Raw genomic sequence first — 144,179 nt, forward strand, 5'->3', positions numbered from 1 at the left:
CCTCATCTTTCCCAACACCAGGGTCTTTTCCAGGGAGTCTTCTCTTCTCATGAGGTGGCCAAAGTTAATGTACATAATGAGCTATATAAAGGTCAAATTAACAACAACAAAAATAGTATAAATGCCAGGAAAAAATAAGGATACATTGCACAAGGGGATGTGAACAAATAACAGTTTACACTGGTTAAAAACTAGTGCGGAGCTTGCTTTCTCAAAAGTCTGTTTTACCCATGTATCATTGACACCATAGATTCGGGGGGAAATAAGGGTTAGGTACAGAGTAGGAACAGATGACAATGTGACTATAGTGAAGTGTTTAGGAGAAGTGGGGCTGAGAACTATATGCAGAACAAAGCAAGCTTTCTTGTCCCCTAAAAGTAGGGAAGAGAGAAAATAAATACTTTAGGGTGTGTTTATTAACTCATCCTTGAAGGACCCTCTTGCTAGTCTTGTTTCTGACCTTTAGATTTTACTTCCTGTTCGACAACCAATGGAAAGCTTTTTAACTGGTTGCTATAGAAGCACCTGGAAACTAATTGTGGAAAGCATTTGGAAACAATTTTTTACTGGTTGCTGGTTTGATTTTTCTGCCCAGAAAACCTGAAAAGGCTTCATGCTGAGCCGTGCACACTGATAAAATCAGAAATTAGACCAGAGTTACAGCTTAGATGGCGAACCAAACATTGATCTGTAGGGTACACAAAGCAGTGTTTCTGTTCCTCTAGGGCTGTTTTCATCCTTTGCCATTAAATACTCATGAAAAAGAAGAGGGGGGAAAGCCCCTAGGTGGGTAATGTAAAGGAATAAAGGGTAACTTATGGTAAATATTTTTTCAGATCACTTTAAGTTATCGCTTTATTTCACCTTTTAGGAATAAGCACCCAATCCTGCTCTGCTAATCACAACTGCAGAATGAATTAATTCTTACTTCTCACTTCAGATAAACAAACAGGCTTCTTTATTGCTGGCTGCGTAGAGTACAACTGATACTGAAAAGCAGAACAAAGGAAAGTTCAAGGCATGGAGTCTTAACTCCAGATGATAATACAAAATTCTACCTCTTCAAAGGTTAAATAATAATAATAATAATATTATTTATACCCCGCCCATCTGGCTGGGTTTCCCCAGCCACTCTGGGCGGCTTCCAACAAAACACTAAAATACAATAACCTATTAAACATTAAAAGCTTCCCTTTTAATGAAGGGCTGCCTTCAGATGTCTTCTAAAAGTTTGGTAGTTATTTTTCTCTTTGACATCTGGTGGGGGGGGGTTCCACAGGGCGGGTGCCACTACCGAGAAGGCCCTCTGCCTGGTTCCCTGTAACTTGGCTTCTCGCAGTGAGGGAACCGCCAGAAGGCCCTCGGCGCTGGACCTCAGTGTCCAGGCAGAACGATGGAGGTGTTACAGGTGGTTGTTTTTTCAGCATCAGTTATTGGGTGATCGTGATCATGAAAAACCCACCCTCACGAAGGTAACGTCTTGAGTGAGCAGCCTTTTGGGGCTCTTGCAGAGGATGCTTTCATTGTGCATTGTTCACCTTGCATTGTTCACTGAATTTTTTCAGAGGGTTTCTGCTCTTTGCATTGTTTCTGTTCTTAATACAAATTGCCATTCTTTAAATGGAGGCAGCCACTCCCTGTCATGTCACAGATTAAAAAAAAAAAATTCCCTGTCCCCCCAAGTGGCTAGATTTTAATGTACCACAATCTAACATACGGCGGTGGGCTGTTTTCTTGACACACTATGATTTTAGTCCACACAAGAACACCAGGAGGAACTATATTTCATTCTGTTATGACAACAGAAGTGTTTCTATATATGAAGCTTAAAATAGTTCTTCTTTCAGTCTGTTCATAACACCTACATCTTCTCTCTGGGTTTCTTCATCCAAAGTTAGGGCTGATTTTGGGTTCTGAAAATCCTGCTATAATGTGTGAGTCCGTATAGGAAAGCGTGCCCTGTGCAGGAATTCGCATTCTCACATCTTCAATGGTTAAAAAGCAACCACCATGGGGAATTAAAATAATCTAGCACTGTACACACCGTTTTGAGATTTAATGTGACTACCAGAAAGCTCCCACAGTTGGTGCACTAACGGAAACTCTCTATGTGGAACTAGTAAATGCCTGCAGCGTATAAACAAATGGGCAAAACTGCAATTAGAAATCAAAATGTCTGTTGAATGCAACATTTTCATTTTGAATTGAATATATTTCCCCCTTCTCCTCTAAATTTACCTTGCTCAGTAAAAACAAGCACACACCCCAAAACAAATATGCAAATTTTATTTTATTGCAAGCAGATTTAAACATCTACTGCTTTATACAATCTACAGAAAGTTCAAAAATATTAATATAAAGAATTCATGTTTAGGTATTTACGGAAAAGAAAGTTTAAAAACAGCACTGAAAATAAACTTTACAGTAATGCACATGTATATCATATATATTTATATTTATTTATATTCTTAGTATTTGAGACTGCTTTGATCCAGTTAATGAAGTGTTATAGCTTAGTCTAAACAGTAGTTTTGAAGGCTGAATTATCATCAGATAAGTGCACCTATCATTATACCATTTAAAATACATGTCAGTATTTGGTGCTGATGAGTAAAGATATTTTAATGATTAATGCACTGATAACTATGATCCACCATTCCCAAAAAGCTGTTTGTTTGTTTTTGCCAATTACACATTACAGACTGAAAGAATATTGATAGTGCATACAAGACAGAATTTTGTTCAGACACAATGTACAATTAAAATTCTGTACTTCTTTCGACAAAGGTAAAGCTGTATAAACTGAAGTGTGCAATTGTGCAATGTACAATCATGTACATATTTCTCTCTTATAATACTCTGACAGAATTCCATTAAAGCTTCTCAACATGATCTCACTGATATCACCAACAAGTGCAGTTTCCTTCGTTTGATACTTGCATTACAGTGGAATAAATAGGCTGATGCAAGCAAGTGAATAAATGGTATACTGTATATTAAAGAGCTGAATAAATTAATAATTACTGAGGGCCATCAAAATTATCTGAATATTACTGCTAGCTACTCTAAAGAATAAGTAGTTTCAATGGATGTATATGTTTTAGTCTTAATGGATATTTCGTTGATGCCCTCCAGTTCCAACACATTTATGAAAGCATTTGAAATGTTTTCACATTAGAGGTTCAACAATTCAGACAAGGCCATTTGTGTGACACGGAATGGAGTTTTCCACTTCATATAAATTTCTATCAATTTTACATTTTTGACTCAGGTCGCAACCCTACTAATGATCGTTGGTTGTTGCGCCTGACTAATTCTCCTAATCCAGCTGGGTGCATGGAAATATGTTTCTGTACATTGATCATCCTTCTAGAATTATTTCCTCCTCTCTCACTTGGTCCCCAAATGCACATGGAAAATCCTCTGCATCCATCACCAACTGTGACACAAGCACATTGCTGAACAGATGATCAAATTCTGACAGTTCAGACACTCTGATCTTCCAAGGGTAATGGAGTAAATCTAGGTTATGCCTCACCACTGACAGCATCAGTCACTTATTCAGCTGGGCAGATCCTCATGTGCAGAACAGGAGTGACCAGCCTGTGGCCCTTCGGATGTGGTTGAGACTCCAGCTCCCATCAGCCCCAATGAGCATAGCCAATGTTCAGGAATAACGGAAGTTGCGTTCCAGCAACATCTGGAAGGTCCTAGGTTTTCTCATCCTTTGCAGCATGTCTGCACCAAATTGCTATGCACAAGAATATCTAAGGCCTACTAGTTTAGCTTCTGTATTACACCTGGACATCTATTGCAGAAAGAAAATGAAGGCCTATAGAGCCTTTCCTTTCCCCCCATTTAAACAGTGTATTTTTAAAGCTCTGATTGCTTAATGGAAGCAGAATTCCTCCTTTAAATTCAAAAATATCCTCCTAGTGGTGCAGCAATGAAACTGCTAGCACATTTGCAGAGCTAAGCAGGGTCTGGTGTGGTTTCAGACTGGATGGGTGTTGAGATTCCTGCATTATAAGGTGTTGGACTAGACAAGCCTTAGGGTCTCTTCCAACCGTACAGTTCTATGTTTCTACGATTTCTCCTTCTAATGCAATACAATCAATCATAAGTGTTTGTTTTTTTAAAAAAACAAAAACTACCATTAAATATTTTAGCCTGTTGAAAGATCATTCACTTTTTAGGAAACAGTTGAGATGCAAGAATATTGCAGTAAACCATTTTTGTTAGTAGGCAGAGCAGGAATGCAGCATTTTCAAATCATCAAGCAAAGGGTCTTCTTACTTAAGGCTAAAAGATGGAAATGAACAAAACAAAAACAAGGAACTGGTAGAAAGCTTCATGGAATAAAAATGTAAGAATAGTAGATAGCAGCAGCTGGTTGTAAGCAGAATGTACCACATTAAAAGCTATTATTCACAAGCAAAAGCAAAAAAGCAATTTAAAAAAAATCAGTAGCTTTGGATGATTCTGAAACAACAAACCTATTTCTAATTTTAACATTCATCAGAATTTCAACATTCAACCACAATTCCACTATAAGCTAAACTCTGATCCAAAACTCAGAGGTATAAAAAAACTCTCTAAAACATACAATTAAAAAACAATAGAAATGTTGTGTTAACAAATGTATGCATATAACAGATATATAAATAGCTACAGTATTGAAAAATATTTCAGTGCAAAGGCAATTTTAAGATTTCTAAAAAACCCATTAAAAATAATTTTGTTAACTACACCCGAACAGGAGATTTGTCACTACTACAGGTATAAAATCAATACTCACATCAAGTTAATTTTTTAAAAATATATATTTGTAACCAGTGTTTTATGTAGGGGACATTTCTACTAGACATTCAAGTATGTAATGTCAAATAAACATTAACTTCCGGTATATTACTATCAGTATGTGAACAACACTGGAAATGGAAAGTGCTTCATTTTAAATGACAAACGCTGAGATGTTGTGCGTTATGAGGCGGGTGAGACTTGAGAAGAATGGGAACTACCATCAGATTCTCTTGTCTCTGTAATCTTTGGTATAATAAAATGTTCACAATTTGCCTTTCAAAGCATTATGTTCCCATCTCCCCCAAATCTCTGTTCAGGGAAGGCGAGAGAGAGAACCTGTGCCTTTTCTTCCACACACAAACTTTCATTTCCCTACAAAGTAATCCTTCGGCAAAGTTGACACCCTAAATAAAACACTGGGAGAAAAGAAACAGAACTGATCTGTGTATGCTATTATCAAAACCAGTACACAGCAAAACTAGAGCCACGAATAGAGCCGAAGTACAAGCTGGCTGTAATGATTTAAAATGACAGATAAAGCGTTTGCATAATCATGCACATCTTTTTTTCTTTTCTGAAGAATAGTTGAATTCACATTCAAAGAGGAGGAAGGGGGAAACTTAACCTAGTGGTCATTACCGAATATAAGTAGTCACTAAGTAGACATTCTGTTAAACATTCTGTCTCCCTCGCCCTTTCAAAGTTCAAATCAAAAATTAAAAACCAGCATTTAAAATACAGTATTATCTAGTTGAGCTGTTATGGAAGCAATTACTTCCTTTCCACAACAGGGGGAAAAACAAAAAACAAAAACTTCGGGTAGCAAAGCACTTCCTAATACATCCGTACTCTACTTTAGAGGTAGCAAAATGGTAGAATACTTGTTCGTTCTTTAAATTTCTAAGACTAAATTCTTAAATTCAGTAATTATTTTCAACTCAATACCTACAGTGGCCACTTCACTCGTTTGCTAGCCAGCTTGACTTCCCAAAGGTCTGTAGGCAGTCTAAGTAAAAATGTATTGGTCTAAAGTGTGGGGAAGGGTGTTGGGTCTTAAAATCACACATAGACGTCCTACTTGGTGACTTACAATAAAATGGATATTAGAGAGTGTTTCTTGAAAGCAGATTTGCACAGAGGAAACACCAGTTTGTTCTACAGAGAAAGCAAAGAAAAGACAAACACCAGTCAGAAACAGCACCTATGAAATATGTTCTCAGCGACTTTCACTGGGGGTCTGAGACCGTTGCTTAGTTAGAGGGTTGACAAAATTTTAACCACTGATCTCAGAAGACGACGTTTGACTAAAGCAGGACTCTTTCAAGTAATAAAGGAAAAGAGATGATGGGAGTCAATAAACATACAAAGGTTTTTGACAGGATGGAGTGAAATTACAGTGCTGTTCATCCTCACAGTCCCAGACTGTGTAGAAAAATCCATTGCTTCAACAGTTTAGAACATAATAAGGAAGGGCAAGACTCCTGGGAAAGATTTGTACTCCATGCTCTTTGATCCAGTTTGTCAGACTATTACATCGGACAGTTAAAGCCAGCAAAATTTCAATCAGTGCTGTTAAATGGTCATTTGCAGATGTAGTAGGAGCGGGGCTTGGAATGAGAGGAAGGAATAGTTGCTAGTTCTTAAAGGCTTGAGTTGGTGATCTCTCATAGGGATGTTTCCAGACCTGAACCCCTGTGGTAGTACCTGGCACTGGAATCACAACGCTTATTATTGGAATAGCCAAAGATGGAAGGGAGTACTGAATAATCATAGTTTCTCCAATGCGTAAACATTGTTTTTTTAGAATGAGAACTAGACCTTCTTGCTGGGGTATTTCTGCAGTCATTGCTCCTGTATCTTGGACTCTTCAGAGAGGCAAGAGGTGTGAATTCTGAAAAATGGTCCCGACCATGGCTTGATTTATTCTGCCAAGAAAACAAGTAATAGGTTATGAAGCTGTCATCATAGTAATTAACTGAAAGGCTTTAAGGTGGTACCTAGCATAGCATAGGGGCAATATGGCCAGATGGAGACATATAAATTGCCAATAGAGCACCACTGTTTGGCTCATTTAAAAATGCAGACACAGCCTCAACAGAGGAGTAATTTCAATTTATTTTAATTCACAATTTCATCTTCTTTTACATGCAGAACAACTTTTTGTTAACATTTTGCTTAGGAGAAATAAGATACTCGGATATGAACCACTTTTATCCTGCCATTTGGATGTCTGATAATCTTTTGATATTTGGAATGACTGATATGGTTGATATTTTTCTCAGTAGCTAGCAGATAAATTTAAATTGATAAGTTAATTTATACTGCCATTACTGTTCCTAGCCTGTATTTAGGAAATGTCCGGAAGGCTACTCTGCACCAGAACAGATGGGAATTTGAATACACTCTCCTGATCTCCATGGAGCGTGTTACTTTATAGAAGCTATTTTAGGAATCCCAATCATCTGGGCATTTGTGTCACTTTGGAAATTAAAGCACTTCCTTTTCTGAGGGCTGTTTTTATCTTTGAATAAATGTGTGGCTGAGATGAAATACTTTTGCTTCTTGCTATTACTTGTGACTTGTAAAAAACCAAGTTGCAAATGTTCCCTGTGGGGAGATATGAAGACTCTAGCAGATATATGTGCCCTTGTGCATCTGCTTTCCCCCAATTTTTGGGAGTCTGTAGCCTTTGCCTTACATTTGTTTAGCCAGGCTAAAAGCTGATGCCGTTTGAAATTTTGCTTTATCATATTTCCACATCCAAAGGTAAAAGACAGGGCACTGAGAAGGCAGGACCCAATATCATGGATTCATGATATTTGGAAATTATGCAGATATATTTGAGGGGGGCAAATGGGATTCTGAATTCTGCTCAAACCAATGTTACTAATTTAATCTGAATCCAAATACTTGTGGCTCATGCTGAATCTCATTTGAAGAATAGCGATTGACACAAAACAGCTTACAATTCATATTTAATTAAAGCTGCAACCATGCACATAAATCCCATTAGAATCAGAGTAAAAAAAATCAGAACAAAACATGCAGCTTCTAAATCTCAACCTTCCCGGAAGACACACCCAAAATACTACACAAAACCCCCCAAAACTTACCTGTACTCTGAAATGCATTGAGAACAGACTGCGATATCAAAAACTGCAGAGATTATATTTAATTTGATAAGGCACAGCAAAAACTCTGGAGGAAGAAGTTTTCTCTTTGAAAACACCACAGCACACCAACAGAAATTACCAAACGGTAACACGTGCAATACTGTTACCTATCAGTGATCTAATTATGCCTCGGAAGCAGAAAGGGGTCCTTCAAGGAGTGGCCCATCGTTGTTCGCCAGTGCATTAAGGGCAGTTTTATGTTTCGTACTCTTCTGCAAGGATGAGGAAAAACACTGAGACTATTGCTCAATATGGACATCTCACGGTATTGGAGAGGGAAATAACAAGTGCAGTGTTAGGATGGCTAACATATGCCAAATCATCAACACTGTTAATAAGAAATGAACAAACGAACAAGAAGCAGTTATTGTATTAGAGTTTACTAGCAGATGTATATTATTTCAGACCCTCCTTGCCCTATTTCACAGTGGAAATGGGGGGAAAGTGCATTTGAGATTATTGTTTGCAACAGCCTTAAAGTCCTACAACATTTGTCCCAGTTGCAAATGGACTGTCCCTTTCTACTTCTGGAGAGGGCGTTAGCTTCTTAAGTAGGAGGTAATCTTCTAATATGTCCATATAAAGGCCAATATGAAGGTCACCCTATATGTATCATTTAACTACCACCATCACAGGATTTAAACTCTTATCACATTGTTTCATATTTACTGCTTGACATTTTAATTAAAGGAAGACATTTTGAGGTTTTTAGCAGATTCATGTAAATGAGGAAAGGGTATAGCAATTCAGTGTTCTTCAAGTATGAAAGTTTGAAACTGGCATCAAGTTTACACTAAGATTCTTAATATTAAAGAGGAGGAAAGAAGAATTAAGCAGAAAAGTTAACACATAAAAACAAATTTGTAATTCAAAATAAGGATAATTATGTATAGTAGGCATACGCTGGAATGAAAGAATGCCCGCCTTATCACCAGCTAAATATTCAAATTAGATGAATATTGTGACTGGGGTCATGACTCTTGAAACAGAAAACAGAAACAAGATTTGGTTTACCAAAAGAGACCGATTCCTCCAAAGCTTTTGCAGATCCATTGATTATAATATCCCAAAGCAGTTTGCACAAATATCAATATTAAACATTCTGAAAACACCAACAGCAAAAGAAGACTTTAAAAAGTCAGGTTTTGTTTTTTAAAAAAACAACAACCCTGTAGAGTCATGAAACAGTGATCTTGCTCACCACATACAGAGGTGATAGCTGAATATAAAGCGAGAAACACAATGAATTGGGAATTTGTTAAAATGGAAAGAGAAAAGCTGAAGAATACAGTTAAATTTCTAAGTTCAAACCAGGTCATGTACAAACTACCCTGGTTTCTGATCTGGGTTTGCAGGAAAAGCACAAACCATAGTTTGCAGGTGTGAATGAAGTCCCAAACTTTGGTTTACCTCAGACCAGGAAATAAAACAGCAAAATGACATGTGTAAGGATGGTGTGCACAAGCCTCAAGATCTAACCAGACTTGTGTACATCTGAACTACCCAATTGCTCAGGAGCTCCCATCACACTTGTGTCTGACAAACAGTCCACTGAGGTGATTGCAACTCACAATGCAAGCACAATGTGCATTGATCTATCAAGAACCATCACTACTTAAAATGGACAGTTCTTGCAATGCATATTATGCTATTCACATACAAGGAATGACCAGTTAAGTGCACATAACTATTTATGGTATACAGATACTTTTAGAAAAGCGAAGAGAGGGAATGTCGACAGAACATGTTGTAAGTACCAGGAGGTTTAACGTACAGTTTGGATATGAAGCATGACTAATATCATATGAACTGTGGACACACTTTCTAAAGTCCTCTGAACGAAATGGCCAAGCATGCAGAAAGGCAGGGGAAAAAATCACCTTTTGCTCCATTAGAAACTTAGACTGCTTGAAGTCTGAGAAAGCATAAAGATGGTGGACTGCTCAACAGAAAGGCACTGATGTTTAGTCTGATTTCCCCCAGAAGGTTGAAGAAAGTACCCGTGTACATCATTTACAGTTTAAAGCAAGGTAGCAGTTATTTAGGAAAAGGAGGTTGGAAGACAGGAGCATATTGGGAGAGGGAAAAGAAGAAACACAAGGAATAAATCTGATTAAATGCTAAAGGCTTTCTAGTGCATATTACAAATACAAGCAACAAGTTGCCTAGGAAGGAAATACTAGACAGTTCTTATTCCACCCATTAGATCTAGTCACTTAAAACTTGCAATACAAGACTTCTTAAAATCACAGCACATAGTTCCCTTACTATGCCCTTTTCTAGATGTCTTGCTCAAGTAGACAGACATCCAGTGTGTTAATAGTTTTTACCAGCTTCTGTTAGGTGACCACCATAACTCTAAGGGCAATTGTCAAAATGCTAAGGGATTGTTCAGCTTCCTAATCGTACTGAATTATTTCCATACTATTCCTGTAATTTTTTTACAGGCTACAGTACGCTAATTTGGTTCTTCGCTTTGAACTTCAAGCTATTCCCATGGTCCAGTTATGATTACCAAAAATTGGGTCATTCAGATTATTACATAAGAGTCAGTACGATGTGGATTATACAGGCGAGCAAGATTTTCTTTTACATAATATCTAAATATTGGTGATCTCTCTAAAATCATCAGCTGGGGATTAACAAGAAGGCAAGTCACTCAGTATTCAATACCAGGTGGGGATGATTTTGGCAGGGCAAATTTGGTGAACATGTTAAAATAAAGTAACACATAGACCAATCCAGTGGCTTCTGCTGAACAACCATGGTTCAACTTGCAACCATGTCTGGAATTACATTTTTGCTTAAATTCCAGCGTCAGGTTTTCGCCTTGCAAGTCAGGCTGCTTTGGAGAAATGCAATGATATTCAGGAGGGAAGAGGAAAGGCCAGAGTGGTGCAAATACACCAGTGGGAGTGGCAGATTTACACCACCAGTGTGTTCATATTGTGCTGGCTTTGCCCCTGCCTTGCCCCTCCCCTTCTATCTCCTGGTAAGTAGCAGTGACACAGATGATTAAAGTTCAAGCGAGTGGCTGTGGTCCACCATGTTGTCTGCTGCTGCTGAATAGCATGGAAACATTTATGCCAAATTTTGATATCAGAATACCTGCCCTTGCCCTCCTAACCCTCTCCAAATACTGGTATTTTAATCTGGCTAGGAACTCTGATCTTAGAGTCGCCATATTTCAAAAAGTAAAATTTCTGACACCCACAAAGTTGTTGAGCTAGTGATTTTTAGCTTTCGGAGCTGTATCTTTTTCCATAAAGGACATGTCAGGAATTTTCCTGACATATGGCAAGCCTACTAATCTTAAACATCCTGGCTTGCAATTTATTTACTATGTATAACCACCGGCAAACTGATGGCAGTGTTTGTTTCAGTGCTGCAAAAGCTTTGTATCTTCAATTCTTTGCGAACAATTAATTGGCCTCGTCCAGATGAAATTCTCTCCTACCTCTCTTTACACACAGCAGAGGAATGAAATTGCATCTTTCAACCCCAACCCAGCAGTCAGGTATGTCTGCCTTGCCTCCAACACCACTAGAGATCCATGCAAATTGAATAGGCTATGCACAGGCAAATCCAATGTATATAAATGCAAATTGTGCAATTGATTCCTCTTCAAAAGCCCAGGAATTATCTGCTTGATTTAGGACCACGCAAGTTGGATTTTACATGTGTACATCCTACTCAAGGGCTACAGTTTACTCAGGACAGGGGTATCTAAATTCTGCTAGAACAGGAGAACTTGGTGAGTGATCTTATTTTCTCCCACAGCACATAAGGAAGTGGTAAGTGAGAATAGTGCCCAAACCAGGTAGACTTTCATTTTCAAATTATTAACACAAGAGAAGCCACAGGTGTATGAAACTAATTTGATGCTTCATCATGTAGCTACACAGATATTTGAAATTCAAGAATATTTTTAGCTATTCATCAAATAGAGGGAATTAAAGAAACAACAGATTAATGAAGGAGATGAAATATTGCTAACAGAAATATGATGCAGTTTTCATTAAACAATGTCTTTAATATGAAAAGCATCTGTTGAAATTTCAGGATAATCTTTCTAGAAACTAGGCTTCAGAAACAAGCAGCTTCAGTATTCTAGTTAAACATGCAACACACGTTATCATTCAAAGTTCACTATAATTTCTAAATTGACAATGTACTAAATTGTACTGATGGTTCCAGTTATTATCTTTAATGAATGATTTTTAAATTTATTTTGCCTAAAAATACTTTGCATACCTGAATTTGCTTCCTCTCATTTTTTAATCATGTTTATTATATTCTAAGCCAGTATTCTAGACTGAAAGCTTCTTCAAATACAATGGGCAATAAAGTGATACATAAATGTAGAAAATAAAACTCAGCGGACTTGTTTGGAAGGAGGGAGCTGAAGGTATCAATGCTAATTTGAATAGGTTACCATTATAAGTTAACCAAGTTTAAAACAGGCTGCTGAACAGTTTCATGTTGTTTTGTGCCACTGAAAATAACAGAAAGGGGACATTTGGGGGGGGGGAGGTTATTACAAAATTAACAAATATCAGCCCTGCATCTGTTTGAACTTGCACTTTTCCCAGATACTTAAATGATTATACTTTCTTATCCACCTACCCAAGGTGGGTTACAACGATATGAAAATACAATAAAATCAGTTAAGCAATTTACAATCGGAAAATTAGGGTGCCTGCATAGTGTTAGGTGCACCTCTATGTGTTTGTGGGGGGTGGGAATAGCACAGCTTAGAGGCTGCTACAGGGGAAAGACCTCTCTCACTGTCATGTGGCCCGCACCTCTACTAATCTGAATAGGGCATCTGTAGAGAAGGAGACTGTCTTTCAGACATTTGACAGCTAAGACATTTAGGGCTTTTAAACACTAATGTGAGCACCCTAAATTCGGACTAGAAACAAACCAGTGCAGCTGTTTTAGAACGGAGGTTATGTGAGTTTAAAATGTCTGTGTATGTCTATATTAACTCGTATCTTGGGGCTTTTTCATATCTGGAAGCATGCTGCAGGGTACTAGCGAAATGGGTTTTTTTTGGGGGGGGGGCAGGATATAAACTGAGTAAAATAAATAAATACAAATTTATTGGAAAGCAAACCTCACACACCACCCTTGGCCACCTCACAACCATCAGGTGTGCTCACACCAGAACTCACTGAAATTAGAAACAATTCTGAAAACGCGAGAGAAAAATGGAAGCCACTTTGGTGGTGAGGAAAAGAGACTTAGAGGGCAGGTTTTCAGCGGGGCACTAGTACTAACCTTAAGCGTGCAAATCCAGCCACATTTGTTTGTAAAAATAAGTCCCCTTTGACCTCGGTGGAACTGAGCAGACTTCTCTGAGATTGGGCTATAAATCTAAGATTAGGCATCCATCATCAATTATCAAGACTATGGGATGTTTACCTGGATTCTTTCTGTTGCTGTAGGCCATAATTGCCTGCATAAAATTTTCTTCAGAACATCTGGAAGAAGGCTCACCGTTATGAGCATAATAATAGCCAGCCATGCAGGACCGCTAGACAGCATTTGCATGAACACATAGTACATCCTCTGGTAATTGAGAAAAGGCCTAATTGGGCAGAAGAAAAACAGAACACAACCACGGTGGATAAATGAAGTCAAACTCAAAATATAGATGGTTTCAGCATGCAGTAATAATAATAATAATAATAATAATAATAATAATAATAATAATGTTTGCTTATTTATTTATACCCCACTCATCTGGTTGGGTTTCCCCAGCCACTCGGGATGGCACCCAACAGAATATTAAAAACACGATAAAACATCAACCATTAAAAACTTCCCTGAAGTTTGTCTTCTGAAGCCTTCAGATGTCTTCTAAAAATCAGAAAGTTGTTTATTTCCTTGACATGTGATGGGAGGGCGTTCCACAGGGCAGACGCCACCACCGAGAAGGCCCTCTGCCTGGTTCCCTGTAAGCTCACTTGTCGCAGTGAGAGGACCACCAGAAGATCCTTGGAGGAGGACCTCAGTGTCCGGGCACAACAATAGGGGTGGAGACGCTCCTTCAGGTATACTGAGCCGAGGCCATTTAGGGCTTTAAAGGTCAGCACCAACACTTTGAATTGTGCTCGGAAATGTACTGGGAGCCAATGTAGGTCTTTCAGGACCAGTGTTTATATGGTCTCGGCGGCCATTCTTATCCTTACTCTTACCTCACTGTCAAATTGTGGCTAGGTTCAAGGTATTAGTGTTTCATAAAATTTCTCTTTGCATTAAAAGAAGAGCCTTCTGGGTCAAGCCTAGCTAGTCCAGCCTGCTGTTCTCAGTGGCCGGCCCAAAAGCAGAACCTAAGTGAAACAGCACTCTGCCCCCTTGTGACTCTCAGAAACTGGAATTAAGAAGCATATTGTCTCAGACAGAAGAGGCAGATTAGAGGCATCGTGGCTAGGGCTATGCTGCCTGAAGTGTGGGTTATTAATATTTTTAAATAAATAAATAGTCTGCCATCCCTTGTATGCGATTCCAGAAGTGGCATTTTCAATTGTGCTTCACAGATGTTTCTTACCAGATGATCCCTCCCCAGAGAAGGGAAAAGACAATGTAGAAAAGCAGTGATCCCCAGATCACAAAGTGATTGATCCAAGTCCAGTAGTGTGTATCCAGTGCAAGCTGTAAAAATGTATATATATATATATATTTAGATCATCGCCTGAGGATAGATGGCAATATGAATATGTGAGTATTCAGTTTCACACATACATTTAACATGTTGGACTCGACATGACATGTACCTCCTATAACTTTTAAACATACAAAACAAATGTGATGGGCAACCACTGAAAATTAACTCTTAAACAAGTCAACAAAGCTGACAATCTCCTTTATATGCTAGGAACAGACTTCCTTTCATGGCGTTCTACATAAGGCTCTCCAGGGTTTCAGGCAGAGACATTCTTAGCCCTACCTGGATATTCCAGAGACCGAATCGGGGATTTTATGCAAGCAAAGCAGATGTTCTACTACTGAACTATGGCCTTTCTTTAATTCAATTCTCAAGAATCACTTACTTAAAAGAATTTTGGGACCATAATCCATCCATTGAGATAACTATCAATCAGTTTTTTCCTAAGCAAAATGTGCCAGAATTAAGTTTGCCTGAAAACTACACAATAATGCTTTGGCCAGATAGTTCTACTCTTTACAGTGGTACCTTGGGTTAAGTACTTAATTCGTTCCGGAGGTCTGTTCTTAACCTGAAACTGGGTTATTATTATTTCTGGGTTAGCGGAGTGTGTAACCTGAAGCGTATGTAACCTGAAGCGTATGTAACCTGAAGCGTATGTAACCCGAGGTACCACTGTAATTATATATGCGTAGAAGCTGGTAAGCACAGATGCTAAGAGGTGTTTTTGTTTTCACATGTAGTTCGTATGAATGAAAAGCAGGCCATAGGCTGCCTCAAATCAAGCCCTGGTAGAAATACACATTGACTGTTTCTTGTGCAATAAGCAACAAGTCCCAAGGGGCAGTAATGCTGGTTCTTTATTCAACAGTAACTAAAAGTGCACCACAAGCTATTCAAGCAGATGGGTTAAGGCAGGTGGCTGCTTTTATCGAGATTCTCTGTGGAGAGAAGGTATTTCTGAGAAACAGGGACAGGGGAACATAAGAAGAGCACTGCTAGATCAGTCCAAATGTCTAATCCAGAATTCTGCTTTCTGCAGTGACCCAGCCAAATGCAAACAGAAAGCTCTCTCCTTCTGTTTAGGGCTTTGAAGTACAGGGGAGATACACAAAATCTGGTCCATACCTGTCAATAAGTGGGACACCACATTCTGCACTAGCTACTGTAAAGGTTCCAAAACATCCTTTTACAAGGGAATAGGACAGAACAAACACATCTCCAGCCCATAAGTCCACCAAGTTCCTTAGTATTATTAATTGCATGGTGTCACACTCTGCCTGATGGAGAAGGCACAATGTCTGGGAGGGCTCCCAGACCCAACTCGGTCACTGGAGATGCAGTGGACCTCAATGGCTAGGAAAGCTTTCTACCAGCTTCAGCTGGAAGACAATGGCAGCTGTTCCTGGATCAGGGTGGCTTCACAAGTTTCCCATGTATTGGTAACTTCAAGGTTGGATTTCTGCAATGCGCACTTTGTGTGGCTACCTTTGAGATTGGTCTGGAGGCTGCAGCTAGTACAGAACATGGTGGCTAGAAGGCTTGCGAGGGAAAACTACTGCCAATCTGCTACCAGGCCAAGATTAAAGTTTTGGTGCTAACATACCAGGCCCCATACAGCCCTGGAGCAGATTACTTGAGAGACCATCTTATCCCTTATTTACTCACTAGTGTATTCAGCAGGAGAGGGGTTTTCCCCCCCAAGTCTCTAAAATATCAGAAGCCTGCTCCACAGTAGGGCAGAGCAGGGCTTTCTCTGTGGCTGCCCCTATGGAACAGCATTTGTCTCATAGAATGACAAGCAACCACTACTTGTACTCTCTGAAAACAACTGAAAACATTTTTGTTTTGATGGGCTTTTCCCATTCATTCACCCATATTTGTTTTTGTCCTGAACTGACTGCCAATATATTTCACTGGATATTTTCAAATTCCGCTATTATAAGAGAAGAAAGGGGAAAGAACCTCTCTCTATTCAGTTTTCCATATAATCCATAAGCTTATAAACCTCCGTCTTTTTTCTGAATAAATTATTATTATTATTATTATTATTATTATTATTATTAATTATCTGGTTGGGTTTCCCCAGCCACTCTGGGCGGCTTCCAGCAAAATATTAAAATACAATAGTCTGTTAAACATTAAAAGCTTCCCTAAACAGGGCTGTCTTCAGATGTCTTCTAAAAGTCTGGTAGTTGTTGTTCTCTTGGACATCTGGTGGGAGGGCGTTCCACAGGGCGGGTGCCAGTACTGAGAAGGCCCTCTGCCTGGTTCCCTGTAACTTGGCTTCTCGCAGCGAGGGAACTGCCAGAAGGCCCTCGGCGCTGGACCTCAGTGTCCGGGCAGAACAATGGGGATGGACACGCTCCTTCAGGTATACTGGGCTGAGGCAGTTTAGGAATGAGGAAGTCTAAAACTTTTTAGCCTTCCTTCATATTGGAACATGCTTCAGGAAGCGATGCCAGTTTGGTTTCAACACACATGTAGGAGATCATACCTTCAAGGTAACAGTGAATACCAGCACAGTGAATACCAGTGTCCCAAAGGTCCAGTTTCCAAACATCTATGAGGAAAACATTCACAAGAAAAAGAAGTTTCAGGTTATACAGTCTAGTATAGCAAGTTTCATTTAGTATTGTGTAATGCACGAAAATGTGGAAGTGTACACATTTAAAACTTTCCTGGGAATTAACCCAATTATTCAAGGGGAGATTTTCAGGTAGCCAAAATGGCCTCATCTATGCACAAGACAGAGGGAGTCATAGGCTCGCAGAAACTCTGAGGTTTGTAGACATAAAAAATGGGGAGGGGGCAGGAATCCTAACATTGGGTGGAGGGGATGATGGGTACTGAGTATACTTAGTGGATACAGAATGCTGATTGACTGGGGAGAGGGGGCAGAAAACCACATGGAAGGGGAATGGAAGGGGAAACCTGAAGAGGAACACTCCACACTGCAACCTGTTTGCTAGAGGTCCCTTTTTTTCCCCAAATAGCAAGAAACATAAGCATAGTGAATGTGCCACTAATATATTCTCCCTTGCACCTTCATCACCTTCAGAATACTCTTACCATTTGCTCTCCCCTGATCTCTTACTGAAAGCATCTTAAAAACTACAGACTTTTTTAAAAAATGAGATGAAGAGAACAATCATTCTGCTATAACAACAAAGGGGAGCAATGGACATTTTTATTGTATAGTCATGATGTGTTTGTCTCGTGAGGTTCTCTTTTGTTATCTGGGTTGTATGGATAAAATTTAATAAAAATACTTTAAACAAATAAATAAAAAGTGGGGGAAAGTTTAGACTGCAGTCTTATATAACTGCAATTATACAAATTTCATACAATTTCGTGGGCCGCCAATTCCAACACAACCTCTTTTGTTCAACCACAGAGTTGGATCCAGAAACCACAAATGGAATTACACTCATGCAAGAGCTCCCTCCGCGGGTGGCACTGTGGGTAAAACCTCGGCGCCTAGGACTTGCCGATCAGAAGGTCGGCGGTTCGAATCCCCGCAGCGGGGTGCACTCCCGTTGCTCGGTCCCAGCGCCTGCCAACCTAGCAGTTCGAAAGCACCCCTGGGCGCAAGTAGATAAATAGGGACCGCTTCCTAGCGGGAAGGTAAACGGCTTTTCCGTGTGCTGCGCTGGTGCTGGCTCGCCAGAGCAGCTTCGTCACGCTAGCCACATGACCCGGAAGTGTCTTCGGACAGCGCTGGCCCCTGGCCTCTTAAGCGAGATGGGCGCGCAACCCCAGAGTCGGACACGACTGGCCCGTATGGGCAGGGGTACCTTTACCTTTACCTTTAAGAGCTCCCTCTACTCTACCTGAGGGCCACAGGTCCCTCTAGGATGTAGTATGGGGGCCAAAGTGAGAAGGTAAAAATTGGGAGTAATTGGGCATCTTTTTCACTTTTGATCTTCCACAACCTTGCCTTTTCCAGAAAATTTCCATAGTACTATTAGCATCAAAAAGTGGAAAGAATTAGAAACTGAAATTAGAAACGGACAAGGGTGCGGGATGAAATCTCAGGAAATTTATGTTTACTGAATAAGCCAAAGCATTCTGCTAAGCAAAAGGCAATCATTTAAGTTCAGTTACTGCTAGTTTTCATAGTGTTATCAAGAGGTTGGTGTCTGATAACAACAAGAGTCAACATTTTAAAAGTGAATATAAGCCACAAAATTATGCCTTATTATTCAAAATCCTATCTTCATAACAAGCTAAGGCTCACAAAGCTGGTGTTTTGTGTAATGAATAAAAATAAAATTAGTCTAATTTCTATATTAGAGAAAACTAAATTTACATATAACACAGATCTCACAAGGCAAAAGTGTTATAATAAAAACAAACAAAAATGCAGTATTTATCATTGCGTAGGTATTTTAATGCTAGGGACAAGAAAAATGCTATTTTGTGGCTTGACTATAAAACTATGAGACATTCCAGTTTTGTTAAAAAGTCGTGAAAACAGGACTAACAAAATCAGACTCCATCACACAAGCTGATCTTCCCTTCCCCCTTCCCACTTTTACAGAGAACTACTATGGAAGTAAGAGCTGGACCATAAAGAAGGCTGATCGCCAAAGAATTGATGCTTTTGAATTATAGTGCTGGAGGAGACTCTTGAGAGTCCCATGGACTGCAAGAAGATCAAACCCATCCATTCTGAAGGAAATCAGCCCTGAGTGCTCACTGGAAGGACAGATCCTGAAGCCGAGGCTCCAATACTTTGGCCACCTCATGAAAAGAGAAGACTCCCTGGAAAAGACCCTGATGTTGGGAAAGATTGAGGGCACAAGGAGAAGGGGACAACAGAGGACGAGATGGTTGGACAGTGTTCTTGAAGCTACGAACATGAGTTTGACCAAACTGTGGGAGGCAGTAGAAGACAGGAGTGCCTGGCGTGCTCTGGTCCATGGGGTCACGAAGAGTCAGACATGACTAAACGACTAAACAACAACAACAACAACAACTATCTTATCAAGATAACTTGATGCCTGCTATGGAACAACTACCCCCTGATGCTAACTTCAAAAAATAACACAAAAAGTGGCAACTAGATTTGTAACACAGGGACAATCATACTGTCCAGCCTTAAAGGGTTGCTGTAGCATATAGAAAGAGCTTTGAAAACTTGAGATGTGCTAATGTACTGTGCCGTGTTTTCTTTTATTTACTTAAGTTAAATAAACAACAACAGCCAGTAACAATAACAGTGCATTATTATCCCTAGGACCTACTTGTAATATCCTGAAGCACATAGCCATAGCCATACGCAATTATATCCAAGGTATCTCCTGACTACCCCTGTTCTCCTTTTGATTGAGAAAAGACCTGAGCACTTTAGATGGCTACATGGAAGACACACAGGTAAACCCAGGATATCCAAGATAGTTGGAAGAACAGGAAATCAGTAAGAATACATATTTGCTAGGGTAGAACCAAGGTAGGGAGAGTCCAGTCTTTTTATAGTCTGTAACAATATTCTTGATGGCTGAAAGTTCTACACATTTGGGATAAATTATTCCACAAACAGACATTCGCCAGCTAGTTGCCATTCACTCCATTTAGGAAAATGAATTATATGTAATTCATATTGATTGACATGAAAATTAACTGACTGCCTAGAAGCTGAAGCTTATTACTTCTTTCCATGACCTTCACTGTTGGAAAAAAAAGTCATATTATTAAGTGCTGATGGAAGAAGTATAAAGATGATCCTTAATCTTGCAGACAAACCGTTCAGTTATTTAATTAACCATTGTAAATTGTTCCATCACATTATATGTATTATTATTTATAAGTTACGGCTCCAAACTGTTGTCAGTTAATATAATACTATCCATTATAATAGTAAACAAAGATTAAAATTTGACTTTCTAGTTAACATATTTAGTTACTTGGAAAAACTTGGAGAAACTTGAAAAAAACAACTTAAAGATAACAATTCCTTTGTTATTTGCCTTTTATTGCTTTTATTATAATATTAGGACTCACAGCCACCTGAAACTATCAGCGGTCAGCTGAAAACTTATTTAGGCTTTGAAATGTAAGAATACTGATGGGTCTTGAACTTATTACTGACCCCACTCCTTTCGTAGCCTAGGTGTGCTACTATGAGAAAATATTCTGTATTCCTATGTTTTCTAAAGAGAAGCATATTAGCTGATAACCCTTTTGTAATTATTTAAATAGGTAAGCATCCGTAAAGAGTATGCAAACATCTTAAGTCTTCAACTGCTTTTCCCTGCATCACCACAAACAAACTAAGCTCCCCTGTGGTTGCCAATTATTTATAATCTAGCATGACCTTGCCTCACGAGAGCTTGTAGCATGAGGATGACTCTGCAGCTGTAACAATCTGTGCCCATGACAATTATAGCAAGAAAAAATATATGCAATGAAGAATATATTCTGCAATGACTATGTAGCAAACCAAGGTTATGTCTTTGGCCTCCCTGCCTTTACATTCAGGTAAACAAGAACAGAGAGTTATTTCAGGTGCATATGGAAGTCAGCCCATCTCGCAAGGAAGCTAAGAGGAGATGGGGCAGCCTGGAAAAAAGAAGGATAAGAGGAGACATTGCCATCCCAACCTGGAAATTCCAGGGGTTGGACTTTCTTTTTCAGCGTGTAGATACTCTATCACTGTGCTGTGGTCCTTTCCCAACCAATAGGAGCTTGTTTTCAAGTCTAATTGCAGTACAAGGAGCTGTGCTTTGAGGGTGTGGGGCTGCAGCACATGGAGAGGGGATTCCCATCACCTAAAAGCTGCATGGGACATCCCACGGGCCAGAATTGGTCCAAAGACTGCTAGTTCACCACCCATGCACTAAATCATGTCTACCCTAATTTGTACAAGTTCGAATGAGCTGGAATAAGACTCAGATACCTGCCTTCCCATCGCCTCTCCTCTTCTTTGATATTCTTCTTGCTACCTACCTCATTCCCGTGATTTATTTTCCGAAGCTGACTTCAGATAAACAGTACATTTGTTTGTTTATTTCTGAACACCAAACTTTTAAAAAAGCCCACCCAGAAATCTATTAATATAATTTGCGTAAAATTAAATAAACATAAAGAATTAGCTGCACAGGAAGAGAAAGTAACTAGAAAAGCAGGGACACACTTATAAGAAGCAAGATATGTATATATTAAAAACCTGTAGCCTAAAGTTCTTTACTTTTAAAATGCAAATTAAAAGCTGCTTTATTATGATTTCAGCACAGGAGGAAGGGAATAAACAGAAATTTTAAACTTTGGGTTTTAAACAGAAATATCTGATCTGTACTGAAGTTGGATAGGGAAAAAAGGAAAACTCACATCATGACAAAACTACAGTAGTCTTACCATGTGGGTGTTGGCTGTCATTAGCTGAGGATAGGAAGAGAAGCAAGTAGCAAAAAAGGAAAAAAAGCAAGACACAAATAGACCACATAAATGTCAACATGCAAATAAAAAGCAGAGGGACCTTAAAATTATATCTAACGTCACTTAACGAGTACAAATAGAAATGCTTTGAATGGATGGATGTTGTTCTTTTCAAATTAACCATGGTGTTTATTACTATGATATCTGAATGCACATTTCTTAAAATGGAAGTTATGAATAAATCAAGCAATTCCAAAATATAAAATATGCATCAATGGCAAAATGAACCACATTAATAATATAATGGTTCATAAAAGAAACTTTTTTCTCCTTAATGGTACCATAACAACTTACTACAATTCTTGACATTCAGAATCAGATTTTACCATTCCCTGTCAAACACCCCATAAGAACCACAAAACTTTCCTGTTTCTAAATAACCATTTTAATGGGAGCTAGGTTATGAAATAATGGATCCTACTTAGTGAAAGGGGGGAAAGGCATAAGCAACACTTAAGATTACTGACACATCATTTCTTGATGTTAGCAGAGCAGCTTTAATCAGACTAGATACTCACCTGTCCATTGCTGGTCACAGTTGAGCTGTCAAACAGGAAATAGGCACCAAAGAAAAAAACCGCAGCATCAAATACTCCCAAGAATGTCCAGTAAATGAATACACGCCAGCGCAGGTGAGCATTCTTGGCAACGTCCCTGAATAACAACAAAGTTATTAATTCTGACATGTTGAAATAGAGAAATGTGAAACTGCACAATGCTGTCTTAAGTGACAGGAATGTTCTAGTGTTTAAAGGTGACCTGTCAATAATCTCTCTGCATTCCTAAACAGATGTCCAATACTTAGGGATACCATAAAGCTCTCCAATTATAATCCCAAGTCCTTTTAGACGGGAAGAATCAATATTGTCACGAACGTTGACCTCATTTTAAATAATAAAACGTAACACTAGAGGTCTCCAGAAGATTTGCTTTCGTTTCAAGAGGATGGTCTTTGTAAACTGAAATAAGCTTCACGTTGTTGGCATTTTTAAAAAACACACTACTTTTACATTTAGCATTGAACCTGAGGAGACATGCATCAGTTACGTTACTGAGGTCATTTACTCATTAGTGATCTTGTTGGGTTCAACCCTGTGAGGAAAGTTAGGCTGAAATAATAATAATAATAATAATAATAATAATAATAATAATAATAATAATAATAATAATAATAATAATAATAATAATAATAATAATTTATTTATACCCCGCCCATCTGGCTGGGTTTCCCCAGCCACTCTGGGCGGCTTCCAAAAGAATATTAAAATACTGTGATACATCAAACATTAAAAGCTTCCCTAAACAGGGCTGCCTTCAGATGTCTTCTAAAAGTCTGGTAGTTGTTGTTCTCTTTGACATCTGGTGGGAGGGCGTTCCACAGGGAGGGCGCCACTACCGAGAAGGCCCTCTGCCCGGTTCCCTGTAACTTGGTTTCTCACAGCGAGGGAACCGCCAGAAGGCCCTCAGTGCTGGACCTCAGTGTCCGGGTAGAACGGACAGTGATATACGCCCTAGATAGCCTAGTAAGCCTTGTGGCTGAACAGTTTTTTGAACCCAGGTGTTCCTGGTCCTAATCTGACACATTAACTACTAACTTATATTTTCTCTTATATATATATGCTGTATAATGGTATTGCTACAATTTTTACATACACTCAAGTTGGCAACTTCCATAAAAAGTCCCTTTGTAGAAATGCTTTCCCACAAGACATTTAAAGCAGATTCACACAGTAACCCCTCAATGAGGAAATGCAGGAAGGTGTTGCTATTGTGACCGTTGAACAGATGCAGCTACCGAATCCTTGCTGCCTTTCTCGGTTACCTTCGGAACACAACTTACTACATTCAGTGGTAGTGGTGGCAGCAAATTTTAAAAAAATTGCTTCATGCACTTTGTCACAAAGAAACCAATGTGTGAATCTGCTCACATGTACAGTGGTACCTCGGGTTAAGAACTTAATTCATTCTGGAGGTCCGTTCTTAACCTGAAACTGTTCTTAACGTGAGGTACCACTTTAGCTAATGGGGCCTCCCGCTGCTGCTGCGCGATTTCTGTTCTCATCCTGAAGCAAAGTTCTTAACCTGAGGTACTATTTCTGGGTTAGCGGAGTCTGTAACCTGAAGCGTCTGTAACCTGAAGTGTCTGTGACTTGAGGTACCACTGTATTAACGTTATTTTGGTGTTGGTACATTTATTTTACTATTCAAGATAATTTTTCACTGAAAATACATGGTACGTTCCCCTTGTTTCTTAAAAGACCAAAGAAAATGTTCCTGGTTACAAAACACCCCACTGCAAAAGCCCTGTTCAAGGTACAGTAGTACCTCGGGTTACATACGCTTCAGGTTACATACGCTTCAGGTTACAGACTCCGCTAACCCAGAAATAGTACCTCGGGTTAAGAACTTTGTTTCAGGATGAGAACAGAAATCGTGCAGTGGCGGCGCGGCGGCAGCAGGAGGCCCCATTAGCTAAAGTGGTACCTCAGGTTAAGAATAATTTTAAGAATGGACCTCCAGAATGAATTAAGTTCTTAACCTCAGGTACTACTGTATCTCTCACTGGTCCTCAGGAGTCCCCCCAGCCTCTCCCCACCCCAACCCCCGCTGCCCCACAGCTTCTTTTGCCTGACTGATAATGCAGTCTTTGGAATGCAAAAGGTTCTCCCCCATCCCTGACCTACTTCAGCATCTCATTGTTTCCCCATGCCCTGAAGAGGGAAGTTGAGCAGAGTGGCACTAACTGGTCACCACTGTCTATTCAAAGAATGTTATGAACTCTAACCTGTACAGTGTAGGGTCTCTCTTGAGTGTATCTGAACTGACATGTTGCTCCATGAGACTATACAGCAGGATAGGAAGTGAAGTGAAGCTGATATTGTACAGGGTAAGATACGCAGTATCATATAAAGGCTGCAGATGGAAAAAAACAGATAATATTAACCGGCTATAATTTATTTTTACGATACTGTAACAGCAAAGATTTAAAGTAGGGAAATAAGCAAGTAACCCTATTTAATGCCATGTCCACTGTCCTGTATGTATTTCCCAGCTATCCAAATTCACTGTGACTGCACACTCCTCTATTCACGTAACACTGGGTTTCCTAAATGTTGGTGTCCATCTGTTTCTGGAATATTTACCACTTACTTTGCCAAACCTTTATTATGCATTACAAATATAGGCCATCAAAAAACATCCATATGTAAAATTTTAAAATATATACAAATAAACAGCCATGTAAAAATATGTAATAAAAGGATACAACTCCTATCATCCCTAGCTAGCAGGACCAGTGGCCAGGGATGATGGGAATTGCAGTCCAGAAATAGCTGGAGACCAGTGCTGGATTAAACCCCATGGAGGCCCCTATCCGGGCCGGGGGGGGCTCACAAATTATCTCCTAATACATTTTTGCTTTGACCTTTCAAGATCAAATCAATATTATTTTGATCCATTGTTGCAGGCCCCTAAAAGGCATTGGTCGCATTGGTCAGTGCATACTCTGCCTATTTGGTAATCTGGCACTGCTGAAGACCCAAGTTTGGGAAAAACTGATGAAGCACCTCAAAGAGAGCAGTGTGTCGAGTGATAAAACATCTAATTAGCAAATTTTGTGCAAAGGACACTGGTCACATTGTCAGGGGCGGAGGAAGGGGGCGCGGTAGATGCGGCCCGGCCCAGGTGTCACCACTAAGGGGGATGACAAAATGCCAGGTGGCACTCACCGTGGGGCCTGCCGCGCGCCCAAGCCACACGTCTCTCCTGGGAGAGACACAATGGCTTGGACGTGCGCAGGCTCCGTGCTGCCCAAACGCTCCGCCCGCTGCCTCCCACCCCCAGCTGTAGGGCGGCTGAGTGCAAGGAGGCAGGCAGACTCTGGAGGCCCCGCAGTGCACCCCGCCCCTGGGCACGCCACCCCAGGCACCCAGGCGTCTTCCTCCGCCGCTGCACATTGTCATAGTCCAGAAGGACACAATCCAACCAATAGTAAGTGTTCTTAGTTCCACACTGATTTCCCAGTGGGAAATTTTAAGAACCTGCTTCCCTCTTCCACTGAATCCCACAGGATGTGAAAGTGCTTAGGTTAGCTTTGGCTGGATGAAGTCAGCTCTTGAGGGCAAGTTCACAGGTTCAACAAATACATCTTGTTACTTGATAACCTCAAAACATGAAATTGTTATAAGTCAAACATCACACGATGAGTCATTATGGGTCACTGTCTGTCTAAGGTAAATAAAAGAGCACAAGAGATAGAGGTCAGCTGGTTGAAATAAGACCTGTGCTCTCAGGTGCTCTTTAAGCTAACACTGCTTACTGTATAACCTTACTCACAAGGGCAATGAATTTTAAAGATTTTAGGGTCATGCCACTTACTCACAGCTATGTGTGTGTTTTTATGCTGAATTGTAAGCTAACTGCAACTGTGGGTTCTACTTAAAATCTGCATGCTTCAGGGAGCATATCTCATCATCTGTGCTTCCGATAAACCAGGAAATGCTATACTTTTTCATTCAACATCACGCAAAGCAAGATAAATTGATCAAGATACATTTAAAATTCTACTGGACCAATAAAGAACATGTTTCATAATATTAACTTGGTTTAATGATAAAGGGGGAAAAGTTTTTTGAGATACCTGCTGTGAAAACCCACAGAAGAACTGGTATAAAAACTGAGGAAAAATGAAACAGACATTCTGGAAGACAAAAGCAAGATATGTTGCATGACATTATCATAGTATATAAATGAACTGGCTGCTACACAAATTCAAACACATATTTAAGTTCAACTGAACAGAGAATTTAGCTTTTGAAAAAACAAAACTCGATAAAAGGGCAACTCTTTCAGGACTACATTGATTATGGCAGTGTAGAAAAGCTGTTTTTTAAAAGTGGCAAGCAATTAAAACATATTGCTGCTTTGATTTTTGTTTGTACATTCTTGCCCACACCCTGGAAATGGAGATAAGAGCAAAAAGAGTTCTAGGGAAATATATGTCTAAAGGTAACGTCTGGGGAACATAAAGTACAGTCTGCAAAAGGAAGGCGAGGAGGACTTGGACAACAGTCACAGAAATGGCTGTTGGTGATACGGAAGCAAGCACAAAAAAAGGCAAACAATGTAGTCCTCAGGAAGAGGAGGCAGAAACAGTACTGGATGGTTGAAGAAATGAACTGCAGTCACCGAGAGCTCATCCAGACCTCCCCTTGCCCTGCCATATCTTTACCGCTGAATCACAGCAAATTTATCAATCAGGTTTCTCCAGAAATATGTTTGCTCCGATTTATTCCTATAAAGAGCAGGTTTTCCGGAGGAAAGTGGCAGGGCAAAGGGGAAACTGCTCAGAACCATGATTTCTAGGCTGAGCCCTGAGATTACTTCAGGTCCAAGTAGTGACGCTGCAAAGGCATGAATTCCTGAAATGCTGTATAGCTGTCTCTCTACGCTTGTACATATTAATGACACGATGGAGGAAACGTGGAGACACCGATACACAAATAAACAGGCTCGGAACCAGGAACACATACACATACTGCTACTCCCCACTCTTTCTTTTCCTGTGTAGTAGACTATAAGCTTCAGACTAAGAGATTTCAATAGTTTATAAGTTTTATTGCTACATTTGAGTTTACTCATCAGATTATTTACAGACGAATGTTGCGCTATGCCTTGATGTTATGAGAGCAGTGCATTGCTGCAGAGTTTAGGCTAGTTCAAATGGTTATTCAACACTGTGCTAGAAGTGGAATGTAAACCTGTTCCCACGGCAGAAATAAATCCTTCACATTGGTCCACATTTATATGTCTTTGCAATACTTATTATGCCCTATGGGGTGATGATTCTGGATGTCATTGGTGAATTTGGCTATCTTATTTTACCAGTGAATCAGTGCATCGATTAGTATGTCAAAGCGGCAAAAAGGTGAAATAAACAGGATTTGGCTTACTGTAGGCTGAGATGAGCTACTCCCCGAAGGAAACAAAATACATATGCCTAATGTGCTGATCTGTTGTTATAAAACACCTGAGGTTGGCATTTTAGATTTACAACACAAGAGACTCTGTTGTTGTAAGCATACACTGGCGAAAGTTATCACTAACATGATCCGGTTATCAGTGTAAACATAAAAACAAACCCATCATTCTTCCATTCAGCTTGATCAACTGAAATTAGAAGCTGATTCACGTTTGCAGCCATCAAACCACTTGCTCTTTTACTTACTACATTACTGGACATTCTGGAAGTAAGTGGTTTTAGAAAAACAGGTTTCCCCCATATCTAGGAAGCAGAGTAGGAGGAATCTAAAGTTGAACTGGAAGAACGGAGGTCTGGAAGGACGATGGTCACACAGTGGAATCCAAGACAACAAACTTCAAAATAATCTGCCTCTGTCTAAACTGTTAACAACCATAATACAAAAGCCCCAATATACCTTATAAAAGAAGTATTGCACAAGTTCAGATATCCTGACATAATAAAAATGCCCATGAACAAGCAACATTTTTTTCAAATGTTTAAATTTGGGTATTGCATAGTCGCTGTTTCTTGCAGCTTGGCGGCCTTCTTTCCCAATGAGGCCTGGAAGGAAAAACAAAATGGCAAAAAGTGAAACGATGAAGTGAAACTGAACTGGTGATACTTATCATTAGATTTCGTTTGAACTGGGAAACTATGGTTAGCAGGTTCAGAGCAAGCCAGTATCTTCCCTCTCCATCATCATAAACTGAGAAGAATCATTTGCTCCTAATGTTTAGAAAGCTGATGGTGCTCACAAAGTATCGTCCACCCAAGAGTGAAATGGAGACTTAGCTACTGATGGGAAAAATATGTACTCCTCCACAATAGATTGAGGAAACAATGGCAATGATACAGACAAAGTACTAGGACCATAATAACCAGTGACTCAATATTACATTATGATGATGACTTTAAACCTGACCATAACAATCCACTTACCAATGCCAACATGTGCTTCTAAGATCATACTGACATCATTTGCTCCATCACCAATTGCTAACGTGATTGGATGCTCCTTTGACCATTTAATTAATTTTACAATCTGGAAGGGAAAAAAGGTGCAAATGTTACATACATGTTTCTAAACTGCGCCATTATGCTCAATGTTCCACTTGCTAGATATTTCGGTGGTGGTGGAAACTGAACCAGGTAAGAAGAAAGGACATTCACTTCACAGAATCTTCTATTTTCCAGGCAGTAGTGAAACAGACAGGCTGGCATTTGGGTCTGTTCACACATTACTTTCTAAGGAAACTCAGAATTCCCCTTCCTTTACTATGGAGAGAAAATAACAACCAAAGATATAACTGTATGATGTTTATTTGAACAGATAATCTCCACACCTAGATGGCAGAAAATCTCTATTCTTTCTGATAAAAGATTAGGCAGTCAGGGAAATATTTCATCCGGCAACATAACCCAGTTCACTTAATACTTCTTTTCCACAGCAAGAGGAAGAGGCAGATTTCGCTTTTCTACAGGAAAGTAACGGCTGAACAGGCCCCAAGATGGGCCTAGTTGTTTTCTTTCTGCCACCCTTATATCTTTGTCCAGTGTTATTCCAATTATCTACTGATAAAGGCCTAATCAAAAGAATTTCCAACACACACCTATTCTTATTTCCTAAACACAAAAACACAAGGAAATAGAAATAACAGCTTTCCATGTGAGGTTAATGTGTAGCCTCACAATGTAGCATCAGCTGAAAATACAGCACTTTTCCTTAGTTAAATGAGCTCTTTTCCAAGTAGCATGTCAATCCCTGAAATCTGCTTGAAACATACATAAATCAGTGGCACAGCAGGGTGCCATTTTAATGTACCATTAACTAATTGCTTTCTTTCAGAAATTCTTTCACTCATTTCTCCTTGTTTTTTCTTCTTCATTTTTTGCTTCCATTATCAATCACTGGAAGGTGGGTATTTAAACACAACACATTACACGGAGACTTTCAATATTTATATAAATATACATTTGTCATGTAATTGAAGACGCGAAACACAAACCTGTGCTTTTTGCAAAGGAGCCATGCGACAGCATAGAACCGCGCTGCAGTTCCTACAGATTTCAAGGAAGATCTCTCTGTAGTTACCAGAGCTCCCATCTTCCCGTGGTTTCATTATTAATGATAATGCTGCTCCATCAATAATTAAACCATAATCTTGCATTTCAGCTGAAAGCCTATTGAGTGACAAAAATACACAAATTAATGCTGGTTTTGCAGTTTAACCAACCGTGTTTTATACAGCAGCTGCTTCAAAAGACATGCTGAAACGCAGCACACTCAGGGTATTTTGGGTTGCATGTAACATAGGGCTAAGGCTACGGTTCCTTCAGCTCAAGGATTTATCAGTGTGCAATGGAACATTATTCATCTTTTCTCCCCCCTTGTGCATCCTAATTCTCTTCTCTCTGTTAGCCCAACCCTCCAAAGAAGATTTGGGGACAGAGGAGGGAGGCATGGAGGGAGGAGAGGGGAGAAAGTCCCATTCCTTGCGCTGACAGGATAATTTGGTTGAATACCGTCTTATAGATTTCTTGCCATTTGAAGTAACTAACTTGATACAGCAGATTTCTTGCCATTTGAAGTAACTAACTTGATACAGCAATCTTGTTTTTGCCTCCAATTACCACCGTGGAGAGTAGAAACCCCACCACTAGGTTTTTGTTCCCTCTACGCACTAGGATACTCTCACAAGAAATCTATTCCCTCAATTTCCAATTTTGTTGCACAGGATAAAGGGTAAAGGTAAAGGGACCCCTGACCATTAGGTCCAGTCGTGGCTGACTCAGGGGTTGTGGTGCTCGTCTCGCTTTATTGGCCGAGGGAGCCGGCCCCCAAAATAGGGGGCCTCTTATACATGGAAAAATATGGTATATCTATATATGGTTTTTTAAAAGCTGTTTCCAATTCTGCCACTGAACCAATGCCAAAAAAAAAGGATGCAAATTTTGACTTTGGTTGAATTTGTACTTTATACATACCCTGAGAAGGTGTCCCTTGTTAAACTGCCGCTGTGCCTTAGGACAGTCTTGCTTAAATCAAACAACACATCGTGCAAGCTCTGCTCCTCTATTTTCTTGGTAGTTAACTCAAGTATTTGAGTATTTCTTCTGAATAGTTTGCAGGCGTAGCAGGCCGCTGCGGCAGTCTCCATTTTGTCTCCCGTCAGAACCCAAACCTTAATGCCAGCTTTTTGCAGGGATTCGATTGTATCAGCAGCCTTTTCCTGTAATCTTTGAGATGCCAATCACAAATAATTATTGACAAACTTTAAATTAAAAATTTAGGGCACTTACTAAAAGGTTTCTATCATATCGGAAAACATGGCGGTAAAAAGGAGTTTGGACTTAAGAAGGCTTTACTGGTCATGCAATATTTTATTTATTTATTTACTCAATAGTTTTCTCTCCGTTGATTTAAAGAGTTCAGATGCTGCAGTCCAGAGGAGCTACAGTGTATTTTAGTGCCCTTCACCTGTCTGTTTTAAAGCACATATAATCATGCTTCACAGCAATTTACTTTTTAGTTAAACTGGCAAGATGCAGCAAACCTTTGAATTGCTCACAACTCAGTCTCATTTTGTGAAGTTTGAAAAAGAATTAAATTTTTTGTTAGAATCTTAGTATATTCTAGGCTTCAAACCAACAGATACTAACACTGTCTATGTCGTACTGGCTTTAAGTTGGTCTCTGTAGTAACTTAACAAAAACAGGAAAACTTGTTTTTCATCTGCTTTGCCAGTAAAATAATTAAAAATATACAAAGCTTAGGTAGGCAAATAATAAAAATTGGATGTCTTGTCTACTGAAAAGTATTTGTGGGCGTTTCCTGAACCCCACACATAACTTTTTTTTTTTATTCTACACTTCTATCTGCACTGATAGCAAGGTAATTGGTAAGAAAGAAGCCATTTCTTATTGCAGTTTTCAGCTAATCAGTATATTCCCGGGTTCAGACCTGGTGGCTCCAGAAATATAAAAATTAGGACCAGTCTAAGAAAGGGGGAGTGAGGAAGAGAGATAGAAAGCAAGCTAAATCTATACATTCCAGGTTGAACAATATGTTTCTATTCCCATTAGGCTGAGTTTAGCTTGACTACAGCAAAAGAGGCCTGAAACAATGAAAAGGAACTTCGTACTAAATAAGGGCTGATCCACAAAACAAAACCTGAACAAACACAACAACTGCACTTGTTTGTAATCATCCTTTTGTAGCCTTGTCTCTCCTTTCCCATTCAAATTTAGACTGCAAGCTTTTCAGGTCAGGGACCTGTTAAGTTGTGGGTGAACATATCAGACGACACAGCGATTCTTCAAACAGCTCTTGTTTATTCACAGGCCAGAGCAGAACTAAACTGAAGGGTTCAGCCAGCCTGTTTATATAGAGCTCCACTAGAACGCAACAGTAACCATTTTCTGTAACTATCCAATCACTGAACGTCACTTTCAATCCCTTATTTGCATATGTGGGCCTGAGTGAAAACTATCTACAGTATCCCCCTGCTGGCCCAGGGTGAGAACTTCAGTACATAACAGGACCTTTACTGCTTACAAAGCTCTGTAAATCACAATCTGTATGGAGACCGCTCAGTAACGATAACGGCAGTGGCTGCAACTATGAAGAAGTAGAAGGAGGAGTGATATCAATAACGACTCTCCCTTGCTCCTACAATTACTAACCATGGAGTTGACTTCCTGTCTTTACCCCACACAGCAGGCAGCAGTAGTGATACGTGGACACAGTTTGACTCAGAAACTGAGTGCACATTACAAGTATTCTTAGGAAGCTCAACCAAAGTTTGTGTGGCCGCAGGAGAACAATGGAAACAGACTTTAATGACCCCCCTATTTCCAGGGAAGGTTAAATGCCAGAGAGACAGTGGGGCTACCTATTATCCATGCATCCTTGTTTCTTTTACAGTATGCAATAACATCTGAGCCCTGGTGTTTTGTTGAGGCAAATACACATGGTGAAAGTGGGAACATTTTGATGCAATGTACGAGTGGGAAGTCTTGCCCAGTTTGCATGGGATAGTCTTTGATTTTCCTGCTCTCATTTTTATTGAGTTGGGAGTAGGCTGTTATTTTTAATGACTGGGACCAGAAAACTTGCTGTCAGGGAAAAGGCGGGGTATTAAATAAATATGCATATATTATAATTAATTATAATTATAATTATAATTATAATTATAATTATAATTATAACAATGTTTAGAGATTCTTTTATCCCAGTGCAATGCATTCTGAGGTTTTTGTCATTTCACAGTACAATTAGTTTCTGTTGTGGAAACAGCTCGTAGTGCTGCTAATTACTGTGTGGCCACATTGTAAACTACTAATTGTTATAATACTGCTTTTAAATGCTTTCCACAAGACTGTTATTGAGTCAGATGTGCTAAGAAGAGATTAATGGGTCTGGCAGGGCAGTGGGGTGGGGGGTGGGGCAGAAAGGATGCTCCCCCATTCGGAGAAGGGGAGAAAGGACACTTGCTAAAATCCGTTAAGAAGGATTAGACAAGTACAGGGTTTATTTTCTTTCAGCTCTGTACCACCCCTTTCATTCCAAATTCTGGTTTGTTAACTAGTTTTAAATCTATTTTAGGAAAGGTTTACATTATTGTGTATTGTCTGCATGTCAGTTTGACCGCTGTTGTGGTAGAAACACAGCACATACATCTAAACAAACAATAAATAAATAAATTGGGCTCTCTACAGACAACTGTGTCTCACTGAGACACGTATGAGCCTTTTGCCCTTGCATGCAGCTCTCATTCCCTTGATAAGGAAGTCTGGATTGTTCAAATCTGAAAACTGTGGTTAACAGGTTCTGAGGAAACCAGGACCTTAATCCAGTTTTCAAACTATGTTCATGATCTTGGTGTGGTCTGAACATAGTAACCACCGTTTTCTTGGTCAGAGAAAAAAATGGGAAACTATAGTTTATTAGACAGGGAGGTATTCAAATACATTTTTGAGTTAACACCAGGGGATTTCCCTGTCTCTCCTACCCTCGTGCTATCCCCAAATCTGCTCTGGAGGGTAGGGGGAAACCGCAGAACAGATTTAGGAGGCACATACAAGGAAAAGAGGCCTACCACGAAGAGAGGAGGGAAGGGGGTTGCATGTGCAGGGAAGAAGGATTATAAACATACTGGCTTATTAGTCAACGCATGTGCAACCAAACCAAAGATAGATAATTTGGCATCGAATATTTTGCTTTTTTGATTGCATTATAATTTGGAATGTTTTTTTTTTTTTATAAAATTTTTATTAGTTTTACAAAAGTTTTTATAACAAACAAACATAAAAGAAAAACAGACAAACAAACAAATATAGTTTCCTTTCATAGACTTCTTTCCTCGGACTTCCCCATACCTCCCCTTTCTGCATCCTCATGTCCAAATTTTATAGCAACTTATAAATGTTCTTTCCCATCCTAATTCATCATAGTCCTTTCTTAATCTGATCTTATATTACTGCAACCCTTTCTCTCTGTAAAATCTCGAATGTTTTAATGTGGTTTTTATTGGATTGTTCAAATGGAAAATTTAATATATATATATATATTGCTTTAAATTAAAAAAAGTGCACTAACCGGTCTTCAACTGCTGTAGCACCAAGCAGGATAAGTCCCTTTTCTATCTGTTCATATGCCTCAGCCAGTTTCTTCTCCCGATCTCGAAGGGCCAGTTTGGCCTCCTGCAAATGCTTCTGCACATTCTCGTATTCTTCACAGGTGAATTTCTTATACGCTACACATAACGTTCGCAGGCCCTCCTAAAGGAAATTATTTTAAAAGCACAGAGACGTGTTCATTGAAAGTCTTCTGGAAATTTTCAGTTCTGCAGGTTATAATTTAGGTTTCTGCCTCGTGTAGTGGTTTAATTGACTTGAGGTTAGAATGCAAGTTTATCAAATGCCTTGAGCAAGGCAACAATTTGGTTAACTTGAATGTTGCCTCTGGAGAAGGCTATGAGAAATCTGGAAACCCAACTTCTCCACAGTTTTGGGAAAAGAAAGAAAGAAAATACTGCTGACAGAGGTGGACAAACCAACTATGGCTTCCATCAAAACCCATATGTGACAAGCAGAACTACAAGATTCTTGGGTATCTCTAAAAATTTATGCTGAGTATGTGGCCTCTCACAAAAAGTGCACTGAAGGATAATGGAAGTCAACACAATGATGACTTCCTCATCTACACTTTGCTATCATTCCCTTATTTAGACAAGTTTGCCCTTACAAACTGACTTTTGCAGCTTTTTGCCTTGAATGCACACAATTTGCACATAATAAATGCCAAATGCTGGATCTTACCACTGCATTGCGCTCAACTCTTGATCTAATCTGGTCTATTTTGCCTTCTGCAACTCTGGGGAAAATAGACGAATCTGCTCCTTTACAAAACAGAAATATTTCTCCTGGAAATGTAAGCAAAACAAAATTTTTAAAGTGGGTTAAATGCAGATAAAGCCCTTGCTGTTCTGAACCACAGGTTCAAAGGATAGCATGGGGGAGTGGCTGGGTAGAGGAATATCAAAGAAGGATGTCAAAAACACCAGAGTGATTAGCTCTAGTATTATTAAAAGACTTACAGAAAAGTAGCCTGGCAGGTCTCCTAGCCTCTGCAGACGCAGAACAGACAATGCAGCAAGGAGGTGGCTTGTCTGCCCCGGGTCTGCAAAGGCTAGAAGACCTGGCAGGCTGCTTTGCTGCAAGTCTATGCCTTTCTTTAATAAAGATCTAGAACTGATCACTCTTTGGTATCTTTGCACTCAACGACTCCCATGACCCCTTCCCTTTGGGCCTATAGTTCAGAACCCTTGACACCAAAATATTAAAAAAGTCTTCTTATGAAACAGCTTTTTGAAATTATCACACTCTATATTAAATGGACTCAAATTAAACAGAGTCAAAATTACAAGCATACTACAGTCATACCTTGGTTTTCCAACAGCTTAGTTTTGGCTCCCGAATGCCACAAACCCAGAAGTGACTATTCCAGTTTGTGAACTATTTTTGGAAGCCAAACGTCCGACAGGGCTTCTGTGGCTTCCGATTGGCTGCAGGAGCTTCCTGCAGCCAATCAGAAGCCATGCTTTGATTTCTCAATCTTTTGGAAGTCGAACGGACTTCCGGAAAGGATTCCGTTCGACTTCCAAGGTACGACTGTTTTCGAAAATATGATGGAATAGTAGAAAATGGCAAAAATCAAGAAAGGCTAAAGAGCAAAAGATCTGTGATAATCTGAGGCCCTTCTTCATGTACTCCCTTCCACAATAGGTCTGGAGGGTGAGAACGGGGCCTTTTTGGCAGGGGCTCCCCGTTTGTGGAATGCGCTCCCCAGGGAGGTTTGCCTAGCGCCTTTGCTACATATCTTTATGTGAGGAGCTAAAACGTTCCTCTGTAACCAGGCCTTTGGCTGATTAAACAGTCTATGGCCTTTTAAATGTGTTTGTGGGAGGGGGATGGTATTTGTTGTTGTCCTTATGATAGGTATTTTGTGTTTTCATTTTGTATTTTTATGTGATAAAGCACCCTGTGATTTTCGGATGAAGGACAGTATATAAATTTAATAAATAAGTAATAGATTTCAGACTTAAACCAAGTTCCCAAGAGCTTAGGGACTATACTTTTTTCTTTTCTTTAAGTACCTTTTGCCGATTTAACTATCACACTCATTCGTCTCCTTACAGAATCAAAACTAAGGATTTCCAATAGTTCAAACCTAAAGGGGGGGAAACAAGGACATGTTGTAATAACGTAATTTTTAATATATATACACACACGGAGTAAAACAGATGTAAATCCATGGTCCCTGTGAGATAAACATAGCGTTTCATTAAACTCCATACCCTTGGCTCAAAATCCAAACTGACAGACTTGCAAACCAGCCCCGTAATAAACCATACAATCAACGAAGCAAAGTGTTTTTCTCAAAGTTAACTTTCTAAAAGGCCATTAAAGACAAAACATACTTATGTACAGGGCAACAGTGCACAACTTACCTTTCAATATCATTTTCTCGATTCAAGATTTCCATAAAATTGTCCTTCAGTCTTAAATAGGTGTAACCAAGCCTGAAATTCAACCGTAGATACACATCAGAAGTTACAACAACTAACTGTATGCCACCCGAGTTTACAGTAGACTGAACTGTGTGGCGGGTTGTGTATTACTAGAAACAAACTTCTCTAAATTTCATTTACAGATCACAAAAGTTATTATTTGCTCAAGCTGGCTCAAGATTTCTCTGTGGTTCTGTTTCTCATTTCAATGTTTTGAGAACAATCCTACCACATAAGCTGCTCCCACAGTTCAGGACCATTACTTTCCACCACTTTTCAAAAACACTTTACTTTTGGCTCCCCCTGTACTTTTGTATGGACACACCTAAGTACCTCATCTGTGGCATGTTCACCACACCCAAATGACAAGAATCAAGTAAGTATACGATGAGGATGGTATTAATCTTTTCCTCCCCAAAAGATATGGGCACAGAAGTACCTAGACCTACAGACACCTGGACCTGATTAGAGCCTGCTTCATAACAAGTAGATTATCCCCATATGATAAGTTATCATCCCTGCCCCCATCCAAGATGTTCCCATTGCAAAACATACCTGCTTCAAAGCTCTTAAAGGCAAAACACTCCCTCACTTTGACCACCTGCTCTAATATTCTGCTGGCAGGAATAGCAGAGTAGTCCTTAGTGTCCCATTACACATATAGCCTGTAAAGTTGTACAGCTGTTGTGCTGTACCTTATAATGAAATTCTACCTTTCTGTTTCTTGTCCATTCTCTCTCCACTGCCCCGGCCACCCTGCATGCCTGCCCCTTCTACTAATGTTAACACTTCTACCAGCTCTGAGCCACACAAGTTCTCTCCAGGAACAGTAAACGGGTTTGAGAAAGCAGAAGAAAAGTTTATTTTTCAACAGAGACATTCAAACAACACCTCCCACGCAGCAAGGCCTGACCTCTCCCCCTCTCTCCATTTCCTGTGTCCTCTTCACTTTCATTTTACCATCAGCATGTCTCTCACTTCAGGGACACCTTCACAAAGATATTTATCCCCAATGGCTGCCTTTGGAGTTACTATCAAAGGAAACGAGTCTCAGCTCTCACACAAGCTGAAAAAAAGGCATTATGGTCCATACCTCTGAATCCCTTCAACTAAAGCAACTTCATCAGGGGATGATGAAATATACACGGCAGACCTCCCCGACAGCTGTGCTTTCTTCAACCCATCCACGTTGTCATCTTCCTTCACTTGAATGGTGTGACAAAGGCACAGAGCACGGAAAAAGAGTTCTTCTCTGTCCTAATAAAGAAGAAGAAGAGTTTGGACTTGATATCCCGCCTTTCACTCTTCTTAAGGAGTCTCAAAGCAGCTAACATTCTCCTTTCCCTTCCTCCCCCACAACAAACACTCTGTGAGATGAGTGAGGCTGAGAGATTTCAGAGAAGTGTGAGTAGCCCAAGGTCACCCAGCAGCTGCATGCGGAGGAGCGGGGAAGCGAACCAGGTTCACCAGATTACGAGTCCACCGCTCTTAACCACCACACCACGCTGGCTCCCAAGAAGAATGCTGCTAACACAGATTTCCAACTCCGAGGGAATTAGCAACCACATTTAATACTTTGCACATGTAACAGAAGCAGCTGAACAGGCTAGGTTGTCATGCATTATTTAAGTTCACACACTAAATTCTTTTGGTAAGTTAGAGGTTGTTTGTGGGAGGAAAGTTGCCCATCCTACACTCTGGCGTCACCTGAGATGCTTTAAAGGCCTCTACCTCTACGGACTAAGTTAGGGATGCGGGTGGCGCTGTGGGTTAAACCACAGAGCCTAGGACTTGCCGATCAGAAGGTCGGTGGTTCGAATCCCCGTGACGGGGTGAGCTCCCATTGCTCAGTCTCTGCTCCTGCCAACCTAGCAGTTCGAAAGCACATCAAAGTGCAAGTAGATAAATAGGTACCGCCCCTGTGGGAAGGCAAACGGCGTTTCTGTGAGCTGCTCTGGTTCACCAGAAGTGGCTTAGTCATGCTGGCCACATGACCCGGAAGCTGTACGCTGGCTCCCTTGGCCAATGAAGCGAGATGAGCGCCACAACCCCAGAGTCGTCCACGACTGGACCTAATGGTCAGGGGTCCCTTTACCTTTACCTTTACAGACTAAGTGGGACCCTCCTAAGCAATGCAGGATGCTGTTGTTTCCCCTTAGTACCCTAGAGTCCTCCCTATCTCTGGACTCTCATTTATGTTTCAAACCAGTTCATCTTGGAACAACAGTGACTTTATTAAGAAGCTACCATTGGAATAGAAAAAGATTGCAAATGATTTAGCATACTGAATAGATAAATTGCTGTAAGCTACTTTAATTTAAAGTGTTTTTGTCTTCGCTAGCTTGTTTGGAGCAAGGGTATCCTTCAGCTTTGCAAACTATTATTTGTAAATATTATGAGCAACAGTTCTTGAGTTACAGCAAAGCAGGAATGTCGTATTAACAAGGGGGGGGGAATGGAAGATTCTGAAAGCAAAATTCCTACCTGACAAAAAGCTACTTTATTTAACTGAGCCCCCCCCCAACTGTCATGTTTTCAGTATATAATAATAATAATAATAATAATAATAATAATAATAATAATCTTCGTACTTTGCCACTTCCTCCTGGGGAAGAATCAATCATATCAATACCAGCAGAATCTGGGAGAATTTGGCCATTACAGATGACATGAGGAACATACACATGGCCCTCAATGCAGCATTCTATGAACTCCATATTGTTCTCTGTTAAGGTCCCTGTTTTATCTGTGAAGACATATTCAACCTGAAGAGAAACAGATAGAACAATTAAGAATTAAAACAAGAAGAACAGAGCTGGGGGGCAAGGCAGGGGAAGTCAGATATTTCAATAGATGAAGGTTTTATGTGATACTTTTTTGTCCTCTGTCCTTGAAAAAGCATGCAGTACTGGTCTTTTCCAGGTGAGGCATAGGAACTTCCAGCCCATGGGCTTAACCTAGTTCACCAGAACTCTTTATTCAGTTCTCGGCATATGACACTGAAATGCGTCCAGTTCTGGGCACCACCACTTAAGAAGGAGATTGACAAGCTGGAAAATGTGCAGAGGAGGGCGACCAAGATAGCCAAGGGTCTGGAAACCATGCCTTATGAGGAACGGTCGAGGGAGTTGGGTATGCTTAGCCTGGGAAAGAAGAATTTGAGAGATATAATAGCCATCTTCAGATGGCTGTCACATGGAAGATGGCGAAAGCTTGTCTTTTCCTGCTCCGGAGAGAAGGGCTCGATCCAATGGATTCAAGTTACAAGAAAGGGGATTCTGACTAAACATCAGGGATAACTTTCTGACAGTAAGAGCTGCTCGACATTGGAACAGACTCCCTCAGGAAATTGTGGACTCTCCTTCCTTGGAGGTTTTTAAGCAGAGGTTGGGTGGTCATCTGTCACCGATGCTTTTGTTGAGATGACCTCCGGGGTCCCTTCCAATTCTACAGTTCTATGCTTCTATGACACACTGCCTTTTCTTGTCCCATTGTACAGAGCTGGCCATGCAGGAAGAGGTATTTCCAAGTAGAAAGGTCTTCTCAATATCTGCAGGAATCTAAATATCAGAAACAGCTGCAAGATTTGTAGGATAAATTGTACGTGACTTGTTACCTGCCCCAACTCTTCATTGAGGTCAGACGTATTCACCAGCGGCCCTTCACCTGTTTCTTCATCAAACATTTCTTCATCCCAGGTAAGAAAATAAGAACCAAGAAACTTCTGCATTTCTACTGTGACGTACATGGATACAGGAATGATGTAGTTGAAAAGAACCATGAAGGCAAGGAAATCTGTAAATGCTGTAATAAACTGCCAAGGCGGAGGGGTTGGGGTTGGGGGGACAAAAGCAAAGAATTTATTTGGATATACAGTAACAGCAAGAATCTTAGGTGCAATCAAGCAGTTGGATCGACTTCTATCAAACATGCATAGGATTGCATTCTTAGGTTGCAATCCTAAGTACATTTACTGCAGAATAAGTCTTATTAATGACTGCACTGTTAGACATTTGAGATATATAACTTAATTCCCCCTCTTTCATCCCAGCATAAAATTCTGCCTCATCCAAAATAGTCACTGATCTGCTCTGCAAAAACAATCTTTAGATTTATTATATTGTTTATACTCTAAAATACATATTTTTAAACTGTAGTTGTATCATGAAGAAAAATCAAGTAGTTAGCTTAGGCTCAGTGCAGCCATAATGGGCTTACTCTAATAAACTTGTTGTTGGTGCAAGAAGCTTGTTGGTGCATGAAGAATTGACAAGTTCAAGCACATTCTCCTCCTCGCCTGGCCTTCTGTTCCTTTGCACAGAGCTGCAGACATGACTTCTGTGTTTCTTAAACTAGTTTTCCACAACATCTCAAGCAAGAAACTAGTTTGAGCATTTCCTTCTTTCCAGTTCATTTTTCCTTGTTCATGTGCTTAAAAAACTGTGGTTTTTTTGAGCAGCCCAATTCACATGCACTTTGCCAGTACTTGCTTTTAACTAACAGAAGCCCCAAAGAAGATACACAGAAAGAAAAAGCTTCTTTATTCAGATTAACCTGTAGGATTGGAAGGGTGGTGGAGCAAAGAATGTTCCATATTATTTGCAAAGGAAGAACACTCTTGAAGGCATTACCAAGCAATGTAGTTATTGGAGATAAGTAAGGGCAGAAATATAGCAAAACTGCATTATCGTCATCATCATCATATGCCATGAGTTGTATCCAGCACTGCCACATAGGTGACAGTAAGGCTTCCATCAATGGAACAGGGAGAAAAGCCATTTTCAGCAGTTCCTTCCTCCTCAGAGGGTATGGGAAATCTTCAGAGCAAATTTAGTGAGGCACTGAGGGAGGGGGAAATAACTGAAAATCACTTCTTTTCCCATTCTACTGACGGAAGCCTGTAGTGACACTATTGCGCAAAACCCTTAAATCTTTTATTAAACCTCAAATTATTCACATACCACATTCCTTTTCCGTTCCAGTTCTGTTTTCTCATTATACCAAGGCTCATCGCGAAACTGCTCACTTTGCCACACGTATTTCAGGACAGTATTTATTAGTGATTTGCTGATCAGAATACAGAGGTATACAATAAGAAATACATTCATGGATCTGAAACAAATGAGAGGAAAGGGTTTTTAGCATAAGTAAAAAAAGAGATTTTTTTTAATGTATGTTAGCATGCTTTTGATTTAGTCTAAGCCTTCCCCTCCCTCCATATAAATTTGACATATCTAACAAATGCAGCAAAAGACCTTTTGCAGAAAAGGCATTTGCAATTCATAACAGGGAATAAAGGATTGCACAGTGCATATTACAAAGGTTATCAGTGCTTTTGATGAATCATGACCCACATGTATTATTTTGGTTTTGATAGGTGGACAAATGGGCAAATATCCCTCAAACTATGCACTATAAACGAAACTTTCTACATCCTCGGTTCAACACCAGTTATGATCAGCTCATTCTTCTGGGATGACAGGGCTAGTTGTGAAATTGCCATGACCAAAACCATTATCTTTGCCTGCACAGTACTAACATGTGCATGCAAAGGCATTTCCAATTCCAATTCACACTCCCACTTTTCTTCTCAGGAACATGGGAGTGGTGTCTTACATAGGACTGCCACTATTTCATTCTCACAACAAACCTACAGGCGAGGTTAAGGGGGAAAGTACATAAATGAATATGCAACATGCTGCAAGACTGAACGATAATCTGATTTCCCCGGTCCAGATCTAACAATCCAGAAAGGTGTTTTAAATCTGTGCATTTGGCTGTTTCCAGAAGCAAACCAGTGAAGGAGGAACTGGTGGGCTTTTCAGAGTTGTGTTATATTACATGCATTTTGCATAAACCACTATGTGGTTAATGGCAAGCACTGATCACCCAGTATAGTTAGAGGTGCCCCCAAACTTGTACTCCAATGATGGGAAATCATGACTGCTACGAAGACAAAGCAAGAATTTTGTTCCCCCAATTCTTCTCCAGCTCAGATGCAGTGGTAGTTTCCTTGCAGATGGTAAGTCACTGGGAAAGGACTCTCCCGCCCCACTCCCTTCTCTAACAGACTGGTCTGCTGCAATGCAGCACCCAGGAGCCCTATGGGGAAACTGTGCATTCTTTGGGATATTAGGGGCTTTGAAGGATGGCATGTGCTACATTGCAGCATGGCAAACCACCAAGAGCGGAATGCCCCTCCTTTTCTTCTCCCTATAGCTTGTTACTGCCATTGGCTGTGGCAGTACCCTATTAAGTAAGGTTTAAGGCAGGCATGTTCAAAGTCCTTTTGGGGGGCCTAATTCAGCCCCCCAGCCGGTTTTATCTGGCCCCTGTGGCAGTTTATTTATTGGGGTCAAATCCTAAAACAAAACAAAAAACTCAACAACTTTGGGGTAAAATCGTAAAAAAAGGTCGGCCCTGGCGCATGTTCACTTCATCAAATCTGGCCCTTTTTGAAAAAAGTTGGGGCACCCCTGGTTTAAGGGAAGGGGTTTGTGGGGATTGGTGGATATGAAGTGGATCCAATTTTGACTGGTTCAGAAATAAGCCCAAATATTTCCCAGTATAATGTATGAAACAAACTCATGTTTGTCTGAAAGAACAAGACAAGTACAAACAGTAATGGCATCAGAAGCAGGGCTTTTTCCCCCAGCTAGAACTCGCTGGAACTGCGTTCTGGCACCTCTCAGTTTGGTGCCATTATAAGAGAACAAGGAAGGTGAGTTCCGGCATCTCTTTTTCTAGAAAAATAGCACGGATCAGAACCTTTTCAAAGGTAGCAGCTTTAAACTGGCAATCAAGTGGTGACTGTATCCCAATGTGTACGAACAAACAACAGAAGAACAAAACCTTCATAGCAGGCTTACAACACGATTAGTTATTTCCAAAACAAACAAACACTGATAGGGGTTTTTCGCTGCTTCACATCATGCAGACATTTCCTTTCCTTTCCTGCTTCCCACTGATCTTGCCCACACATATTTGCATATTAGAAACATTCATAGCTTTACTTTTCCACAGCAGATCGTTTCTGAGATTTTGATTGGTAGTTCAATGCCATTTTTGTTTCCATGCCAGTGTAGATAGCAACACCTGGAACAAACAGAAATACTATTTCATCAAAAAAATATGGATGTGGGTGAATGTGCATATTATGTAATATTACACACAACCGCTAGCTAATGCAGCTAATTACACATTCTATTAAAAAGGATAGGATTGTGTAGGAGACACAGCTGTGGGCCTGATTTAGTGAGTCTGTTAATGGATGCATTAACAACTGCATACATTCAGCTGCGGGGCTCAGCTGAAACTGGAAGTGGTGGGATAATATTTGTTCAAGTTTTTAGGGGGGGTTAGGGCAATAAAACACATCTAGCATTTTAGCAGATTTATTCCAGAAGGGCACAAAAATGTTCATCCATTCAGACTGAGGGCAATGCTGATGCAGGAATCATTTTCCTTACTAGCTCTGTTTTCCCTCCATAATCATATTACCAAATTGGATTGGCTACATAATGTAATGCCATAATTACTGTATGACAACCCCCAATTTGATGAGATGGCCAGTGTGACGAAACCTGGGGAAAGGGCAACCCAGAAAAATGGCAACAGACTAAGAAGCATGGAAAGAACAACAACAAGCAGTGAATATTTGCAGAATTAAGTAGTTATTCAGGAATGATTTGATTTGACTTCAAGAACACTTATTTTCAGACTCCAAATATAATATATATTAATATATTAAGAGTTATAGAAATTAAACTGTTAAGTTGTGGGTGAACATATCAGACAACACAGCGATTCTTCAAACAGCTCTTGTTTATTCACAGGCCACAACAGAACTGAACTGAAGGGTTCAGCCCGCCTGCTTATGTAGAGCTCCAGAACAACGTAATTGTAACAACTTTCTGTAACTATCCAATCACTGAACGTCACTTTCGATCCCTTATTTGCATATGTGGACCTGAACTATCTACAGTATCCCCCTGCTGGCCCAGGGTGAGAACTTCAGTACATAACATAAACCATCGTAATCACCATCAAAATCAAACCGATAACAATCCTTTTCAATGGGTTGTTTCCCCCCACTTTTTATTTTTTTAGCAGAATATCCTCTGTATGACATCAGAAGATGCCTGCTGAAACTTAAATCTTCTCATTTATATCTCTGAATTAGGACTTTTATTGCTTTTATAGTCATTTACCAAATATTTTCTCTGTGTTCTTCAACGTAGCTCCTCTAAGAAGCACATTTTCAGATCCCAATGGCCTACAAAGGTAATAAGTGGCAAATATTAATTAACTAACTGAAGTGGCAGCAGGAAGGCAGTGTTTTAAACACAAAATAAATAAGGTTAAGTTTAGAAAAGAAATTAAGTTCACATTTCTGAAATGTCAGGCACCTGCAGATGGCATTTATATTGAGTATTCATCCTGATTCACCTGTACGGAAGTTATATGTTTTCTTCAGTGCTAAAAGCAGGTCATGCAATTGGTACAAACCTGAAACTTCTTATTAAAAAGTCCTATCCAGTAAAGTAGGATAAGAGTTTTACTCATAAATGTGAGGATTCAAGTCAGGGCTTTAAAAAAAATACTTACTTTTACGTACAAGCCTTATTAGCTGTATTTTAATAAAAATTGTTCAGGGTGGAATTTTAAAAAAAAAAAAAGCATACAAATGCAGAATAAAACAGTATGACATCAGTGGAAAGACTACAACCAGCGTATAAACCCATAAAATATTAAAAGGAAATGCCACTTGAACTCAATATGGATGGCATTAATCTTTCTTTAGCATTTCAGCACTTAAGCACTGGCAACCTTAGCAGAAGATTTTAATCTAAGACCATCAGTGCTTTAAAAACCAAAATGTTCTATAAACTCAAGTAGTGCGGTTAACCAGCTAAAAAAGAACTTCTGTGCATTCTAAGAACGGCACATTAAAGGCTTTTTAAAAAGGACTCACTTAGAGTATACTCATTTTTATGGTTGGTTGCACTTGAGGTTGGAGTAGGATGGGGGCAGATTATTAGCCACAATTTCATTCTGGTAAAAGCAAGACAAGGATGTCCACCAACCCTATCATCTAACTTTGTATTTAGCTGCCAAAATTTTAGCATTTGTTCCTCCACTGGCAGCTTCAATGGAAGCCGCATAGAGTTTTGTCCCCATAAACAGTGCCCAGCCATACATATTCAAGTCCTTTTTGTGTCATGTTCAACTATGTGCCTTCCATTCTCTGATGATCTGCTCCCTGATACTGGTGTGGGAGCAGAAAAAAACAGGTGGGCAGAAAGGGATTCGCATCAGGCTCTTGGGCCCAGCTTTTTCAGGATAATAAAGCCGCCATCTCAAAGAAAACTCAATGCTCCTGATAGTCTTCATGCCTATTCTTTGCATCTGCTTTTCTCTGCTACAACGTGCCACGGTTTCACTTGTTTGTTGCATATAATCCAAATTTAACTAGCCCTGACAGGTGCACATGTATGCACTGATTTTTTAAAAACAATATTTCTACGCAACCCCAATACCAAAGTTCTCTGGGTGACGCTGATTAAAATTCTTAAAATGCAATATATTGCAGCACAAAGTAAGCGATAAAATCAAACACCATCAGGTCTTAAAAACTTTTTAAGGGTGGAGGGAAAAAACTGCCTGGCAGGTTGTCCTATAGTATTTGCTTATGGTAAGGATTGAATAACCCAGGCATTGCACGTTTCAAGTCCTACCTTGCAACAGGCTCATCTCTGTCATGGTAAACATTTATCCGACCAACAAATCTGCAAGAGGAAAAACAGATTAGGAAATACCTCAATATCATTATGCCTGTAGGAATGCAGAGAAGAGTATTCCAGTAATTGTACAGCCTTGCATGCAAATAAGTTCAGCTATTGCCTCTAGGGAGATGAATCACAAATGCACCTTTGAAACGCATTGCATTCCAGCCCCTGCTTCAATGCAAAACTTCTACAGCTTGTATCTTTAGCTGTCCCTGGATGCCTCAATGCAAACGCAAAACGGAACACCACAATAAATGAACTTGCCCTTTCACCCAAAACCTATTTCCCTCGTTTCATCATATATTTGTTTACTTCATAGCATTTATATACCGCTTGATTGTAGAAAACCTCAAAGCAGTTTATAAGATTACAGTCAAAGTAGGGGTTTTCTTTCATCTGGAGTACTGTATTCATATCCTGACTTCTAATTCCACATACTGTGACAAGATGTTGAAAATCAAAATGTCAGGATGGTGAATGGAGATTATCTCTAAGGGTACACTGACATTACGCGGGGACAATGGAGTAAGATTCTGAAGAGAAAAAGAACAGAGATACTAGGAGAAAGGTAAGCCTGAGTTCCTATGACTGCTTCCAGGTAGGGTTTTCCCCTCAGAGATTGCTGAGGCCTTGTGATCTGATTCATATGCAATTTATATGGGGATATTTCTTCATTATGAATTTTATATACAGTGGGTTAAGAACTTAATTCATTCTTGAGGTCCGTTCTTAACCTGAAACTGTTCCTAACCTGAGGTACCACTTTAGCTAATGGGGGCCTCCCGCTGCCGCCGCGCTGCTATTTCTGTTCTCATCCTGAGGTAAAGTTCTTAACCCGAGGTATTACTTCCGGGTTAGCAGAGTCTGTAACCCGAAATGTTTGTAACCCGCGGTACCACTGTATCCCCCTTTTTGCTCGAAAATATTAAAGTGGTACCTCTGGATGTGAACGGGATCCATTCCGGAGCCCCGTTTGCATCCAGAAGCGAACGCAACCCGCGTCTGCGCGGGCCGCGATTCACCGCTTCTGTGCATGCGCGTGATGTCATTCTGACCATCTGCGCATGCGCGAGCAGCGCAACCCGGAAGTAACGCGCTCCATTACTTTCGGGTCGCCGCAGCCCGCAACCCAAAAATACTTATCCCAAAGCTACTTCAACACGAGGTATGACTGTACAGTGGTGCCCCGCAAGACGAATGCCTCGCAAGACGGAAAACCCGCTAGACGAAAGGGTTTTCCGTTTTGGAGGTGCTTCGCAAGACGACAATGTCTTGCGAGTTCCTGCTGTTTTTTTTCCCTCCCCCCCTTTTTCTAAGCCGCTAAACTGCTTATCAGCTGATCTGATCAGCAGATAAGCCGCTAAAAGCCGCTAATAGCGCTAATCCGCTAATGGGCTTGCTTTGCAAGACGAAAAAACCGCTAGACGAAGAGAATCACAGAACGGATTCTTTTCGTCTTGCGAGGCACCACTGTATTACTATTTAAACAACAACAACCATTCTGCTGATTCCAAACCCCACCCCCCTGCTGACCAAATGGAGTATCAGAGAGACAGCAGCAACCATACAGTAGCAGCAGCTCCAGCCTGCAAGCAGTCACTTTTTCTTTGAGGCACTTCCTGTTTCTTTCTCTAGCTGGCATCTGGTAAAACTGGTAAAAGTAGTTGTTGATGTTCTTGCCTCTACACACCTCTGCTCAATCTATCTCAATTACAATGTCACTCAAAGCATTCTCACCTAATTATCAGTTATAGACACACATTCACCTGTGAGAATTAAGGTGTTTTCTTTATGCCTGCCAGCACTAAGCTGGGAGTCAGGAGACACACACACAGAGTTCTCCAAAGAAAGAGAGAGAAGGAAAGACACAGGAACCAACTCAACTGTACTAAATATGCTGCTTAGATAATAACAACAATAACAACAAATTTTATTTGTACCCCATCCTCCCCGGCCGGAGCCGGGCTCAGAGCGGCTAACAGCATATAAATAACACAGTATACATAATTATGGGACAATTGACAATTCAGGAAAATAATTACCACATGTTCTTACTTATAAAGATCAGGCTGAGGTTGTTCACATTCAATGGTAGCATGCAATGTGTCGATATCCTGTTCGCTTTGAAAGGCTTTTGTATCTTGGACAGCATAATACGTCTAGAAAGGACAAGAAAGTCTAGTTCAGTATCAAGTCAAGGTGTTTATGAAACTGAAGTGAGAATTTTGAAAATGGAGGGGGGGGGTCCAAACCAACTTCTGTCATGAGCACAATGGTCCACTATTGTAAAATTCTGCAATTCTAAATCATTACAAGGTTTCCATAGCACATTGCAAAGTCAGTCAAATATTAATGCCTGCCAAGTTTTAATCTGTTGCACCAGCCCATATTTACAAACAGGAGCAAACCAATTTTTCAAGTGTGTTCCCAAATGTGATTGTTTCGTTTATTAACAGAATATATTCTATCTGCCCTTGACAAAACTGTAAAGCCACAAGGGAATGTTTTATATTCTTTTACAATGACAAAATCTACAACCCTACAAAATAAAATTCACTAGTCGTACCTTGGAAGTCAAATAGAATCTGTTCCAGAAGTCTGTTAGACTTCCAAAACGTTAGAAAACCAAAGCGTGGCTTCTGATTGGCTGCAGGAAGCTCCTGCAGCCAATTGGAAGCCGCGTTGGACATTCTGCTTCCGAAAATCGTTCGAAAACTGGATCACTCACTTCCGGATTTCGATCGTTCGGGAGCCGATTTGTTCAGGCATTTGAGATCCAAGGTACAACTGTAGAAGGATAACAAGTTTAAGCTATTCTCTCTAATAGTCATATGTACATTATTTAGTGAAGAAGCCTTCAATGCCTATCTTTAAGCCTTATATTGACATTTCATCAAATGCTGTTCACCTTATGACTGGATTCACCATCCAAACTTGCTGTCGTAACAAAACATGTTCCATCTGCCCGACTACTGGACAAAAATATTAAGTCACAAGGGAATGTTTCGTCTTCTTTTACCATTACAATATCTCCAACCTGGGAAGAGAAGAGTGTAATCAGTCAATGTTTAAGAAAGCATTTTAAGTTGTCAATCCCAAGTGTCTTAAAAAACGAAAATCCACTGTTGTCCCTGTCTTTCTTGCAGTTGCCTGTGCCTCAGGGACTGAGGCAGCAATCCCATACATTTTGTATGAGAATAAGTGCTCTTTGATGCGGTAAGACTTGCTTCCAAGTAAACATTCACTGCCAGTTCCTACTACGGCAATGGCTATCAAGTCTACCTGCAGAGGTTAAAAGGGAGTTAACAACAGCTATTAATTACAAATGCATAAGAAGTTATCCATGCTGTAACATAATTAGTATACCCTTCTGTGGATTATATGAACACAGGTAACCTTTCAGCAAACTATCGTTTTTAGGACTGCAAAAAGAAAAGAAAAGGTTGCTTTAAAAAAAAAAAACCAACAACAACCAAATGTCCAAAATTATCCTGTTGCATTATTTCAGAACAAGGCACTTCTACACGATGTGTGTGTGTGTGTGTGTGTGTGTGTGTGTGTGTTTAAGCTCTGCTTAAACTAGAGCAGGATGAAAAATGTGAGCACATTTCTACCAAAAATACAGTCATTTTTCATGTTCTTGTTGGAGTAAAATAATATGCAAAACTATCTCTCTCTCTCTCTCTCTCTCCAGAGGAATGAGACAGAATCATCTGGCACAGCCTTCTCATTGACCTACTTGGCAAACAAAATAACCTTTCAAAGAATTTTAAATGACATAATTTACAAAGATGTGATCAATTCTTTTCCTAGCCATGGCAACTAACGAACACCCATGTTTGGAAGCACTATACCTCAAAATACTAGATACTAAGGAGAAACAACAGGGGAATGCTGTGCTTTCAAGAACTAAAATAAAACAAGTGTTTCAGGCAGCCATCAAGCTATGCACTCATCTAGAAAACTGCATTTTATTCGCTGCTCAGCCCTTGTTTTTCATTTTTCCCACTCCAACAGTTAGTTAGCATTCCATGCTCACTAAGCATGCTCAGTTCTCAATGAGCTATTTTAGGGTTGCTGTCGTTTTCCGCTTTGGGTTTCCTGACAATTTCTGAATTACAGAAATGAAAGGCAGAAATTCCTATGTGGAAGTGGCTTCCATGATGTAATTTTTTAAACATATGGAATACCCTATACTTCTTAATACAATTAAGCTTGATAGCTTAAGATTTGTTCAGTGTCCCTCCCCCATTTAAAGAAGGACTAACCTCTGACTAAAACTTTGCCAACTGCAGTTGTGGCACTCTACATGAGATGCCATTTCCAAGGTGGTTATCACTCATGCCACTGCCACTGCTAGATTTTAGTAACCAATTTTAAAGGTATACACCTGTGTACTCAGTACTTAACATCAACCACTAAAAGGTCACAAGTGATGCTGCTCTCTTATGGGTCACCTAGCTCCCGCCACCACTGTTGCATATTTTAGTGACAGATGAGGATCCCAAAATAACTATTTCTCTATTTGCATCCTGATCCTCTTTTTGAAGCAAAGTCTTCACCCTGGTTCATAAAAGACTCTGCTGTGTCCTACCGTAGCCCACCTGATACATGGGACTAATTTTTCTTTTAAAGGCAGGCAGAAACAATATTTATGAAATGAAGAAAGTTATACTCATGGAGTATATATCATGGAGAATTGTATCCAACTCTCTCTCTTTCTGACACACCAACTCAAGTAATCTCCATCCAAGAAATATATTGAATAATACATGGCACTCACTCTGAGTTTGCGGCTCTGCTTTCTAACCAGTTTGCCATGTCGAATGAAATGAACAGGACACTGGTTCATTGCATTGTCGGCTTTGTGACGAAGCCAATCTTCATAGCCCTAAATGAAATAACCAATTAAATATTTATAATTCTCCCAAAAGGTAACCGTTTATCATTTATATTAGACTTGTAAAACATTGTTGGAGAAACTGTAATTTCAAAAGTGTAAGGTGGGGGACAGAGCAGGAGTTCGAAAATTATGATGATTGCTTGCTGACTTCTTTTCTAAAAAATGACATGACTCCAACTCAATTCGCATCCGCTCCTGATCATAATGGTGTATCACAGGGGTCAGCAAACCTTTTCAGCAGGGGGCCAGTCCACTGTCTCTCAGACCTTGTGGACGGCCGGACTATATTTTGAAGGGGGAAAATGAACAAATTCCTATGCCCCACAAATAACCTAGAGATGCATTTTAAATAAAAGCACACGTTCTACTCATGTAAAAACACGCTGATTCCTGGACCATCCATGGGCCAGATTTAGGAGGCGACTGGGCCGGATCCGGCCCCCAGGTCTTAGTTTGCCTACCCATGGTGTATCAGATTCAAAGTTACCATACTGCTGATGGTTGAATAGTTGATGTTGCACGCACACTTCTGGTTTCCAGAAAAACAGGAAATGAATAAAAAATATATTTAAAAAAACAAAAACCATGCAGAATTTATACTATCTTCACTTTTAACAGACAATGCTCTTACCTGTTTAATAGCTGTTACAGTGATGACAAAGAAAAGTGGAAGCCCACTTGTCACTGGGCTAGTTGGTGTGTCAATAATTAACTAGGAGGAAAAAAGAATTAGCATACATTTTCTAAAGAACAGCGTTGTTGTTGTTTTTAAAAATGGGTCTTAAAACGTTTTTATTAGCAGCCTTTGATAAAGTACTCTGCAATCATTAAAACTGAACCATCTGAACATTAAGATGATAATGTTAGGGTGACGGTGTGGGTTAAACACCGTCTCGTCTCTAGCACTGGTTCACATACTGAGAACTCTTTTACAAAAGCAGCTTCACTGCTTTGGAGTATATTCTAGGAATCAAGAAAGGTTTAGGGGGCAAAGACAGCCTGAATGAAGTAAATTTAATATACGTACACAGTTATAGAGGGTGGCGCTGTGGGTTAAACCACAGAGCCTAGGACTTGCCGATCAGAAGGTCGGCGGTTCGAATCCCCGCGACGGAGTGAGCTCCCGTTGCTCAGTCCCTGCTCCTGCCAATCTAGCAGTTCGAAAGCACATCAAAGTGCAAGTAGATAAATAGGTACCGCTCCGGCAGGAAGGTAAACAGCGTTTCCGTGCGCTGCTCTGGTTCGCCACATGACCCAGAAGCTCCCTCAGCCAATAAAGTGAGATGAACGCCGCAACCCCAGAGTCGGTCACGACTGGACCTAATGGTCAGGGGTCCCTTTACCTTTACCTCCATAACATCTTAGAAGAGTCTGGCCACGTTGACTAATTCAACTTAATTATCTTATCAGAAGGCATGGTACTAGCGGCTACTGCACATATTATGCAGAGGCAAATCTGGCTTACCACTAAGCATACACTCGACAGGGATCTGAAATTAATCACAGACCTCCAATAAGCCTGCACGATTCAACTGTTTGCAAGCATACGTTTGCTGTACACATAGCAAGTGACCTTGAGCCACAGCAACACAAAGAATACCAACACAGCTTAAGCAGAACCATATACAGTACCTGGAAACGGGAATGTTAAGTATTCAATTTTCCACTTGCAGTGAAATACCATTTAGCCTCTTGGAAAAGTATCTTACTTGTTGCATAGTCCATTGTACTGATTAGGTAACATGTTCCCTCCCCACTATCATTTTCTTATTTAACCTAAGCCCACATCCACACCATATATTTTAAGTGCTATTATACCTCTTTTAACAGTCATGGCTTACCCCAAAGAATTCTGGGAACTATAGTTAAGAGCTGTTAGTAGACCCTCCCTATCCTCTTCACAGAGCTCCATTCCCAGAGTTCCCTGGTTGTTAAACCACCCAGGAAACTGTAGTGAGGGGAATAGTTTGTGAGAGTCTAACAACTCTCAGCACTCTTAACTACAGTTCCCAGTGTTTTTGGCAGGAAACCATGACTGTCAAAGTGGTATAATAGCGCCTTAAATGCACATTGAGGATATGGCCTAAGTTTAATGGGATGTACATTCCTGAAAGGCAGGGTGATATTATTACTACTACTAGTAGTAGTAGTAGCATACTGCCCTATACCTGCAAGTCTCACAACATAAAACATGTAAGTAATTGTAACGACAAAAACACTTCATGACAAATTCCCTTTCTATCTCTATAAAAATAAAACATAGCTGAAGACTCAAAATATTTAATTTTAGACATCCATATCAAATATGTATATCCTGTTTTAAATGAAAGAACTAAAGAAAGAAATGTGTATATCTTACCTGTACAAGAAAAATGATGAGAAAATAAAAGTTAGCTATTCTTCGGAACTGCTCAAATAAATTCTTTGGGACAAAGTTCCAAAAAGTGTACTAAAAGAAAAAGAGAGGCAGAAATGGACTGTTGATGACATGCTGTGCTTTCAAATCTATCAAATGGTATACATTAGGAACTAATGGCTTTAAAAGGGTGGGGGAATCAATTATATATAGATCCCAGTTCTGAGAAAGTTAATCAAGCTTAAATCTTGATTTACAAAGAACTGTGGCAGAGTTAACTTTGCCTGGATCAATGGCATATATAAAGTTACCGTATTTTTCACCCCATAGGACGCACTTTCCCCCCTCCAAAAATGAAGGGGAAATGTGTGTGCGTCCTATGGGGCGAATGCAGGCTTTCGCTGAAGCCTGGAGAGCGAGAGGGGTCGGTGCGCACCGACCCCTCTCACTCTCCAGGCTTCAGGAAGCTATCCACAAGCCTTGGAAGCCCACGGGAGTTCCCGCCGGGCTCCCAAGGCTTGCGGACAGCAGCCTGCAGCCTGAAACCCGGGGAGTGCAGCGGAGCGCGCCCCGGGCTTCGGGCAGATATCCACAAGCCTGGGGAGACCGACGGGAGTTCCCACCGGGCTCCCAAGGCTTGCGGATAGTAGCCTGTTCTGGGGGCTGGGGTCGGGGGAAGCTTGGGCTTCCCCCGCCCCAGCCCCGCACCAGGGGGAAAAAAATAATCCCCCCCTTTATTCCCCCCCCAAAAAAGCTAGGTGCGCCCTATGGGCCGGTGCGCCCTATGGGCCGAAAAATACGGTAACTGCTTTAAGTAAACACAAAACATATCTGCAAAGTAATATTATTATGAATTTAAGTAAATTGCATAACTTGAGGCAAGCGGTTGGCATTATTAAGCAGACTGACATATCAAATCCCAGCTTTTCAGAAGGGATGAACTTCACCTTTTTAACTTGACAGTTATTTGAGGAACAGGGGAAGAGCGTTAGAAGAAATTCATGGAGCAACTTTGGAAGGTGTAGAAGAACGAACGCCATACTTGGATGGTCTACTCCAGCAGCAAATGATGTACCAAGAATTAACACCACAAATGAGCATGGGACCCAGAAGGAAATAACAGATGTCCTGGCTGGGGGAGGAACATCTGTATGGAGTAGGGAATTTAATAATTTCAAAATTTTTACATGGTTGAATGGCCCACAGGTGTAGCTGCCATCCTGTTGGAGAAGACTGAGAAAATCTGCTGGAAATTCAAGGGAAATTCACCTGAGATTCTTTCTAGAAATGGTTACCTATGAGATTGGGAGCTTTCCAACAGACCTAGGCCTGGATCAAGGGAAACCATCTGCTGAACTTCATGCTAAGTCAGTAACACAATGACAGCTCTTCTGACACATGCAGAGAACGGCCCGTAAAGCAAAGTGTCCTTTTAAATATAGCTAATAGGAAATGCAGATAGAATGATAAATTAACAATAAAATGTAACATGGAAGACTATTATTCTTATGGGTTCAACTGGCAGTGTTCGCACAGGGTAGTCCAATGCGTGTCCTCAAGGCCTTTTTTGTTGGCCCTCAACAACATCTGGTGATCAGCCTTCGCGGTGCCGCTGCCTTCCCAAAGCAAGGTAAGTGAGGCACTGGGCTTTGGGAAGGAGGCATGAGGTCTCTGATGTCCTAGATTCCTCTCGTCTCCTTCCCAAAGCCTAGTTAGCACGTTCCAACCTTTAGACAGGAGGTGGGAGGGATCTAGGACCCTGCCAGAGGTGACTCATCACAGATCAGACATGCACATTCCTGTGCTTTCCCTTGCTTCCTTTCCCTTTCCCTGGATTCCCAACTTTGGCTTGACCCTTTGACAGCACCCACCCACCACTCATCCTTTTGATTTCTATTTGCTGCTCTGGACTTCTGCCTGACCTGACAATGTACCCAATCCTGACTTGTTTGATTTAATTAACTGATTTGAAGTCACCCAGCACTTCCCACTGACTGCTTGCAGGCCTGACCCCACAGGGTCCTGACACTGGGTTAAGAATGCTGTGATTATGATAGGAAGGGAAGAGACTGGAAGGTGTTGTTTCTCATTCAGCTGTTCACGCAGCGATAATTACAACTTGCCGCAGGTAAAGCAGCCCAGCGGCAAATTGTTCTTCTGGTCCTCTGGAAACTGCCCTGCTAGATATTTCTGAAAAATGTCTGTTATGACTGTGTATCATAAGAACAGATCAGCACCGTCTTTTAAGAGCACAGACTAGTGACAATTTGACTACAAGCAAATTTTAATGGTGGGAAGCAACATCTACTTTTTATTATATTCCTTTCCAATCAGCTGCTGCTGGTAAACAAAGGTAGCTCAGGAAGCAAAAAAATAAAATAGTTGGTGGAAAAAAGAAAAAGGAAGCTGACAGAGCAGAGTCAAAAGCATTAGACAAATTATGCAAACACACACTCTACCTTTGAGGAGACTATTCTGTTATCCGGATACCTCTGTGGAATGTACGCTTCAGTGCCTGCAGGGGGTTCACGATGCCCAACATAAATAGTCCGATTGTCCACCCAATTCTCTTCTCCAGCACACTGTGGAAAAAAGAATGTGTCATTTTAGTTCAGTCTGTAGTTCTGCATAGACATGAGTCATACACTGAACTGGCTAGCCCCGTCTCTTGGCATTAGTTGATACTTCATTCTCTAATAGCTGTCAAAATCTTAACGCCCCCCCCCCAATCTTTGCCTATCTTCTCCTGAGCGATACTTAGATGACACATAGGATTGAGCTGTCAAAATCCTGCCTTTAATTGCCTTCAGTAAGTCCCTTACCCCTGGAGGAATAAAGGCAAACCCACACAATTCAAATCTGTTACTCTAAACGGCGAGTTTTATATTTTGTCCTCATATTACTCTAAAAAGAAAAGAAAAGGCATGCACACTGACACATCCCAGCTCTCTGAATATATATTGAGCATATTTCCCTAATCATGTGCACTGTAATCCAAGGAGCTATTTCAGGAGACTGCCAGGGCTTGCACATATTTGGGTTTTCTCTGCAAACTGCAAAGCTGAGGGGCCACTTGTGAAGTTCTTTGAAGCTATGCGACAAATAGTTGCAGCACCGCTTCTAGAAGGAGGGATTGACTATGAAGGGATTGACTATGAAGCCCTGCTTACTTGGGGAGTGTAACACATTTATTTATTCAAAAGACTTATATGCTGCCTTTCTTGGGTGTGGGGATGCAAACTCCTGCCATGGCAGATTACAAAAGATTATGAAAACCATAAAGTATGGATGGCGAACCCTAATATGAGGACCAAAGGTAGAAGGCCTTTATCTGAAATCTTCTAAAATACATATGTACAGAAGTATACATGATTCTACGCATTATTATTTTGGATGTATGGAATTAGTAGGACTTGTTAAGAAAAGAGTTGTTAAGACTTTATATTCAAATTTTTTTATGGTGTTTTTAAAAAAGGAACCTGTAATGGCTCCAGCCTCAAACTCAAGATTCAGAGGATGGGTTTAGTGACCAGGAAGAGGCTGGGGCAGAGAGCAGTCCAGAATCAGAGGCAGAAGTGGAGGCTGGAGTGAAAGGGGGCGAAGAGGCAGCAATAAATCAGGCTGGTAAGGAAGCCAGGCTCTCCCATTTCTGCTGCAACCAGCTCCTCTCCCCTCTGGTTTTCCAGAATGAGATACAAGGTGAAGGAGCCTTAGGCTGCTGGGGAAGGAACCAGGAGAGGCAGAGACCTTCAGTCCTCGCAACTGTCTCATTGGGGCAAGACCTACTGGGAAGAGTTGTTGTGATCCCTCGGCCTGTGCTGTTTTGGTTTCTTTGAATAGTTAGCTTCACTGAAACTGGTGCTTTTTATTGCTGACCTACTTCTGACTCTGGCTCCCAACAGTCTTGCAGAGATTGCACCAGATGGGAAGCCATAGAAAGAAAAAGCACAGCCCTTTAAGCCAGGGACTTGGTCCTTTAAGATTTCACATTTCTAAGAAAGAGGAGTGGAGAAGCGGCAGGCTGGAGGGAGGGCCTCATCCTGAAAACTCAGTCCATCTTCGTATGAATGAGTTGTTCAATTGGAGTTCTCCAAGGTGCTGTACCCACCATCCTGCCTTCTGGTGTGAACTGGTCAGAACAGAGGTAAGGGCAGGGTTCAGACCTTGTCAAACTCTCAATGATGTCATAGGAGACAATCACTAATGGCCAAAGAAGACATTAGGGGAAATGGTTTGTATAAGCCCATTGAAATTTTTTGCTAGAGACTTCATGTTCTGAACAGTTTATCATAAGAATATAACAAAACATGAACGAAGAACGATTTTTTGGGGGGGGGAGGGGACAAAGTATTCCAAAATGCAGATTTAAGTAATTTACACTACATCCTCAAGAACAGAGAAGGCAACCTGTGCCTTGTTCAACAAAAGTAATACTGAATAACGAAAGCAGAGTCATGCATTATTAAAGCCATTATTCAACAGAACTTGATTCTTCTCGTGAGGGTACTACATAGTTTAGAGGACAGTAGAACAAAAAGTCTCTCTTATACTGCTTATTGCCAATAATCAATATAAAATATACTATATATGAACAGCTATTATGTCTACCAAAAAAACAACAACACCCCAAGACAGCACTTTCCCCCCACCCCTATCAAACTACCACTCTGTATTAGATTTCCTTTGGACCATGACACTGATATCCCTGCAAGGAAAGGAAAAAGTACTGCAGCAAAGTAGGAAGAGCAGTGAAGTGTATCCACTGCTTTATATGCTATTACTTAAGCCCATTAAAAGGTACATCCAAGAAACCATAAATAAACCTAAGCATTATGAGTTTCTAATAATAACTTAAAGCTCAATGTACCGAAACCCTATTCCATTGGCACATCAATGATGAAGCATTACTTTTCTTGCTTCAGCCCTGTCAGCAAATGCAGAACCCAAAAACTGGTGGAAGATCCATTATGCTGTCTTTGCTTCACATACCACTGACCACAGTATCCTCCTGGGGAGCCTATCCAAGTGGGTGGGGGGGACTGCTTTGCAGAGGTGCCGTTCCTACTTGGATGACCGTCTTCAATGGGTGATGCTTGGGGAATGATATTCGGCACCATAGGGCCTTCAATGTGGGGACACTCAGGGTTCAATTATATCCCCCCCCCACGCTGTTTAATATCTATATGAAACTGCTGAGTGGGGTCATCGGGAGTTTAGGAGTGTGTTGTCAGCAATATGCTGGTGACACACAGCTCTATTTCTCCTTTACATCTACAGGTATGGAAGTGGATGTGTCTGGCCTCGGTACTGGACTGGGTAAGAGCTAATCCAGTTAAGACTGAGACACTGTTAGTGGTTGGTTCCCTAGACTAGGTGGATGGAAGACTGCCTGCTCTTGAGGGGATTGCACTCCCTCTAAAGGAGCAGGTACGCAGCTTGAGGGTGCTCCTGGACCCATTGCTGTCACTGGAGGCAAAGGTGGCATTGATGACATAGAGTGCCTTCTGGTGGCCCAGCTATGTCGCTATCTAGACAGGGATAGCCTCACCTCAGTGGCCTACGATCTGGTAATCTCTAGGTTAGATTACTTCAGTGTGTTATAGATGGGGGTGTCTCTGAAGACGGTTCAGAAACTTCAGCTCAAGCAAAATTCGATGGTCAGGTTGCTCACCCTTGGAGGGCGACAACACGAGAATAGGCCATTTCTGTGATGGCTTTCTGTTTGTGGAATGTTCTCTTCAGAGAAGTTTGCCAGGCGCCATCATTACATGTCTTTATCCAGGTCTTCAGCTATTAAACAACCTATGACCTTTTAAATGTGGTGGACCTGTTGTTATTATTATTATTTCTGTGATTGTTAAATTGTTTATTATTATTATTATTATTATTATTATTATTATTATGCTATGTAAAATATGTTTTTAATTTTGTACACTGCCCTGGGACCTTTGGATAAAGAACAGTATACAAACTGAATAAATACAAAAGGACATATTCAAGACTCCTAGCTTCATCAAGCTTGAATGATGGTTTAAGTACGACTTTGTTTCTCAGTTTAAGGCCATGAAACTTTTAACATAATAGAAAACTTTTAAAAAATAAAATGGGGGTGAAGTACTCACAACAAACTCAGTGAAGTATTCAGTTTTCTGAATAATAGTGTTTCTTTTTTTAAAAAAAATGAAAGGAAAGAAAATACAAGCAATGGAATAACTATCCCATTATCTCATTCAAAGGGAAGAGCTACATTGATTTGCTGTAGCCCAAACAGGAAAAAACAAGGGGGGAGGGGAGAAACCCTGTGATACCTTAAGGCTTTTGTGACATAAACTTTAACGGGCAAGTCTACAAAATCTTATGGTACACTAAATTTGTTAACATTTAACCTCACTGGTGCTACAGCTGTCAGAATTCAAAGTCCACATTTGCATCCTCACAGGAAAACCTGTATATGGTAGGTTACAAGTATTGCCATTTTACATTCTGAGAAACAAGTCTGAGAAGTTTATAACAGCTTGCTCAATGCATGAGCTAGGATGGGCGTTCAGGGCTCATACTCTGTCCCTTGACTCACAATTGTTTATCTGGCAAGGTACTAAAAAACATTATTTTAAAAAGGAAACAAGCCTGAAGGGGCTCAAACAATTTTGCTTAGTTGCTTAACTTACATTAGGTCAAGAAATATCCCAGCTGTCCTCCAGGTAAAACTGGCATAAAACTACAGGTATTTTTTTCACCTTGCCTGTTAACATGAAAAGCCCATTTGTTTTTATCTTATGAATTTATCTTATGCCCATTTGTTTTTATCTCATGAATTGTTCTAGAAGTATTTCTAAGCTGGTGCTTTGATTCTTTCTGCTCTCTGCAGTAGATGGTATGGTGTCGGCTAAGTTTAGGTGATGAAATGGATGGGATGGGGAAAGGGGCTAAATAACCATCAAAATATGGTACTGAGAGAACAATGGCCTATGGCCTTAACTCTGCTGGGTTACTAAAAGTATGATCTTGTCATGCATTTGGAAGAGGATGGTGTGATGTAGAAAGATACAGGGAACATAACTGCTGGTACCCATATATAAAACCTTATGAGCAACACATATATGGAGTTTTCCATCAGATCATATGACGGTGTTGAGTGATAACGCCAAGGCCTGGTGCCTCCCCCCAACGCAGCGTCGCCCGGGATTCATCACGCTGGTCTCCCATCACGCTGATGTGGCCCATGTCTAGGGACATGGGCACACGACAAGCAGAGTTCAAACAGAAGCTTAGCCTTGAGGAGTAATATCTAAGCCTTATTTATTGCAAATTAGAGCAAACGTAACAGAACAAAGAAAAACATGGCTTCTCTCTCTGTCTTTCTTCCTCGGAGGAAGAACTGCAAAAGCTATACAGAGCGGAAACAGCGTATTTCCTCTCACAAGGCTCCAATAGTCAGTGCTGGAATGTAAACAGGCATGTGACATGTAACAATCCCACATATCTGCAGCATGGGAGGAATGGAATTCTCAAGAGATGGGCCATCATATAATCAGCAGACCACACATGTGCAGAAGCAGGGAATGGCTCCTGCATGATTCTCAACCTGGTATCCAGCAGTCCTGTGGCTCTGCTACATGCATGCTGCATGCGCGGGCAATGGAAGCCCAGAGTCCAGCACTGGGCTGCGAGAACGTCTCTTCCAGGTGGACTTAATGTCTGGAAACAGATTGAGGACCCAACTCCAACCATTGGCCGTATAGGCTGGAGCTAATGGGTGTTGGGAGTCCAGCATCATCTGGCTGGCCATTTGTTTCATCATTTCTGGTCTAGCCCTCAGGCACAGCTGGTGGTTTTGAACAACCATCAGACAATATTCCAAGGGATGAAAGGGTGGTGGTGGCTTCCCATCCTTCTCTATCTCCTCTCAGCCACTGAGATATGGTCTGAGAGCCTGAACCTGCCCTCTGCCCAGCAATGCCTAGCATTCTCCCATCAGCCATGGCTGCAATGAGTGTGGGAGCTGAGCACCATGCCTCACCAAAATGGTCTCCCTTTTCCTGTGCCGGACAGGATCTCTTACAGTTGGTTTGTCTGGAATACCATATATGCACTAATAAAGAATTAACAAAGACTATAACCTTCAAAGTGCTGGCAGGGCCACTATCTATGCCTCACTAAAGTGAGCCAGTTATTATTATGCCATTTTTATCTCACACATCCATATGATACTGAAATATCACTCTTGTTCTCATCTGTCAGGATAATGTCGCACATTAGTGGGGGGTATGAATTGCTGATTTTGCAAGGCTCACATATCTTTGGCAATTTACAAAGCAGAATGCCTGATTTATGATTTTAAAAATTAATGGAAAGAAGATTTGCCTTAATGCAATATTCGAATAGCTTGAATAGGCAAATCTTCTTCCCATTAATTTTTAAAATCATAAATCAGGCATTCTGCTTTGTAAATTGCCAAAGATATGTGATCAAGCTAATCAAATATCGGGTTAATTATGATTAAGATCTGAAAATAAGAGTATTTTCCCAAATTGTTAATAAGACCATAATAATTTTTAAAGAATATATCGAGAGTGTTCTGAATGCTTCACAATACAACTTGGAAAGGTATGCCTGCATCATCTTACCGACTGGAGAACAGTAGCCTATTGCCATACAATGAGTTCATGGCTTTAAACCAGAGAATTTCTGGCTCACAGCCACTATGCTAACAGATACCCTAGAAATCCAGCCTTTCACCAGCATAACCCTGCATTATACTGTTGAACATTTGCTCAAGGGGAGAGGGAAGAACATAGGCAGATGGTAAGCTGATGAAAGCTGTGCCTGGCCTAGCTCTGAATGAACGTCTCTCGGTTTACTATTCAACGCGACCGGCACAAGGATATGCCATGCATTGAGATACTCAGATATGAGATAACAACACTTGGCTTGCAGACATGATGGGGGTTCTGTAAAAATGCTGCAGAGTTCTGACCTTGATGAAGCAATTATCGCTGCTTTTCAGATTGCACTTGAAACGGTGTTGTTCTGTCACTTCACAGAAATAGACCGGCAGCCCCTGCTCTTCTAAGCATCTAAAATCCGTACAGCCAATGTAGAAAATCACACATTGCCCTCGCTATGAATGCTATAGCATTCCTCCCTCCTCTACATTTGTTCTCATCGGATTCATCTGCAACCAAAGAGAGCACACTCACCGCTTAAAAGCAGATGCAGCTCACTGTGTAGGAAACGAAGAGGCCTGTTTTGATTTAATGTTCAAAGAATGACGTCTCATTTACCCATTAGGTGCTACTGTCCTGTCTCGTCATGCTAGGCTTCTGATTGTTATAACTGTGAAGCTTACAGGCTAGCTGAGGATGAGAGACAATTGCGTCTCCAGGAGTCAGATCAGGTGAACTTAGGATCGATAACTATTCCTATAGCCATTCAAAATGTTGCTTATCCCTATCAGTACGTAGACACAGAAAGGTACGTAGGGAATTTCAAATTATTTCATCTAATAGCCAAGTGGGGGTCCCCCTCCAGCCAGTGTCCCCCCTCCCTACAAGGCAACAAAAAGGGGATGCTCAGAAAAAGACAGAACTTTCTGCACAACTGGAGATTATGCAGGTGATGGTGGGGAACACAGTGGTTTCTCAATTCGCCACAAGAAGGGGACAAATGCCTCCTCCACTACAAAATAGGGAGGCAGGAGACTGCACATGCAAGCTCCCAATATGCTGTTATGGAATCCTGGCAACATGACTGCAGAGCGCAGGCACTAACTCTGTCTGGTGACAGGACACTTAATTTTTGCTGACTCTACAGCCTAACAGCTGCCACTGGAGGCATGTTAGCATGTGTCCTCTGCCCCCAATTTCTATTTATTTCCGGGATCCTTTATGCTTCTGGGGCAGAGTTTCAAATACTTGGGTATCCAGCTGTTTTTGGACTACAAATCCTATCATCCCTAGCTAGCAGGACCAGTGGTCAGGGATGATGGGAACTGTAGTCCAAAAACAGCTGGACGCCCAAGTTTAGAAAACACAGTTCTAAGGGATCCGTCTCGCGAGGGGCACTGAACTGTCACAGGTACGGGGAAGGGATTTACTAGAATCCACCTATACAGAGTCATACAACTGGTTCATCAAACTCAGGAGTGTCTCCACTTACTGGCAAGGGCACTCTCAGAGTTTCAGGCAGATGTTTTTCCCAGCTATAGCTGGAGATGTCAGGGGCTGAACAGGGGAATTTCTGCACACTCTGGAGCTGAGCTAGGGCCCATCCTCAAGTGCTAAAAAAGGCACAGCTGTAAAGGAGTTAGATCCTTAAAGAGTCCTGGAATGGGAAAATATTAAGGTCTCGACAGAAACGGCTACATACCGTGTGCACAGGGGTTAGTTACTGATCAGGTTAGAACCGGCAAGTCTGTCACTTGAAAGGTTTAGCATCTAAGCTTTAAAGCTATTCTGCTCTATTGGGAGATGGTAACGTTCCTTATCTTTTTTTCTTCCCTGCCTTTTACGCTTCCCACCTTGCAACCCGTAATTGTTTGCTCCTGAACTTTTATATTTGCTTTAAGAGCAAAACCAACAATTGAATGAGAATTCTTACAAGCGTAGGTAACCGCAGCTCATTAAAAAAGTGCAACTAATTCAATGCTAGTTATTATATCAATTTGTAAAGGAAAGGAAAAGAAACAGCTACAGTGGTACCTCGGTTTAAGAACAGCCCTGTTTATGAACTAATCGGTATACGAACTCCGTAAAACCGGAAGTAGTGTTCTGGTTAGCGAACTTTACCTCGGTGTATGAACGGAAGATGAATGGCGGAAGGGCACTGGCGGTGGGAGGCCTCTAGGGAAAGTGTGCCTTGGTTTAAGAACGGTTCCGGTTTAAGAACGGACTTCTGGAACGAATTAAGTTCGTAAACCGAGGTACCACTGTACTTCTGTGTAAAAATAGGAAAGCAGATATTTGGAGAGTTTCTGTGTCTGTTGGAGAAGCCAAACAAACATTGAAATGTTTGAATTATTATATGCAATTATAAACAAAACTATGAGAGCTAATGCGTTGTTTTGTAGTATCCATGGATTTTAACACCTAATATTAACAGTTCCTGGCATCTTAGAAGACATAAATTCATATCGGTCATAATCTGCTTCTTTATGTATGCTACAAATTAAAGGGTTGCAACAAAACTAACTTGCAGCATGGAAAATTGCTGTTTTGGATTATTTTATGAAAGTGACATAAAGGAAACCTTGTACTTAATCATCGCTGTGTTTTTAGCCGCTTTTCTGTCAAAAAGGCCATCAAACTACCGGTAGTTTATAAGATAAAAGCATCAGAATCAAAAACACTATGTTTTTGCATCAATCATGCATCACATCCAGACAAGACTCCCTATGCAGTGCACCACAATATTTTTTCTAGGGATAAGGGAAAGAATCATCAAAATAACTTTTTAAGTAGCACAGCAGAATCATGCGGTCCAAGCATGCACGTTTTCAACATCACCTCAATAAACGTATATCGTATTAGCCTCATACTATTCGACTGTCTTATATTTCCACTATGGCAGATTACTAGAAGCAAAGAAAGCGCTGGTGTTTGTTTCCCCTGGCAGAGAAGGAGAAGTTGCTGCCATGATATATCACTTGTCATCTTGAAGCCCAGCCAAGATACATGAGAATTCAGACTGGCATGAAGAGGGCATGCGGAAGCCATAAGTATACATGAGACACATAATATTTGGCTGCGGTGTTTTTACTTAAATATAAAACATGACTGCCGGGCTCCTCCTGCACTCAAAATTTAACAAAAGGTGAAACTGAAGTGTGTAAAAAAAACATTTCTTGGAGCAAAATGAAAGATGCACAGCAGCAAGAAACTCAAATGTTTGCAGAGCTGATCACTGTAATAAATATTATACAAATGTTCATAGATACCTTCTCAAGCATTACAGTGTTGGTGAAACACACACATTCACACCTAAATTAGTTTTTTTTTTAATTTTATTTTAAGCAAAGTGTCATTCATCATGATGTTGGTGTACAGTGCTACCTCGAGTTAAGAACTTAATTCGTTCTGGAGGTCTGTTCTTAACTTGAAACTGTTCTTAACCTGAGGTACCACTTTAGCCAATGGGCCTCCCGCTGCTGCTGCACCGCAGCCAAGCGATTTCTGTTCTCATCCTGAAGCAAAGTTCTTAACCCAAGGTACTATTTCTGGGTTAGCGGAGTCTGTAACCTGAAGCGTCTGTAACCCGAGGTACCACTGTATATCTAAGGAGAGCTGGAAAGTGGCAAGGGCCTTTGGGAAAGTGCGTTTCTTTGTGCTCTACATATTTCTGAAGTATCAGGAGTGAGAGGGTAGCTTTCCCATCATTGTAGCAGTGTACCCATGTACAGATCTTCAGAGGCCTACCTAGGCTCCCTTGGATCCTTGGCAAGGAGATGTAGCAGTGACTCCGAAGCCGGGAGAGACCATGGACCAGAAACTCAAAAAGTTTGCTTTCAGTGCCTTTCATAGTCTGCCAGTGATTCCTCCACAGCCATTGCGGTTGGGTCTGTTTAGCTCTGCTTCTCCTCTTCCATCGGTCCATTTGCCTGAGCATGCGGACGGGAGGTCAGGTTCCTAGCCAGAGTGGAGAGGGGCAATTTTTGTGCCTCCATGGGCCTGCACCTTTGGCAGAGACCAACCTAGCCAACCCCCTAGGTACGCCCCTGGAGCTCTTAAATTGTTTACTCAGAAATGAATGGCAACCATTCACTTACATAAAAGGATGAGAGTAAATGGGTGCATGTAGGAGAAGTTGGGTGAAGAGTAAGCTTGCTCCATGCCCCTGGGGCCATTGAGAATGAAAAAGTTCTCTCTCTCTCCACACACTCAGGTTCTCCTTCTGGGTCATGTAGAATATGATGCAACATTAGGAACTGATTAGATGTAGCTAGAGAGGTACTGACCATAGAAACCTGATAGACATGAAAGAAGAAAAATAGCACCATCTTCCATATACCTGAAGCAGGGTCTGAACTCTGTGAGGTGCCGTGCACACTGATCACGCTGCATAAGCAAACAAACAACTCAGTTTGTTGTCCCAGTTACTTATGCTGCAGCATTCCTTACCACTGCTGTATGTTATCAGCGTTTATGGTTCTCCAAGAGAGAAAACCGCTATCTTCTGTCTCCGCAAATATCACTAGCCAGAGAGCAGGTGAGACCAGAAAGAACGAGTTAATATTTGCCTACTGTGCTGTCATAACATTGCTGCATAGAAACTGGTTTCTTCCATGCGTAAGTCCTAGGGGAGTCGTCCACACGTGGCAATGAGATTGGTTGGGGTAGCTGTGCTGTTGCTATGAGAATAACTTGTCACTAGTGGAGGTTTCCTTATTGTCATTTCACTGTTGTCAGAGCTGAGCGGAACAGGGTACAGCTGAACCATCACAAGCAGAGCCAAAGTAACTACCACCAGGTTTATCTTATGCGTGTTTACAAAGGAGTAAGTTCCGCTGGGATCGATAAAGCCAACTCTCAAGGAAGTGTGTGTAGGACTACAGCTTGTAATGGGACCATAGGGCTGAGCTGCCCTGCCATTCTGACTCACTCTTTTTCTATGTATGCATTCTTGAAAATCCTCAGACCTCCATTGTGAGGATGGATTTAATTTGCATTTATTGCTCCAAACACATTCCACAGCTAAGTGGAGTCAAAGTACTTTGGTTTAAGTGAACCTTAGCCTCCCTGACTCTCTCATGCAACTAAATAAGCTTAAATGTGAGTACTTTAGTTTAACTGGGTCGCTGATGAGCCTGCAAGTGCACATAACCATGGAAACCTGGAAAGTGATGTCTTCATGTTTCTCCAAAGTGAAATAGCTTGTGCCTCCAGGCTGTTTATCCCAAAGCTTTGGTTTTGTAATGTCTGATTCTTGGAAGAAGTCTTAGGCTAAATCTGCAATGGCATTTGACTTTTCTGGAGGTGTCCCTGCACTGAGGAATAGAGAATTAATTATTCTGTCTTAGGTACAAAATCCACTACACCACTTCACTCCCACGGTGGGAAACACTTGTCCCTTAGCATTACTACAGAAATATCCCTAATCCAGTATTAGCAGCAGCATGGCAGAAAAACTGGAACTGGAGAAATGGCTGACTAGCTGCTGCCTGTTCTTCAATAATTCCAAGCAGCAGTCCCTTCCATTAGTCCCACAGAAGTCAATGGGGGAGTAAACTTGACTTGGCTATCTTAATATATTGGATATTGGTCTAATCAATATCACTCCTAAGGGGGCCAAGATTATGCAAGTTTTTTTAAAAAAATATTGAAATTATGAAGACATTGCTTTACACCATTTTACATGTCAAAATAAATTTAAAATTTTTTAAAAATTGTCCAGTAGCACCTTAGAGACCGACTAAGTTTGTTCTGGATATAAGCTTTCCTTTGCATGCACACATCTTCAGAAACACACAATATGCATGCACACGAAAGCGTATACCCAGAAGAAACTTAGTTCGTCTCCAAGGTGCTACTGGACAATTTTTTAATTTATTTTGACTGCGTCAGACCAACACGGCTACCTAACTGAACCATTTTACATGTGTTCCTGTGGAAAAGATTAGAACTTGCGCAGCAATAAAGCTGCCAGCACATTTGCAAAGCTAAGCAGGGTCCAGTATGGGTTCAAATTGGATGGGAGAAGTCATGTTGAGATCCCTGCATTGCAGGGGTTGGACTAGATTGCCCTTCCAACTCTACAATTCCATGATACTATAATTACCACAATTATGTAAACAAAGAATTCTCACCTCGCCACCACCATCTCTGGAGCAAGCAATATTTCAGTAATCATATAGGCTGTAACCAACAGAGGACTGTGAGAACAATAGCACACTTTTATTGCAACAGCACCAGTTGTGCTTTTAGTTAGTAGTTTAGGCATTTTGGTGGTGCGGTTTAGTGTTGTAGTTACAGTGTTGGTCTTGGTAAAAAGGTAAAGGGACCCCTGACCATTAGGTCCAGTTGTGACCGACTCTGGGGTTGCGGCACTCATCTTGCTTTATTGGCCGAGGAAGCCGCCTGGGTCATGTGGCCAGCATGACTAAGCCGTTTCTGGCGAACCAGAGCAGCCGTTTACCTTCCCACCGGAGTGGTACCTATTTATCTGCTTGCCCTTTGACATACTTTCAAACTGCTAGGTTGGCAGGAGCAGGGACCGAGCAATGGGAGCTCACCCTGTCGCGGGCATTCGAACTGCTGACCTTCTGATCGGCAAGTCTTAGGCTCTGTGGTATAACCCACAGCACTACCCGCATCTAGGACCAGGGTTCAAATCTCCACTCAGCCAGGAAGTGGGATATGAACGCGATAAAAATAATAATAAATAAACAACTTCTGAGGAAGTAGTGAGAGTGGCTGCGGTCTGGGAATTGCTAAGAAAAGTAAAACAGGCTCCCTCAAGAGATGCTGGACTGTCCTTCCTTGGAGGTTTTTAAGCAGAGATTGGATGGCAGAGGTTGGATGGATGATTTAGCTGAGATTCCCGTACTGCAGGCGGTTGGACTAGATGACCCTTGGGGTCCCTTCCAACTCTAAGATTCTATGAATACACTTGTTTGACCAGGGCTAACAGGAAGGGGAGTAGGAAAGAAGAATGTACTTAATCCCTGAGCCTGGATACACTGCACTCGCGCCATCAGAATAGCAGAGAACGGGACTGAATTCTAAGCAACCACCAGTTTGTTTGTAAAATAAGGTATACCTGGCGTAGAATCCTAGAACCGTACAGTCGATAGGGACCCCGAGGGTCATCTAGGCTTCTATGAGAAGGACAGAATGTAGTTATTTGTGCTACAATTTGAAGTAAATTGGAGGCGGCAGGGAGCGGCTTCTTAATGTTTCCCTCTTGTATCATTTTTACACTGAAAATAATACATACACAGAGCTGGTTTTTATTTCTCCGAATACCTGGATCTTCTACCTGGTGGGCATAAAAGGCGGCTGGGGCAGGGGAGATAATTTTCAGTGGGAAAACAGCACAAAAGGAAAGTATTAAGAACACACTGTATATGTATTGTATTGCTCCATCTTCAGAAACTCCCTTGGTGTCCTGAATATCTATGGAATCTTATTTCCTTTTCAAAAAAGCACAGTAAACGTTGCACAATAAGTTATGTATAAAACATATTATTTCAGAGGATAACAGCTTATCCCAATGATGCTCAAGGACCTCAAAGGGAACACTCAGCAAGATTATCAAAAAGAAACGGAAATTGTTTCCCAAATGCACAACTTCACAGCTACTAGGTGAAAATTAAAAGACTGGGACCTGGTTAGCACATTAACACTGAGCAAAACCATGATTTGGTGTGAATGAGAAAAAAGTTCCCACAGCAAAGCTTGCAGGTGATGTTCTCCTCCCACAATGATGCTGTACCACTCAGGGTTAAGTCCTTGTTTCGAGTGAATTCGCCTGCTCCTTCTATCTCTCAGGATCATTTCACAACCTATCCTCTAATTCCATAATTTCATCAACTCAATCTCCCACTGCTTCCTTAGATATAATCAGTGTAATACAACTAGCCAGCAACTTACACGTATTTAACTTGCGCACATTCAGTTTTACGCTCTTGGCAAAAAGATAAAAATAAATAAAGGGTGTGGGCATCCACACACACACAAGACTCTGGAAATCTCGCCCACCATCGCACCCGATATGTTTTGACTACAGTGGTACCTCGGGTTACAGATGCTTCAGGTTACAGACTCCGCTAACCCAGAAATAGTACCTCGGGTTAAGAACTTTGCTTCAGGAGAACAGAAATCGTGCTCCGGCGGCACAGCAGCAGCGGGAGGCCCAAATTAGTTAAAGTGGTGCTTCAGGTTAAGAACAGTTTCAGGTTAAGAATGGACCTCTGGAATGAATTAAGTACCTGAGGTACCACTGTAAACAACTTCATGAAAGTGCAAGTAAGTAAATCAATATCAAGCCCAGCGGTGGGTTTAACCTTCGTGAAAACCTGGTCAGAAGAAAGTCAGTATAGATTTAATATCTGGAAAAGGTCATCCAATCATGCAAATACTTTGAAAAGTAATAAAATCACTCTTCTGGAAGGCTTTTTTTAAAGAAGAGACTTACACAAGCATCTGGCTAAAAGGGTTTAGGTTCAGTTAATGCTAACTCATTGCAGGTACTTGAACAGGATTATTTTTGAAGTTTCTTGTGACCCATATCTTTTCATCACATACAGACAGCAACCCCATTAGGCTCCGATCTGCTTCATGAGCCAGGACTCTCACTTGAGGAGCTCGTGCAAATCAGAAAGAACAATGGGTCCCCTTGGTAAAAAGGACAAGGAAGCAAGACACGGGGGACAGCAATTTCAAATTGCAAAACTTTTACTTGCAGAACTTCTTTCGTATGAAACACGACGCCACACAAGTCTCAAATTCAATAAGAAGTATTATGCTGCGCCATAAGCAAGATTTGATTATCAGAAAGCCTGAAGCAACAGATAAATCAGAGCCAACTAAAGTTTGAGGGGGGGTGTCGTCCATCCCCAGTAAGCCCTAGTGAGCTACCTGCCATGGGAAAGGGGAAGCAAATATACAGCCCTAATGAACACTGGGCAGCTTGGAGCACACGTTTAAAACGTCCTATACAGTGGTACCTTGGGTTACAGACACTTCAGGTTACAGACTCTGCTAACCCAGAAATAGTACCTCAGTTTAAGAACTTTGCTTCAGGATGAGAACAGAAATTGCTGCCGCTGGCAGCAACAGTGTGGCAGCAGCTGGAGGCCCCATTAGCTAAAGTGGTACCTCAAGTTAAGAACAGTTTCAGGTTAAGAACGGACCTCCAGAACAAATTAAGTTTCTAACCCGAGGTACCACTGTAATGTTCTGGAGCATCCTTGACATAGTATCACACAGGGATATTGCAGAAAATTAATTTTTATTTGTTTAACATCACTTATAGACCACTTAATTATATATATGCAGCTTGCACAAAATAGTATAGCATTTTCATTAACGGCACCTATACAATCAACAAACCCTTAAAAACAAGTAGACATAATAAAATTAACGATAAATAACGCAATGATAAAAACTCCAGACTCAGACAGATAAATGAAAGAAAAAGAGTTTGATCAAGAAAGTTTCTACATGGTTAACCAAATACCCCATCAGCGAAGCGGTGCTGCCTATATTTTTATTTGCAATTTAAATCCAAAAGGTCAGTACTACGGAGCCACCTTTTTAGTTGGGTGGTAAAAGAGACACGTCCTCACCCAACAACAAACGATGTACCAAAAATAAATTGAGGCAAATAATGTTATAAATTATCTACCTACTGGCAAAGAGAATAAAGGTCTGCATTTCAAGTACATTTGATAGCTAAAAGCCTCTGCTATGACCCTAGATCTAAGTAAGCAGAGATACTCTTGTGGAATTATTTTTCTTTCACGTTAATAAGCAGGGGGACGTATTTTATAATAGATTAATGCATTCTGTACTGCGCTGAGCTTGATAGCAAATGCCACGGGGAAATTGTTTAAGTTGCTTCTGGGTGGGAAGATAAGGGTAATCACAACTTCCAGATGTCTCTGCTGTTCAGTGATACATTGAAAGGTTGCCTAACCTTTTCAAACCACAGCTTTCTATTCAACAAGAACAGTGCACAAGGCGGCGTGTACTACAGGGCTCTGATTTACTGCCGGGGGGGGTGAGAAGGCGGGAAGGGAGGCCATGATGGTTAACATTATCACTGCTTTATAAAGTAATAAGCTTCATGCAGGCCACATGATATAGAACGTTCTGAAGCCACAAGATGCTGCTGTTCAGTTGTGGCTTTGTTCCATTAGGGAGACCACCTGAGAACCATTTGTAAGTCACTCCGTAAGTCTTTGTGAGGGTCGGGAGCCTGTGGTCTGCCAGGTGGTATTGCACTCCCATCAGCCCCAGCCAGTAGGGGCAAGCATCAGGGGTGGCGGGAGTTGTCTACCAATAACATCAGGAGGGCAGCAGATTCTCCATCCTCCCTCGAAAGAAACTCCCCCCTTTTTTGAGGGAATAAAAGGAGAAGCAGCAACTGGTGTGCAAACAGAAAACAGATGGAAGCTCAAGCTACAACATTTCTCTTTCCCACACACATTAGAGGGTCTCCTCAGGTACTCGGAAACTCTAAAAGTCCATATTCTGCATTACTTCCTTTGCATGTAAAAGGTGCCATGTTCAACCTATGACCTCTCTGGGTAATGATGGAGAACACCTGAAGAAACCTTGAAGAGCAGCTTCTAGTCAATGTAGATGATACTGAGATATGGAGCAATGGCCTGACCCAAAGTAAGGCAGCTACCTATATTCCTAACCTTCTCGGAAAGTACACCCTAAGGGACAATAGACTGGTGGCGCAGAACCAGGAAGGGTCCCTAAGGTCTTCAGCAATTGGTACTGCACCCGACACAAGTTTATGAACTAGATGAAATCTATCTGAAAATAAGGATTTTAATAAAAACATAGGACAGAGAAGAAGGCAGCGCTCTCCTAAGCTTCCTTGTATGGTAATAAAACTCCTCAATTAAATAACAAGCAGAAAGATCCTAAGTCACCATTATTACAGTATACAGCTCATGACTGTCCCCTCAAAACATAGAGTTGATCCATCATGGGATTTTTTTCAGTGCTTAGCAAACAAGCACAATGCTTAGTAACAGGATTATGATATTACATTTGCTATAAATAGCCCAAAGCATGGGGAAGGGAAGCTGAAGCTTGTGTTCCTACAGCCACACAGTAACAGACAAAGTTAACAACGCTTTGGCTGTTTTGCAGATAAGCATTTAATAACTGAACAGAACACAAGTTTCTGAATCCTTAAGTCAGTAAGTATGAATATTGGAGACTTCAAAAGTAAGAATCAGGCTGTTGTTTAAACATCTCCACAAGCCAAAATGACAGTAGATGCCGTCTTTGGAAATTATGTCTGTGTTTAATGCTCACCTGCCATAGCCAAAGCACTTGAAGGAGATGGGGGAGGTGAATGCTGGGGGCTATTGCATTGGATCATAATCAGGCTCATTGTAAAGTCCCATTTGTTGTTTGGCCACATTTCCGAAAAAATATGTTTTCCCTCTCTGCAGTACACCTGCCTTGTAGCAAACTCACCAGTCCAGAGTGCAACCTTCACTGGTGATATGAGATACCAGAGACAAGTCCAGAATAAAGCATTTCAATGATGTTCCCAAGGCTGGAACTATTTATTATCTGTAGCCTCACAAGGGATAAAGGCCATGTTCATATTTAATGACATGCCAAGTTTTCTGGCTGATGTGTACTACCTGATTGCTTTCACTTCGCTTGTCCCCTGGTGCAAGTGAGAGGCACAAGGAACAAGTGGTGTATCCTTTGGTCCTGATTTCTGGCTTTGTTCCTTGACTGTGACCTTCTGGCACAGCTCCTCATTGCCAGATCACCTCAGACCACTGCCGAGAACTCAACCCTGACATGTAGGCAAACATAAGCAGCTGTGCAAGACTACATGCAAACAGGCCGTCGCATGCAATAATTGCACTTAAATGTTACAGTGTGCGTCTGTATGCATGCATGGGCGGTTTTTTAACCTGTGGTCTGCGTTACATCTGTTTCAACCCTAATAAGTGATATTCCCTATAGGCAAACCTGTTCTTGCCCTCTGCAATCTTAATCCTGTCATAAGCTATTTCTGCAAGTGCCCACTGCTCACAAGCTAACGAGGCCTTCATGGAAAAAAGAAACATTTCCTTGAGGTCAAGCAAGCACATTCAGTTATGTTGAAGAAAGGGAAATTACTATTTGCTCCAAAGGTTCAGCATTAAAGAGAATGTCAGAAGAATTAAACACTGGTAAGTCTCCAAATGCAGTGTTAAAAATGCCATCAAACTGCTCACCAATACAGCAGTTTACTATTCTTCAGATTTCAAGTATTTTACTTGGCTCCTTGTATCATATTCTCGAACGGCCAGAGGAGGAATGACTGCTGGGAGGAGCACAGAGAGAAAAAACACCATGGTGCACCTGTAGCAGCAAAATCTGCCCACCTGCAATAAAACATGTCTCTCCAGTATCAGTCTCTAGAGCCACAGAAGGAACTGTAACTCCAATAGTTTGACTCTACCCCTGAAGGCACACTCTTCACTGTCTCCTAAGACAGACGAATGCCATCAACAAGTGCCTGAGAAAGACATATTTATTTTATATCTGTATGAATTCCAGCTGCATTTACAACACCAAGATCACACCTTATGTGTCTACCCTTAGACATGCTTTATCAAAGTATTTTGAAAAATATTGGCCTTTACTTGTAACCCAGAAAGCATTATTTTTTACATCTATAAAGTCCTACCCGAAACTAATAATCACACATTCAATCAATATGTAAACACGGCAGGAAGCAAGCCCTAATTCCAAAGATGTACACACCAGCTTGGCCCACACCCTGGTACCCATGCATGCAGCACACAAATCTGCAAGGACGAAACCTCACGCACATAGCAGTACATACAAAGACTTGCTGCCTGTGGACATTTGCACTGAATTTGTGAACCCCAGGGATGGGGCAAGCCAGCATGTGCAATGTCTAGGGTCTGGCTAGTTGGCGCAGTTGCACCCCTTGTTATTACCATCTGGAGGGGAACTTTTGTGGTACAGCACAACAAAAGCAGGATAACACACACACATGCACACGCGCGCGCACACACACACACACACGCACGCACGCACACGCACGCACACACACCAGAACATTTGTGGCATGAACGGTTGAAGGATTTTAGTAGAAGGCTATAGGAGATGAAGGGGACACGGGTAGCGCTGTGGGTTAAACCACAGAGCCTAGGACTGGCCGATTAGAAGGTTGGCGGTTTGAATCCCCGCAATGGGGTGAGCTCCCGTTGCTCGGTCCCTGCTCCTGCCAAGCTAGCAGTTCAAAAGCATGTGAAAGTACAAGTAGATAAATAGGTACCGCTCCGGCGGGAAGGTAAACGGCATTTCTGTGCGCTGCTCTGGTTCGCCAGAAGCAGCTTAGTCATGCTGGTCACATGACCCAGAAGCTGTACGCCGGCTCCCTTGGCCAATAAAGCGAGATGAGCACCGCAACCCCAGAGTTGGTCACGACTGGACCTAATGGTCAGGGGTCCCTTTACCTTTACCTTTATAGGAGATGAACCTATTGCAAAGCAAGCTATATGACTGCCCCAAATCTTCTGCAAATGCAAATGGCACTGAAATCATCCCAGTAACATCATGAACACAAATCATGATGAATGCCCAATAAAGCAGACATCTGGGTCGCGAAGGCAAAGGGGTCCAAGCACAGTTATTAAATATGAACTCTAGCACACAAGGTCAGCCAATAGGTCTAGTGAGAACAGAAATACATGGAACTTTGCACTCTAAATTTTAACCTCAGCCACTTTGTAGTAATCAGACACTCAAAGCTTCCTTTCGTTTTTGAATACAGCGTACTGGAAACTCCTACACAAGTCATATTAACCTATTCAAAAAAGTTTCTGCCAAGGCTTAAAATGCAATGCAATTATCAAAGAGATACTCTACTTAGTGAAATAGGTACATTTACTGTGAACACAAGTCTATATATCACAAATTACTCTCATTGGTTAATGGCTCCTAGCATCAGGTTTAGGGAATTATGTCAGACACTATTAGTTTTTCAATTTATATTAGGCATATGATGAGCTAGCTCCAAACTTACAAATACTAGAAATAGCCTCAACTGTGGGTTTTCCTTTCCCAAACTAAATGAAATATGGCAATTACTACTAAATCTACTATTCATGTAAGACCACAGAATGTGTTTACCGTTTACGTGGCACAGAAGTTACAGTAAGAACTCTACCTTTCAATCGCCTTGCTTTTTAGTACATGAGTGAATTTGTAACCTTTGCAAACTGAAGTTGTGTGTGCTTGTTTTTATTTTAGAATCATACATGTGTAAAAGAGGCTTTAAAATGATTTGTAGCCTACTTCATATCTAGAGCTGAGAGGTACATAACTGTCAGGGAACTGACATCGGAGGAAAGGGAAGTGGTAGGACTCCCAGAGACTGGGAGAGAGTCAACAGCCAAAGCAGGGACCAGCAGGGGGAGCGCGGGGTCTCTGGAGGAGGATCTCAGTAATGCTGAGAGAGACGCAGCAGCCCAGGCAGGAAGCAGCAGGGGAGAGAAAGGGGTGAGAGACACTTCGAGCGAAAATAGCGGGGAGGTGTCAGAAGCAACTGCAGGGAGACCTATGCTTCGCCGGAAGCTGTCACGTCGTGAGTCCAGGAGACGCGTTTCCGTTAAGGAACTTCTTTGCTGGAAGCGCTTCCGCAGACAGCCACTGTCGGACTCTACAAGTGACTAGAGCAGACATGTCTGAGGAGCTCTGTCACACACAGAGGTTTGTGGGGTCGCACAAACTCTGAAGGGGCACTATTTTAAGCACAAGCAGCTAATCATCCCCTGATAGCAGTCCGACAGTCTCTGTACGCTGCCTGTGCAGGAGAAGGCATCATGAGCGACCCAGCAGGAGCCGGAGCCGCAGGGGGTGGAGCTGGTCCAAGCTTGGAAGACAGATACCGAGCATTGGAGGTCCAACTTGCGCTGCAGACGGCGAGGCTCGAGGAGAGGAGGGCTCAAGATGCAGACAAGAAGGGGAGAACCACTCAGTTCCCCAGAAAGGTACCAGGATTAGTGCAGAAGTTTGGGGGGGACCCCAAGGATTACCATGCCTTTAGGACTGAAATGCAATATGCCCTGAATGTGCAGTTTGATGAGTTCCCTGATGAGGAATCCCGAGTTGCTTTCGTAATTGGGCATCTTGAGAAGGGGGCGCGAGATTGGGTTCGACCCCTGATGGCAACGCACAACGATATCCTGAAGGACACTATGAAATTCTTTCGTGCAATGGATATCATGTTCTCCAGCGATATTGAGGAGGGGGTAGTGCGCAGACAGCTAATGGCTTGCAAGCAGGGAAGCAGATCTGTCCGTGAGTACTGGACTGACTTTACCATGCTGATTCACAAATTGGGGTGGGATTTATCGGCAGCACCCATTCAGATGCTATTTGAAGAAGGTCTTTCTTCAGCTGTGAAAGACGAGCTGGCCAGGAGCCCCAGGGCGGCGTCTATGGATCAGCTGACCAAATCTGCGCTGACCATTGGAGCGCGCCAGGAGGCAAGAGCCTTGGAGAGGCGGGAAGGGAGAGGGGAACGTTGGAAGGAGTTACGCATTCCAGACATTCCTGAGCCAGCTTTCCCGCCGGCAGAGCCGATGGAAATCGGAACAGCCCGCGCGCGCGCAGTTTCAAAGCCCAGTGAGGGGGCGAAGAAGGAGGGAAAGGGACCCCGGAAATGCTATCTCTGCCAACAGCCAGGCCACTTTGCCAGAGTCTGCCCCCAGAGGAAGGAATGGCAAGGGATGGTGGGAACTGTTGAGGGGGAAGAGCAGGGAGAAACGGAGCAGGTAAAAGCCAACGCCTGGTTGCCAGCAGGGCACTGCAGCCAGGCCAAAGAGCAGTGAAAGTGCCCCTTCCCCAAGTGCCAGTGCCAGAAGCTCCTCGACCTGCTCTAGTGATTGAAGTGTCGCTAGAGTTGCAAAATGGACACCCCCTAAAAATAAAGGCGCTGTTGGACTCAGGCAGCTCCTGCAATTTCATGAGCAAGGAGTTTGCTGCTGAACACCAGATACAGACTATCCCCTTAAGCAACCCCCTGCAGGTGACCACGATCGATGGCAGAGAACTGTTGGGAGGAGGCGTCAGCTTGCAGACCATCCCAATGATAATGAGGGTGGCAAGGCACACAGAACTGATAGCGTTTAATGTGGCCACCTTGGGAGGCGCTCCCATTATTTTGGGAATGAGCTGGCTAGCCCTACATGATCCGCTGGTGGGCTGGCATCAAAGAGTGGTTTCCTTCGGTTCCGCACATTGCTTAGAACACTGCAGGGGGGAAAAGGGGTCAGCAGGGGCCCAAGCCACCCTAGCAGGGACGGAAGTGATGGAGAAGGGGAAGGTGCCATCACAGTATGCTGATCTCAGCGACGTGTTCAGCGAGAAGGAAGCTGACCAACTACCCCCGCATAGGCCCTTTGATTGCCAGATCAATTTACTCCCTGGAGCACAGCTTCCTGTAGGCAGGTTGTATGCCATGTCAGACAGGGAGATGCAGGAGTTGCGAGCGTTCATTGACAAGAACCTGAAGAGAGGCTTCATCAGAGAGTCCAAGGCAGCGGGGGGTAGCCCAGTGTTTTTTGTGGATAAAAAAAACACGGACAAGCCGAGGCTGGTATGTGACTTTCGGGCCCTAAATGCAGTGACAGAGCCGGTGGCTTTTCCTATGCCCAGGATTGATGATATTTTGACCAGGGTGCGAAAAGGAAAGATTTTTACAAAGCTGGACCTAAGGGGGGCGTACAACCTGATACGTATAAGGAAAGGGGATGAATGGAAGACCACCATGTTCACCCCTTTGGGGGCATTTGAATATCTCGTTATGCCTTTTGGATTACAAGCAGGCTCCGCGTGTTTTCAAGCCTTTATGAACCATGTACTGGGGCCTTTGCTCTACAAGAATTGCGTGGCCTTCTTAGATGACGTGTTGGTGTATTCGGAGAATGAGGAGCAACATGTGAGAGACGTCAGAGAAGTGTTGAGCAGGCTGCAAGCCAACAGACTGTGGGTGAAACTGGAGAAGTGTCAGTTTCATACCAAGGAGGTGGAATTCCTGGGGTACCGCTTGTCAGACAAGGGGTTGGCCATGGACCCCGGCAAGGTTCAAGCGGTGCTGGAATGGAAAACACCCAAGACTAAGAAGGATGTGCAGAGGTTCCTAGGGTTTGGAAACTTTTATCGTAAGTTCATCCGAAACTTCGCTCACCTGACGGCGCCCATCACGGACTGTCTCAGCAGCAAAAAGAAGTTTGTTTGGACGGGGGAGGCGGAGCGAGCGTTTGAGGAACTGAAAAAGGCCTTCGCCTCTGACGAACAACTTCTACATGTGGATTTACAAAAAAAGCTGAGGGTCGAAACAGACGCTTCTGACAGAGCCATAGGGGCGGTGCTTCTTCTGCAGCCGGGGAAGGAGGGGTCCGAGTGGCGACCGTGTGCCTTCTTTTCGCGAAAGCTGAACAAATCTGAGAGAAACTACACGGTGTACGACCGGGAACTTCTTGCGATTTATGAGGCCTTCCGGAGATGGAGGCACCTACTAATTGGTGCACAACAGAAGGTGCAAGTGCGCACGGACCATAAGAATCTAGAGTATTGGAGAACTGCGCGAGTGCTCAACCAACGGCAGTTGAGATGGGCCCAGGAGTTCTCCAAATTTAACTTTGAGATTTGTTACGTACCAGGCCCGGAGAACGTTAGGGCGGACGCTCTCTCACGCAAACCTGAATATTTGGAGGGAGAGGGTGCACCCGAAGAAACCCATGTCATTCCCGAGGACCGCTGGGTGTGTGGGGCGGCATTGGTGGGGCTAAGGGAACTGATAGAGGGAACGGTGCAGGATGAATATGCCCAGGACAAACTCAGGGGTCTCAGGAGGGAGGGAGACAAACCCGGGGGTTTTGAGGAGAGAAACGGGGCGTTGTACTACAAGGGAGCGTTATACGTACCTGAAGGAGAATTGAGGGAAAAGGTACTCAAGCAACTGCACGATAGCCCCACAGCAGGGCATTTTGGGCAACACAAAACCATGTGGCTGGTTACCAGGGAATTCTGGTGGCCCAAGGTCAGGGAAGATGTGAGGGAGTATGTGAGAGGGTGTGACCGATGTCAATGAGCCAAGGGGGAGAGGCGGGCACCGGCAGGTTTATTAGAACCACTACCCACGCCGGAAAGACCATGGGAGGCAGTGGCAATAGATTTTATGACTGATCTGCCCAGGTCCAAAGGGAAGACAGCCATTATGGTTGTGGTAGACCTGTTAACCAAGATGGCCCACTTTATAGCCTGCTCACATGCGGTCACAGCAGAAGAAACCGCTAAATTGTTTGTGGAAAATGTGTTTAGATTGCATGGTGCCCCCTTGAGGGTGGTTTCGGACCGAGGGAAACAATTTACTTCCAGGTTCTGGAGGAAGCTCATGAGTTTATTGCATGTAGAGGTGAATTTTTCCACTGCCCGCCATCCAGAAACCAACGGGCAGGCGGAAAGAGCTAATGGTGTCCTCCAGCAATATTTGAGGTGTTATGTGAATGACAGAGAGAATGATTGGGTGGAGAAGCTGGCGTTGGCAGAATTTGCCTATAACAATGCGGAGAACGTGTCCACGGGAATGAGCCCTTTTTTGGCCAATCACGGGTGTCATCCCCGAGCCTTCCCAGGGGGGGAGGGGGAGAACTGGAGCGTTCCAGCCGCAGAACAGTTCGTTGAAGAAATGGAAGCGATCCATCGCCAGCTCCAACTTAATTTAAACAGGGCGAAGGAGGAATATAAGAGGCAGGCAGACAAAACCAGAAGGGAAGGAGAAAGCATTAGGGTGGGGGACCAGGTGTGGTTGTCCACCCAAGGGTTACCATTTAAAGGAGGTTGTAAGAAGTTAAGACCCAAAAGGCTGGGCCCATTTGAAGTCACGCAACAGGTCAACCCAGTGGCTTTCAGACTCCGGTTACCGAACCACATGAAGTTGCACCCAGTGTTCCACAGATCATTGCTGTCACCGTATATAGGGGACAGAGAGGGGAGGGTCAATAGGGGACCAGCTATGGAGGAAAAAGAACACAGCTACCATGTAGCGGAGATTCTCGATTCCAGGTGGAGGGGAGAGCAAGTAGAGTATTTGGTAATGTGGGAAGGGGAGCCGGAGTCGGAAAACACCTGGGTCAGGGCAGAGGATGTAGATGACGAGGTTTTGATTGAAACTTTTCATCAGAGATTCCCTCGGAAACCCCAGCCAGTGGCGAGGTTCCGGAGGGAATACTTCGCCACCACCGACGAAGAAGAAGAGTTGGAGGGGTTCGCTGATTCCGAGGTGGAGGAGGATTCAGCGAGTCGGAACGAAGACCGATGGAGGGAAATGTTCGAGACGTCGGAAGATGAAGAGGATTCTTTTAGGGGTTTCAGCTCCTCACCGCCCAGAGGAGAGAGTAGGGGCGGGGGAGAGGGGGGCCCTGGAGGGGAGGTGGATGTCAGGGAACTGACATCGGAGGAAAGGGAAGTGGTAGGACTCCCAGAGACTGGGAGAGAGTCAACAGCCAAAGCAGGGACCAGCAGGGGGAGCGCGGGGTCTCTGGAGGAGGATCTCAGTAATGCTGAGAGAGACGCAGCAGCCCAGGCAGGAAGCAGCAGGGGAGAGAAAGGGGTGAGAGACACTTCGAGCGAAAATAGCGGGGAGGTGTCAGAAGCAACTGCAGGGAGACCTATGCTTCGCCGGAAGCTGTCACGTCGTGAGTCCAGGAGACGCGTTTCCGTTAAGGAACTTCTTTGCTGGAAGCGCTTCCGCAGACAGCCACTGTCGGACTCTACAAGTGACTAGAGCAGACATGTCTGAGGAGCTCTGTCACACACAGAGGTTTGTGGGGTCGCACAAACTCTGAAGGGGCACTATTTTAAGCACAAGCAGCTAATCATCCCCTGATAATAACTAATACTGGCACTCCACCCAACTAGAGTTTACTTTCATAGGAATGGATAGGTCTTGATTTGTAGTGAAAATAAATTAAGTTTAAACACAGTGCTTCTGTCTGCAAAAATTAGAGGATGATAGCTGAAGATCCACTGAAATTAGTACACTTAAATAATAAAATATAATAATAATGATAATGATAATGATAATAATAATAATTTATTAAAAACACAATCAAACATCAAACATTAAAAGCTTCCCTAAACAGGGCTGCCTTCAGATGTCTTATAAAAGTCAAATAGTTGTTTATTTCCTTGACATCTGGTGGGAGGGTGTTCCACAGAGCGGACGCCACTACCAAGAAGGTCCTCTGCCTGGTTCCCTGTAACCTCACTTCTCGCAGTTAGGGAACCGCCAAAAGGCCCTTGGAGCTAAATCTCAGTGTCCGGGCAGAACATTGGGGGTGGAGACACTTCTTCAGGTATACTGGGCTGAGGCTTTGAAGGTCAGCACCAACACTGACCAGTTATTTCAATGGTCTACTTTAAGCAGGCCCATGCAGAGGGAGGGGACAGCCAGGTACACTTGCCCAGGGTCTTGGAAGGTTAAGCTGGCTAGGCAGCCCTGCCAGGGACCTGCCGAACTAACACTGTCATGCCAATAAGACCCTGGACCTCCCAGCTGATAAGGGCCTCCTGCCCTGGGCCTCAGACAAGCTCTGTGCAGCCTGACTTTGCATATGAGTAATGCTGGATACCACCCAGAGGTTATAAGCAGGCTAAAAGCGCATTTTAAAGGTGGTTTTAAAGGTTAAAGGCATTAAGCAGCACGTATGAGTCATATGACTCAGTTGTCCATAATCTAGAATAGGCGAGAAAAGATGTCTGGCATGCAGGTAAATTTCAGGTTACCTCTGGCTAGCTGATTGCACACAAGACGGAATATTCAATAAGCCTTTCACCGAATGATCGCAGCTCAGCTAAAGACAAGTCTTCCAGTGCGAAAGGCAAGCTGATTAGAGTGATGAAAAAAGGCCTCTGACATGCTCAGTGCTGGGGCTATGCCATCCTGTTACCAAGATTAACACAAGCAGATGCCTCTGAATATCAGATGCTGCGGAACATGAGCTAGGGAGTGCCATTTTGCTCATGACCTTCTCATGGGCTTCACAAAGGCATCTAGTTCGCCACCGTAGGAAGGGGATTCTGAGCTACGTGCCTGACCTGATCCCAGCATAGCTCTAACATAGAATGAATGGGGTGCAACTTGCAACTAGTGCACAAATCACCTTGGAAAACACTCGTCTCTAGCACTGGTTCACATACTGAGAACTCTTTTACAAAAGCAGCTTCACTGCTTTGGAGTATATTCTAGGAATCAAGAAAGGTTTAGGGGGCAAAGACAGCCTGAATGAAGTAAATTTAATATACGTACACAGTTATAGAGGGTGGCGCTGTGGGTTAAACCACAGAGCCTAGGACTTGCCGATCAGAAGGTCGGCTGTTTGAATCCCCGCGACGGGGTGAGCTCCCGTTGCTCGGTCCCTGCTCCTGCCAACCTAGCAGTTCGAAAGCACGTCAAAGTGCAAGTAGATAAATAGGTACCGCTCCGACGGGAAGGTAAACGGCGTTTCCGTGCGCTGCTCTGGTTTGCCAGAAGTGGCTTAGTCATGCTGGCCCCATGACCCGGAAGCTGTACGCTGGCTCCCTCGGCCAATAAAGCGAGATGAGCGCCGCAACCCCAGAGTCGGTCACGATTGGACCTAATGGTCAGGGGTCCCTTTACCTTTACACAGTTATAGAGTGAACACATCTTTATCTCAATCTAAATCCAGGTGCACTTTTAAAAGGTGTGACTAGTTGGGAAGGCAACACACTATATTGTTGTAGACACATGCTGAAAGCTTTTCTGTTTGGGGAAGTGTGGCAGCAGAGAAGTTGGTGTGGTGCAAACACAGAAGCAAGAGCACTGGGTTGGCTCTGACTATGTGTTTACACCTTCCTGATCTCCCTGCCCCTCCCTATAAGCAGCAATGGCCAAGCTGTCAGGAGGCCAGATGAGCGCTGCTACCCCACCCCACCCATTACCACCACCTGGACACAATTTAGTTACTTATATTTGTTTTAAAAGTTTTATCGATTTCATCTTCGCTTTAGCAAGGATGTGTGGTTTTAATTGGCTCGTGGATTTCAGCCAAGTTTTGTGCATAATCATAGCTATTCACCGCTTGGAGACTTTTTTGATCAAGCGGTTTATAAATATTCTAAATAAATAGTTGCATCAGGATGTGGATGCACATTGGAAATGTGCATTTGAAGGTGCATCTCACGGAATGGAATGCACAAAGCACAAATGCACAAATACACAGTAATGCATAAAGCAGCCACAGTAAACACGCATCCAGTTTAGATCCTCAGCTCTTGCTCCTCAATTTATGCATGTACCTATCCCTTAGCTTGATTTGGATGCTCATATATTTAATTTAAGATGGCAGATTTAAATGAGTAGCACTTCAGTTCCAAATTCAGAATGCTCTGCAGCATGAAGGTCCAGTAATTTCAGGAAATGTTGTAATGGGGAAAAGCAAACAATGCTACCCACAGGAAACAATGCAAGTCAACGTTTTTTCTATTATACCATTTAATGCAATCAAATGCCTATTGTCGCTAGAGGCCACAGGGATTATAGCAAAGCTCGGGAAATGAAGGCTATAATTTCTGTAAAGAGAGACTCAGATGAGATAGCATCATTTATGATAATGCTATGTGACCTTCAAGTGGGCATGATTCTAGCGCCTCATATCCTTTAATAATCTTTCTTGAAATGGTAGTATGTTCAAGCTGATCTACACGTTTTAAAAATAGGACTGTATCACTTCAGAACCTGGAGGGTAGGATGGATGTTTGAACATTCTTAAGTTAAAAAACAAAGGAAGACTCTTTTTATATAGACCATATTTTCCCCAAAATGCTATCTTCTCAGCAGCAGTTTTGTTTTGCTTTCAGTTTAGGGAGGATTCAATACATGGCACAGCTCCAAGAATGTACATATGTATGAATGTTAAAGGACAATTAAAAATAAATAGACAATTAAACAGAATGTCAATGGACTGTAAGATCTACTGAGAGATGAAAGGATTTTAAGATTCCTCTTTTCAAGCCATGGTGTCTTAACTTTAAGATAAAACACTAACAGGTTTCATTTATTCTTTTAAGACATTTATATTCCACTTAATCATTAGCATTTCAAAGCACAGTACATAAAAATGAACCATACAGGGGGGGGAGCAATAAAAACTCACCATAAAACCTAAGGTTGCAGACTGTTTGTCATGATATAATAGAGCAGCAGTCAAAAGAAAACATTAATATTATTCACTCTCCTGTGAAGAATTCTGGCCTGACTTAATGCTCAGGCATATTTGTCAGCTCCACTGGATTGATTTTCACTGCAGGCATCGTTGCAAGTTACCTTCTTGAGCCCTTCTGCAATCTAGCAGACAAGAGATGTGCTGGATTTAGACCACAGAGAACAGGGCTTAAGTCCCTGCTTAACCATGAAGTGCAATGGCGCAATTATTTTCTCAGCCTAACCTACACCACAGGATTGTTGCAAGAATAGTGTATTGAAGCTTATTAAGTTCCTGCTCTTGGGTTTACAACCTAAAAGTAACGAGACAGAAGAAGAAGAAGGGGAGTTCTCAAAATCACAGTTACGGATGGAAACACTTCAGATAACAAGGTGGAATGGCTGTCCCTTGGTAACAGTTGAGGGAAAGTCAAAGACAGATGGTCTCTCAGCAGAGGCCATTGAATAGCCCTGGGGTGGCCAACTCCCAAGGGACTGCGATCTAGTTAAAAACTGGCAGTGATCTACCCCCTTTTTGGGGGTTCAGGTCAAAGTTGTTGAGCTTTTTTGGGGAGGAGGAAGGCCCGTTTTTACAGGGGTTTCAAAGTTGCTGGGGGGAGCTAGTGATCTACCACAGACGTCTGGTGATCTACTGGTAGATCATGATTTACCTGTTGGACATGCCTGTACCTATCTCATCTAATCTGAAGATTGCCCTTGGAGGCAAGGTAAGTCACAAATATCCTGAATTCTCTTTGCTCCTCCCTCTTCATTTATGATCCTTGGGTGGGCTGCAGATTACAACAGTAATTCTAAGGTAAGGATGGAGAGATGAGGACAGAGGAGGGTGCAACTGAAGACGCGTCTATTTAGACAAACATGCCCCTGATCTCCTGGCACGAATCTCCTGCTCTGATTGTTGTTTTACCTGTTATGCCATTTTTATGGGCCTGTTTCTTTTATTTCAATTATGGATGCTTTAATGTAGCTGTTATACAATGCATTTTAATTACAGGTACAATTGATTTTATTTTGTGTTATTTTGCTGTTGGTGTTTGTTCAGCATTTCTTCTTGAAATGAAAGGCAGTATATATATAATATCAATAATAATATGTGTAGGACTGGCCTTACAATGCGGTGGGAGACTGAGGCGTTTTAGTGCTTCAGATCCACGGTATCTGCTCTGATAACACAGATTACATGTGTTCTTAAAGAACTTGAAATACAATATATTTAAGAGCAGCCTGTCACTCTCAGCAGCCTGTCTTCCAGCTATAACATTTGAAACCATGTCATCTCTGTTTGCAATGAATTTAGAGAAGGTGACTGATGGGTAGACTATTACCACCATTTTGTCCTGTTTGTTTTTCTGCTTTGACACAATGGATGGCGAAGAAGAAGATTAAAGAGGGTTGTCAGAAAGATTATCATTTATCTGCACCAGAGATGGATACACTGCTCCATAATAACCTTATCTTTACTGCTTCCCAGATCTAGTCCTTTAATTAGTAGTGAGGAACCTAACAAAAATTCGGTAGTGAAGGTTATCCTGGAAAACGTGTAGGGAATTATTTTGTCAGGTTAGAGTTACAAATCCACTGGAAAAGAAGACATACATAAACGCCATGCTAGACATAGTATAAAGGATTCTAAATTGACATAACACTGAGGCCGTGTGATGTGTGCTATTAGATTATGATCTGCCACATTGCATTACATAGCAAACTCTTCAGGCAAAGTATACACTGAAAAGAAAATTGGATACCGAAAAGAAAAGAGGAAGGTACCATATACAGACAAAACGTGGAGAGAGCTTCCTTGTGAAAGGAGACCAGGGAAAAACTGGGAGGACTTTTGTTGGTAAGGGACTTTTAATGGGCCACATCACAATGCAGAATCAGCCAATCCATTCCCTAGTTCTTTTTTCCCATTTGGGTAAACAAAACAAAACCCTGAAATTGGGCTGTTCTGCAACTGTTGTTAATTCATCTTCAGGTGGCCTCATCAACAACTTCCCTCACAAATGAGCACATAGATTTACTATGTTTCTACATAACGGAAAGTCATAAAGTCAGAAATCTTGTTACGTGCAGCATTTTATAAATAATTTAGAAAGTCTATTTCCTCTTCTCTAGATCTGGACCTTTGCCTGCTGAGAGCAAGGAGTCTTTACCACGATTATTAAATATTTACCATATTGTTGTTCTGACTTCCTTGCAAAAAATACACAGCGTACAAATGTTACACTTTAGAAATAAAATAAAATAAAATACATTTAGATAGTAAACTGTTAGCGAATCAATAATTGTTTGCCAACGCCATGCAAACATTGGACATTCCAGTTTGCAGAAAAGAAGCCAGCCACAGTTATGTTTCACTTTTACTGCAAAACTTTAACTTGTTTTAGACAATTTGCCAGAACGCAAAGCCCTGTTTGAGCTACGGTGCACACCCAAACCTCCTGTAGAGGCATGGTTTCCCATTCACTTCAACTGATGGGCGTTTGCTCTGTGCAGAAGTTTGCATAAGCCCCTTCCACAGAAGCAAATGGGGAATAATTGTGGCTCAGATTAATCAGAATCCTCGAAAGGAATTAGCGTGCTCGTGTATGGAAATCAGTGCGAGATACCCGACTGGTGGTCCCAGCAATAAGGCAAGCTCATTTTACAGTGGTCTGGGACAAAACCTTCTCAGTGCAAGCACCTTGGCTGTAAAATCCCAGTTGTGCTGCAACACAAGTTACAACTGGCACAGTTATGGTCTACTTTTTAACGCCAGTTGAAAACCCACGCTTTTGTGGGGGACTGCTGCTGCTGTTGCCTGTTGTTTAGATATACTACTTACGGTATATTTTAATGACTATTTTGTTCATGGTGTTGTTGTCTTTAGCTACCTGTTCTTCTTCTGTAATCCACAACGTAGGCCGTGAGTTGCCCACTCGTGTCCTAGAACTTGCCATCATAATTCCATATGGGCAATATTTCTCCCCTTCTCCAAACACTGTCCAACCCTGATCAAACCCAACTAGGAATTTACAGGCCATGAATGTGTGACAGGAATTGGGAACCAGGAACTTTTGCTGAGCACTGAAGACTTGATCATGGGTTATTCGTGCTACAGTATAATCATTGTTCAGACTTCAGTACCTTATAACCAATATGGTCAGAGGAAAGTTATCATCACTAGTTAAGCCTTTTTCCAACTTTCATATGCATATCATTTGAGACAATACTATGACACCTGCAAAGTGGAAGAACTAGTTTGTTTTCTGTTAATTGCAAGTGTTTTCACAAAAGTTCATTTGGGGGGAAAGTTAATAATAATAATAAATTTTTATTTCTACCCCACCCTTTCTGGTTCAAAAACCGGGCTCAGGGCAGCTAACAACAAATTTAAAACACTTTAAAACACTTAATTATAAAAGCAGCAAAAAAGACAGTATAAAAACATGAAATTCAAAAATAAAAAAAAATAAAAAATCAATTAGATAATCCCAGGGCTAGCTGGCTGAATTGGTCCTACTTGGGCCAGCAAGGAGGTCAGGGAAGAATTAGCTGTGGGGTCTCAGAGTGGGTGATCTTCATAAAAGGGGAGGGGGAGGGAAGAGAAGGGAAATAAAAGATCAGGCTGAATTCAAATTAAAGGCCAGGCGGAATAGCTCTGTCTTACAGGCCCGACGGAAGGAGGTTAAATCCTGAAGGGCCCTAGTCTCATGGAACAGAGCATTCCACCAAGTCGGAGCCATCACTGAAAAGGCCCTGGCCCTGGTGGAAGATAGTCTGACTTCCTTAGGGCCTGGACCTCTAAACTATGGTTATTCAAGGTCCTCTGCGGGGCATAGCAGGAGAGGTGGTCCCATAGATATGAGGGCCCTAAGTTGATTTAGACCTGTTTTTTTTAAAAAAAACTGGGTAAACCCATATTTTTAAAAGTTGCATTTTTGTTACTGTTATTTTATGTCAGAAGGAAATGACTGGGATCAGGTATAATACTCCCACACTTGTTGACACTTTTGACAACTTCCGATTTGTTTTCCATTGAAGTGGCAGTAGTAATTGTTCCGCATCAAGGTACTAGAAAAAAGTGCAATTCAAATGAAATGCATCCAAAAAACCCCACCTTCTTCCATGGTATGTATGTAACAACTTAAGGAAGCCTGTCAATCAAGTAGCAAGCAACATTTTGTTACACTTCTGTACAGTACAGTGGTGCCTCGCAAGACGAAAATAATCCGTTCTGTGATTCTCTTCGTCTAGCGGTTTTTTCGTCTTGCGAAGCAAGCCCATTGAAGGATTAGCGGATTAGCGCTATTAGCGGATTTTAGCGGCTTATCTGCTGATCGGATCATCTGATAAGCGGCTTAGCAGCTTAGAAAAAGGGAGGGGGGAAGGGGAAAAAACCAGCAGGAACTCGCAAGACATTGTCGTCTTGCGAAGCAAGCCCATAGGAAATTCGTTTTGCGAAGCACCTCCAAAACGGAAAACTCTTTCGTCTAGCGAGTTTTCCGTCTTGCGAGGCATTTGTCTTGCGGGGCACCACTGTACTTGATCGAGACGTTGGGGCACAAGTTCTCATTACCACACCTGATAGGGTAATGTATGGGCACCATGGTAAGTCACCACACTTCATAAGCTAGTCTTGATAGCCATACATTGATTACCAGGTGTGCCTTCTACGTTCTGACAACTAATTCTGATTCACTGTGAAATAACTTATGTAAACTAGGCCTCAAGTTCTTTTATAAGATCTTCACATTTTGGCCTCTTTCTGCGCGTTTTACACAAATCGTTTTATCGGTCAGAGTCCATTGCTCAAGCTGGCATAGCTCAAGTGGGAGGGGGAGTACACACCACTCCCTAAGCTACGCCAGTCAGAGACTCCTATGCAATATGAGAGTAATTTGGAAGCTACATAGCTAGATCCTCTTGCATTTGGCATCAATATTAAAGTAAAGAAATCTTTTTTCAAAGTCCCTGGTGACTATCCAGGAAACCGTTGGAAGAACCTAAAGCGCTTTTTTGAAAGTATGGATGGTAATACAGTCCTGATGCAATAGTGGTAGAAATCCCCCTCTCAATAAAACATGATATAATGCATGTGAAAGAGGAACTGCAGAGCACCTAAAGAGCTGATCTGTTTTCTCAAGTTCAATCTATTCTTGCGCTTGGTACTTGAGAGCCATAAAGACTTGACCAAAAGCACTTAATGAAGGATGCACTCCACAGATCTGGCTTATATCCACGTACGTTCTTCAGTTGCAACACATCCATGTTTCATTGCAAATGGAATGAGATGCTGCACTCATTTATTACAACCATGCAAATTGTATTCTCACCTATTTGCATCTGCTGAGAACTGACACCAGGTGACCAGATAGGGAAGATTTTGTAAACTGGGTAAGAACAGGTTCTTTGTCTCTATCTTTAAATGTCAGTGTGACACACAGGTATGTACAGACCTGTGGATTTGTTTGCAATTCAGGCTGATGATTCTTCACCAGACGTTGTGTATGGCAGGTGTGCTAGACGTTTGTGCTGCAAAGCTTAAATTTTTATCTTGTATTCTTCCAGGCTCATCTGAACATGCACTAGACTTTATCCATTGTGTGTACTTCATTCTTTACTCCATGTGTTAAATTGCAGGGAGGGGAGAGCAGGAATGGTATGTGTTCTCTGTTGCTATATTATTTTACTGCTCATCAGCATAAACAACAGCCAAATCCAGGGGTTCAAACCCCTCCCACGGGCCACTTGGCAGCTAAAAATAATGTAGCATTGTCTTTTTAATAAAGGTTTGGAGGAAACGGCCAGAACCCATATCCGTTGCTTCCTTCCTGCTTTACAGGAACTCTATGTAAGTTTTGGAACATTATTCAGTACATAGAATTTCTGCATGTTTAGTTCCTTCTCTCTGTCTCTGTCTCTGTCTCTGTCTCTCTCTTTTTTTTAAATGTCCCCAGCTATCAGTTGTCCTTTTCTTTTAAAAATGGACAATGTCACACTCCAGCTACTCAGGTTTAAAAAAATGCAACTGATATACATTCAACTCCTGTATACCTGAAGGAGCATCTCCACCCCCATTGTTCAGCCCGGACACTGAGATCCAGTGCCGAGGGCCTTCTGGCGGTTCCCTCATTGCGAGAAGTGAGGCTACAGGGAACCAGACAGAGGGCCTTCTCGGTAGTGGCGCCTGCCCTGTGGAACGCCCTCCCATCAGATGTCAAAGAGATAAATAATTACCTGACATTCAGAAGACATCTTAAGGCAGCCCTGTTCAGGGAAGTTTTTAATATGTAACGCTGTACTGTTTTTAACACGGATTGGGAGCCGCCCAGAGTGGCTGGGGAAACTCAGCCAGATGGGCGGGGTATAAATAATAAATTAGTATTATTACTATTATTATTAACTCTGAGAGCAGGTTTAAGGACATAGCCAGTTTTGAGAGAGCGTTGTATCTAAGAGCGCTTGGACGTTTTGCTCATCTAATGCCCCTCCACCTTTCTCCTAACATGCTTCAAAAAAAATCTGCTCTGGAGGATTCGCCAACCCTCTGGAGCAGATTTTGAGGGTGCATGGAGGGGAGCTGCAGCGGATAGCAGAGGAGGCTGAAATTCTGTGGTGCAACAGCAACAATGAAAACAATCCAGAGTTCTTTGGTGAAGTCAGGACAAGAACCTCAAAATTTTAGTATTATTTTTGGTTTAACAAGCCCTACAACTGAAAATTCGTAAAATATTTGGTTCAGGTCTCCTTTTAATGATTGACACATCTGTGCAATTTGTAGCAATAGTACGAAAAAAAGGAAAAACATTCTAATATGCAAGGAGTCCATTTTATTTCACTATTCTGCCACCTGGTTATACCCAAATGAGCTCATAACAGTCTACATTATCTGCTCTACTGAAAAGCAAACCGTTGGCCTAAATCTGACCTGAAACTGCTAACTGCAATATAATAATATTACTACTGAAAATGCTAAAACTATGAGAATAATTAAGTTATACATCTTAGATCTCTAGATTTGCAGTTCTGTTCCCATTTATGTATTGTATGTCCAATAAAGTGCATTTTTCTAGAGGGTGGGGTCTCATTTCACATTAAGACTGAATGACAGTTTGACATGCGATAGCTTTCACAGCCTACCTCCGCTAAAAGTAATGGCTCTTCCAGCAACGATTTAAAAACAACAACAACAGAATTAGGAACATAATAGGATACTAATCCAAATTGCTAATTTTAGCTTGGGTGGGGGGGGGAACCTTTTTTAAAAACAAAACATTTTCACTTTGCCTCTTTCTGAAAAGTGCAAGAAGTAGATTAAATAGGAATCTGTACACTCTAATGTTACAAATGGCTGGCTCCAGCCCCCTCTAAGCTTTTCCCAAGTCTCTTGCTCAGGCAGAGGCAAACTCAGCCCTCCAGATGTTTTGGGACTACAACTCCCATCATCCCTGGATAACAGGACCAGTGGTCAGGGATGATGGGAGTTGTAGTCCCAAAACATCTGGAGGACCGAGTTTGCCTATGCCTGTTATTGCTCTTCAGGAGATGGTCACAAAACCCTCCTCTGTCTAAAACAGGAGTAGCCCTTCTCATCATGGGAGGTAGAGAAGAAGACAGCCTGCCCCAATTCTCACTATTTGGGATTTGGTGACATTCCTTGGGTTCACTCTTACAAAGAGTGCTTTCAGGGTTTTTCTGACAATGACATAATTTTTTTCCTACTCTGAGCAGATCTGCACCATACATTTAAAACACATGACTTTCCCCCAAAGCATTCTGGGAATCATAGTTTCCCCTTCACAGAGCAACAATTCCCAGCACCCTTTACAATTCCCTGGAGGGTGGATGCTTACTTTAAAAGTATTCTGTGGGTTTGTCCCAAGAAGAAAAAGAGTCATTGACACAAACTTTAAGAGAACTCTTTGTTAGGAGTGAAACCAACCAGCAAATGCCACAAAATCCCCAAGAATTAGAATCAAGAACCAGAATGACCAGCTGCATCCTAAACTGAAGAAAGATCAAGGGGAATGAAGAATGGATTTAGCCCTTGTGACTTAGCCTGTAAAAAAACAACAACCATTACACCATTTACACAAAGCAGTCTCAGTTTGCATGGGGAGCTTAAAAAAATGAGACTGAAGGAGGTCAAAAGAAGAATTAAAAAACACACAACTGACATATTGATAGACAAACTGTTCACATAGATGAAACGAAAGAAAGAAGTGTGATGGTTTGGAAAGAAGGTAGGGATCCGAAGAAGCTTTAAAAAAATAATAAGTGGGAAAACAATAGCAGTGTGAAGGCATTGGGTATGGTTGTCCCAGGCTACTTGTATAGACTGTTGCATATGGTATGTGGGAATGCATATTTTACTTGTACTGTATGTTACATATCTTTCTTGTTTGTCCACTTGGGATTACAGAGTTAATTTGGAAACCTAGCAAATACCCTACTATCAAGGCTGCCCTGACTCACCCCATGGCAACGAGGAACTGCCTTGGCAGGATCTGTCAGAGGGAGAGGACGAATGTGAGGAGAGATGCCTGAGACTGTTGGTGGGGATGGTTCGAGAAACCCTCCAGGAGACTTCCACAGCCAAAGTTGCTTGAAGGGAGTATTGTGTGAGTCAGCTATCACCCCACCTACTGATAGCAAAGTTGTTTCGGTAGCTGAAGAAGCATGTGACCCTGGTCAGGTAGTAAGTCAGCTGAGCAGACATAGCCTGGACCATATATTAGAACTCTGCTTCTAAACTATTGACTGTGTAACCTGTATCGGCCTATGTTTAAACTGTGAGCTGACTTCTTTGGAATAAGCCTTCAGAAATTCTCCACCCAACAGTCCAAGTACTGTGTCTGAAAGTGGGAGCCAGGACAGAGGCAGTGAAATTCCATTGTAAATGTAGGAAAGGCCAATGTCTCCTGTTTCAAAGGTTTCAGCCTACTTAGGGACAGAATCTACATCAACGGGTACCAAGCCTAGAGGGTGATAAGGAAAAGCTCTGAAAGTCTGGGAGATGGGCAAACAAAGGGCTACTTCTCAAAAGTAAGATCCTGGTGAGTTTTGGGACTGTTCAGTCCAGTGAAAGTGGCTGGTGTTTTAACCTACTTCAGTTTTCTATTTTATTCCAGTGGGGATAGATTGGATTTCTGTATACTCTGCATATATTTCTTTTTATTCCACCCACCCAATCTTATTAAACTCTTTGTTTGTTTCTTAAACCTGCATAACACCCTCACACTTCAGAAGCTACAATAACACACTTCTTTAAGAGGCTTTAGGGAGACCCCCCAGGGAAACTTGGGAGGGTGACTAGCAAGGGGGAAGCTTTGTGGAAATAATTAACCCCTTGTCTGGTGCCAGGGAGGCGGGTTGGCGCTGTGGGTTAAACCACAGAGCCTAGGACTTGCCGATCAGAAGGTCGGCAGTTCGAATCCCTGCAACAGGGTGAGCTCCCGTTGCTCAGTCCCTGCTCCTGCCAACTGAGCAGTTCAAAAGCACGTCAAAGTGCAAGTAGATAAATAGGTACCGCTCCAGCGAGAAGATAAACGGCGTTTCCGTGTGCTGGTCTGGTTCGCCAGAAGTGGCTTAGTCATGCTGGCCACATGACCCGGAAGCTGTACGCCGGCTCCCTCGGCCAATAAAGTGAGATGAGCGTCGCAACCCCAGAGTTGGTCACGACTGGACCTAATGGTCAGGGGTCCCTTTACCTTTACCTGTCTGGTGGCAGCAAGTAGTTTAAGGGGGAAGGGTGGACTGAGAAGAGGGGTACACTCTGTGTGAGCCAGGAATTCCCTTCCTTCTGATGGCACAGGACCCGGAGTGACTGAGAAGTGGCTGTCACAAGCAGGTTTAAAGCAAGAAAGGACTGCACAATGACAAAGATCAAGTGAGGAAGAAAAAAGCAGGACCATATTTGTTAAGAAGCAAGAGGAAATGACATGAAGAGGCCAAATGGTAGATTTAGCTGAAGAAAGAAGGGAGGCACTGCCGGAGGCAGAAACCGAGGGGAGAGGAAGAACATGATAAAGTAAGAGGATTTGGTAGAAAGGAAGAAACAGATCAAAGTGCAGGAAGTAATGAACAGGGAGAAATTTTATCAACAAAATATGGGACAATACCATCTGAATAAATTGAAGGAGGACTGAAGAAAGATGGGTTGGGTTTTGTTTTGTTTTTAAAAAGTAGCAAATGGATATTGAATACGAGAAGGGGAAGATTGAGTAAGATGAGATACGCAAGCTTGCTTGGCAGAAAATAGGGCAGATGAGTAGGAGGAAAGCATGAATTTATAATGAACAAAACAGGAGAGCAAGATTTGCACCAGAGACATTCAATGGCTCTGATGCAAAAACAAAAACAGGCCATTAAAAGGAGACAACCGAGGTTGAGAAGGAGGAAAGAAAAAAAGGACACGGGAGCTGTCTGAAGTATGAGAAAGTGCAGAACAAAAAAAAAGCAACGCCGAAAATTCGAGATTGCTAAAGAGAAGAGGAGGAGCAGTTTGGATTTGATATCCTGCTTTATCACTACCCGAAGGAGTCTCAAAGCAGCTCACATTCTCCTTTCCTTTCCTCCCCCACAACAAACACTCTGTGAGGTGAGTAGGACTGAGAGACTTCAGAGAAGTGTGTCTAGCCCAACGTCACCCAGCAGCTGCATGTGGAGGAGCGGGGAATCAAACCCGGTTCACCAGATTACAAGACTACCGCTCTTAACCACTACACCACACTGGCTCTCTGACACACACCTTAAGGCTCTAAAGGACGCTGATCTTGAAGAAGACTGGAAACTCAAACACACACAATATGCAATATTTCTTCTATGAATGATTGGTATATTTAATCTCATTTGTAAATAATGTGCCATTGGTTAAAATATGTTTCCCAAAGCACATGTGTCATTCTGGTCAGATATACTTGCAGTGTAAGTACTTAAGTCCATTATTGGGGGCGGGGCAGGGGAGGCAAGCAGAAAGAAAACACTAGCTAGTGCTGCCATTAGGTTGCGCAAAAAAGTCTGCTTTCTGGCTGGTTCTGCTTGGGAAGCTATTTGGCTGTTTGAATTATTAGACGAACAACACCTGTGTTTTGGGGAGTAATAGAAACCAGTTTAATGATCTGGAGTGCTAGCAAACAGCATTTAGGGCTTTGAGCAAACAGGAGTAATACCTCTGTTACATCCTTGTTACCACTTAAGCAAAAAGTCAACTTATTTGCTGGCTAATGGTGGGAAAAGTGAAGATATAACTTAAAGCCTAGGCCCAAGTTCTGTTCCCCCAAATCAGTAAACATGGTTGCATAGCCTATAGGCAGCTGCTTCCAAAATGCACCTGAGCTTTTTTCAAAACTGAATTGGTCACCTCAGTCCAAAGAGGAATTCCAAAAAACAGTTCCACCAATTGCTGAGCTTTGATTTTGTCTGCTGCAAGAAAAACAACAATCTAACAGCACCTTAACGATTAATAGATTTGTTCTGCCTTGAGCCTTTGTGGACTGTCTACTTCATCATTTGCCAAGTGTGTACAGAGGAACAAAGCATTAAGGAGGCATAAGCAATAAATAGCTATTACCACAAATTTGCGCCACCCCCCACATTCTGGAAGCTATCCTTAAAAGATCACAAGGCTTGCATTTGAAGCTGGTATTTAACACAGGGCTTGAGATTATTACGATGAGACTGGCTTTCTACACAGAAACAATAAAATTAAGCATTTATGATGCATAATTCTTTTCCTGCGTTTATATTCAAATATAAAATTTAAAAGCATGAAGAGAAGACTTTTCTATCTATTTAAGATGTATCTTGTCAGTATGCAACTTCTAAAAAAAATTTTTTTTTAAAGAAAATGTTGCTAATTAATTTGACTAAGAGATCTCTAGAGCTTTAGCAGAAGTGCATTTCAGAGGATTTCAAAACATCATATCTTAGCAACAATGCAGTGGAAGAACCTAATTGTCCTTAATCCTCTAGTTAAAATAGGTTAGATGAAATCCTCTTTTGAGCAAAGCAGGAAGATTACTCGATGACATCAGGCGGCAGAATCGCCACTGCTTTGCGGTTTAATTACTCAACTATCGAGAATGTGAAAAATCCAAAGTTAACCGGCAATAGACTTTGGATAAGATTTAGATAATTGCAAGTGAGGAAAGGCAACTGCATTAGTTATACCCTTTGAAGAAGCTAATGCTTACGCCTCAATGTTGGCAGTACAGCCTTCTTAGATCAACATCTGCTGCTTCAAGGCAATATACTATAACCAGCACAGCTAGTCTGCATACAATCTTGTGAAACTAAGGACAAGGCAAATTCATTCATGTTTTGTGATAGAACTAAAAAAAGAAATACAGATAATAAATGTGTATGCAGCTTAAAACAAACACACAAACACACTTGTAAGGTGACCTGTTTAACAATCTTTGAAGGCTATACCACTAAATCAAAGCTTGGATAATCGAGATTAAGATAAGAAACTGGTGTCTGTGCTGTGTAAAGAGAAAAAAAGCCTTTCTTTTATCTAATCTACGCTGAATTTGTTGCCATGGCAATTAAAGCAGGAGAGATAACTGTATTGTTGTGTTATTCTGCCTTCTAGTTCAGGCTGAACTTCAGCTGAGTTTTCACTTGACAATTATAACAATAGAAACATTACAGTTTCCTGTTTCTTTATCATTGGAGGCAATACTTCAACAAAGTAATGTTGAGTAAAAGGTACAAGGCTGCTGCAGGCTGATATACTGGCAATCAAGTGTCGGTGCCTCTGAAATCAACAAGACTTAGGGAGCAATCCTATACACAAGTAGCTGGTGTAAATCAAACTGGTGTAAAGTTAAACCAGATCCAAACTCTACTCAGCTACAGCCCTACAGCTGGCTGAGCTGTCCTAAGTGTGGCAATGGGAAAACAAGCCTTTAAAATAGTCTTTGACTCTTTTTGCCGGCTTATTTTACACCAGGTTGCCTAGTCATGTGATGAAGCTGCATGGGCTTAGGAGTCCCCCCTTCTCTCTGGTCATTAGGTTTCCAGGTTTGTCTGGCCCTCTCCGTGTGACAGGTAAAGAGTTTGAATCTCCATGTGTGTGAGAGTTCCTTTAATCATAATGCTTGAAATTATTAAGGACACTGTACATGCAGCATGCAAGCTTCAGCCTAGCAAGAGCTGGCTGCAAATTATAGCATTGTCTGCCCTTCTCCCTTCCCCTCTCCTAATTAACCTCCATCTCCAGTGCCATAACAGGGGCCTCCCCATGACATCACCAAGGGCTGCTCCTAGATCTCAGGTTTGGGCCCTGAACTTGCAGAAGCTGGGATGCTCCTGATTTAGCAAACCTACTGGACAGAACTCCCCTTTTTTCATTATGCTGGCTTAAAATATGCAGGGCTCAGCTCAGCCAACAGGGTACCAGCTGAGCCAAGAAAGAGGAGATATGCTAACCTCTCAGCTCAGAGCACCAATAATATTTGAGCTAAAGTTAATATGATAAGATATAATGCCATTATTTTCTCAGTCATTCCTGTTGATTGCAACATGGTTCTGCTCTTTCGTAAAACACACACACAGGAAGCGTCCACCGCCCCAATAACTATCACAAAAATTCCCTCAAACGTTCATCATATTCATTCTAGTTAAGGACATTTTAGCAGTTCTTGCATTTCTGAATTGTTTTAACTACAATTTGATGTGCTAGTCCACAGCATCTCTTGAGTGTATGAATGCAAGAGAGAGAGAGAAATAAAACCTATAGCATAACTAGAATAAAAGCAACATCTTCTTCTTTCTTTTGCCTTCAAAGTATAACTTACTGGCGCAGGAAAAATAATGACCTGGGCATATCTTTACCTCAAATGCAACACTAATGTCCTGCTCTGTCCCAGCTCCAGAAATATCCCCCCCCCTCAAATTTTTCTTAGGTTATAAGCCTGTACAAACTTACCTGAGAGTAAGCCCTATTGAATACAAAGAGACTTACTCCTAACTCCCATCATCTGAATAACGTCATCTGGTGCTTATGAGTAAGACATCAATGTAAACATGTTTGCATATTTTTTTTAAAAAAAGCTTTGTGTTAAAGTTTTGCAACTTAAAAATTAAATCTAATGAATGCCTCTTTAAAAAAAAAAAGGTTTGAACATTATAATATACTTAAGACAAAATGCAGCAGAGCAGCATTTTGCAACCAATAGCAAGTGGATTGTAGAATGCAACTGGCTAGGGTTAGAGTTTTCTATAACTGGCTTATACAGCCACAGTGCCATATCTGCTATAGCCTCTGCACCACCAGTAACAACTTCTCTGGAAGCTACAAACCCTCCTGAACAGTGTGGGATAGCTCAGGGCATAGATCTCCACTTGGGCAAGAAGAATTACCCCAAATTGTGGAGTTGTTGCTTAACCAATTGTAAGTTAGTCATGATTTCTTTTTCTTCTAGTTAAGTGTTAACAAACAAAACCCTCGAAAGCAAAAGTATTATTTTTGAGACAAGCAGATGGGGTGTTAACTGCACTTTCCCTAAAGCAATATGTGAAAACACTTAATTGGCTCATAATTGGCTTTAACTACCCCAAAAGGGAATCAGAATTAATTCTAGATTTTAAAAAGCGAGTATTTCAGACTTATGTACATTTCCTTTTGTAATCATTATTGTAGCAATCCCTATCATCTTTCCCATTCATAGCTATGTTTTCAAATCACTTCTACTGTACTGAGAAGATAAGTATGCACTTATTATAATTGTTTTTTACCTTCTTGAAATTTTAAAGTATTCCAGCAAACAGACACTGGGAAGTTTTAGGTCAAAGTAGGATATGGGTGCATTTAAAACAAACAGACGCACACCCAAATAAGCTTATTTCGAAGTAAATGCTACTGACAATAAAAAATGACCATTTGCAGGCTAACGTTTAAGATTGGAAAGAAAGAGACCAATTTTTAAACACATGTCACTGATGAATTATCCATTCTTAAGGAAATCAGCCCTGAGTGCTCACTGGAAGGACAGATCCTGAAGCTTAGGCTCCAATACTTTGGCCACCTCATGAGAAGAGAAGACTCCCTGGAAAAGACCCTGATGTTGGGAAAGATGGAGGGCACAAGGAGAAGGGGACGACAGAGGAAGAGATGGCTGGATAGTGTTCTCGAAGCTACCAGCATGAGTTTGACCAAACTGCGGGAGGCAGTGGAAGGCAGGAGTGCCTGGCGTGCTCTGGTCCATGGGGTCACAAAGAGTCGGACACGACTAAACAACTAAACAACAACAACTGATGAATTCTTAAAAGGAACAGATCTCACATGAGATCAAAATGCATGGCCCCATAATAACACAAAGCATCAGTATGTCAGCAGAACATATCTCCAAAAGACATACAACACTTCAGAAGCCATGAACTTGTCAAAGGTCTACAACTGCCAAGTCATTCTAAACAGAGAAGAGCCAGCTGTCTTATTCAGGCAGAACAGGCAATTGCCACTGGCTGCAAAGGAGTTTAGTGACCACTTAATGCTGGAATCATCGCATGCTGCAAGGGACATATCTTTCAGACTGCCCGAAACAGCAAACAACTGCATATTTAGACTGCTCCATATTCCGCATACAATGTTTGGTCACAGACTATACTATAGATGCATATAGTCTTTGACATCTATGGCAGGAAATATCAAGCTATATTATAAAACTAGAACAAAATGTGGATATTAACTCATCACTAACTAGCCCCTGTGTGATGGAATCCCGGCACCTTAGCAAAAAGCAGTTGACCTACCATAAATGAATTTTTCATTGTTAAAACTGTATGCAAAGCAGATATTAACAGTGTTACAGTAGTAGCTCGTTCTACAAAAGGAAAGCTATTGATGTAATTTAATCAGAAATTCCTCCTGGCAATATGAATTAGTAACACTACTAGGAGCATTCTAATATTGACCATCCAATTTTGCACATTTTCCAAATGTCAGCTTGGAGGTAGAGATTTGGTCCTTCTGAGCAGAAGTCATTAAATGCCCAAGGCAACTAGCAACTCAGACCCATCTTTCAAGCTGACCTGTAGCACACATGGACCTGATTGTGAACTGGAGATATATTTTTTTTTTTGTTCTTACCCATGCAAATGTTCAAGTACTGTTTACTTAAGTACTAAAGGAGTACTTTGAAGTATCTTTCCAGTCTCAAACTTATCCATGAAAGAACAGAACAAACGGAAAGGTTCGTGATAAAAGTTTTCACTTAAGATTTGGAAAACCAAACAAAATTTACCAAAGGAGTTCTCGTGCTCAACTCTCAATACTAACAGGTTATTGTTGACCGAATTAAAGTGGAAGCTACTTATCAGAAGGAAAAAGTGTGTACTTCACTGCTGCTCCAACACAAAAAGCTGACGGCCAACAAAAAAAATCTCATCCATATATTGCTGCATAAGCCCATTTTCCAACTGCATAATGAAAACAACAAAATAAAAATAAAATAAAATTAGTAGTTATGCTCTGAGTAAAAGTCATTTCCCCCACAAATATCGGTATTTGCATATTTTGCTTTTGAAAGCAAGTGCAGCTTAGCAAGAATACATTAGCAGTGAACCACTTTATAAATGATTAAAAGGAAGTCAATTTAGGCTGCAATCCCCACTGAATAAATATTTCCATATATATTAAAGCAAAAGGCTGCAGTGAAGACAACATATTCTCCTCCAAAACAAAAACAAAAAAAGCCCTGTACAGTATCTGATATATAAGTAACTGAAGACATATATTTCCCAATCCCATATAGATCTTGTATAGTAGAACTGTTTTGATCAGTCCCCCTTAAATCAACAGTACTGTTTTCTACATTTTTATAACAGTTTGGGTTTGAAACTGAGACAGATCTGCCTGCCATTCTCACATGACTTTCATGGAAGTAGTCTATTGAAGCAGAAGGCAAGGTACTCAGATAAGTATTTGCAAGACACATTATCCAAAATTCTAGAGTCATAGAATTGTAAAGTTGGAAGGGGAACCAAGGGTCATCTAGTCCAACCCCCTGCAAAGCAGGAATCTTAGCTAAAGCATCCATGACAGATGGCCATCCAACCTCTGCTTAAAAACCGCCAAGGAAGGAGAGACTGTTCCACTGTTGAACAGCTCTAACTGTCAGAAGGTTTTTCCTGACGTTTCATCAGATATTTAGTCCTGATGTTTAGAGGGATTCAGTTCTTGAGAACCACTGCTTCTTTTTACAGGATGGAACTTGCCACAAACCGAAACTGCCCAGTGAGATTAAGTCAGGCCATTTTTGCAAATGTGTTTCACAAATGTATTTTGTCAGCTCTTCTTTGACACTAGAGCAGCTCATCAGGGTGGGAAGGGAAACTGTGAATTTGAATTCTGAAAGACAATGTTACCTTTAGTAGCTTAAATGGTATAGGCATACAGTATTTTTTTTTTTCTAGGCCAAAGTCATTCTGACAATACAAATTAAATTGTTCTGGAATGACTGCTGGTCATTTAAAAATTGCAGCTAAATACAATTACAAATAAGTCTAAGAATGACAGAATACTTCCTGCTGCACATAAAAAAAAATCTGTGCTGCTGCTTTTGCGCATTTCAGAAGCAATCAGCAACTGCACCTGGACTGTTTCGCTGTGGGATAAATTACATATAAAACAAAACTGGCTTTAGCATATAATAAAGAGCTCCAAAGAGCATAGTCACTGTACAGAACCACTGGAAATTACATAATAAATATATGCTATTTTTTTAAAAAAAAAAACACCAACCCTATTGTAATTTAATTTAAAATTTTAAAAGTGAATAATGTAGCTAAATACAACATTATCACCTCCAGTGTCGTAATACAGAGACACTTCCAAGGAAACTACAACAAATGTTTGTTTTTATTACTTCAAGCGTAGTTAAGTACAAGGAAACAAAAACGTTTTAAATTCAGTATGCCCTAGCAGTTTCAGACCAAAATCTTAAGGACACTTCAAAGACCCATGACCTCCTCATGTAATTTATACTTTACCTCCATGACCTAAATAATGCATAATATAAAGGTCTTCCATTATTTATCATCATCCAAAAACCAGAGACTAAATTCACATGTTCCGACGTAGTTCCACTGTGTGCAAGTAGCTGCTTACCTGAGTGTTATATTCATGCAAGCTTATGTATGCAACACACAACTGGCAGCTCCTGTAAGCAGGGATTTCTATTTACTCTTCACTCCTTGAACCTGCCATTGCGTCTTTCATCAAGAATACACGTGCTGTCCACAAACTGCTCCAGAGCGTTGGCTGCAACCCCCGGAACAGATTTTGGTGTACATGGGGGGGATCAGAGGGGGAGGGGAACATATCACTGCACAAGCAGAAATCGATGCACAGACAGAATGTTCACTTTAGCATTGACTATAACCAACTGTTCTTATCTCATATTGCTCATATGTTGCTCAATCACAAGAGCTCCAGTTACAGATAGGTAGCCGTGTTGGTCTGCCATAGTCAAAATAAAAAAATTCCTTCCAGTAGCACCTTAAAGACCAACTAAGTTAGTTCTTGGTATGAGCTTTCGTGTGCATGCACACTTGGTATCTGAAGAAGTGTGCATGCACACGAAAGCTCATACCAAGAACTAACTTAGTTGGTCTTTAAGGTGCTACTGGAAGGAATTTTTTTATTTTGACAAGAGCTCCAGTGAGAGCAACAGATGAAGGAAAGGAGCTTCTGATGAGAAAGCTCTCAGAATTCCAATAAATTGGTTACCGGGGATTCACATCTGCACTACTGTACCTTCTGACAACGTTGCTATCTCAGTTGTATACTCAACTGTTATTCTTGCTGCTTGTTTGGTTTTCTGACTCGGCACTCATCATTCCTGAAGTTCATCTGTTCAGCTATTATTCTGTTTTAATTAAGCAGTTTTATACTGCATCTGACTGGTTATATGCTTGTAAAATTATTTCTATGTTATCTTATGCCTATTGTCCTTATGTTAATCACTGTATTATTGTGGCCAATTACTGAAACAAACAATGTAATTAATATTCAATTTAAGGGTTTTTCCCCCCTTTTGTTTTATAAGCCTAGCCAACAACTTCCCCCCACCACAGTCCCCATTAGCTCTTCCCCACGTCCCTCCTTTATTCTGTATAACATATTCACATTTTTTCCAAGCCAAATGCAGACAATGAAAAGCAAGGAGGTTATTTACAAATGAACAGCTAGTTAAGAAATTCTGCACTGGAATTTAATCTTTAAAGACACAAGGTCTCCTAAAAACCTTCCCTGTTATACCTCCCACCAGTGGCGTAGTGTGGGTTGTCAGCACCCGGGGCAAGGCAAGTAATTTGCGCCCCCTAACCCTAACCCCCAGATGTTGTGGCCGGTGCGGCCAGCCCCCCCTGCACCCCCCACGCTACGCCACTGCCTCCCACCCAATTTCATGTTAGTGGACACCTGGATGTCCATTTTTATTGACAGCATTTCCTTTCATCCTGCAAACATGGCCAGAGATGCAGAAGAAGACAGGGCTCCTGCTACTGTTATGTGAAGATACCTGCTGCAATACCTCTTCCACACGGCTAAAGGTGCAGCAGCCCTCTGGCCACCCACCCTACAACCTACCCACATCAAAGTCTTAGTAGTTTCTGTGACATTTACTTTCCCCAGCTAACAAACTTTATATTGCCCACTCCTTGCAGGGAATAGAAACATGTCTCTTTTTTGCCTGTGCTTTATGGCACTATGTACACCAATTAACTACAATGGCAATTCTATCTCAAGTTAATCTTTGGACAGGCCACAAGAGCAAGGTAGTTGCATGTACTGCATATCACATGTACGGCTTCTAACAGGTACAGCGCTGTCCCTGTGAATCTACAGAAGTGACCCAAGCCTTCAGCCCTGCATTTCTGGTTTCTCCATAGCACATACAAATAGGAGCCAGCAGTTGTAAATTTAGATCATCCTATTATGCTCGCCCTAATGGCGTAGTAGCAAACACAGGGATTCAAAAACTAAATGTGAAGCTGGTGTTTGCAGATACCTGTTCAGCCTTAAAGCACAGGGTGATTTGAAGCAAGTGAATGGACACTTTACAATCCAGGCTATAAAACTGCTCCATTCTATAAGTGTAAGATTACAATACTAAATTCCTTTTCATGTCTAGAACAACCACAGTTTCAAAGACGGTGATAGCTCATGGTTGGAACAGCCCAAGTTCTTTTTCCATAGGACCTCACCCCCATAAAACACAACACAAAGTTTGCATAGTTTTGAAGTCATAGCACAAATTTCTATACACACAGGCTGGAATTCAAAGCTATGCTATGACATACCTTCCATCTGAAAAAGCATTTCGCCTTGCCATGCACAACAGTCCTCCCTCTGCTCTTAGAGAGGGGGTTCTCCCAACCGCCTCAAAGCCAATTTCAGGGAGCATGGGGTAAAGAAGGGAAAGCCCTAATGTTCCCTCAAAAGCCCTTGCACAGGGCTTCTGCTGATGGGGCTAGTTAGGTGAATCCCGTCCACAGTTATTTTTTTATTGATGAACCTGATCTGCCATCATTAACTGCATTTCATATACTTCTCTCCATTTGGCCCTCTGAAACACTTCTCTATGTAGGCACAATTATTAAATAAGCCCATATACCTGATCCTGTTACTTGATCTGCTTGGACAGAGACCTGCATTGTCTTCAGCTGTTATTCCTTTTTCAGTATTGCAGTTAAGGAAGATTAGTACAGTGGTACCTCGCAAGACAAAATTAATTCGTTCCGTGAGTTTTTTCGCCTAGCGAGTTTTTCGTCTTGCGAAGCACGAAATCCCATAGGAATGCATTGAAATTCAATTAATGCGTTCCAGCGGGAAGGTAAACGGCGTTCCGTGTGCGGCTCTGGCTCGCCAGAGCAGCGTTGTCACGCTGGCCACGTGACCCGGAAGTGTCTTCGGACAGCGCTGGCCCCCGGCCAATAGATGTGAGATGGGCGCACAAACCCCAGAGTCTGTCAAGACTGGCCCTTTCGGGCAGGGGTACCTTTACCTTTTTATGGTCAAAAAAAGTCCAAACAAAGCCAAATTTGGTAGAACAAGAGTTTATTAAGTGCTCTTTAAAGCCACACATACTGTAAAGAGCATTTCAAAAACTGAAGGAACAATAAATTAAGTTTCTAAACATGACAGAAAAACATTTAAAAATCAACAAAGTGTACAGTACATTTTCTAAGACTCTGGGGGACAACTCGAAGAAGGTTCCTCTTCCACTCTTTGCTTCTTGCTGAAGAACCCCCTCCTCAACTGTTCCCCCAGCCACCCACCACACAGAAATTCAAATCCAGAATTTTTTTAAAAAAAGAGCAGAGTGGCCCAGAAAATCATAAAAATGCAGAAAAAACACACACAAGCTTCCAGATTCTTGCAAAACCCTCCCCAACACCAAGTCCTTGAATTCCAAACACCCCAACCCAAAATCCAACCCCCCCCCCAAAAAAAAAGTTTTAGAAGTTTAAAAGAAGTTTTGGAAAAGCTTCAAAAATACCAAAGCCTTCAAAAACCTCAAAAAAGGCTACCACACCGCGTTCTATGAGTTGCTCCTCGAAGTCAAGTCGCAACTGTATTAACGGTGTTAAGAAAAAGGAAACAAACTTGCAAGACGTTTTTGTTTTTCGTCTTGCGAAGCAAGCCCATAGGGAAATTCGTCTTGCGAAGCAGCTCAAAAAACGGAAAACCCTTTCGTCTAGCAAGTTTTCCGTCTTGCGGGGCACCACTGTATGCATAAGTGCATTCAAGTTCCCTACTCTACACATGCAAAGAAATTTCCTACATGAGACATTATCTACAGACCCTGTTTATACTCCAAATATTTTCTTTTCTAGTTACTTCTTCTCAATGTTTGTTTCCAGGCTAGAGTTTTGCACTTATGCAGAGGAACCTGAGTTCAAATCTCCTTTCAAGCATGAGGCTTACTGGGACCAATCCTTGTCTCTCCACCCAACCTTTATAGGTTTGCTGCTAGGATAAAATGGAAACGGATCCATCCTTGTTGACTTGGGATATACAAATGTGGTGCACTGCACTTGCCCATGTTTTTAAAATAATTTATTTATGAATTGCCTTTTATATCCATTTCAATGAAATTTACATACATTCCATGAAAACAGCCAAAAATAGTTTTACAAACAATACAAAAATAACTAAAGGTGGGTTTAAAAACAGAGGGGGATACATTTTAATCCAACTGGAAAAGCTTGTGAAAAACAAAAATGTATTCAATGGTTTCTGGAAAATATAAAGAGTGGGGTGTCTTACTTATCTCTATAGGGATGCTGATCCGCAAAACATGGGCAGCCACACTGAAAGAAAGCCCTGCTCTGAGTTACCAGGCCTCTGATATTTTAAGAGCTTGAAGGTGTAACTCTTCTGCAGAAGAGATAAGGCGATCTTTGAAGCCTGAGCTGTACAGGGCCTTATAAGTTAGTATCTATAGTAATGACTAATGACAGAATTAAACACTGTCTCCAGTTATTATAGGTTGTTGTGAAGACTCTACCCTTTAACTTGTTCTTGCAGCTACTGTGGTACCTCTGGTTACGTACTTAATTCGTTCTGGAGGTCCGTTCTTAACCTGAAACTGTTCTTAACCTGAAGCACCACTTTAGCTAATGGGGCCTCCCGCTGCCACCGCACCGCCAGAGCACAATTTCTGTTCTCATCCTGAAGCAAAGTTCTTAACCCGAGGTACTATTTCTGGGTTAGCAGAGTCTGTAACCTGAAGCGTATGTAACCTGAAGCGTATGTAACCCGAGGTACCACTGTACTTTCATTCTCCTACGCAGCTGTGTTCATCAATAAACTGCCTCTTTGTCTGGGCTTACAAAGTGAGAAGGACTGCCCTATATTAAATAAGAATGTTAACAGCACCAAAACTTTGAACTTGGCCCAGTAGCAGATCAGTAGCCAGTTCAAATCCCGCAACATGTTGTTATATATGCTGGCAGGAGTTTTCTGCCCACAAGCAACCTAGCCACAAAGTTCTCTATTTCCTGCCTGTGTTCTCTTCCCAGTTGTCTCTATTGGATTGTAAGATATTTGGAGGCTTGTATCCGTCTACTTTTTCCTACATAACTTGGTAAGCCAACACATACATTATTAACACAGGCCCATCAGTGTATCGGCTCAATAAATATGCCATTTACCTCATCCTAGTTTTTACTTGGAAAGCTATCTAAAAGGTCTAAACGCCAGCTTGTAAATTTCTTCACAAGCCTTTTTAAATGCTTTTGTTTCTATTTGGTTGCTCTTCTAGGCAGCTTATATGATTTTAAGCCCGTTTCAATTCACTCAAATACAGGATGGGGCTGAACAGGATGCAAATCATTTGGAAATTAAAAGTGCTCAAGTACATAGCTTGCACCACAAAACCTGCAGCACTGTTAAGTTTGGCCACAGCACCTGGAAGCTCATTGCATAGCAAGGCTGGGGAGACTTGGGCCTGCCGAACGTTGATAAACTACAATTCCCATCAGCCCCAGCAAACATGGCCAATGGCTAGGGATTGTGGGAGTTGTAGCTCAGCAAATTCAGGGGGAGGGGGCAAAGGTTTTACACACACCTGGTATACTGAATGAAGTGTGTTTGACTACTGGTGAAAAGTGTTTGTGTGTGTGCACGCATTAAGATGGAGGATCAGAGGGTTTTCTTTACAATAAGGCTGTAGCACTGTGCATCTTCACAGAAACAAAGAAAGCCTAAGTGTCCCACTAGTGCCTGGGAATTGATCCTGGTGTGTTTATGCATATGCATATGTGTGTGTGTGTATTGTTGTTGTTTAGTTGTTTAGTCGTGTCTGACTCTTTGTGACCCCATGGACCAGAGCACGCCAGGCACTCCTGTCTTCCACTGCCTCCCGCAGTTTGGTCAAACTCATGCTGGTAACTTCGAGAACACTGCCCAACCATCGCATCTTCTGTTGTCCCCTTCTCCTTTTGCCCTCAATCTTTCCCAACATCAGGGCCTTTTCCAGGGAATCTTCTCTTCTCATGAGGTGGCCAAAGTATTAGAGCCTCAGCTTCAGGATCTGTCCTTCCAGTCAGCACTCAGGGCTGATTTCCTTAAGAATGGATAGGTTTGATCTTCTTGCAGTCCATGGGACTCTCAAGAGTCTCCTCCAGCACCATAATTCAAAGCATCAATTCTCCGGCGATCAGCTCTCACTTCCACACATCTCTACTGGGAAAACCATAGCCCTACCTTGCACTGTTTATTATTAAAAACATGTGTATGATGTCTTTTAAGATGATACCCTTTGTTGTGTTCAGCAAGTCTTTTATTTCCACCTCGCACTCAAGTGTGCAAGGTGTGTGTTGATGTGTGGATGCTAGCCCACCAAGAAAACGTTTCTACTTGTTTGATTGTGGGTGGGAGGTAGATATGGCAGCATGTTATTACCCTTATCTGTGACGACAGAGGATTACGGCAAATCTACAGGAGTGCTCAGCCTGCAGAGATGCTGTAATGGGTCAACAACTCAGTTTCCCAATAATCTCATGTCTGGCCCTTATGTTATCAAGATAGACTGGGCAGTGTATGGGCAGCACCTGCTTAACAGAGGCAATTTTAGGGTAGCGAGACCATTTCAGCCACCCTGGGTACCGCACTGCAGGGGTCACCAGAACAATGCTGTGGATTGTGGAATGAACCACGCGAGGCAGAGGCCACCAAATGTTAGTCTCGCATAGGACACCACTGAAATTTGGAAGCCCAAAGTTCACCACTGTGCTGACAACCCAGAAGCCAAAGGAATGCCTGAATAAGATTTACAATGGTTGGGAAATCCTCTTACCAGTCACGGAAGTGGTAAAACTAGAATAAAATTTACCCAAAATAGTAACAAATTATGGGTTGTAGCAAATGCTAGCGCTACTCAGAATAGATCCACTGAAGTTAATAGGCATGACTAACCAAGTTTTATTAATTTCAATGGGTCCACTCCAAGTATATTTATTGGCATCATTTCCGTAGTTTATACACTTAAGACTTTCTTGGCACAAAATTTCTGTGTCTTTATTTATTTAGAATGGAGTATGCACACAACTTTGCCTACTCTATAGGCTAGCAACTCAAGAAACAACTGATACGACCACAGCCCTTCCAAAATCCTAAATAATATATAATTAGCTACTCGATGCTCATCTTGACCTACCACATTATCATTCTTCAGCATTTCCAAACAAAGTAACCAACAAAGCAGTCCTGCAAATGTGTGCTCAGAAGACCCACCGTACTCCATGGGGCTCATACCCCAGGTAAGGATTGCGGACTAAAACCAACCAACACACACTATTTTACATGGGTTTCCACCCCACTTTTTTAGATAAGAAAGCACACATTGGATCAGCATGCTCAGGAAAACACAGACAACTAAGCAATGGCTGCCTGCTGGAGACAATAATGTATAATATGCCTCAAGGGCTTTTTGTTCTGACCTCAGCGCAAATCATGAGACTATCAGACTCATGACGGATCACTTACTGGAAAGCTTCAGAAAGAAGGGGAGCTTGTAAACAGACAGGCTCCAGAGCCTTATTACATATACGAGCATCATAAAATGTGCATATCTGTCAATCTGTTTACATTGTGGTTTTTCGAAACCTTAACTGTAGGCAAGAGGTTCTCTCTCTTTCTCTCTTTCTCTCTCTCTCTCCAGGACTCCTAATAAAAGTATAGGATCAAATACAAATTGGCACCACAATTCTACAATGCTTACCATTGGCTTTCAGCTGAACTAATTTTCCACTACACCCATACACACCTCAAACCAAACATATTTACCATATTTTCCTGACTATAAGACGCCCCCATGTATAAGACGCCCCCTATTTTTGGGAACTCAGATTTAAGAAAACCCACCCTCGGCACTATCTCTGTATAAGATGCCCCCTAATTTTTGACATTAATTTTTAGGGGGGAAACCTAGTCTTATAATGGAAAAAATATGATAATTGGAAGTAACTTCAGTTACTGTAGGCAGTCATTCTTCACACAATTTTCTGAAAGTAAACTCCACTGGAGTATATGATGCAAGTATTATTTAGGATTAGCGCGATGGTTTAGTGCAGCTATCCAACCAATTGTCATCTGTTGCTGACCTTCAGAGGCAACTGTTGAGAACCATTTTCTTAATTCGATTTAAAGAGGCTTAAGAAAGCGCTGGCAACACATGTCAATTAATTTTGAGTGTTGCTGGCCTATTAGCTTTCCCCAAGTATAAATTACAGCAAGCAAATCATATGCTGGACTGAAATGTTCATGGCCACACTCTGCCCGGCCAAGTAGAAGGGTAATCTAATGTTATTTGATCAGTTCCAAATAGTTTTCAGCCTCCAGTTGGCAAGAGAAGGAAGCTGTGCTGCCAGCAGTGAAATATTTTTTTTAAAAAAAATTGCTTTTATTAGAGATTTTCTTGGGTTGCAAAAGTACATACAGCACCTCTATTTTCAGATCATAAGGTTCTTTCTACAGATCAGTTATATTATTTGTAAGACTTTAATGCTGTATAAAGCATAATTTTTAAAAAGTAAATGAGAAAGTTGAAAAAGAGATGATGGTTGTGCCTATGCTTGTTTACACAAAAGCAGTGCTTTTTCCCTAAAAAAAATATGTTTAGGGGTACTCTCATTTTCCTACTCATATTGAAATACTGCCCCTCAATGAGGCCAAATTTAGATTCACAAAATGTTTAGGGGTATGTGTACCCCTGAATCCCCCCAGAAAAAAGCATTGCACAAAGTAATCCTATGACATGTACCTTGGTAGTAAGCCACGGTGCAAGGAGTGGGATTTACTGCCAAAAAAAATGCACATAGAACCAGGCTGCAAAACAGTGATCCCAAACCCATTTCTTTAGGTTTAAGCCATGCCCAGCATCAGGCTGCAGGTAAGCCAGCCCCACTGAGCCTTCCAGGTACAGTAAATGTGTTTAAAAGCAGGTGGGAGGCCGATTTCCTAAATTCACCTATTTAGAAGCAAACTGCGCTCAAGTGTAATAGGACTCTCGACCGTAGTAGATCAGGCACAACATCTATGAATGGGAAGGAGGAGACGCATCATCGAGGGCTTCAACCCTTCCTTTTTATCTCTAGGAAAAACTAAGGGGAGCGGCGGATCATTTGTCTCCGGGGATCAACATTTCACAGACAGAAAGATGAAGCGAGGAGGGACGCGCTGGGTTTTGCTCCCTTCGGGTCTGCGATGCCCTGAAATTAAAGAGAGCGACATCTTCGCTCGGCTCGGGTGCCAGCGCGCCATGCCTGCGCGCAAGGGAGCGCTTCCACGCTAGGAGCAAAAGCCAGGCAAGATTTCCCATTTTATTTTTTATTTTTGCTTTGACGCGCTCGGCAGGACGCCTTGGCAACGGCAGGCAGCGCCGACCCCTGCCCGGATACTCACGTATCTATTAATAAGAGTCCTGAGGCGGCTGCAATCCATGGCGAGGCGACGGGCAGCTGCTCAGGCGGCTCTCAGCCTCCTCCTGCGCCGCCGCCGCCGCCTGCTCCTTCTGCTACAGGCGGGAGACTCCAGCCAGGGGGAGCTTCTCTCTCTGCCTCTCGGTCGCCGCCGCTCTGCTACTTCCTACATCCACCACCACGCCGGAGTTTCTGTCTCATGGCAGCCGCAGCCACATCCCTGCCCTGCCTTGGCGGGCGATTCTTCCGCTCAGTCATGCGTGCGCCTGGCCGGGGCGCCTCGGTTGCCTCTGCCCATGTGCGCTCAGCCAGCCAGCCAGCCGTCCCCGGCAGCTCGCTCCGAAAAGGCGGCGGCGGCGGTGGAGGAGCAGGAGGATTACGGGGGGGAACAAAAGGCAACTTTGCTCGGAGACTTGCGCAGGGAGCGGGGTCCCCCCCCCGCGCTTCAGGAAACCTGGCCCCTAAGCCCGGCTGCTGCCCGCGCAATGGCTCTCCGTGTGGCGAGCTCCCCGAGAGCCTCGAGGTCTTCTCACTCGCGCTTTGATCTTTCCCTGCTTAGCCAGTCAGCTCACGTCATACGGTGCGGGCGAGCATGCGCGCTCCGAACTTCTCCGGTACAACAACACACACCCCTTTACGCCTCCCTCCCCTCTCTCTTTGTAATATATATATATATTGCACACGGGCGCGCTCGACGTTGAGCGCATTACCTGAAGCTTGAGCCTGGGCTTCGCTCCGTACAGAAGTCACCCGGCCAAGCAAAAATTTAAAAAAGGTGGAGAGGCGAGAAGGAAAGGATGAGCTGTTCCACATCCGCCGGTGTGTGTGTTGCAATAAATGGAGAGCATCAAAAGCCTTTTTGTGCCCTGTGTCTTCTACAAGGAAGCTGTGAGAGCTGCTTTTTGTTTTGTTGGCTCGGCCAGTGGGGGCGTTTAGTGGGGGCGGAGAAACAATCCCCGCAACAACTTCCGTCCAAACTGCCACTCCAGGAATGTATATGCGCTGATGGTAGGGGGAATGATGCACAGAAGACGAGAAAGGCTTCATGTGTTGCAGATCTGAGAAAATGGCCAGGGAAGCGTGGCTAAAAAGAAGGGGACCTGCTGTCAACAGGCCGTTTCCGTTTGTTTCCTGAGATCACTCCCCTCGCCCCCACAAAGGTAGCAGTAGCTAGGTGACGGCTGCCTAGGTTGCAGCTGGAGCCCCTGGAGGGAGCATCAGAGGTGAGGTGCTGCTAGAAAGCTTTTGAGCCTCCTGGGAACTCCAGGGCAGAGAAGACTGTCTTGGCGGCCTTGTAGATTTCTAGAACAGGGAAACAACAACGTGGTACATATATTACAGGAGCCAACTTCTGCAAATTTACAAGCTAATAAATATATGCACCACCAGCCCTCATCAGCCACAATGGGAAAGGAATCTTAATTTTCCTCTAGAGTAGGAGAGCAGCCGGTTACTACTTGAATATTTCTCCCTTCTTCTCTCACAGAGTCCTCACAATAACAACACACAGCTTCAGACATCTACATTAACCAGAAGGGAAGGAAGGGCATTTTTTAAAGAGGATGTGGTGGTGAATGACTCAGGTACCCAGCATTTCTTCTGAAGAGGCACTGTGCTGGCTGTGGTGCAAAATGTGCCCACCTGAATGTGCCCTGAACCCCAGTGGTCGTTCCCACTATCTGAGAAACGCTGTTCTAGAAGCTTGTCCCTCAAACCTCTGTGGGTACACTCAAATGTTTCCCAGGGTTTCTACTTGTTTTGCTGGGGCAAAGATTAGGGGCCTGTTACGTACAGCAGATGGGAAAGAGGACTGGTGAGACGTGCAATGCCTTGGAATGTCTGAAGGCACTTTATTTCTGGAAGTGGATCCAGCAACTGTGGTAATAAGGACAAATAAGAACCTGCATTTTTGTAATCAAACATGGGCTTTCATAAGCATCTGCTTAGCCTCCTTTCACTTCTAGAACCACTGCTTTTATGTCCCATTCCAGGTGCCATTGCACCCTCCACATCTGCAATTTTAATTTTAAGAAATCAATACACTTTCAGTATAAATAATAGGGAGGTGGGGTGGGGGAGTTTTCAGACATGGTCCTGGAATCTACCAGTCTTTCAGAGCCTATAGCATTTGCCCCATATGAGTAAACAATTGTACTTGAAGGCATAGGTGGGTTTATTAATCTTTGTGGGGGTTTTATCTTTTTGCTAAGATTTTAAACCAGAGCTGATTCTCTTAAAGTATCAGTTTAACAGTAATGCAGATACTGTCGATTTAGACACACTTCATAGGCAATTGGATTGACTGGTTTCTCAAAAAGGTTTTTTATTTTTATCCTGGCTGTTTCCCCCCCCCCCAGGTGTGGGGCTGGAAGAACCAGGTCGGGGAACAGCGGGAAGGCGCGCTCCGCCTCCCCGCTGTCCCCCTAGCTTGTGGGGCTGGCTATTGGGAGAAGTGCGCTGAGCCCGGGACTGGAGGCAGCTCTGCGCAGCCATCGGGAACCGGGTGGGACTTCGCGCCCCGCTCCCGATGGCCACGCAGAGCTGCGCTGAGCCCGGGACTGCAGGCAGCTCTGCGCAACCCTCGGAGCCGGTCTCCTGAGGGTTGTGCAGAGCTTCCTGAAGCCTGGAGAGCGAGAGGGGTCGGTGCGCACTGCCCCATAGGACGCACACACATTTCCCCTTCATTTAGGGCGAAAAATACAGTATATGGCAAGCTGATGCATGAATCAACTCCCCAATCCAGATATTCATGATGAAAAAGGAGGCTCAAGCTACCATGCATATGGTACAAAACAAACACTTTCTCAGCAAGCATATTGGAAAGAGTAACACAAAGTGATTCTGGTTTCAAAGGATTAACCATGAAAATAGACAGTGTGTGGATACATATTACTAATAATATCACTGTATCGCACAGAGCTGCTTGATTGCCAAAGAAAGGCAGCACAGAGGAAGTCATGTGGAAATACAAGCCACTGATTTGTCTTCCTTCAGTTTATGTAAATACTGTTGTGTGCAACCACTCTCAGAGCAGTGAGAGACTCCAAGAGTTTCAGCCAGGGTTCAGATTGCTTGGAATGGAGGTCAATAGAGACTGTGGTGTCTTTAGGGCGTGTCGTTTTAATTACACATATATACAACCTGAGCATAGGATGGAAGAGCTCACAGCATTAATACCCTAGCAGATCTTTCCTCCTTGTTAGGCATCCATGGAAATCCCAAGCCACAGTTTCTGGTCCAGCAGAGAGCAAGACAATTCTCTGTGTCTCCAGCTTAACGCAGGAAAAATATGAAGCAGTATGAAAAGAGTGCCTCTGAACATGTGCAGATTCACAGCCATGATTTCAAAATCAGAATTATTATTAGATTCCCCATCCACTGCTGCCAGCCAACCTCACCGTAACAGTTTTTGTCATTTCTATTTGGATCTAGAGCCTCACACTGACCATGTTGATGCACTTGTGATTTGCCTGAGCTGCCTTAGGTTTCAGAAGGGGCTGAAAGCAAGTTGACCCCTCCGGTGAAGTGTTAAACCCACATGGAATCAGTCCTGAAAAACCCAGGTTGATGGGTAAGGGATTGGCTGAGTCTTCTTCATACATGCTCAGTGCTGTGGTAGTTTAATTCCATTTTGTTGTTGCTGCTGTTGCAACTCTGTTTCACCACCACCACCTACAGTTCTCAGAAGCCTGATCCTTTCACATTTACTCAGGAAGAATCCTCACTGAGTATGGGAAGCAGAAATGCATCTTCTTTCTGCTCCAGACAATTACTTCCCCTTTGTCATTCAGTGACTTGATTCAATGTAATGCAATGCATTTTAGAAATGCATCTTCGGGGCTTATATGCCTTCAGCATTCCAGCCAGTAACAACAGATCCTCAAATATGACAATCTAAAAACCGAGAGAGGTTTTTGCCTCTCAGAAATACCTTTAGAATCTCTTCTATTTTCAGGGCATCTGCATCAATATACAGATGTCACGCCATTCTAATTCTCTTTTACATCAGGGACAAATAAAGCTTTTGGGGTTCTAACCACCACCTGAAGGTGTTAATGGGCTGGATTGTGGCTAACAAACTGAAGTTCAAGCAGATAAGAATCTGATAACATTGATAGTCTTTACTTGGACTTTGTTATTTTAACCCATGTGCAACTGTACTCATCCTGCCTGCCTATTTTATAGTTTTTTGTTTTTTTGTTTGTTGTTAGAATTGTTCCCTCTGTTTTATATACATTATAAAATGAGATTGAAGATAACCTTTCCAAAACAAAAAACAGACAAGAATGAGGAAGATTGAGACCCTTTTCCACAGTCAATCTGGTTTGGATGGTGTGGGGGGGAAAAACATGTTCTCAGTTTGGGAATGCTCTGGAATCAGATTTACACAGAGATAACCAGGTGACAACAGAGGTCAGAACAGGAGTTCCTCTGCTCAGTTCAAGTAATTATTATTATTAATAATAATACCCCACCATGTGGCTGGGTTTCCCCAGCCACTGTGGGCGGCTCCCAACAGAATATTAAAAACACGATAAAGCATCAAACATTAAAAACTTCCCTAAACAGGGTTGCCTTCAGATGTCTTCTAAAAGTCAGTTAGTTGTTTATTTCCTTGACATCTGATGGGAGGGCGTTCCACAGGGCGGGCGCCACTACCAAGAAGGCCCTTTGCCTGGTTGCACACATGCCTGAGAAAGTAAGACGTGGCTACAGTAAGACATTTCTTAGTTACCTCAGTCCTGGGTTACTGGGATGCAGTCTACATAGTATGAGTGTCCCCACCCAAAAGTCCAGGGTAGGCAGGTAAGGTCTATTACTTGTAACTACAGGTTGTTGACTATTTGCAGTTTATATGACTGAACCCCTCATGCCATAACATGGTGCCAAAGAGAAGCAATGAGGCAATGAGAAATGTGTTGTTTGTGATTTACTGCATTGCATGGGATTGTACATTTCAAAACTAACTTCTAACAACTTGATTTATTTGTCCATTTCGCAACAACAGAGTAAGGCACTAGAAAGACAATTTGTCCATTGAACAACAATACTAAGTCAAATTAAAAACTGAAATCCACACCTTTTACACAGAATCTGTCTTGGATTGATGAACTTTTTTTTGGGGGGGTGGTGTAAATGCTTGGACAGTGTTCTCGAAGCTACCAGCATGAGTTTGACCAAACTGCGGGAGGCAGTGGAAGACAGGAGTGCCTGGCATGCTCCGGTCCATGGGGTCACGAAGAGTCGGACATGACTAAACAACAACAACAAATGCTTGTCTGTATATAACATAAAGGAGAATAATACACAAAGTGGGTCATTCTTTAAACAAAATCTGGAATCCTTGAAGGTCTTGGCCAAATCAGTCAATAAATTTGTTCTTGGAGTAGTTCTTCAACTTTTCTTTATGGGCAATGAACAAACACAAGCCAGGCAATTGATCTCCACTCATTGTCAAATGTAGCCATGTTTTCACCCACCACAAAGTGCTGAAGGACTGTTTACTTGTGCATGTTGTAACTGGGAGGGAAAGTCCTCTAAAGATGGCTATTTTAACAGTAGGGAACAGTTGGGTGTGGTCCAATAGTTCAGTAAAGGCTCATGCTGCACGTCACACAACGTTTGGCATATTTCTTTCATAAGTCTTTCTGTCCAAGTAACAGATTTAACCCCAAAGTTTTCAAATTTGTAAAGTTCCTGAATGGAACATACGGCATGACATATATATATATATATATATATATATATATATATGGAGGTTTTGGTGTCTTCGGGTGTCTTCCCGTGTAAGAGTCGAAGACACCCGAAGACACCAAAACCTGCATTCCTATACCCGTGAAAATCTACGAAAGCATATATATATATATATATATATATATGGAGGTTTTGGTGTCTTCGGGTGTCTTCCCGTGTAAGAGTCGGGGTGTCTGTGCGACGTTTCGACGAGGTCTCACTCGTCATCTTCAGGCTGGTGCTTTCGGCTTCTTGTTACTGCTCTGTTCCAGTAACAAGAAGCCGAAAGCACCAGCGTGAAGATGACGAGTGAGACCTCGTCGAAACGTCGCACAGACACCCCGACTCTTACACGGGAAGACACCCGAAGACACCAAAACCTGCATTCCTGTACCCGTGAAAATCTACGAAAGCATATATATATATATATATATATATATATATATATATATATATATATGGAGAACCAAGAGAAAGCATGCTTTTCTTAAGCTATTGCTTGAGTTGTACTAAAATGTATGCATTAAGACTCACTTGATTAATCAGCGTAAGACTTATTTAAAATTTAGTAGCAGACTTGCATTTTATTTTTATATTTGGGGAAACAATGAGAGGAAGGAGTAGGGTAAAACTGCTGTCATGCATGCATGCATGCAATTTATAGGCTGCCCTGTGACCAACATTCCCTGGACGGCTAACGGGGAATAACACAAACAAAATCCCAATGAAAACAACACTATACAACCAATATGGGACCATGATGAAATCACAAATCACTTTGAAACAGAGAGCAGAGGAAAATAAACTTTGCGTGCATGAGCACAGGGGCATGGCTAATTTATTTTCTTTGCCCTACCGTGACATATTTAAATTAGTCTCACTGTTCATGTAGCAGAACTGATAAGAGGAAGCAACCAAAAAAAGAAGCCCAGTCGCTTCAAAGACATATGAGCTGGACTCTACCTTAAGCCAGCGAAAAATGTCATATAAAAGAGGATCCAATCACACTGTCCCTCCAGGCAGTGGAAGATACAGACAAGATCAAAGAGGCACTTGACTTGACTTGAAATGCTCAGTTCCAGGAAACAAATTTTTGAAGTTGCATTAGAACTAGAGAAGGAAAAAGCCCATCAGCTTGCCAGAGTTCACCCTCCTCTCACTTGTTCACAGGATCAAAGGTAGCAGCATTCTTAATACAGCAATCAGAAATGCTAAGCTGTGAGACTGCCTTTTCCATGAGACAATAACCTACAAATAATTTGAAGATTTAGATAGTTTTAGATTAATAACCTATAGGGTTAAGGTAAAGGTAAAGGTACCCCTGCCCATACGGGCCAGTCTTGCCAGACTCTAGGGTTGTGCGCTCATCTCACTCTATAGGCCGGGAGCCAGCGCTGTCCGCAGACACTTCCGGGTCACGTGGCCAGCGTGACAAGCTGCATCTGGCAAGCCAGCGCAGCACACGGAACGCCGTTTACCTTCCCGCTGGTAAGCGGTCCCTATTTATCTACTTGCACCCGGGGGTGCTTTCGAACTGCTAGGTTGGCAGGCGCTGGGGCTGAATGACGGGAGCGCACCCCGCCGCGGGGATTCGAACCACCGACCATGCGATCGGCAAGTCCTAGGCACTGAGGTTTTACCCATAGCGCCACCCGCGTCCCTAGTAACCTATAGGGTTAGCTGATTGATTAATGGAACTGAGAATAAAAAGCACCCTTTAAATTTGATTTTGTTACAGTGTGGTAAAAATATATATTAAAGATGGCTTTTCTTCTGATGTTTACAAAGGATGTTAATACCTGAAGGAGCGTCTCCACCCCCATTGTTCAGCCCGGACACTGAGGTCCAGCGCTGAGGGTTCCCTCACTGCAAGAAGCAAAGTTACAGGGAACCAGACAGAGGACCTTCTCGGTAGTGGCACCTACCCTGTGAAACGCCCTCCCATCAGATGTCAAGGAAATAAACAACTATCTGACTTGTAGAAGACATCTGAAGGCAGCCCTGTTTAAGGAAGTTTTTGATTTTTGATGTTCTGTTTTTAATGTTCTGTTGAAAGCCACCCAGTGTGGCTGGGGAAACCCAGCCAGATGGGCGGAGTAGAAATAAATTATTATTATTATTATTATTATTATTATTAGAGCCTAACATGTTTATCCAGAATAATGTCCTTCTGACTCCCGCATAAGTGTAGCTAAGGCTGCCGCTTTAACCATTTTTGAGTACAGTATTCAGAACATACAGTATACAAATGAATCAGGTTTTAAAGCACGTGGATTGAACAGTGCAATCTTATGCATGGTTACTCAGAATCACACAGTTTATGAATTACTGCCCTGCCCTACGCACATTGGCTCAGAATAAAGTTCTTTGCTGTTTACTCTGAAGAAAGTAGGACTTATTCCCAAGTAAGTGTTCGTAGGAACATAGCTAAACAAAGCAAACAATGGCTGCAGATGCTTTTATTAGCAAAAATACACCAGTGCCTCTGTGGAAAGAGGTACGTTCTCTCTTTGCTGATCAGGTGAACTGCTGATCATAAAGTGTAATTACAGGGATGTTTAGGTCTAGCCCTGTAAAATGTCTCTGACACCAAATCAGGAAGAGTCCTGAAAATTAGATTCCAGGGGTCCGATACATTGGAATATTATTCTGTCCAAGTCCCCTTAAAATGATGGGGTATACTTGGAAGCACTTTTGTGCTCTTGCGCAGCTTCTGTGGTTTGTGCCCCAAGACGACAGGCAGAGATTAAAGTATTTTCACAGTAAAGTCATGCTGTCAGCCCTGTTTTTTGTCCATTTCTCCAAGAAGTCAACAAAAATTAAAATCATCTACATGGGGATTTTTTTTTATTTTTTACATATATAAAAGAAACAAAATTGGTCTAATACCAGGCAGTCCCTCTGGTGCTGCACAGCAACAATCCATACAATTTCTGATCAAGATATCTGAATAGAACCAGTTGGGTTTACCATAAACCTTTTAAGAAAACCTAAGGCTTCTGTCCTCAGGCTTGATGTGAGGATGAAAACAACCAGTTTGGGCTTCCAATGAAATCGTTTGGTTATTTTTACTCAGTAACATTCATGCTTGTACATAAAAAAGTAAAGGTAAAGGGACCCCTGATCATTAGGTCCAGTCGTGGCCGACTCTGGGGTTGCGGCACTCATCTCGCTTTATTGGCCGAGGGAGCCGGCGTACAGCTTCCGGGTCATGTGGCCAGCATGACTAAGCCACTTCTGGTGAACTGCTAGGTTGGCAGGAGCAGGGACCGAGAACGGGAGCTCACCCCATTGCGGGGATTCGAACCACTGACCTGATCAGAATGTCCTAGGCTCTGTGGTTTAGCCTACAGCACCACCCGCGTCCCACATGCTTGTACATAATAATCAGCTAAAGTAGACAATCTGTCTAAGAGGTGGCAGACAGCATTGTTTGGTATTTTAAGTGCCATTGGTTTTTTGATGTACTCCAGTGCTGCTTAATGATTGATTATAATGCTTTGACCTTGTAGTTCTCCAAGTGCCAACACAATCTCAATCTCAGAAAACATAGCAACACACCTTCTTGCCCATTTACCGCATCTCCTCATGCCATGGGGTCCATGGCATGTCTCTCATTCACCACCAATACCAGTTCTGCCCCCATAGTACATAGAGATTCTAATGCAGTATTTAACTTTTGACACCAGATAACTCCTTTGATCCTAGTTAGGGCTTTAAAACTTACTAGACAAGTAGTATTACCATATGCTAGGCTAAATCTTGGAGGTTATGCAGGGGCATTCAGATTAGATGTAATGCTATTAACAATCATAGCAACTAAGAGTTATGCTATAGCCTTACAAACAGAACCACACTCCGTACACTGCTCCACTTGGAAACTTTAGAAGATATCAATAATATACAATTGGTCCGCAAAGCAATGCTAATTAGCAAACGACGCTAGAACTCTTTTTAGTCTGAAAGAGCACTTGATGCAAGGAAAGAGCATTACTGGATAACAGAAACTTAGACTGGAAGTCTCTCCCGCCTATTACCAGTTGTACGGGCTTTAATTCCAAGAACTCTGTGACTCACTGCATGTGCCTGAGGGAATTTTGTACTTCTGTGTCCTGAAAAGCAATGCCACGCCACATGGTTGCTCATCCATTAAGTATCCCAAGTGAAATGAGAGAGAATGCTATTGGCTCTTCTAATTTTGCTCCTGGGTTCTTTCCTTGTCATTGAAAGCTATCATCCATATTGGTCAGTCGGTAAATCACTTGGGTGAGAAATGGGGCAGATCTGTATAGCAACTTATTGCAACTCTGACAGTTGTGAAATTATAACTCATTGTTGTCTTCTTACAGGGGTAACCATGCCGCTAAGAGCCACCCAGAGTGACCGGGGAAGCCCAGTCATGGGCAGCATGTTGTTGTTGTTGTTGTTGTTGTTGTTGTTGTTGTTGTTGTTGTTGTTGTTGTTGTTGTTGTTATCACCAGTCTTCCTTTAACATAAATCTCTCATGTGCTGATAGAAGAGACTGTTTTCATGTAGCAGAAGGGGTCATTATCATTACCATTAATGCATTAATTGTCTTCCATGCAATTGTCTCAAGGTGTCAGGGCTGGACTGAGGAGGAATGGAGGAGACCACCTCCCACTCCTCTTGCACCTTCCAGAGAAGAGGAAGACAGTATAGATTTATAACAGTGGTTTGCAGAAGAGGGGCAAAGCTAGGAGATAATGGGAGGTGGGGGAGCAGCAGAGCTGGAGCAACTGGCTGACAGTTATCATTAGAAAACATTCCAGACCCCCTTCTCCCAGAACCCGGTGAGCAGTGAAAGTGGTAGAGGAGAAAGCTAAAAGGAAAATGGCCTTAAGCTGTTGACGACTGAGAGGGAAGGGGGTAGGGAGGAGACTACTCGGATCAATGCCATTACCTGAGAGGCGACATTTCTAAGCCTCTCTCTGTGAACATTGAATAAAATACATTGGTAAGCGCTTCTTGTCTCTCTATTACTGGCAGCCTGCCGTGAGGAGGAGGGCTCGGATTCCCTGAAGCCTGACACAAGGTGATGTACAATAAAATTGGGGGGGGGGTTTAAAAACCAACAACAGCAGATATCTTTAAAATAAAATGAAAACAGTGCAAAACATACACTCATGGCAAAGGCCTAATTATACCCTGTTGGGAGGGGGAATGTTTTCAATTGTTTCTGGAAAGTACAGATGGCGGATACCTGCCCTATCTTGCCCTCATCCAAGTTACTGCAGAGAGGGCTTCTGAGATCTTCAGAACTTGCAGGAGAAACTCATCTGCAAACCCCAGTGTTCCACTGGGGATATAAGGGATAAGGCAGTCTCTCAAGTAACCTCATCCTGAGCTGTACAAGCGTTATTTGTTAGTACCAACACATTGAACTTTCATGGGGGGAGGGTCCTTAAATAAATTGAAACTGTGTCCAACAGTTGTCTAAGATGTACGTTGCAGGAATGTTGTATGGTTGGGTTTACAATATGGTTGTTTCCTCAGAAGAATTGTACGTACTTTCTGATTCCTTTCTAACTTACGAACACTAAATATCTGAAATCAGAGATGGAGAAACTTTGGCTGTCCGGATGTTGTTGGACTCCAACTCCTATCAGCTCCTGCCAGTGTGGCTAATGGTCAGGGATGATGGGAGTACACCAATCTCTGGAAGATTTGCATTAAACACAAAAACAGGATTGAAACATCAACAGGTTGGCAGATAACATGAATATCTTGCAGCAAAACAAATCTCTGGACTGGTTCACAAATATATACTTATTGTTTGACTGATATGTATGTGTGTATATCACTGGCTTAGATCCATTGAAAAACATTTTATCTGGTGTGGTATTAAAGTTCTATCTGTAACTACTGCCCCTTGAAAAAGCTCTTTAACTTTTCACACACGGTTTCAATACATTCAGGGTTCCTCTTGTTCACAGGCTGTGTTTGCTTCATTTTTAATGCCACTCAAATCTAGGGATCCAATCGTTACGAGAACACTTTATCTGAGATAAGAGATATTTATTGACTCCTTTGCAGTAAAGATACAATCCACACCCATGGGGGAGGGGTGTTATCCTGGCTATAAACAAGTCCTACACTTCGATGCTAGTGGAACAGGGGCCAATCTGGTTCAGCGTCATCAAGAGTGTTTAATTACTGCTGCTTGCTCCATCTGTAATGTGAACTTACTGACGATGATCTCTGTGCCCAACAGCACAGATACTGCAATGTCAACTTCTCCTCCTATGTTTGTTGCATCCTGTGCCCAGCCTTGGCTTAGAGACCAACTAGCATTGATAATTAATCTGTTTTAATGTTGATAACCTTGCCATTTTTTTTCTTTTAACAATCAGCTCTTTTGTTCTTGCCATCTCTTCCTTGACCACTTAGCTATTTAGATACCAACTGCATCAGGAATTATTTTCATATGCATCTTGCCAACCATGTATTAAGCAACATGTAATTGTTTATCAAAGAGACAATCCCAAGTACAGTATACACCATTACATAGGCTGCATTGAGAAGAGCAGCATTGATTTTTGAGGAAACATGCAAAAGATTGCACTGCTAGAATATTGTCAAATACTTTTTTTTTCTAACTTGGATCACATTAGAAATGTCACTTTTACCGAGGAGCCTCTCTCTCTCTCTCTCTCTCTCTCTGTGTGTGTGTGTGTGTACGACTTTTTGAATTCTAACACAAAGATCCAGTGTAGGGAAACAGACTGAAGCAGTACAGTACACTTTGCAACAGAAGAAGCAATCCTGTGGAAAGCAACCCAATCTCCTGTATCAGGAGAACACAATCCATTTGAGTCCTGACCTCATCCTTATTGCATGCCTCAGGCTAAAAGAAAAGTATTATTGAGCCTGTGGAATGACATTTATTTACTTAGAAAGCAGTACTATGCTAGGATCTAAAGAGGCACTTAGGCACACCTACTCTGTGTGTACCCAGTGAAGAGTTTCTTTATTTCAACACCAGGTCCTCATGTCTTTAAAACAAAGCCAAAGGTTGGCAATCCTTTTTGGGCCTGTGGGCACATTTGGAATTTTGAGAGTGTGCCATGGGCACACACACAACCCCCCCCCCCGTCGGTTTTCTTTGCTTGCCTTCTCAACAGACAGAAAGAGAAAAAGCACACACACTGTCAGGGAACTGACATCGGAGCTAGAGGCGGAGGGAAGGCTCTCAAATGATGCTGGAGAAGGGCCCAGCAAGAAGAGAGGCAGCTCAGCAGATGGGGAAGCAAATCAGCGCAACACCAGGGATAAAGGGGGGCAGATGGGGGAATCGGCGAGAGGGCTCCAGGACTCTTCACTGGACACCAGCGGGGAGAGCACGGGTCCTCCGCTACCCACGCCCTCCCTGCGCAGAAGACTTCCACGCAGGGAGAGTAGGAGGAGACTTGGCGTCAAACAACTTTTATGTTGGAAAAAGTTTAAGAAACGCCCACTGACGGATTCTGCTAGTGACTGAGGCAGCCACGAAGTGAAGGGCTGTCCAGACAGAAAGGTTTAACCAGGCAACATAGCCAGGAGAGGCGGCAACTTACGCACGAGCAACCCATACTCATTACACACACATGTTGTTTTTTCCATAGGGTCCTGTAAAAGTTAGATACAGTAGAATTAAAACAGAGCCTCTTGAATTTGCTTTATTTTACACAGCATCTCCTTAAAAGCCCACCACCCAATTAAAACTTACATTGGTAGACTGCAAGAATCGTAGATCCAGTGCTTGCCAGCACTACAAACGCATGGATTTGAGGCATGGATCCTCAAGGATCTTAATGATTTTTTAATTTTATTTTATATAGGATGACAATGAAAGCAGCAACAAATCCATAGACTCAGATGGGACACGATTTGATGGTGGTTTCCAGATGATCCTTTGTAAAAAATATAAGGATGCATAATCTGAGCTGTGAATCCATGTTTTAGTGCCCTGGCAGTGCCAGAGCCCAATCAATTGCAATAAAAAATAAAAAAATGCATAGCTTCAGCTGTGATTTCCCCTGCCTCCCCATTTCAAGAATTAAAGAAACAATGGAGGCACTTCCATAGAAAGCCGCTGGTGCTTAAAAAATATCTATAAGCATTGTTTTATTTGAACATTATCATTGGAAAGAAAGAACTAAAGTCCTCTGGTAAATGCGTTTCTACCTCCTGTTGACTGATCACTAGGCTAAGATCACTGAGCATTAAATTTAAATGGGTGACATTATAAAATATTCAGATAATCGGCTCATTATGTGCACAGGGGTCTCTGTTGGGCCAAGTCATTTTACTGCAATGGCCCCATTATTGCTTGCATGATGCAGCTGTACATTGTGTAATGCGATACAGTCATGCTTAAAGTTAATCAAGCAGGCAGTAAGACTATCAGTCCAGTCCTTGATATGTTTAATTGTACGCCCCATTATTTCAGCAGTGTTTGTTGCCAAGTAAGAATGCTGAACCTTGCAGCCTATAGCTTTTAGATCAGAAGCTGAGAAAACTGAGATTTCCTCATTCGGGTTTGGTCCAGCGGATCTGGATTAGAATATGGGGTGGTAGCAGAACTGCCACAAGTGCTAAAAAAGGGATCCATCACTCTTGCTGTAAAAGTCTACCCACAGTTATAACATGTATGCCTCCTCTCATTTTCAGCAAATATTGTCCGCTGAGCATATTACTTTTGCATCATGGGATAATATGGGGTTAGTTAAGTTACAGCAATTGATACCCTAGTGCCAGACCAAGACCAAGCCTGAGGCAAACCACAAAATGGTGCCCCACCCTGCTAGAAAAGATGGAAGAGTGAAGCTCTACACCAGGAACAAGGGCTGAAGTAAAGATCCGCATCGAGAACAAGGGAGGAATAGAGATCTACTTGTGGTGTGTTCCTTGGAGTGCCAACTTGGCCCTGCAACCATGGGTGCTATGCAGCATGCATGGCCCTGGCACCAAAATGTGTGAGTGCCCAGCCCCTTCATGGGGAATTTAGTGGGAGGTGGCGCTGTGGGTTAAACCACAGAGCCTAGGGCTTGCCGATCAGAAGGTCGGCGGTTCAAATCCCCACAACGGGGTGAGCTCCCGTTGCTTGGTCCCTGCTCCTGCCCACCTAGCAGTTCGAAAGCACGAAGTGCAAGTAGATAAATAGGTACTGCTCCGGCGGGAAGGTAAACCGTGTTTCCGTGCGCTGCTCTGGTTCGCCAGAAGCGGCTTAGTCATGGTGGCCACATGACCCCGAAGCTGTACGCCAGCTCCCTCGGCCAGTAAAGCGAGATGAGCGCCGCAACCCCAGTCAGCCATGACTGGACCTAATGGTCAGGAGTCCCTTTACTTTTTTTACAGGCACCCAGGGCCCCATGCAGTTGGCACCTATGCTTGGAGGCCAGATCCATTGCGCCTGTGTACCTTGCCACCTGAGGCTGTCGCCTCATCTTGCCTCATGGATAGGCCGACCCTGCCTAGAGCATTTTCTGCTCCCCCCTAGTATCATCCCTGACTATTGGCCATTCTGGCTGGGGCTGACAGAAACTAGAGTCCAGCAACATCTGAAGGGCCACAGGTTCCCCATCCTTGCTCTAGGATTAGTTCTCTCTGATCATAGCCAGTGCTCTTAAGACCATGAGCAGGGTTCCCAACAGTGAAAGCAAAAAACAAAAAAAATAAAATGCTGTTTTCCACAACTTCTGTGCTGCCACCTGGTGTTCACAGTATAGTAAATTACACGCGATACCTTTGAAGCATTTCCAAGCACATTCTCTCCATCATATAATTCTGAGCACTGCAGCTCACCCCTTCACAGAGTTACAATTCCCAGAAATACTTAACAAACTATAGTGCCTAGAATTCTTTTAAGGGCAAAAATGTGCTTTGCTTAGTGTGGCATCTATGCATATTCACAGAGCCCTGCCATAAACAATTCTAGCACCTCTTTGTAGTGCTTCCTAATAGTAGCAATTTATGGTTGAAAAAAAGTCACATTTGTTCTTCATATAGTCACCTTCCCCCCTCACATGTAACATGCCTTTTATAAAATTTATGAAAATATACTCATCTTTAATTATAAGCTGGCCAAATAATAATTACAACCTTCAGTGGAAAGGTAGAAAGAAGAAAATTGTAAATTGAAGAGTTATAATTACAGGCTGCCTAGAAGGGTGTTTTTGGTGCTACAGTGCAAAGAGAAGGGTTTGTTCCCACGTGGCAGCGGTCTGTCCTGATGGCTACTTACGTTCAAGGTCCAGACAGGTGAAATGGAGAAGAATGCAGCTCAGTCAGGGATCCTCTTGGAAGTAGTGAAAGATTCTCACTCCCTTTGAGGAGAGCCCCTGAAACATTGTTTGGGGTTTTTTATTCACTTCAGTATGGCATTTGTTGAGCTGTTGAGAAGCTAAAACCAAGGCTGCTCTATATTGATCACATTTGACTGCAAGTGTGCTTATTTAAAATAAACAAAACACACTTCCACATGCATTGGTTTAGTACTTGAATCAAACAAAGTGAACTGCAGTCCACAGGAGCTTGCACCACAGGCAACTCCCTGTTTACGAGCATTCAAGTTAACAACGACAGTATAACAACAACAACAACAACAACTTTTTATTTGTATCCCGCCCTCCCTGGCCAAATCCGGGCTCAGAGTGGCTAACAACAATTATAAATAGCACAGTGTACATAAAATCACACAGTCAATTAATTAAAATACATTCTAAAATCAATTCAGAATCAAATTAATGGCATCCATTCGGTTAGAGTTCTATGAGGATTATATGGAAACCAAAGCGCAGCTTCTGATTGGCTGCAGGAAGCTCCTACAGCCAATCAGGAGCCACAGAAGCCCCATCTCATTCTACCCGTCTCATTATTGATACAGGTCAGGGTGGATACAGATAGTCCACATCCTCCAGGAACTTCTACAACTGCTTAGCCGAAACTCTCTACCACCTTTCCCAAGAAGGGGGTATTCACAACCGGGTGGTAGTTGTGATAATTGGCTTCTTCAAACATGGATGCACTACCGCCTGTTTAAGGACAGCAGAAACAACACTACTTATGTAGACATGTGTTCACCCCCACACTGGACTCACTCAATCACTTCCCTCCATCCCTGGACTAGTTTTCAGAAGCCAGAATGGACAGGGATCAAGAGAACAAGAAGCTGGTTGCATCACTGCAAGGTTCCCCATCCACATAAACTGAAACTCACCCCATAAAATACGGGAAGGTGCTATATTGGACATCTCAACAGGAATTGCTACAACTTTGGCATACAAGACACTATGGAGCTAAGTAACTTTATCCTCAAAGTGCTTTGCAATCTACTCATGCAATGCACTCCAGAAGCCCACCCACCACTTCTGGTCTGCCCAGCCTCTGGACTGCCTGAAACAACTCTGCTGGATGGTTCTTTGAGGACGCAATGGAGGCAGCAAAGTAGTTCTTCTATTTCCTAGTGATGCATTAAAGCAAACCCTTACTAGCTCTTGGAAGTCAGCCCAGTTACTTGGCAAGTGCTTCTTCTTCTTGGAAGGATGGAGTTTGGTGGTTAGCAGCAAGGCTGGAGGAGTGCACTTTCATGTCTCCAGTCTATAGGAATGCTAAGCGCCTGCCACTCTGGGCATTCATTCTCTTTCTGCCCCACCACTGCACATAAATTAGTGTGTTGCAATAGTGTCTCAACAACACTTCACCTCAATAAGCTGGAAATTGCAAGCATCTCTGGGCACCTGGCCAGGGAGATGGAGGCCTACGCATCTATTGGGTTATCTTTAATTTTAAGGAGCTATCAGGGCTCAGGTTGAAGTTTGTACAACGTAGAAGGTATAAAGGAGGGTAGGAATGAAGTAGGAAGTGAGAATAGCAAGTGTAAGTAAATACAACAAAGCAGGTGGCAAAGCAGAATAAGCACCTTAAAAGCAAAACAAAATGACAGGCTGGGATGGGTAAGACTCCCAACTAGCTGTTTTTAAAGTACTGTTGGTGTTGCTCAAGAGTTCGAGAGTTTTTATTATCTGCTGGTAGATTTTTAAATGCTGTGTTTCATATTCTTGTTATGGTTTTTATCTGTATTTAAAAATGGTTTTCATTATTTTTAATAAGACCACCTTATATACTTACAGTAGTTGCAAATAACAATTCACAAAAGCAAAATAAAAGAATTGCAAGTATTCTGGTAAAAAAATTCCTTCCAGTAGCACCTTAAAGACCAACTAAGTTAGTTCTTGGTATGAGCTTTCGTGTGCATGCACACTTCTTCTTCAGATATATCACTTTCCTGATTGCAAAAAGCCCAATCTTTTGGGAAAGTGTTTCCCTGCCAGAGCTCCAAAGGCACTTCTGCAGTCACTATTTTCGGGTGGGATTCAACCTCATACAGGCAAATCCAGGTTGTGCAACTGTAACTGATTGGGAAGTCTTGCGCATCAAACCTGCAGTATGGGAAGTGGTGGGGGGTTACTGCTAGCAATAAGTAGCACCATCTAACCTCCCTGAGCATCTGAGTGGATGCTCAAGGAACAGGTCGTCTGAAAGGGGTGTGACTGAATCCATTCCGAAGACAGTGGCAGTCTAGAAGCAGCAAGGAGGAGTTTATAATTTTTGCGATTTTGTTTTCCCTTTAAAAATAAAATTATTTATTTGGTTTTTCAGATTAAAATTTTACAGACACATGTCCAACATACAACATAAAAACAAGATTCCAAGGAATCTCTTCCCCTTTGTGGGTCCTATTGTTAATCATTTCATCCTGCATCTTTTATAACAATCCGAGAGATTTTGTTTTCCATTACAATGAGAGCAGCAGAGTTTATACAGGTCACAGCCTCCATAGAGGCGGTCGAAGCAGACTCTCGCCTTTTTCTTCTTCTTACGTGCCCCGCGCGCGCCCCGCTCTGATCATTTCAAAAGCGATGACGCCACGGTGCGGCCAGTGACGCCCGGCTATGGGTGGAGGGACGCCTCCCATGTTTCCTTGGCGTCTGGCAGCCTTGACTTGAGCATGAATAAATGCGTGGCTGCAAAATGCCGGGGGTTACATAGATATAAAAGAGGCACAAACACTCCCCCCCCCCCATATTAAAAACTAAGCCCCGGGCAGGGCCTCTTATCTGTGTTGGTAGGGGCCCGTTTGCAACGCGGAACCTCCTCGCCGCGGCTTAGCGGCGGCGCGAGGGAAGGTGTTCGGCGTTGCACCGTCCGGGCTGCGAGGGGCATTGTGGGGGCCCGCGTTTGAAAACCGTTGCTTGCTTCTTTTTCTTCTCCTCTCTCAATTTTTATTTCCCCCCTTCCTTTCTCTCTCCCCCCCCCCGCCACCACCTCTTCTCTTCTCCCTCCGGCGTGTTTTTTTTAATTAAAATGGCGCCCTAAGCCGCGGACCAGGGAAGCCACCCGAGTTGGGAGGCTCGAGGAGAAGCGGCCCTCGGGGGAGGGTAAGGGCGGGCGAGGGGCGCGTCCTCCTCCCCACCCTCCTGCCTCCAATGCGAGAGGATGGCGAGCCCGGATCAGAAGTCGCCCAACGTCCTGCTGCAGAACCTGTGCTGCCGCATCCTGGGCAAGGGCGAAGGTAATTGCCTCCCCCGAAGACTATAGAAGCCCTTTCCCGCTTGTCGTGAGCTTGCTCGGGTCGCTTCTCCGTGTGTTTGTGTTGGCTTGTGTGTTGTGTTGTGTTGTGTTGCGTAGCGGCTCCTTCTGCCCTTCTGTCAGCGGAGCCGCTGTGGGAGCTGTGCAGGTGGAGCGAAGGATGCTCTATCTAGCCTTCCCACATAATAAGGTGTAGGCAGGCGAAAGCTTCTGCTGCTGCTGCTTCTCGTGGGTGGCCGAGTTGAGCAGACGGACAGCTTCGTGCCCCCTGGAATAACTTGGCTGCAAAACACCCTCCCCAGCCACCGCCTCGCCTCCTCCCGCCGAAAAGAGGTGCCCGAAACAGTAATTAATGCGCATCGGAGAGAGAGAGAGAGACAAGACGTCCTACTGTAAGAGTGCCTGGTCGGTTCTAGAAGTGGGGGCTCCAGGTTTCCTGCCTCAGCTCCACTGGGTGGACTTGGCTGAGATTTGGCCCAGCCACCTGGGCAGCAGAGCTTCTTTGTGCATATAAATAAGGCAACGGGGTGTGTGTGTGTGTGTGTGTGTGTGGAAAAGCTAAGTAGAGCCTCTGAGAGGAATAGGCTGGATGCTGGATCACTGAATATTGTGTGGAATAGCTATACACAAATGTAATATTCTGCATTTAGGGTGTTTTTTTTGGTGGCGGAGAAATCAGATCCACATGTACAGGATGACACTCAACTTGACACCAGGTGGTGTGAAATGAATTGGTGTGTTAAAAAACCCCAACAACTGCTAACAGGCTCCCCCCTGTATGGTTTCGGGACCCTGTTGCAGGGGGTTGGACTGGATGACCCTCGGGATCCCTTCCAACTCTACAATGCTGTGATTCTATGAACCTAGTTTGCCCTGGTATGCTGGACTACGTGGCCACTGGCCTGATCCACTTGCTCATCTTCTGTTCTTAACCTGCTGGATCAGGCCAGTAAACCATCAAGGCCAGCATTCTCTTCTCACAGTGGCCAACCAGATGCCTGTGGGAAGCCCTCAATCACTATCTGAGTGCAACAGCACTCTCCTGGTATGGGTCCCAGCATCTGGTATTCAGAAGCACACTGCCTCTGACAGTGGTGGTAGAACATAGCCATCAGGGTTAGTAGCCATTGACAGAGTTATCATCCACAAACCTTTCTAATCCTCTTTTAAAGCCATTTTAGTAGGCGTAAGCTGAATATGAGACTGCAGTGTACTGTTAACAGCTACAAAGGCTAATACAATTTTTGACTGCATCAGCAGATGCATACTGTCGAGATCATGAGAAGTAATTGGTAATACTGTGCTGCATTGGTCAGAACTCCAGGTCTGGAGATTGTGGTTTAAGAAGGATATAGACAAATTAGAACATCTCCAAAGGATGACGACAGATGCAGAGGAGCCTAGAGGCGAAGTCCTGTGAGGAAAGATTGAAGTCAGGTACAATTAGCCTTAAAATGAAATGATTACGTTCCAGTGTAATGACCACCATAAGTATTTGAAGGGTTGTCACATAGATGGAACATACTTGTTTTCTCTCGCTCTAGGTAAGGAGTAGCCAATGTGGTACTCTCCAGATATTGTAGGACTGCAACTACCATCAGCCCCAGCTAGTGTGGCCAACTGGAGAATAGTGTGGCCTATTCGTGCTCTAGAAGTTAGGATCTGAACCACTGGATCCAAATACGAAGAAAAAACTTAGACTGAACATTAGGAAGAACTTTATGCAGGTAGAAGCTGTTGGAGAGTGAGGCAGACTGCTTCAGAAGGTGGTAGACTCTGCTTTGTTAAGAAGTATTTACGCAGAGGTGAGATAGCCGCCTGTTGGGGTTCTGTAGAGGTTGATTTCTGCATCATCAAACATTTGAGTTCTTTTCCAAATCTTAAGAGGCTTGATTAACTTCAGAGCTATCTCCCAGCTGATGAGATGCTGCTTGAAAAAATCTGTGTTGAGTCTTTTTTTGAGCAATGGAAAAAGAGGTACAGCAGGTATGTTGTGATTAACATCCCATAAGTAAGCACACAGATGAGAAAATCTTAGGAAAAGTTTGAAATGCATTATTGTTTCTAAAGCTAAAAGTCATCCCCATTTGTAGGCTACTTTTCAAATACTTTGAAAGTACAGTGGCTACTGAATGCACAGCTTCCTATAGATCATTGTGAGAGATTAAGTATACATGATTATGGTATTTCTCCAGATACTCATATTTTCATAATTAAATTTGTTAGTTACTGCTGACGTAAAATCCGCTTCTGAGCATAACATGCATTTTTGTATGTGTAGGTTAAATTTTCTTATTTGGTAGGGAAAAAATGTAGTACTGAATTACATAATACATCCTGTTAATCTGTTTGCAGTGAGAAAATAGTTACCTATGAACGGGACAGTTGAAAGATACAGCAATTGTATTGGATCAAAGATTATAAAAACAAAAATGGAACTGCGGTATGTTTTCTGCAGATGTCAAGATGGCTAAAAGTCTGAAAACACCAATTAAAAATAAAATAAACATAGCTAAAAAGGAAACTAAAGTGGGGGATAAATAGAAGGAACAGTAAACTTCATAAGAAGTAATAGGTAAAGTAGCATAATTAAAGACCACGTGGCAGAATTTAAAAAAACACCCTACAATGAAGGTTAACTTATCTTATGATCTACTTAAGCTACCAAAAAGGAGGCAAGGCAAACCTCTTGGGATGAAATTCCAAAGCCTTGATTCAGCCCTATTTCTAGTTCCAGGGGTTATTATAACCCATATAGGGCCTCCACTGTTGGCTTTATATGACCTAGCAAGATCATATAAGAGGAGTTGGTCCTTTAGTTATCTTGGTCTCAATTTGTGAAAGGCTGAAAGTTATCACTAGCATTTTGAATTGGGTTCAGTAATCCAACTCCAATTAACAACCTGATTGATGATTTCTGAACTGATTGAAGTTTCTGGACACTTTTCAAAGCAACCATGTTAAGTGACTTTGAATGATCTGGATGTGTCATTGTGGTTAGGTCTGCCGTCTTGCAGCACCAGACTAAACTGGGCAAACATACCGTACATCTGACCATGGCTTTTACCTGAGGGTCAATATCAAGGCCACAGCCAGAAGCACGCCCAGACTATGAACCTGTGTTGTGTAACCCCATCCAACACAGGTTATATTATTTTTCTGATATTGGAGCAATCTGTATGTATGGCTGCCCTGCCCTGCTGTGAGCTAAGCCATGGTTTGTCTTAGCATTGTGTCATATTTGAGCTCATGGTTTATTTCCAGACAAACCACAAGCTGTAACCAAGTCTATGGATTACTGCTTGTGGGTTGTGGGAGATAAACCACAAGCTATGGCTTAGCTTACAGCATTTTGCAGCAGCAGGACCAGAGGAGGAACAAAATCGCCACGATCTTCTCTCTGAGAACCCACTCATTTGCTGATTTGTGCTAAGTCATGGTCATTGTCTCAAACAAGACATAATGAATATTTGCTTGTTCTTTGAAAATTAGTTAAGATGACTTGGATGCATACTTTATTGTGCTTTAAAAGTTTGGGGTTTCTTTTGGTGTGTGCAAACTGCTACTACACGATTCAGTAGTAAGGAACTTACTTGATTGTAGTTGGTTGGCATCTGTCTTGAGAGACAATGGTGTGTGCCTCCAGTGGTGAAGTTAAATCACTGTGTTAGCAGCACTGAAGTGACATCCCCTGGGAGAAGGCCTGGGCACTATGTATGGAGGTGCTGGAAAGCAGAGCACTGCATTTGTCACCAGTTTGGCTGCAGGAGTTGCTGGAAAGAGGCAAATGAGGTGCCACCTGACCACCTTAGGGACTCCACTCTGGATTTGTGTAGGGTTTATTGCTTAGCTTTTTCTTCTCCTGACGGTATCCTGGAAGCAGTGTTTGAAACTCCCATTGTTCTAGGCGCATTTTGCAACAGGGAATTTTGTTAGTGTGAGCAGTTTCTAAGTTTTGGGTGCAGTACTGCGCCTAAGGTTTCAGATTAAAACTGCAGAGTGGAAGGAAAGGAGGACCTTTTTCTGCCTCCCCACTTCCAGCTACTCTCTGAAGACTGTAGAAGAGACCCTCTTAAGAATGTTAGGGGGTTAGGCAGGAGAAGGACTAGACCATGTGAAAAATGAACAGAATATTTTAGCTGCAGTTCAGTCCTTTTCAGCCTTGTATTCCTGTTATAAAAAAGTTTGCCTAGACAGCCCGTAACCTAGCTTTAAGGTGCCATTTACGGTAGCTTCTCGTTTTCATATCTCAGTTCCCAACACTGCCTGAAAGGCAGCAGAGATTCAGTTTTCCTTCTGCTAGATGGGCTAGCTTCCCAAGTTGACGAGCCGCACCTGCCTCTGACTTCTGTATGTACAGAAACCACCTTCTTGACTGTTGGGCCCACTATTATTCTTTTGCGCTCAATTTGTCAGAGCCTGTCTTCACATGCAGAGAAAGTCCCTAACTCTCAGAGAGCTTAAGACCTATCGGCTGTCCTCACCTGGTTTAGCCGGCCAGTCAAAGCCATTCCTGGGGTGTGGCTGCTGTTGCATGCTGACAGCTTCTGGGAGCCGCAGGTGAGAATTAAATTCAGGGTGGGGACCAAGGTGGGCAAACTACTCCAGATGGAGCGCAACATGCCCTCCTCCCATCTCCTAACACCACATACATCCCATTTGATTGTAGTATTGCACAGGATAATTCACCTGCTCATTTTATGAGACTGAAGTCTCTAGAGAAGAGACGGTGTGTTAAACTTGTGTGGATTTCACCAAATAATTGTTTATAGAATTGTTTTATTGAAGGTAGATGTAATTGGTAATTGCTAAGTAGATAGGTGGGTATGAAAATACTTGTGGAATTTGCAAGAAGTAGGTTGTTTGCCTCTGGGGGGAAATCTCTGCATCTAGACAGAAATGAAATCCTGACAGCACAATTCCATGCATATTTACTCATAAGTATTACTCATTGTGTTAAGTGAGACTAACTTAAATATGCATAGGATTGTAGTATAATGCTACCATTATTTGTTCAGATCCTTGGGAGTAAGACGCATTGAATTAACTGTGACTTACTCCTAAGTACAGTAAATATGGAAATGTTTAGATTGCATGTAGGTTTTGTTCTTTTAGCTCACTTTTGGAAATACAGTAGGTTCTGAAGAACATGGTGTTCTATAAGCTGGCGATAAAATTAGGCTTTTCTTAAAGATAACTTGTTACTTGCAGCCTGACTTGTCTAAAGAGTTCAGATTAGGGGAGAAAGGTCTTTTTGTCTAAAAATCATAACCTGCCACAAGGGGAAGAGTGACAGAAGACAAAACTGGAGCAATACAAAATTTATTCATTCCCTTGAACGTTTTATCAGAAGTAGAAAGGCATATTTGATTAAAAAAAAATCAAATTCAAAAGCTTCAGAGAGCTGAGTTGAGCCAAGACTTGAGACCTGCTAAAATCAAAATAGCTTTGTGGTATAAAAAGTAGCAGTTACTCAGGTGATAGATTGAAAATTGCCTATCCTTATGCAGTTCAAATATCTTTACAAATAGGGAGCTTTTAGAATGAATAATTTGTCTGATGTTTATGTTTATAAAACTTGTATCATTTTGCTCCTTTGAAATACTAAAGTGGTTTCCCTTATTTATAAACTCTTTTATTTGGCTGAAGTATTGCACACTGTAGGGCTTTACTTGGCCTATAAAACATAGCATTTTGTGCTTTTTTATTTTAAAATGTAATTTCTTTTGAGAGTAATTAAACTAAGAATAATTATTATGATATGTCAAGCATGGTGGGCAAACTTGGCAATGTTGGATAATATTATGTTAATTTTAATTACTCTTATTTACAAAAAAGGGCTACCTTCATGTATTTGTTTGGGACTTCAGCAGTTAGCATTGATGTTGTATGAGCTGAGTCTTCTACAGTGCCATCCCATACATGTCAGTGGGAACTTTCCCCAGGAATGTGTGCATAAGATTTCAACTCAGATTTGTATGTTACTTCATTTATGGAAACATCTTTTGTCATACTGGGAAATGTGGACATCTTGGACATCTTCCTTTAAATGCAAGTAATTGTTCCTCAGTTTTAACATTGTGAGAGATTCCTGGTAAACCTCCTACTGGTTGTGCACAGGGCCAATGTTTTCTTTCACATCGCTACTTTGGAGCTCACGCTAGTAATCAAATCTGAGGACTTTATTGATTCTTTAGAAGGAGGCCAGTGGTGCTGTGTCCTGGAAGCGTCGAGGGCAACTCTAATCACATACTGTAAACATCTTTCTGTGAACAGAGAAATGTGCTCCTCTAAAGGTTCTTGACTGAGAGTTGCTAACTGATGAAGTGAGAGACCAGGTTGCTTGCAAACATTTGCAGATGGAATTGAGGTCATCAAAAAGCCTCACACAAAATAAAAGCTATGATGAAAATAGTTTTGTTAGGTCACAAGGAAGAGTCTAATTGGCAAAATGTTTTTAAATTTTAGGTTTGTAAAATGATTTTGTAAACCTGTGGGGTGTTATTGACCCCACCTACACATTTTTTTGTGATGTTAAGGGGAAATGAGTGATTTGTCTGTTATGAAAATGGGCAGAATTCTGTTTCTTCATCCTCTGTATTATTTTGTCACATGAAATGGAAACAACAGGCTCTGGGCTAAGCACCTGCGGATAATGGCAATTAGTGAGTAACCTTAAAGAGCATTTTGTGTGGCTACTTTGAGCCCTAGCACCCTATGTGCATGTTGTTTGGGTTTTCTTGGACATTCCAAGGCAGTAAAATTGACCTTAAAACAACATTTCCACCACTAAATTACACCCCCCCTGCATTCCGCCCAAATGCCACATGGTACCGTATTTTTCCATCTATAAGACGCCCCCATGTATAAGATGCCCCCTATTTTGGGGGACTCAGATTTAGGAAAATGGGGGAGATGTATCTGTGTATAAGACGCCCCCTAATTTTTGACATTATTTTTAAGGGGGAAAAACCTAGTCTTATACGGAAAAATACAATAATTTATGCTCTGTATTGGATTAGAACTACCTTTGTTTAAATAAAGGCTATTGAGACAAAAGTTTTATGGATTTTGTCCAGTGTTGTTCGGGGATGTTTGACCCCAGCCATTGATGAAAGGTTAAACTTTCCTTCTCCCATATCCTTTGCCAAGATGGTGGCATTTATGCTTGAGGCTACAGGAAATTGGATTTCATGACTCCAAAGACCTGTTGTTGTTTTTACTTTCCTTGTGTCTTTTCAGCAAATGGTACTTGAGGTCTTAAGTGCAAACCTTGCTTAGCTATTTTCAGTGGTTTTGTAAGGTGTGGGAAGGAAATCACTAAACCACATAATTTAACCATACATATTTAATTTTGTACTCTCCCTTTTCGGGAAATTTCTAAAAAGCGCTAGCCGTGACAGTTCCTTTTTTTCTTGGATCATTTTGTCTTTAATTTCCTCTTGCCGCTAATAGTTTGTCTACATTTTCGCAGGGAATTTGTTCAGAGTTCTTTCTAGGCTTTGAAATATGTATGCTGAACACTGCAGTTCTGAGTAGAAAAACCTCTGATACATTAGTGGAGATGGTGAGAAGGTTGTGAAAAATGGATGATAAAAGAAAATTCCCACTAAGCATTATGGAAACCTGACTTCATAGCAGCTACATAAAAGCATGCTCAATAAAAACGTGCCTCCTTAAAATTATTGATACTTTTGTTCTTTGCGTTCAGCACTTTGAGAATCAGAATGCTATTTACTGGTGTTCTGAATTCTTTGGAGAATATTCCACAAATCTGTTCATTAAGAGATCTTGTCAGAGTACTCAAATAAGGGCACAATTGTGAAATTGCCAGCATTCACATGAGCTTTGAAAGGCAGGTCTATGGCTATGTTCCATCTCACATCTTTATCAATATCACACTTAATTTATATCCCACTTTCATTGTTTTCACATTTAAGAGGTGAAGGTCTCATTCATTTTAATGAGACTTTCACAGTAGAAAACATAATGTTTTGAAGGTCAACTTTTCTAGGGGGCGTACAAAGGAACACCATATTATATGAGAGAGAGAGAGAGAGAGAGAGTGATGGATGCTAATTTGCTAAGTTCTCTGTTTAGCCTTTTGTTAACATGAATAATGGAATCATAGAATTGTAGAGGGTTGTCTAATCCAACCCCCTGCAATGCAGGAATCTCAACTAAAGCATCCATGACAGATAAGAGGCTTCCTTTGCATGCACCCTATATACAGCTCATTAGGAACTGCAGTCTATTTCTTTATATTTGTAGAGCCTCTTCTCTTTACACTTGGCAAAGGTATTTGCCTTTGGAATTGAGGCTGCCCAGCAGTTTTCTCTTTTGCTGACCCAGTTCAGCCAAACGTGGAATGAAGTCTCTGGCAGGGGTAGAGACTTTTAAAAAGCAGTTTGAGGAAAGAGTGCCTTTTCATCTCAAATATTGCTTAGGTTAAAATAATATTTACTTCTTCCTCTTGCTAAGCTGTATGGTCAATTTTATGGCCTAGCAATTTCATGCACTGAGATGGTGTTGCCTTTATTCTGTTCAAGGTTCATCCAATTGAAAGGGTGCATGTGGGACCCTGGACGTGATATGGTTGCTACATATATATTGGGAATTCAGCACATTCTTTATTTGAAATTATTACATATACCTAATGAATCTAGGGTTCTGATTTGAACTCCATTAAGGTTTTAGAAACTGTGGAATATTTTTTTCAGAAGCTGTACTTTGCTATTAGGAATATCAGCAGCTCTTCTTCATACAGAATTTGGGTGGCCAACAATTTAAGACTGAGCGGACTGCGCTCAGTTAAGGTATATTAAAATAATTGTTATACATATGTTAAATTCTTGTGCTATGCTATATGGAATTGGGTAAAAACCAACTCTGGAAAGCAGTTTGTCAAGATGTTTTAGACTACTATTCCTATCCAGAACTGAACACTACACTGACCTTAAATAAGTGTCAGCTAAGGGATTGGCTTTTCTGGATAGAATTCAGAAGGGATCTGCAACTAATTAGAAAGACAAAAAAAATTCCCCTTGGTATCCACTCGCATGAACAGAGCATTTTAGAGCTAGTTATCTCACCAGTTTCCGTAAGAAATGTATTCTTATGGAGCTGTGTTTCCAAGTGATGCCCAATGTAGTCTTAGATGGCTGTTACAACAAGGTCCCGTGCACAGACCGTGTATTTGTGGTCAGCCTCAGGTGGAGGACATCACTCATTATCTGTTAGCTTGCCTCTTTTTATAGGGTCCCAAGAGTTCACTTTCTGAAACCTTTGGTTGCAGAAGCATGTATACCCCAGGAGAAATGGTTCAGGGTTGTTGTTTTTTTGTGTGTGACAGTAATAGCTTTGTAACACAGAGAGTGTTTATGCATTGGATGAAAAAAGAAAGAAAGGAAAGGAAAAGGGATTTAGATAAAATTACTATAAATTGTTTTGGTGATACAGAGGTTTAATCAGGCTAAATCTAAGCTTGTTGATGTCTCTGGTATCTCCTCTCTCTCACATCATGGATGTCTGCTTATATTATGGATGTATGTTCTATATTATTTTATTAATACTATTGCTACGAGTTTGTCATGGCCTTTGGCTAGAACAATAAACTTACGAACTGTAAGTGAAACTGGAAACTGAGTATTTCTAATGCTTTATTTATTCCCCCGTACTGTTAAAGGCAGAAATGCTTGCAAATACTGTTATTTAAAGTCATGTTCAAATTGAGAGCAAAAGCCAAACAGCTGAAAAGTCTTTGGAATAGTGTGAGGATAAATACAATGTTTAGGGGTAGAGCAATGTGCAAATGATAGAGTGGGATTCATGGGCAGATTTCTAGGAGGAAATAGTTGGGTGTTCTCATGTATCCCTTCCTGGAATATCACAGAATGTATAATCCTCTGGACATTATGTGTATGCCAGGGAATATTTACTTATCATTCTTTGTCATTGAAAGCCCCCCCTAGTAGTTCAGCAATAAAATGCTAGTGCATTTGGAAAGCTAAGCAGGGTCTGGAATGATTTCAAATTGGATGGGGGACCATGTGTTCAGATTCCTATATTGCAGGGGGTTAGACTAGGTGACCCTTGGGATCCTTTCGAGATCTCAAATTCTATGATTTTTATGACCTGTGTTTAATGGAGGTGCCTATAAATGGACATGAAGCTTCTACAACCCTGTAATGAACTTCTGAAGTAATCCAAACTATGTTTCTTACTTCAGCTGACTGCTTCTGAGCAAACTGTGGTATTAGACACCAAAAAATCCTGTTTGTGCAGGAAGACACTTTTACATTCATGGTTCTGTATTACACATGGCAGATTAGTATCGGGTATATGCATGTATGTGTGTGTGTGTATATAGGTATGGAACTCATAAAATTAAATGCATTTTCACAGTCTCTTATTATTAAAGGTAAAGGTAAAGGACCCTTGACAGTATTTGTTCCAGTCGCAAACGACTCTGGGGTTGCGGTGCTCATCTGGCTTTACTGGCCGAGGGAGCTGACGTTTGTCCGCAGACAGTTTTTCCGGGTCATGTGGCCAGCATGACTAAGCCGCTTCTGGCAAAACCAGAGCAGTGCATGGAAACGCCATATACCTTCCCACCGGAGCGGTACCTATTTATCTACTTGCACTTTGATGTGCTTTCGAACTGGTAGGTTGGCAGGAGCAGGGACCGAGCAACGGGAGCTCACCGCGTCGCAGGGATTTGAACCGCCAACCTTCCGATCAGCAAGCCCTAGGCTCAGTGGTTTAGACCACAGCACCACTCATAAAATTAAATGCATTTTCACAGTCTCTTATTATTAACAGTTGACTAATTGTGATTTTATTTCAGCTGATGTAGCCCAGCAGTTTCAATATGCAGTGCGAGTCATTGGAAGCAACTTTGCCCCTACTGTTGAAAGAGATGAATTTCTTGTAGCAGAAAAAATTAAAAAAGAACGTAAGCTTATTTATTATTTTTTAACAGTGTTCAGAGCAAGTTTTATAAGGTGTTCAATGCTGTGTGGTTTTGTCTCTTATATTAGAGCAGGTTCACTTTACTGTTCATTAGTATAAACTATTACCTTGTTTTTCACCATTGCATATATGTGCTTTTATATTTATTTATTTAAAATATTTATAAGATGCTGTAGACTATGTCTACTCAAGCTTAGTGAACAGCAAAACAAGCATAAAATACAATAATAAAATGCAGCGCCATAATAAAATTGTTTATTTTGTTTCG

The 144,179-nt window shown here is 42.0% G+C and overlaps 2 protein-coding genes across 4 annotated transcripts in view; one reads left to right on the top strand and one right to left on the bottom strand.

Annotated features, from left to right (window-relative positions):
- Positions 1-2,265: 2,265 nt before the first annotated feature.
- On the bottom strand, positions 2,266-114,194 carry ATP11A (ATPase phospholipid transporting 11A). 3 transcript variants are annotated; one of them, XM_082218566.1, is made up of 30 exons: positions 113,601-114,194; positions 56,689-56,811; positions 54,233-54,322; positions 52,505-52,585; positions 51,754-51,861; positions 49,879-50,007; positions 49,026-49,129; positions 46,920-46,970; positions 45,393-45,457; positions 44,196-44,277; positions 42,144-42,294; positions 40,799-40,996; positions 39,774-39,947; positions 38,276-38,439; positions 37,123-37,194; positions 36,769-36,842; positions 35,432-35,535; positions 34,710-34,891; positions 31,097-31,348; positions 30,118-30,292; positions 29,051-29,153; positions 28,527-28,672; positions 26,729-26,788; positions 24,875-25,002; positions 22,608-22,743; positions 17,147-17,212; positions 14,533-14,636; positions 13,404-13,569; positions 8,084-8,188; positions 6,600-6,728 (listed from the first exon to the last, which is right to left on the bottom strand). In XM_082218566.1, exons 1-29 carry the CDS (start codon positions 113,637-113,639, stop codon positions 8,099-8,101), a joined length of 3,417 nt encoding a protein of 1,138 aa, XP_082074692.1. In that variant the 5' UTR covers positions 113,640-114,194; the 3' UTR covers positions 6,600-6,728; positions 8,084-8,098. The 3 variants fall into 3 exon arrangements, with proteins under 3 accessions (XP_082074691.1, XP_082074692.1, XP_082074693.1); XM_082218565.1 differs by lacking the exon at positions 8,084-8,188 and having other exon boundaries at positions 2,266-6,728; positions 113,601-114,192; XM_082218567.1 differs by lacking the exons at positions 6,600-6,728; positions 8,084-8,188 and adding an exon at positions 9,857-9,945.
- Positions 114,195-132,340: 18,146 nt separating this feature from the next.
- The window catches only part of TUBGCP3 (tubulin gamma complex component 3), a 62,035-nt gene continuing 50,196 nt past the window's right edge, over positions 132,341-144,179 (top strand). Inside the window, exons 1-2 of the mRNA XM_082218594.1 lie at positions 132,341-132,923; positions 143,787-143,894. Coding sequence (XP_082074720.1) covers positions 132,848-132,923; positions 143,787-143,894 — 184 coding nt within the window. The 5' untranslated portion in view covers positions 132,341-132,847. The remainder of the gene's footprint in view (positions 132,924-143,786; positions 143,895-144,179) is intronic.

This window comes from Podarcis vaucheri, assembly GCF_965113315.1.
Source record: "Podarcis vaucheri genome assembly, chromosome: 4".
In the NCBI taxonomy this organism is placed as follows: domain Eukaryota; kingdom Metazoa; phylum Chordata; class Lepidosauria; order Squamata; family Lacertidae; genus Podarcis; species Podarcis vaucheri.

Excerpts from the sequence above, each read along its gene's own strand:
- ATP11A (XM_082218565.1), bottom strand. The coding sequence starts at position 113,639 with ATGGATTGCAGCCGCCTCAGGACTCTTATTAATAGATAC. Across the intron at positions 50,008-51,753 it reads AGCAGAGCCGCAAACTCAGA|GTTGGAGATATTGTAATGGT; the intron begins GTGAGTGCCATG and ends TTCTCTTCCCAG. Across the intron at positions 38,440-39,773 it reads CCCCAGGAGGAAGTGGCAAA|GACAGAGAAGAACTCTTTTT; the intron begins GTACGAAGATTA and ends CTTCTTTATTAG.